Source organism: Chiloscyllium punctatum, chromosome 42 (assembly GCF_047496795.1).
Source record: "Chiloscyllium punctatum isolate Juve2018m chromosome 42, sChiPun1.3, whole genome shotgun sequence".
Taxonomy (NCBI): domain Eukaryota; kingdom Metazoa; phylum Chordata; class Chondrichthyes; order Orectolobiformes; family Hemiscylliidae; genus Chiloscyllium; species Chiloscyllium punctatum.
The window spans coordinates 26,708,447-26,830,342 of record NC_092780.1 but is presented as its reverse complement, the minus strand read 5'-3'; the positions used below and the strand labels follow the sequence as shown (position 1 = coordinate 26,830,342).

The 121,896-nt window shown below is 40.3% G+C and overlaps 1 protein-coding gene across 2 annotated transcripts; it reads right to left on the bottom strand.

Moving 5' to 3' along the window:
* Positions 1-1,544: 1,544 nt before the first annotated feature.
* LOC140465845 (glucocorticoid-induced transcript 1 protein-like) lies at positions 1,545-65,391 on the bottom strand. Of its 2 annotated transcripts, none has more exons than XM_072561685.1 (8): positions 64,949-65,391; positions 50,146-50,288; positions 23,517-23,606; positions 17,867-17,983; positions 17,191-17,334; positions 8,533-8,752; positions 7,358-7,478; positions 1,545-6,006 (listed from the first exon to the last, which is right to left on the bottom strand). In XM_072561685.1, exons 1-8 carry the CDS (start codon positions 65,283-65,285, stop codon positions 5,619-5,621), a joined length of 1,560 nt encoding a protein of 519 aa, XP_072417786.1. In that variant the 5' UTR covers positions 65,286-65,391; the 3' UTR covers positions 1,545-5,618. The 2 variants fall into 2 exon arrangements, with proteins under 2 accessions (XP_072417786.1, XP_072417785.1); XM_072561684.1 differs by having other exon boundaries at positions 50,146-50,291; positions 64,949-65,390.
* Positions 65,392-121,896: the final 56,505 nt, after the last annotated feature.

The following is a 121,896-nucleotide window of genomic DNA, read 5'->3' as shown; positions in this document are numbered from 1 at the left end:
TTGCCACAGGTTGTCATTTCCACGCGAGACTAGAAAAAGGCATACATCACAAAAAGATATGTCCTCATTCAAAGTTCCTGTCACATGCTTCACAAAAAAGCCTTTCCATGTTTCCTGTTGGGAAATAATACTCTATGCACTTCTATTTGAGAGCGCGCCAAAGGGCCAACGTTTTAGGCCATTTCAATAGTGATGGCTGTGTCTGATAGCATTATTCTCTCAAAAAGTGCAACAAAAATGCACTAAGCAAAATCTAAACATCTGATACCATTGTTGTGTTTTTTTTTATTAATTGTGGACAGAAATCACTACCATAACACATTATTGCTTTAATTTGTAATGGTCAAACGATCAAAAGAAAGATTGGATTTCACAGCTACATTTAGACAGCTGAGAGGGTCTGTTAGTTCAATCGGCTGGGTGAATGGTTTGCAATGTGGAGTGACGCCACCATGGGGTAATTCCCGCACCTTCAGAGGTCACAATGAAGATTCTGCAGCATGGCCACCCACAGGTTAATCTCATTATCAACTGTGTCTCTCTAATGAAAAATCTGCCTTAAGTTCTGTTTAAGTATGGCGATTTTTGTTTTACTTGTACAGCTGATCAAACGAGCTTCAAAAGGGCTGAAATATATCCCATAAAAATACAAGAATCAATAAGTAGAAATTAAATCACCAGACTCACTGGGTTGCAATCAGGCAAACCTCTCATTGTAGCATAGATGACTTGGCTGGAATTCTCACTTGGAAGATCTTTTGACAAGGATAAGATGTAGAACATTCTAGTGGGACAAGGAAGAAAGTGCAATTCACCCCAAAAAAATACTGAAAACTAGGGATTGATTCCTGAAGGGCTTATGCCCAACACGTCGATTCTCCTGTTCCTTTGATGCTGCCCAACCTGCTGTGCTTTTCCAGCAACACATTTTTCAGCTCTGATCTCCAGCATCTGCAGTCCTCACTTTCTCCTTATGCTCAGAGTGCAAACCTACAGCTCACCATCTTAAGGTGAAGTAGGAATGGACAATACATGCTGGTCCAGCCAGTGACATGCACATCTCATGTGTGATTAAAAATGCAGACCGCAGATCACCCCTCAGTTAACATCCCTTACATGAACTGCCTTTGCTATCAAAAGTCAGTTCAGTACCAGACCTAAATATGTTGCAGTTTCAACACCATATTTTCCAAACACTAAATCACTGCCCATTACAAAACCAGGAAACGTTTGTAACATACTGAGAAACAAGTCCTTATTAGATTTAACTTAGAGAGGTTGGATGTAGTAAGTTTGAAAATTGTGTAAGGGTTGCAACAAGTAGAGTTGCATAGTTTAACATATGCTCCAATAAGCAATTAAAAATTTGGATCTCTCCACACCAATAGCATAGCAACAATCTATTAGCTCCAACTGCAACGTACATATTCTACCCCTGGGTAGATCTAGACAGTGAATGAAGTACCAGAGTTTGAACAATTTTGCTCTGGTGAAAACAGTTTGAGAGGACATGTAATAGAAGACAATTTAATAAAGCACAGATCTGCAATGAAAATTGGCACTTTATTTTTGTATTTTTTGAAACTGAACCTACTTCTTAAAAACACACAAATCCACACGCTAAAACACAGCTCATGTGGTCAATACATTTGTCCAAGCTTAATGAGCTGAAACATATATACAATGTCAACCAAACCCCCAAATAGTGTGTATAAGACAAAATAATTCTACAAAGATACAATTCCAGGCCAATTCAAATCTTTAAATACAAAACTGGTGTTACATTAACCAATTTGGTCAGCAATTTACTCAACATTCACATGGTATCATTTGCAGTCATCATAACAGTTCATTTCCAACAAGTACAGAATACAAAACGCAATAGTTATAATTCTTCAGATATGCTAATTTTTTTCAATGTGAATACACATTTCAGTGTCTAAGGAAACGTGTCATGGTACAGTGTTTTAAAGTTGGAGGAGGAATTCTATGCCTACAATGCCTTAGCTTTATAAAGTCAGCTACACTAGGTGGTGTCACTCATGTTCATTATTTACAAATGGTCATACAGATATTTTTTGCTTGGAATTTTTGTTTGCTGATTCTCAAGTTTAATAGCCACTGGAATTTCTTTAGAAAGTACAATGTAAGCAACAATTGTTTCAGCCAAAGGTTTCTGAGAGGTATGTTTTTTCAATAAAGCAGCACAGGAAGAGTGACATTTGATCTAGATTAAAAAAGTGGCTGCTGCTAAAATTCAACAGTAAATTGAATAGATTAATAAAGCAACAGGAGAAGATCATTTAAACTTGTTCCACCACAGGTGCAGTTGTTCAAGACCTAGCAACTTCAAAAGATTAAGGTCTGTTTAATACTGTTACAGTACTTGGCTTCTACCACCAGAAGGTGCTAGTACACTTAAAAATGTGACAATATTTTCTCCTATAAGGTGCACTGCTTCCAATCAGGATATCTTCCCTCACAGTAGATAACACACTTCAAATCAAAAACTCAACCAGATACAATGTTGCACTTTATTACAAACATGCATCGCCCTAAAAGTGGTTTAAGATATTAAACCACAAATGTGGTAATTATTTTATAGGAGTCAGGTTGGCAATGACATTTCACAAAAAAAAGGTAGCTTAAAAATTAAAGAGATACTATCGCATTACTTTTGATTTCATGCAACTAGTGCAAAATGTGAAGCGAGAGTTTATGATACAGCACCCTGTAAAAATAAGTTAACCAATTAGAAATATGCATTTGTAAAATTTGTTAACAGGTAGAACATGAGGTAATACAAAATCAAGGAATTTTCTCAGCTTTAGAAGACACGTGAATGTTATCCCCCGAACAATTTAGAGTAAACTTTAAAATCTGTTTAACCTTCATTTTTTTCTTTATTTGCAGTATACAGAAATTAAACAGTAGTTAAATGAGACATAACTAAGAACAGAAACTGTACCTTGAGTTGCACTATACATATGACTTTGGAATACTGTATACAGAGTTCCAGAGCCAAACAAAGGCAAGGAGGCCAAGGTTCAATGGAAAACAATTAAAATGGCACTCCAGACACTGCTGACTGCAAGAAAACAACTGCCACAATTACATTTAATGCTTTTTCACCCAAAGTGTAACATATGCCACTATCAGGAACCAACAGCTATTTTCTTTCCCAAATACATATACCTTTTTGGGGAAAGGAGCAGGTGGAAAGCTAAGTGTAGGCCAGGGATAAATATCAACTTCAAACAGCATGATGTTTCACGGAACCTCCCAAATACAATTTGATAAGTGCATTGCACTGCACTGTTCAATTTAGAACCAAGCCTCTTTCAAAGCAGTTTCAAAGATCATGATGTACAGACCAATATGTTAGGTCACTTGTTGTCTACAGTTTCACTATCTAGACATTGGAAAAATAAGCACAATTACAGATTGCGTTGAAACTTAATGCACAAGCCAGGAGCACACCATGACAATCCTTTTGGGCACTCCACTCAACTTGTTTCTGAAACCTAATTAACCAATCTTTGAATATGAGACAAGATGATTAAGAGTTTAAATGCTGGTGCTTTTACTTTGACAGGCTCTGTATCAGAATATACCTGCAAATTAAACTGGAATGCAGAGGATCTAAGCAGTTTCTTTTTAATACATATATATCTATACATTTTGCTTTTAAGCTAGAGGCTTCAGATAGATACTTTGTTTTAATACCCAAGACAGACCTTAAATGAAGCTAGCCCTTCAAATGGGTACATCAATTGTTTAAATAAATACAAAGCAAAAAAAATACATTTCTGTATATGTAAGCCGAGACTTACATTAAGTAAATTTAAAAAATACATTTCAGTAGAAAAAAGCATTTGAAACGGTGATAATGAGAAAAGAAAAGCTGAACAGATGGTTGTTAGACATACGTGCAAATTAACCTTGTGCTTTTCACTTGTTCCCTCTTTGCTCCTTTACCAAAAAAAAGCCAAACTAGTTTGAGTAGTGAAATCAAATACATCAAATTAAGCCACTCTTTAAACCCTTGGTGCTAAATAGTAGCTTATAATTATTACATTTAGTAAATGCAGCCCAATGTTTAAAATATTACATTTAATTCATATTCATAAATAGTAGCAATTGGGCAGAAAACTTAACAGGGAAGGCTGAAATTCTCTCAATAGCCAATAAATTTAAACGCAGCCAAAAAAAATCTCCCCACAAAGTTCAAAATGTTACTGATGCTGGTTGCAGCAGTCAAACTACAAAAAAAAATTGAACTGAATATAATTGGCCATGAAATTTATTTTATGTAAAACAATAATCGAATGCAACATACAGCACAGCACTTGCAAGCTGTGTCAAGGAACTGAAGTATATGTCAGTTAATTGCACAGATTACATCAATATAACTGCAACACCAATTCTGGTATATTCAAATTGTCGCCTCACTTGATTTTAGATTAGCCCAGTCACCTTTCACAAATGTTTTATTTAACCTGAACAAATTAAATTTAATCAATGCCAAATATTTGAGTTGTTAACCTTATAGATCTTAAAAATTACATATTGATTTTAAAATACCCTCCTACTCCCTTGTCTGGCAGAAAGTTTCCAGGGCAATTCATTCTATTCAGTCTCAATTAAAAGTGAGAAATGAGTAGGGATAATTTTGCCCAATATTGGATAAACAGGAATTTAATTTCCCTTGTGACATCTTCATTAATAGGCTTAAGTTGTGTCAATTATACACAAGTACTAAGGTTTTGAAGTAGATCAAACACCATTTACAGTTCAGTTTCTGTACTGAGCTCACAGGTGTCACATTGGCAGGAAACATACTTGCTGCTATAGGATAGTTACTAAATTCCAGCATTTCACTGGGATCAATTGTTCAGCAGTACCCAATGGTCTAACTTGTACCAATTGTAATCAGTAACCCAGGATTTCTATTATTCCATATTAGACTCCATATTCTACAACCTTGAAATCAACAGCAGTTGTGTAGGACACTGCTTAAAAATGCTAAACCTAATGCTTTTCATAAAGTAAAGAGCAAGGAAGTTGAGGAAAAGCTTCCAATGTGCATTTAATATATAAACAAATTTATTCTCTAAATACTGTAGCAGTCTTACACACAAGGTACTATGAGGTTAGATGCTGACTGAAAAATACCCAGCAAAAATTAACCAGTGGCCACCATTTAATACAGTCCTATGTCTGTCTTCACGATTTTCCTTATTTCCTTGTGCTTATTGAAGTTGCAACATTTGGGCTCAAGCCAAGAAAGAAAATGCACTGCTATGGTTAAAAAGTTAACAGAAAGACTAGCAGACATCTTTGAACTTATCAGTTTTGTAGCATAGAATACCTAGAATTTCTATTCAAATAAGCTTGTTTGTTGATAAACCATTGCCTTCAGCACAAATATTTATAGACAAATACTAATGTTCAGCCAAATCTCCCTTGAAGACACATGCTTCATTTGTTGGTTTAGTATCTGTTTACATCCAAAACAGTTAAACCCGCAGTCAAGATACAAATACATTTATGGCCAAGACAACCAATATTACTAGCATCTACCACCATAAACTTGTTAGGGATAAAGTTCCAGTCAGCTATTTAACTTTTGCAGATTTGCCAGTCTCAATTACTAACGAGCTCTGGAAAAAGGCACCTTCTTCAGCCTGAGCAAGTTTCCAAGGATCAAACTGTAAAGGTTGTTCCTTAGAAAGCTCAGTAAAGTCTGTGGTCCCTGAATCCTCCAATGGTTGCTGGAATGAGACCTGAGTTGTAGACTGGCAAGAGGTCAAAGTGCTTGATGATCCCCCTGTGCTTGAAGGGGTTGATGAAGCAGATGTTGGCAAGTGCCTTAATATTAAGTCAACAGTTGGTAAAAGAGGTTTGAGAATATGGACTGGACAGAAGGCAGAGCCAGTAGGGTTGAAATTAACCTTGTTTTTATCTGGACACGAGTATAGCAAAGCCTGCCCAAAGGAAATTGTCCTGAAAAAGAACACAGGTGCGATTAATTCACAACCATATTCAACCAAACTGATTTCAAAGCATTTCAACCCAGATAGAATTACATTAAGACAAAATCTGAATGCCCAAATCAAGATAAACTGAATTCAAGTCAAATTAAATTAAGCTGAACTAAATTGTGCGAAGGGCATTTTGTTACAGTCAACACTTCACCTTTTTTTCAGAACTGAATTCTGAACTCAGTTAACTCTGCTTTCTCTCCAGAGATGCTGCCAGACTTAAAGTTTCACCAGCAACATTACTTTTGCTCCTGATTTTCAGCATCTACAGTTTTTTTTTGCAATTTGTTACATATTTTTTCTTTAAAGCATTACAACTGGATTCTTGCAGCACAGAATAAATTGAGAAGCCCCACAGCTTTATTCTATTCACATACTTGTAATGATTCTCTTCAGGACCTTGTGTTGCTCTCTATTGCAAGTTGCAGAGTTGTCAATGACTCGGAAAAATTCCAAAGTAAATCATCATCCGACCCCTTTTCTAAAGATTAACTAGCCTGAACACATGCTTTCATCATACTCATCTTGTCCTGCGTCTCAAATTTGTTTCAAAAATTTTGACCCGATGAAATGTTACTTTTCAACTCAAATAGTTTTGATTGCAGTTAATTTCAGCCTACTCAACTGTACATACTATTTTCCCAAATTTCAAACATCATACAGCATGTTCAAAAGGCAGCAGACAATACTGAATGGTTTTTACAGCACAAATTAAAAACCTTACTAATCTTAAGAGCCTTTGAATTCTCAGTTCGAGCACCATTAAATGATGATCTGGTCACAATGACCGTTCTGCTACAAAAGTACATCTTGTTATATTAAGCTATTTTTGTTTGGAATTCAAAATCAGCCTACTGTTACATGATCTGCCCATTCAATTGATTTACTTTTTCATATTCTGGTGAAATATTAATGGCTGACTATAATCTTCAATACTGTTTCTATTGTTTCTTTATACAGCAGAATTTTGAGAGGAGAGGAATGAGGCAGAACCTGACAATGCAATGCAAGCAGAATAAGGCCCAAGTGCAACAAACAAAAAAGCCTTCAAGTGACTGTCATTCTTTAAGCAATGTTTGACTAGCTCACTGAAGTCCCAATCCTAATTTTAAATAAAGAACAGAAAACAAGTAAAACTAAACAATCTATTCATTAATTTGGAAATGAGAAGTTTTGATCCAAGGAGTACACATTATTAATGGAGCCAGAGCTTTTAAAATGTTGTGGAAAGCGAAACAAACTGCACTTCACTTGACTAATTGGCTTTTTCCCCCCAAGTTAGCACAACACTGATAAGTACATCAACTACTTACGGTGTTTCTTCAAATGCAGTCACCCGTTCACAACCTTCTGGAGGCTCTCGCTTGAACATATAGCTGTGGTTAGGTTTGGGAGAAGAAGCATACTTCAGAAGGGGGGAGCTTGTGCCACTATCTGGATCAAAGAAAACACAAGAGGAAATGAATCATCAACATTGGGCTCATAACCAATTCATCTAGAATTGCAATTAGTGTTATAACTGAATATCTATGCTTTTGTTGAAGGATTCAGTGAAATATAAAGAAACAATTCGAGTAATTGCAGCAATGCACATTTGAGGTGCAACTTCATCCACATTTCTAAGCACCACATCTTTTTTCAGATGATAGCCAGAAAATGAATATCCAGCATTGTCCCACAGCCAGGCCACTGAAAACCTGAGGGTCAATGCAAGGTAAACTGCAAATGAACAAATTAAGCCTTGTTTTTGAGCACTGTTCAGTCCAAAATAATTTGGAATTTCTGTTGGTTAATATCAACATTTTTCTACTGGATTGCTCAAGTTAACAAAAAGCAACATTGTCAAAGTATTAATAGAAGCAAAAATACAGGATTAAGCCAAGACTAAATTGAACATGATAAGACAGGTAAGCGATCAGCAAAAACACAAGCATACACGAGAAAAGGTATCTCAGGACAGTAATGTGTAGTATGCTTACTGCAAGAGAAAAACTGCAACAGGGACTGACAACTCAAGTTGGGGGCAGGGGGGGGGGGGGGGTGAAGAGAGAGAACAGATTAAAAGTTTGGCACTTTTAATAGCTCAGTTTGTATTCCATAGGTTATTCAGTTTGTGAATATTGTCATCCACAAATTGCTTGATCTCTTATTGGATATCCTGCTATTTAAGACTAGGCAAAGTGCAAAGTAAGCATATTCTAGCCACAGCAAGTGTTAAAACTATACAATGAATCTGTGTCTTAGGTATTATAAATATTGGATCAAACTTGGCTCCAAAGTCCATTAAAGTCAAAGAAATTACTGACACTGATTGAAACAACACAGATGTAAGGCCACAATAGCAGAAAGCTGCTCACACCTTCCTGGCTCTTCCCACTGAGCCAGCTGCTCCAGGAGGTGCAAGAGGTAGAAAGAAAAAAAATTCAGTTGTGTTTTATTCCAAGTGATTCAGATTAAATAAGTCTTTCAAATTAGACCACAACCTCACCTTTGTCTCGAACAAAAAATGATACATCTTCTATAATACATGGCCCCTCTTCCTGGCTTCCATTTGGATACGAAGGGGAAGGAGATGGGGAGGGATATGGAGAAGGACTACTATAGCCACTCGTCTGCTCAAGAGGGATGGGTGAAGGTTCACTTTGAGAACTGCTGCTGTGTCGTTGTGAAGGGAAGGGTGCCCTGTGCCCATCAGGTGCCTCCATTATCTACAAAGCAGATGTAGGAAAGACAAAAATCAGTGATTAGATATAAAAGTCTCCAAACCACAATTCACAGAGTGACCAATAATTAAAAATACTCAATATATGCAGATTCACATACTTGAGATTTGCCCCAGACCAAATCTTTCCCCAGTTTGCACATTCTCCCCGTGTCTGCGTGGGTTTCCTCCGGGTGCTCTGGTTTACCTCCCACAGTCCAAAAATGTGCAGGTCAGGTGAATTGGCCATGCTAAATTGCCCGTAGTGTTAGGTTAGGGGTATGGGTGGGTTGCGCTTCGGCGGGGCGGTGTGGACTTGTTGGGCCGAAGGGCCTGTTTCCACACTGTAAGTAATCTAATCTAATCCCTTCCTTAATTGATAGGCCCTGACAGATAGTATGGTTCTTCACAGTTTATTGGGAATTTCTATTATATTGCAAACTACATTTCTGAATTATCCACAGGAAGTCCACGTACCTATCCCTTCACTTATAGCAAGGATTTGGTGAAGAGCAAAGAGGTAAAATGCTACATGGCAACATTTTTAAGAAGCTATAGAAAATATAAAACTGCTTGTAATTCTTTTAAATTATTTATACTAGTTACAAGCTGCCTAAATTTGTATGAGCAGTCAAAGACAATGAACTACTTTATCATGCAATAACTCCAAATATACCTGTTTCGGAAAATGTAGGGGGTGATGGATTCTCAGGGGAACGTAGCACAAACAGAGTTTCTGGTATTGAGACTGGCTCTAATGCAACGAAGTGACCTGGACAAGGACGGATTGCACCTAAATTGGAAGGGGACTATTATACTGGCTTAAACTGCTTGGGAAGATTTAAACTAGTAAAGGTGGGGGGGAACCCATGGAGATATAGTGAGGAAAGAGACCGATTGGAGATGGGTACAGTTGAGAACAGAAGCGAGTCAAACGAATCAGGGCAGGCAGGGACAAAGTTGGACTAATAAATTAAACTGCATTTATTTCAATGCAAGGGGCCTAATAGGGAAGTCAGACGAACTCAGGGCATGGTTAGGAACATGGGACTGGGATATCATAGCAATTACAGAAACATGGCTCAGGGATGGGCAGGAGTGGCAGCTTAAATGTTCCAGGATACAAATGCTACAAGAAGGATAGAAAGGGAGGCAAGAGAGGAAGGGGTGTGGCATTTTTGATTAGGGATAGCATTACAGTTGTGCTAAGGGAGGATATTCCCAGAAATACATCCAAGGAAGTTATTTGGGTGGAACTGAGAAATAAGAAAGGGATGATCACCTTATTGGGATTGTGTTATAGACCCCCCCAATAGTCAGAGGGAAATTGAGAAACAAACTTGTAAGGAGATCTCAGCTGTCAGAATAATAGAGTAGTTATGGTAGAGGATTTTAACTTTCCAAACAGCGACTGGGACTGGCCATAGTGTTAAGGGTTTAGATGGAAAGGAATTTGTTAAGTGGGTACAAGAAAATTTTCTGATTCAGTATATGGATGTACTTACTAGAGAAGGTGCAAAACCTGACCTATTCTTGGGAAATGAGGCAGGGCAGGTGACGGAGGGGTTAGTGAGGGTGCACTTTGGGGCCAGTGACCATAATTCCGTTAGTTTTAAAATACTGATGTTTTAAAAGTTGAAAGTTCAAAATTGGAGAAAGGCCAATTTTGACAATATTAGGCAAGAACTTTCGAAAGCTGATTGGAGGCAGATGTTCGCAGGTAAAGGGATGGCTGGAAAATGGGAAGCCTTCAGAAATGAGATAAGAATCCAGAGAAAGTATATTCCTGTCAGGGTGAAAGGGAAGGCTGGATGACTGAAGAAATTGAGGGTTTGGTTAAGAAAAAGGAAGAAGAATGTGTCAGGTATGAACAGGATAGATTGAGCGAATCCTTGGAAGAGTATAAAGGAAGGAGGAGTATACTCAAGAGGGAAATCAGGAGGGCAAAACGGGGACATGAGATAGCTTTGGCAAATAGAATTCGGGAGAATCCAAAGGGTTTTTACAAATATATTAAGGACAAAAGGGTAACTAGGGAGAGAATACGGCCCCTCAAAGAACAGCAAGGCAGCCTTCGTGTGAAGCCACAGAAAACGGGGGAGATACTAAATTAATACTTTGCATCAGTATTTACTGTGGAAAAGGATATGAAAGATAAAGACTGTTGGGAAATAGATGGTGACATCTTATAAAATGTCCATATTACAGAGGAGGAAGTGCTGAATGCCCTGAAATGCATAAAGGCGGATAAATCCCCAGGACCTGATCAGGTGTACCCGAGAACTCTGTGGGAAGCTAGAGAAGTGATTGCTGGGCCTATTGCTGAGATATTTGTATCATTGATAGTACAGGTGAGGTGCCGCATGACTGGAGGTTGGCAAACGTCATGCCACTGTTTAAGAAGGGCGGTAAAGACAAGCCAGGGAACTATAGACTGGTGAGCCTGACCTCAGTGGTGGGCAAGTTGTTGGAAGGAATCCTGAGGGACAGGATGTACATGTATTTGGAAAGGGAAGGACTGATTAGGGATAGTCAACATGGCTTTGTGTGTGGGAAATCATGTCTCAAACTGGATTGATTGAGTTTTTTGAAGAAGTAACAAAGACAACTGATGAGGACAGAGCAGAAGATGTGATCTATATGGACTTCAGTAAGGCGTTTGACAAGGTTCCCCATGGGAGACTGATCAGCAAGATTAGATCTCATGGAATACAGGGAGAACTAGCCATTTGGATACAGAACTGGCTCAAAAGGTAGAAAAGAAGGTGGTGGTGGAGGGTTGTTTTCCAGACTGGAGGCCTGTGAGCAGTGGAGTGCCACAAGGATCGATGCTGGGTCTCTACTTTTTGTCATTTACATAAATGATTTGGATGTGAGCATAAGAGGTACAGTTAGTAAGTTTGCAGATGACACCAAAATTGGAGGTGTAGTGGACAGTGAAAAGGGTTACCTCAGATTACAACACAATCTGGACCAGATGGGCCAATGAGCTAAGTAGCAGCAGATGGAGTTTAATTCAGATAAATGCAAGGTGCTGCATTTTGGGAAAGCAAATCTTAGTAGACTTATACACTTAATGGTAAGGTCCTAGGGAGTGTGGCTGAACAGAGACACCTTGGAGTGCAGGTTCATAGCTCCTTGAAAGTGGAGTGACAGGTAGATAGGATAATGAAGGCAGTGTTTGGTATGCTTTCCTTTATTGGTCAGAGTATTGAGTACAGGAGTAGAGAGGTCATGTTGCGGCTGTACAGGACATTGGTTAGGCCACTGTTGGAATATTGCATGCAATTCTGGTTTCCTTCCTATCGGAAAGATGTTGTGAAACTTGAAAGGGTTCAGAAAAGAGTTACAAGGATGTTGCCAGAGTTGGAGAATTTGAGCTATAGGGAGAGGCTGAACAGGCTGAGGCCGTTTTCCCTGGAGCGTCAGAGGCTGGCAGGTGACCTTATCGAGGTTTATAAAATTATGAGGGGCATGGATAGGATAAATAGACAAAGTCTTTTCCCTGGGGTCAGAGAGTCTAGAACTAGAGGGCATAGGTTTAGGGTGAGAGGGGAAAGATATAAAAGAGACCTAAGGGGCAACCTTTTCACGCAGAGGGTGGTACGTGTATGGAATGAGCTGCCAGAGGATGTGGTGGAGGCTGGTACAATTGCAACATTTAAGAGGCATTTGGATGGATATATGAATAGGAAGGGTTTGGAGGGATATGGGCCGGGTGCTGGCAGGTGGAACTAGATTGGGTTGGGATATCTGGTCAGCATGGACAGGTTGGACCAAAGGGTCTGTTTCAATGCTGTACATCTCTATGACGCTATGGCTTCTGCTCTAACATGGTTGTGCTCTTGTGCAACCAGTGTTATAAAAAAACACTTTAGAATCAGCACCTAAACTGTTGGCGATGTAATTACATTACAGCAAACACACGCTTTAGAAACGTGTCCCTAATTTGTCAATTGTATTGTAGTGAATTCACATTAACAAAAGTTATAGCAGAATCACCTCTACGTCAAGATTTAAACAATATCATGCTCAATTTGGCTGTAGCACACATACAAATTTGAAAATTCAGTTATTCCCACATTCAGTACTCACCACAACATGACTTGCAATTCTTTAATGAGAGTGCTACATTTTTGGAAGTACTATCTTTTTCAGAGAGACCTAATATACAATATACCTGATCTAGCGTTGCTTAAGGATTGAAAAGTCTAGCACTGGAAAAGCGCAGCAGGTCATGCAGTGTCCGAGAAGCAGGCAAATCGACTTTTTGGGCATAAGCCCCAATTCCTGGTGAACAATTTATACCCGAAACATCAATTCTCCTACTCCTCAGATGCTGCCTGACTTGTGCTTTTCCAATGCCACACCTTTCAAGTCTGATCTCCAGCATGTGTTGTCTTGACTTTCTCCATTGCTTAGGGATGCCAGATGCTGTAGTCTGTATTCTTACCCTAATCCAGAAATTATCAGGGATTTAACCAGAAATTAATGAACCATTTATCTTATTTCCATCTCAGATCGGAGAGAAAAAGTGCAATATGCAAATTAATTATATGCAATACTACTTTGCAGGAAAGCACTTGTTGGATACGATCAAACTATGATAATGGGCTATTCTCCAACATAATGGATTATGTTTAAAGAATAACTACGCAAATATTTAAAACGGAAAGTGAAAAACTGAATTTGGGTCACTTATTATGGGAATTTTGAATTTCACAATGGGAAGAAATCCCTGTTTTTGTGGCACAGTTGAGGCTCAGTACTGATCAGAATACAGTGAGAATGTACCGGTTTAGTGGACTTCCCATCCAAAAGCAGCACCTAAAAACAATACAATCAAGTGCGGGCCTAGATTGCCTGCTCAGGCTTTCAGAGAATAGTTCTAACTCAAGACATGCCGACAGCCAGAGAGGTGTGGACATAGTGACTCAAATGAATGAATGGCACTTCAGTGCCATATTAAAATCCAACTCCAAAAGCTGACAGGAACTCAAATTTAACAAAATTAATGGAGTGACAACAACACTGCAATATTCCTAAAATATACTGAAGCTTCATTCCAGAATATGCACCCAGTTTGAGATGGAATGGAAACCCTCAACTTAGAACTCCTTGATTAATTAAATAAAATTGATTTTCTTTCACGCTTAAAAATTAGGGGAACCTGGACACTGGGTACTGGCAGACGATTCAATCTGTGGGCACTTCTGCTGAAAAGAAGTTCTATCCATAGACATCTGCACATGGGCACTTCCAGCAAAACAAAAATGATTTTCTGACATCCTGCTCAAGATACACTATATGAAACAAAAAAAGAAATTTGGTGGTGGTGGTAGTAGAGGAACAAAAACCCCAAAAGGCACACCCAACCCTTATCTGTGTAATTGCAACCCTAAAGATTATTCTTAAGCTTTCTTGTACAACTTTAAGTAAATACCAGACTGGTCAACTACAGTAACACTGCAGCTAATCAGAAAATAGGTCAGGACATATTTCTTTGTAAATGCCATTTCCAAACAATAAAAATCTTAGCACAGGAACAGGCCCTTTGGCCACCCAAGCCTGCGCTGATCAATATCCTCTATCTAAATCTGCCACCTATTTTCTAAGGATCTGTATCCCTATGTTCCCTGACCATTCATGTATCTGTCGAGATACATATGAAATGACGCTATCGTTACCACCTCTGCTGGCAACACACTCCAGGCACCCACCACCCTCTGGTGACGAACTTTTCACATCTCCCCTAAACTTTTCCCCGCACTTTGAACTCAAGACCCTTAGTAATGGAGTCCTCCACTCTTGGAAAACGTTTCTTGCTATCCACCTGCCTACACCTCAAATCAGGTCTCCCCCCACAAACCTCCTCCTTTCCAATGAAAATAATCCTAATCTACTCAAACTTTCCTCGCAGCTAGCACCCTCCGTACCAGGCAACATCCTGGTAACCCCCCTTTGCACCCTCTCCAAACCATCCATATCTTTTTGGTAATGTGGCGACCAGAACTGTATGCAGTATTCCAAACCAAAGTCTAATACAACTGTAGCAGGACTTGCCAATTCTTGTGCTAAATACCCCGTCTGATGAAGGAAAGCATGCCATATGCCTTCTTGACCATTCTACTGACCTGCCCTTCAACCAGGGAACAATGGACCTGAACACCCAGATCACTCGGCACAAATTTTCCCCAGGACTTGTTATAGTTTGCTCTGGAATTGCATCTTCCAAATTGCATCACATCGCATTTTTCCAGATTGAACTCTGATTTCTCTGCCCAACTCTCTAATCGAGGTATAGTCTGCTGTATTCTGACAGTCCCCTTCACTATCTGCTACTCCACCAATCTTAGTGTCATCTGCAAACTTGCTAATGAGGCAAACTACACCTTCCTCCAAATCATTTATGTATATCACAAAAAAAAGTGGTCCCAGCAAATCCCTGTGGGACACCACTGGTCACAGGTGTCCATTTTGAGAAATTCCCTTCCATTACTGTCTCCTGTTGCCCAACCAGTTCTCTACCAATCTAACTCCTACACGTGGACCCCATGCGATTTCACATTACCCATCAGCCTACCCATGGGGAACCTTATCAAATGCCTTACTGAAGTCTATGTATAGGACATCACACCCGTTCCCTCAATCAACTTTGTCACCTCTTCAAAGAATTCTATTAGGTTAGTAAGACATGACCTTCCCTGCACAAAGCCATGCTACCTATCACTGATAAGCCTAATTTCTTCCAAATGGATATATATACTATCCCTTAGGAGCTTCTCCAGTAGCTTCCCTACCACTGACGTTAGGCTCACCGGTCTGTAATTACCTGGATTATCCCTGCTACCCTTCTTAAACAAGAGGAAAACATTAGCAATTCTCCAGTCCTGTGGGACCTCCCCTGTTTTCAAGGATGCTGCAAGGATATCTGTTAGCTATTTCCTCTCCTGCTTCCCTTAGTAACCTGGAATAGATCCCATCTGAACCTGGGAACTTGCCCACCTTAATGCCTTTTTACACTTCCTCCCTCCTTTTGCTAACTTGACCGAGTAATTAAAGATCTACCCATAACCTCAACATCTGCCGTGTCCCTCTCCTCTGAATACCAACGCAAAGTACTCATTAGGAATCTCACCCATTTTCTGACTCCACACAAATCTTTCCTCCTTAGTCCTTGAGTGGGTCAACCCTCTTCCCCCGTTCCCCCCTTGCTCATTACTTATGAATAAAAGGCTTTGGGGTTTTCTTTAACCCTGCTTGTTGAGGATCTCTCATGATCCCTTTTAGCCCTCTTCATTTATCATTTCAGATTGGTCCTACATTCCCTGTCTAATGACTATAGTTCCCTAATCTTGCTATTTCTCTCCCTTGTTTTCACAGGAACAGCTCTCCTGAACTCTAATCCACATCTCTTTAAACGCCTGCCATATATCAAAATGTGGGATTGCCCTTCAAACAGCTGCTCCCAATCTACATTCCCCAGTTCCTACCAAATTTTAGTATAATTGCCAATTTAGCACTTCTTTAGCATCACGATCATCTTTGTCCATGAATATTCTAAAACTCAATTGTGATCGCTATTCCCAAAGTAATTCCCCACCAAAACTTCAACCACCTGGCCAGGCTCACTTCCTAACACCACGTCCAGTGTGGCCCCTTCCAGAGTTGGACTGCTTACATATTGTTCTAGAAAACCCTCCTGGATGCCCTTTACAAATTCTGTTCCATTCTGACCTCTAACACGAAGTGAATCCCAGTCAATGTTGGAAAATTAAAATCTCCTATCACCAGCACCCTGTTGCTCCTACATCTATGATCTCTCCACCAATTTGCACGTTTGCTGTTGGGAGGCCTGTGGTACAATCCCAATATTGTTACTGCACCCTTCCTATTTCTAAGCTCTGCCCATATTGCCTCACTGCTAGAGTCTTTCATAGTGCCCTCCTTTGACCAGTAATGCAACACCTCCACTCCTTTTACCTCCCTCTATCCCACCTGAAGCATCGATAACCTGGGATATTTAGTTGCCAATCATGCCCTTCCGTCAACCAAGTCTCAGTAATAGCAATGACATCAAACTCCCAGGTACTAATCCAAGCCCTAAGTTCATCTGCCTTACCTACATGAGAGCAATAATGGCTTTTTTTAAAAACCTAGCTGAGGGCATTAAGCCAATTCCAATATACCTTGGCCTACTACATCGCAACTCTTGCCAACACCTGCAATTAAATCAAGAACACAGATCAAATAACTCCTTAATGTACTACAGTACAGACAGACAGTTATAAAAGGAAAAAATTCTCATGCAAGTTATTTGAATTTGAAGCACACATTTAAACAGGAAAGCTCTGCAGTTAGGAATAGGTGCATGCATAAAGCCTGTAAACAACTCAAATAAAACATCTAAGTAACTAAAACCAGCATCCTAACAAAACTACTTACCTTCAGTAACTCTTTATCCCCAGGTTCTTTGATAAACATTCCTTCAATTTCTTGATTTATTGCCTCCAAACTGTTTCTAAGTCGTGGAATTAACTTTGTGATGGCAAGATTTGCTGGCAGAATTGGTACAAACTTGGAAGGTCCCTTTCAAAGCCAAATAAATCAATGAGGAAAAAAAAGTACGCACAATTGAATGAAAAGTTCATATTTCTAAATGACAGTGTGAAGGTAAAACACAACTTGTGTAGGAGTAGAAAAGGCTATATGAACCGATCACAGAAGCAGGAACAGAAAATTGCAAGTGGTTGGGATCTAAATATCCCTTAAATGGGCTAATTTTATTTAAACTTAAAGTAACAAACTTACAATCTCCTATGACATTTCAGTATTAAATGTATGAGGTTTACAGAACACACATGACTGATACCAGTTTGTTCACTTTCAAATACAGGTACTTCAATTATTTAAGCACTCCCTTTAAGTTTCCATCGATCAATATGAACTGTACTGAAGAGTCAAATTCAGGACATGGAACCACTGAGACCAAGTTCAAAATTCATGCAATAACTAACAGGGTACAACAAGTTTGAGTATTAAATAATAATATTATTAATTAAAAACTTGCCCCTGTTCAGCCGGTTTCAAACGATAGTTAACTTGCATCACAGCCTCTTACCTGCTGTACTACACCCAAAGCAGCATGATCGCCATGCAGAGGTGACTGCCTCTCTTTATCCTTACCATGCTTCTTGCTTAGTTTAGTGCGTTGAAGTTGCTGTCTGAGCTTTGCAATCTGGGGAGATAGCAGAAAGCAAAACAAGTTACATTACTTCAAATGTTTTTACTTTTCCCTTTGCTGCAGGAATGTTATTTTAAGGTAATTTAACTTCCAATGTAAGTAGTATTTCAATATTTTTGCTAAGCATCAGAGCAACTTTCAAAGCCTGCATGGAGGAGAAAAACTGGAAAGAGTTGATGCACCCTAGACTTGGAATTTAGTATAAAGGAGCAAGGAGCTCTAGGATTGTCTTAGATTATGCAACATCTATGTTCTGAAATATGCTGGGAATCAATTTTAAAATAAAAAGCAAAATTTACAGGGAGAAGAGATAAGCTGAAGCTAGCAAGTCTTAACTGAAGATAATTATGCTTCAGTAATGCTCTTAATTTACAGAGTATGGCATTTTAAAGATGAAAAGCAATTGCATTCAGTTTACATAACAAATAAAGACTTTATATTCAAGCTTTGAAAACTGGGTTATAAACCATGAATAGCAGAATACTTCCAAACAGGAATTTCATTTTAAAGAAAGTGAATGAAATTCAAATTAAAGACTCCATAAATAGAACTTAATTGAAATCTTTGTACCCAAGTTGAATCAAGCAGAGATATTGGACAAGTTAACAATTAATTTTGAAAGTGGAAAGCAAAGATACGTGCTGGCATGTAGTTGCAGTAATTTAGCTTGCAATGTTTTTTATTTAAAAATATGAGCCTTTTACCTCGTTTAGGTAATCACTATTTTCTCATGTTTCCAAAAAAAAGTAAGTGATAATCAACAGGCAGGTCTAAGCTTGAACTGGGTCCTACCCAGTGATTAACAATGTTTTGTGTACTCTGCAAACTGAATAATCAATAAAATCATATTTTATTGTTTGTTTAAAGCTAGAAATAGAGTTGCAATAGATAAAAAAAGCAACCATGCAAATCACATTTATGTAGCACCTGACATAATCTGAGAACATTCAGAGTCAACAATGAATTGTTTTAAAGAGTAGTTATTGGTGAAACGGAGGGAAGTCAGGCAACCAACAGCTTACAGTTTCCTAAATTGGGGATCGAAACCCGAAGTGGGTCACAGGCTAAGAGTTAGGGGGTCTGAGCTCTAAGATACCAGTGGATATCATGGACCTCTGACCACATTACAACAGTTATGTTCCTACTCAAACAAACATCCACTCTCAGCCAGCCAGCCCATCTCCACCTTCCCAGTCCCTCAAATCTCACTGAAAATCATGATCTCAAAGCTCAAGAACAGGGTTATGGTGGAAAAAAGATTTTGGAAAGCATGGCAATAGTCCCACAAATGACAAGATAAGTAGCCTGATGATAGCAATATGTTGACCATGAATAAAATGACGCTCATGACACCCTCAATTCTCTTGCTCAAGTAAGATGGTGTTTATATTGACCTGAAGGGTCAAGCAAGTTCTAACTTGACGTCTCAGCTGAAGGGAGATCTCAACAGTGAAACACTCCCATAGGTAGGCCATCACGTCAGTCTGTAAAATTTTCAAGACGCTGAAAGTGACTTACCAGAACTTAAGAACAATTAGGGATGATGAACAATTGTCAAAGCTCACATCCCAAAATAAATTTAAGAAAGGGATTGAAATGACTTGCTCAAAAGGAAAATACTCCAAGTCAAAAAACATGGCACATCTTAACTTCTATACAGCCAAGTACATAGTCCAACTGTAAAGATTATTGCATATTTTCCTAGTGCTCCTTGCAAACAGCATCAAGATTGATTGCAATTTCTTGCCTGAAAAGATACACAGCTCTGAATTTCATAAGAACATTTAGTCCACATTGCTGAGTCTGCAGTCACATGTAGGCCAGACTAGGTAAGGATGACAGTTTCCTTCCCTAAAGGACATTAGTGAACCAGATAAGTTTTTCCATCAAGTCATGAACAGGAGACTCTCAATTGCAGTTTTTAAACAGAACTCAAATTCCACCATCCACAATGGCTGGATTTGAACGCAGGTCCCCTACCTTGAAGAAAGTTAAAAATCACAACACCATGTTATAGTCCAACAGGTTTAATTGGAAGCACACTAGCTCACTCCAAATCAAAGCTTGAAGTTGTTCTCCTCCTCCGCTCTACAAGGATCTAAGGGGGTCGGTCGGTCGGTCAGTTGGGCTCTCTTGCTCTCCAACCCCCAGGTAATCTTCTCTGCCCTGAAGCTCTTCAACCATGTCCTGGAACAGTCTCGCTACCACAGCCACATCTATTTCCTCAGTGCTTGCCTCTGTAACCAACTGATCCCACATGGACTCTGACTACATTCAAAGCATCACAGTTTGGAAAAGGCCCCAAAGGAGCCTTCCACATCCAAAGTTTCACTGCAAATCCACAAATATAATTTATTGTATCTGTTGTTCCCGATGTGGTCTCTTTACATTGGGGAGACTGGACGCTTTCTCGCAGAGCGCTTTAAAGAACATCTCCAGGATACCTGCACCAATCAACCATACCACCCTGTGGCTAAACATTTCAACACCCCCTCTCACTCCACCGTGGACATGCAGGTCCTGGGCTGCCTCCACCACACTCCCTCACCACCCAATGCCTGGAGGGAGAACATCTCATCTTCCACCTCAGCACACTTCAACCCCAGACCATCAATGTGGACGTCACCAGTTTCTCATTTCCCCTCTCCCCACCTTACCCCATTTCCAACCTGCCAGCTCAGCACCATCCTCATGACCGGTCCTACCTGCCAATCTTCCTTCCCACCTATCCACTCCACCCTCCTCTCCGACCTATCAGCTTCACCCCACCTCCATCCACCTATTGTACTCTTAGCTACCTTCTCCCCAGCCCCACCCCTCCCCCATTTATCTCTCCACCCCAGAGGCTCCCTGCCTCATTCCTGATGGAGCTTTGCCCAATTTGCCTACTCAGATGCTGCCTGACCTGCTGCGCTTTTCCAGCACCACTAATCTGGACTCTTATCTCCAGCATCTGCAGTCCTCACTTTTGCCTGTCTGGATTAACAGTTCAGCAATAATATCACTGGGCCATCACCTCCCCCAATGTGAAGAGGAGTGCCATTCTCCAGCTGATTGCTAAAGGGCAGTTTTAGGAATTTTTTGAATTTTCACAAAAAAAAACCATTTGTAAGTAGTCATCCAAGAGTTAATTTTCTATATGCTTTCTGAAAACCATATTTCCTCACAGAAAATCAGTTGTACTATCACCCTATTATATCACAAAACAACCTGGCAACAGATGTATCTCGACCCAAGCCTCCACCATATCCAGGCACTGATACAAGATATGTGTGGTTACATCTCTCATTTACCCCAAAGTAGTGTCGAGTTCACTTGCCAGAAGTCTACATAATCACAAATAAAAAAAAACTTGCTTTTGTGTAATACCTTGTTTGCATACAGTAACATGAAGTCACCAAGAAAACTGATGAGAGCACAGTAGCAGACAGCTGACTTGGACTTCAGTAAAGCCTTTGACAAGGTTCCATATGGTGGACTAACTAGTAAAGTTATATTACATTGGATTCAGGGTGAGCTTGCCAATTGGATACAAAATTGGCTTAACAGGTGACGACGGAGGGTGGCAGTGGAGGGTTGTTTATTGAATGGAGATCTGTTACTAGAAATATTTCAAAGGTATCTGTGCTCGACCTATTTATTTGTCATTTATATCAGTGAATTAGATGAGAATATAGAAAGTACGAATAATAAGTTTGTGGATGACACCAAGATTGGTGGTACAGTACATAGTGATGAAGGTTATCTAAAATTACAAAGAGATCTTGATCAACTGGGTCATTGTGCTGAAGGGTGGCAGATAGAATTTAATTTGGTAGATGAGGTATTGCATTTTGGTAAAACAGACTATTAAAAGTAGGGCCTTGTGGAGTGTTGTAGAACAGATTTAGAGGTTCACGTAACTAATTCTTTGAAGTTTGCATCACATGGATAGGGTGGCTAAGCAGCATTTAGCACGTTTACATTCATTGCTCAGACCTTTGAGTATAGAATTTGGGACGTAATGCTCAGGTTGCACAGGACATTGGTGAGGCCTCTTCTGGAGTAATGTGTCCAGTTCTGACCCCCTCTTACAAGGAGGTTATTAGTAAACTGGAGAGGGTTCAGAAGAGATTTACCCGGATATTACCAGGAATGGAAAGTTGGAGTTGCAAGGTGACCGTATGGAGGTTTATAAAAATCATAAGGGATATAGACAAGGTAAAGGCAAGTGGTTTTTCTCTAGGGTGGGGGCATATTTTTTAAGGTGAGGGGAAAAATTAAAAATATAACAAGGAGCTTTGTCTTTTAAGTACTGTGGAATGAACATCCAGAGGAATTGGTGAACACAGGTCCAGCTACAAACACTAAAAAGACATTTGGTTAAGTTTAATAAGATATCTTTGGAGAGATAAGGGTCAAGCGCAGGCAGGTGGAAGCAGTTTAGTTTAGGATTATAGTCAGCATGGACTGGTTGGAACGAAGGATCTATTTTGTGCTGCATGACTATGACCTAAATATATCAAGATGTAAGTCACTAATGAAATGTGAATAAGTGCAATCACTGAGTAGAGCTTGCTTTTAGAACAAGTGAGGATGCTTCACGTTCTTGAGTTGTCAGACACTGTTCGGAAGAATATTTCTTTAAAAACAAAAATCAACATACTGTGGCAAATATTTGAAGTGCCCAGATTTATTTTGGTGGGGGGGGGGGGGGGGGGGCACGCAAGCACAATGGGCATTTTATCCTCATTTATACTGTATGTAAACAGCAAATCAGTCAGAGCAAACTGCAGTCCTAATTGCAGGAGGTCATCAAAGCACGACATAATAATTATCAATTAGAACAAGCCAAAAGTTGCCCATAAAAGAATTTGGCTGCATTGTTACATGTTTTAAGAACACTAGTCTACATTAGGCCTGTAAAACAAATGCTATACTACTGAACTAAACTATTTGAATGTTCGAGAGATTTCTAGTGTGAACAGACTTAAGATGATTTAAATGATGATGATCAGCTCCATGCAGCAGTGCAAGAGTACATTGCTACATTGTACTAAGCACAAGAGGACTTTTTTAAAATCCATGGACCAAAAGTCAAGTCACCAATTGCAGAATAAAGCAAAAGCAGAGGGCAGGAAAATTGGTCATACTTAGACCCAGCAGTATGGCAATTCTAGTCAACCAACAAGCCCTTGGTTACTCGAGATCACAAGAAATACAAGCGCTCCAAAAGCTCAAAAATCAAGTTGTATTGGGGCCGATTTATTAATCGATCACAGTGCAGTGGAACCATTGCAGCCTTTAAAAAGGACATTAAGCCCTCTAGAGGATTAATCCCCCTCAATCCTCAAAGCAGAACAATTCCTGCTTCTCAAGTTCCTCAATGTAATGACAACCTTTCCATGACTATTTTTGTTAGCCATTTCCAATTATGAGTGTATGTTGACCAAACCTAACACTACAGCATGTGCAAGCTGATGATAATAAGCATTAAACCAGAGTGCAAAAGGCCTCACAGCTGTGGCAACATCGATTTCAGTCTCACCTCTTTCAGCTGATCTGCACTGCCCCATGAGGCAGAACGCTTATGAGAGTTTTTCCTCTTCAGGCCTATCTCATGCCAGGTGCTTGGAGTCTGAAAATACAAAAAGAAACCCTTTGGTTGAAAAACGCTGCTTGTTATTTGTTCTGTTTTAAATAGCATGCATTTAGTTATTAAATACAAAAGAACAAAATCAATTTTGGTATGGTCTCAATTAACAGCACAATTTTATCACTGGATATTAAAGAGCAAAAGCTATTATAATTCTTGATGTTTTTATTTGAACAGAAAATATTCTGATGTTCTGCAACAATACACAAGTTGTAAAAAAAATGATGCCAACTCAACTATTCCTTGACTAAATTGGCCATTTACAATTTGAGAACAGGAATACAAAGAAGGATTCAACTCCTCTCAACCCGATGTTCCACATCTGATTAAACAAGTTGCTCCCTAAAAATACTGACTTACAATAATAAACAGGGAACTAAAAAAATCTCCTTTAAAAATACATAGGAGCTCTTCTGGCATACAAAAGTTTCTAATTCTACATTAAGCATGGGATTATATACAGTGTCCAAGGAATTATAGTTTGCCTCTTGATTTAAAATATAAATCCCTAATAAAGCATAATCAAAATCCAATGAATTGGGTAAATTATTTAGTACAAGAATTGCCAATTTCTTGTACTCTACAGCAGTAGATGATTTTTTTTGGTGTTTGACCGAACAGTCTGGAGAAATTGACTATGTGGTCATGAACACAGCAACAAATTTTCCAGGCATATAGAAAATATGCTTTTGCCAAATTTAAGCTAACAAAATTAGAGGTACAAATTTATTGCATTTTTGCAAACTTTAACCCTGAAGTTAACAACTTGCTAGGGATTGGCTCGTGCTATTCATGCATAGCTCATTCTGCTGAGACTGGCATGTCTTGGATTTCAAAATTGATTTCCAGTAACCACCACCATAATCTCTGCCATTATATGTAGCTTTTCTGCATTGAACCAGCTGGACAATTTGGCTCCACTGCATCTATATAAAGATTAATGCATTTTAATCCATGCTGGAAAACTAAAACTTCAAATACTTGCAAGAAATGTAGTAACACTAAATTCCATTAAAACTACTATGCAAGGAGTATGAAAAACAAGATTATAAATACGTTTGTGCACATTAATGCAATGCAACGAATGCAAGACAAATGTGTTCAAGTTTTCAGAAACTTTCCCTTAATTCTATCATAACCACTGCATGGTTTGGGCAATGGGGAGATTAGAAAGGGAGAGAATTACAATAGGAAGTCCAGTTGCTCAACAGCTTTTGATTTACTTTACATTGCAGTCTCCTCTCTCATGTTGTACATTTGAAAACACACTGCTGAAAGAAACCTGGTAAACATTTCCTCTTATCTGAAACCAGGGTTAGGATGGCATTCTAGCTAGATGCACATTATTAGATCACCTTCCTTATTAATCTAGAAAACCAAAGCCAAATTGGAACTGTATTAACTGAAATGCATTTTGTGCTCATCAGCACATACTCAAGATTCAACAAACTGCAATATTGGCCTGTCTTCGAAGAATTTAAACCTAACCAAAAATGGAGATGATTTGACATGTTCCTCAACCTTTGGAGATGTACTGAGCTATTTTTAGTCTAGGTTCAAAAGAGCAAAAACATGAAGAATTTAAGTATTAGTACTTTGAAACTAAAGACAAACAAGAATTGATATCCAGTTTAGAAAACTAGTTAGCAAGCAGCTAATCTGCATTAAGTTATGATGGGCCAGTGGTTGAAATAGCTGGTAGAGTAATTACTGTTTATTCTGTCAGACATTATTTCCACATGCCAGTCTCAAATGAAATGCAAACACTCACTTCAGATTTGGCAAGCATTTGGCTCTCAAAAGGTTGCTTAAATTAACATTTACCGAAATTTTCCAAAAAGGCTTAATATTAACATTTTGTTAAATGCACATTTTAACTTTGCTAGGCTGTAGATTATAGAAGTCCTGCAGCATTTTGCCCACATGTGAACTCATGCTACAACTGTACCTAATTCTGTTGAAGTGTAAATCAATGATACTTTAGAGCAGAATTGTTTTTTATAAGCCTATCCATCCCTGCAGTTTACTCACATCATCTTCTGTAAAAAAAAACCAACAGGATCACAGGAGCTAGAGTAACCATTCTGCCCACTGAACCCATTCAATTCAATTAGATCACGGCTGTTCATCTAAATGCCATTTTCCCCATGCTATTCCCATATTCCTGGTAGTCATTCATATCCAAAAATTGTTTACTTCTGGCTTGAACATTCTCCATATCTGGAGCTTCCACAGCCCTGAGGTACAGAATTCTAAACATTCAATGACCTTAAAAGCTGTGGTCCTCTCTCATCTCAGTCCTAAATGACTTTCCCCTCTATACCAAGATTATATCTAGTGCTTCTAGACTTGTCCACCCTGCAAGAATTTTTGAAGTTTCAATGCAATTATCCTTTTTATTTAAACGCTAGACGACATACCCAGCGTGTCAAGTCAATCCCACCATATGAGGGATTATTATGGTGAACCTGTTGCATGCCATGGAAAATGCATTCTTAGATAACAGACCAAAAGCTTGCTGCACCTGCATGCTAACTTCCAGTGAATTGAACAAGGACAAAGGTACCTTGGGAGATAAATATTTTCCACACTCACCATTTAATAAATGTGGTCCGTTTTATTTGACAAGGGAATGCTTAGCTTCTATCTGCTATTTTCATTCATTTAGTTGCTTGAAGACTCCACATTTTCACTAGTTTTCAAGTATTAAGTTTGGAATTATTATAATTGGATTTTGGATAATCCAAAATGGAGGATGGGAAAAATTGGGGCTGCAAGAGCTGCACCTTTGAGATATTTTCAATGTTAGAGTGGATTTACTTGAATTCCAGGAATAGTAATTACTGCTTTATAAGAAGTTGCCTTGGTTTGGAACTTTTATATGGGCATGAGACTAGGAAGGGTTCAGAGAGATATGGTCCAAATGCTGGCAAATGGGACTAGATTTGTACAGGATATCCAGTTGGATCAGATGAGATGATCCGAAGGCTGCTTCCGTACTGTACATCTATGACTTTATGGTCCTTGATATTAAATCATTTACATAGATCGCAGACAGCTGTGGCCCCACTTCTCCTTGCAGCACATTACTGATAAGAATCACCATTCTGAGAAGTCTCTCATTATCCCTACTATTTTCTGCTGGTTACTCAATTATCAATCCATAATAGGAAACAGCCCACAAACGTGCACTGTGTTGCACTGCAATTCCAGAGTGCAATGGTCATCACATTTGTTTAGTACACAAAAGATCCCCTATTCCAAAGGGAGGCAAAATTGGGGCTTTTTTCTCCTCTGGAGAATTGGAGGCTGAGGGATGGCCTTAGAGGTTTATAAAATCATGAGGGGCATGGATTGGATGAATAGCCAAGGTCTTCTCCCTAGAGTGGGAGAAGTCCAAAACTAGACAGCTAGTTCAAGGAGAGAGGAAATGTTTAAAAGGGATCCAAGGGACAACCTTTTCCATGCACAAGGTGGTGCACGTATAGAATGAGCTGGCAGAGGAAGTGGGAGGCTGGTACAATTACAGCATTTAAAAAGGATCTGGATGGGTACATGAATGGGAGGTGTTTAAGAGGGACATAGGCCAAACAATCTAACATTATTAGCCTCCTGTGCACAACATTAAAAGCCTTGAGATCCACCACCGATTCTCCATCTCTGCTACAAGTAATATCCTCAAAGCTCCCAAAATAGGTATATCAAATATATAAACCCATACTAATTTAAATTCTAATGATTAGCAGTTATGTACAACATCTACTAATAGTCGTATAATTTTGTACGATCTCTTCCCCCTCTCAAATAGTGGAATTACATTTGCTACTTTCCCATCAGCAAGAATCTATACAATTAAAAGATAACCAGCAATGCAACCAGCATTTCCATTTGCATTCCCTTGCTTTCATTATTGGATTGCAAAACTTGCCAAAATCATGTATCTTTCCAATTAACATTTTCACAAATCTTTAACCAAATGTCCAGACTCAGGCAACTTCAGTGGCAGCAGGGATAGGGCCCTTGTGTTAATTGCTTTTTTCTTGTCCTTTACCAAATCTGTCTCAGTCTCATTGTGCCTTCAGCGTCTATCATTTGGTCTGGTCTAGGTCCAGAATTACAAATAAATCTCACCCTTATCATGAGGAAGGTAAAGCACTCATTAAATGATTTAGACCATCAAAATTAATAGTATAACAGAAGTACAAAAACTATTTAGCTTTCTGTCTAAAACAATCCAGGAATCAGGGTAAAAATCTCAGCACAGTGCAGAAAGAGCTGACATGGCCCATTATGCCCTGCCCCCCATAACCCTACACATTGAATGTGTATTTAAATAGAAACAAAGCCCTTTTCAAAACTGCAGGAAGATTCACCCATATCTGAATTGCTCACCGATTAAGTTTTTCCTCATCTTGCGTGGGCTGATTTTGTGCAACAAATAAATTGCAAACAAGAGGGCACAGTTTAAGAGTAGAAACAATTCCACCACACCCACTCAGATTTTGAAGCCCATCAAATCTACTGTTTAATATTGTCCAAGGAAAAACAGACCCAACTTGAAGTTATGTCTCATTACTGATCTATCATGTTCCTAGAATAATTCTCAAACCCACTTCTACAATGCATTCCCACTGTCCAGAACTGTACAAAGTATGCGAGCTGAATTCTAACCAATATCTATTAAGTTAATCATAACCAGATAGCTCTGGTACTCTACTCCTTACCCCAACTTATGAAGCCTGAAACACCATGTTTGGAACCTGCCACTATTAAGGATTTGCAAATATATATCCATGACTCTCTGCTCCTGCAAACTCTTGAATGCTACCCGTACGCCATATTGTGTCCACATGTTCAGTATCTCACACTTATCCACATTGATTTTTACATAGAAACCATGTTTCTATAAGGAGAATGAAGCATGACACGCAAATCTCTGAAGAGGAATACTCAGCTAATGGAAAGGTTTGTTTTTTGTTCTTCTGGTCTAAAACATAGCACCAGAAAACCTAAACAGATCCAATAAAAGGGAAAACAAACATCTAGTGATCAAGGTCAAAAAGGGACAGAGGTGTAGCACACAGCAAAATGTAGTTCAACCTGAAGCCACAAAAAAACACTTGACAACATAAGACCCAAAGTGAGCCTATTGTGGTAAACTGACAATAAGACTGCATGTTTAGAAGGTCAATTCAACGTTGCAATCCAAGCAAATCATAAAAAGTACACAGATCACTTTACATAAACACCCCTTTTCAAAAGCTGGGCTGAAACAAAAGCAATGAGGTTAGACCACTTCTAGTTGCCAGTTTGTAACAGGTCCTTCAGATTTCATAATTTTTAGCAGCCAGCCAGTTAGCTGCAGTACAAAGCCTTGTGAAAGCACTCAAAAGGTATGTGATTTCCCAGTTGGAAAGAAAGTCTGCCATCAGCAATATTCCCTCCCACAAAACAGATAGCCCATCCATGGGCAACCCCAGAGTCTATCCTTAAATGCCCCGAGAAGGAATATCAAGACCAATTTATTACCCATCTGCAATCAGTTTGACAAAATAGTACATTTTCAGTGTGAAGACAGATCAGTCTACTCTTACACTTCCTCCCAGCCTTCACGGAACCCATCAATATATCCTATTCCCAGCTTCACCTTAAATGGTTGTTATTCACTCCATATATTCCTTATAGATTCATAGAGCTCTACAACACGTAAACAGACCCTTTGGTCATTTTGAGCAAAAAGGAATTTTCTCTTAAATTCCTTACTGGATTTATTGACATTTATAACCCTCACCTAGTATCTCGTGCATTTGTAAATTATTTAAATTTACTCTAATCAAATCCTTTCATAACCTTTATCAGGGTACTCTTCAATCTTCCTTCTGGAGAAGGAAATCTAACTTGTTCAATCCTACTCAATAATTATCACTTCAGTTCTTATATAATTTGAAAATCTCTCGTACACAATCTTCAGTGTCAGATTCATACAACACAGAACAAGACCCTTCGGTCCAGTTCGTCCTCGCCGACCAGTTCCCCACACTGAAGTAGTCCCATTTGGCCCATATCCCTCTAAACCTTTCCTATCAATTTACCTGTCGAAAACATCTTAAGTGTTTTAGTTATACCAACCTCTACCACTTCATATTTTTCCTTGCAGACTTCTGTTGGACATTAAATCACCAGAAAAGCTGATATTTGTTGCTCACCCCCCCCCCCCCTCCACACACCAACTGCCTTTGGTGAGGCAATGGTGAAGATACCTTCATAAGCTGAAGTCCATTTGGTGTAGGTATACCAACAGTTGTGTTCGAGGATTTCCTTTACATAAAATAAAGTTGATGGAACTCTTCCTGTCTGGCCACAGCGTATGCACTTCTGTACTTGTGAATGCTATTGCTCTAGAATTGTGCTGGAATTGCTTATATTTTTAAAAGGAAGTGAAATTATTAGCCTTTGTCACAATTCTGATTTGGAAACATCAATACCCAATGTGCAGTCTTTCAAAAGATGCTCCCATACAGTTTTCTTACACAGAAAAAAAAACACTCCTGGATTATTTTACATTCTCACGTTTGCATTAAAAATGTTCAGTTGCAAAAAACACTGGACAGGTACTGAAGCTAAATTTGTCAGGATTCAAATATCCTATGCACTGTCAGCTTAAGTAAACTAGCTGAAAGCTACATCCTGACTGATTCAAATTTTCTAGGGCAGAGAACATAGTAAATGTTCACACAAATTTGAAACAAGTTTGAGAACATTGCACCTGGCAACAGTTACCTTTAAGATAAGAGCCCTATGGTGGTTCAGAGATGGAATACAACGTGCCATTAATAAAGTACAAGCCTTTAAAAGACACTGAAGTCTAACGTGTGCTTCTGTACATTTACCTGATGGCACATCTCATCAGAAGAACATGCCTTTGCTCCAATGATTTCTAAAATGTTGTTGGATTTTGCTTTGAGGAAGCATGATGAGACATTCAGAGTCAAAAGGTATAGTGCTGGAAAAGCACAACCTGTCAGGCAAAGAGCAGGAGAGTATGTTTCAAGCTCAAGCTCATCATCAGGAATGGTGGTGGTGGTGGAAGCGTTTTCCGAAACATTCCATAAGTTGGCATCCCAAGTCCCCAGTGTAGAAGAGACCACATTGGGAACAGACACAGTAAAATGATGTGTGCGGAGGTGCATTGGGTAGACAGGACACCAACTTGTTCTGAAACGTTCCACATCTCTGGGACATGCACTAAATAACCCCACTGTCCTGTGGCCAAACACTTCAACTTCCCCTCCCACTCCACCAAGGACATCCAAGTCCTGAGCCGCTTCCACTGCCAGATTCTAGCCACCCGACTCCTGGAGGAAAAAAGCCTCATCTGCTGCCTTGGGACACTCCAACCACTCAGCACCAATGTCGATTTCACCAGTTTCCTCACCTCCCCTCCCACAAATTATCCCAAATCCAACCCTCCCACTTGGCACCGCCCTCTTGAAGTGTTCTGTCAGTCTTCTTTCCCACCTATCCGCTCCAACTTATTACCATCACACCCCCCACCTCTATCTATTTATTGCATTCCCAGCTACCTTCCCTCAGCACCACCTCCCTTCCATTCATCTCAGCCCCCTTGAGCTCCCCTACATTCCTGATGGAGCTCATGATTGAAATGTCAACTCATGCTCTTCGAATGCTGCCTGACCGGCTGTGCTTTTCCAGCATCACACTTTGACTCTGATCTCCAGCTTCTGCAGTCCTCACTTTCTCGTAGTTGAGGAAACGTTTAGCAGAGTAACGGAAACAAGCAAACGTTGCACCGAGTGAAGCACTGCAGGGACATAGCAGAAATCCATTTCAAGTTGAAAACATCATACTCTAGCTACTGAAGCAAATCACAACAAGAAAACATGCAAAAACAGTCAGCTGCTAAGCTACCTTCAAGCTACCAATGTCTCTTGCAGTCTTTAATAGTTCAGAAACAGCACCTTTCAGCAACGTGAAAACTAGTGATCCACCTACAGATTCTCTGATCTAAAATAAACCTAACATATCTTCAAAAAGTAACAAATTTCCTTTTGCCTACCACCCCCACATCTCAACTCAAATCTCTGGTTACAGCACTCTCAATTACCCCATTTGAAAGAATTTGGAAAATGTTGCTATCTTACTCGCATTCAAAACATGCGACCAAAAATGCACTGATGATGTAGTTAATAAGTCATTTTTGCCAATAAACCCAGCAGAAATCCTTTGCATTTTGTGCTTTGAAAGTTACCACAATACAAGGTTTTTCTTGTTTGTGTTCCAGAATTGCCTGCAAGAGCACAATGTACACGAACCACAAAAAAAAAGGCCCGAAGTTAAGGAAGTGGGCAACATGTGAGCTTACCTACATTTATAAAAATCAACACTGGTTAAATAAAGTAGGCCATTTAACAGCCATTTCTTAACACACCCTGATAATGCATAATACATTTTCACACATCGACATGAAAGCCAATTACAACTCCCGCCCTTCAAACTGCAATGCCTAGTCAAACAGTTGGCTTTCCTTAGAAAATAAGCTAGAACAGGGTCAGAGTAGTACAAAATAAGTTGTGAACTTAGAACTTAGATGTATGCCCCATCAGAATTTGTATAGGTAATGAGTTCACATTTATTCATCTGAAACTCTATTTCTTCTATTTTAAAAGTAGGTCAAGCTGGAAAGTCATTGCAGGAAGAATATCCGGGACCAGGAAAAGTAATAAGAACAAGTGTTCAATTATTTCTTGAAGCTTGCCTTTAGTGCTAGTTAGAAGTTGTCAGCTGCTCAGTCTTTGCTCCCACCTAGCCAGCAGCAGCTGTGCGCAGATAGCTGACCACATCTCAATGTCTTTGAAGGTGTAACATACATCACTCCTGCAGTTCCTGCTTGATGCTTGCTTATAGTTAAAATTCTGTCTTACTTCAATACCAACACCATTCAACAATGGTGCAGCTTCATACAATCATAGACTGAATGACTCTCAGCACCACAGTAGTTACACAAAGAAATCATTTCGCCAATTACATGGACACAGGCTCCCTGAAGGGGCAACTCATCTGGCTCCACTTCCCTGCCCTTACCCAGTCCTGCAAAGCTTGTCCAAATAGTTGAAAATACAGGGTATCACTGATTTCCAAAACATCTGCTTGTAGTTACAAACGAGATCCCACAGAGGTGTAATTTTAAAGACTTGACATATTAACATTTCCTGTACGCACAAATGGCAACACCCTATTCCAACTGGCATACAAGTTGACTTGTGAACAGACTCCAGGACAAAACCTATTCACAACTCAGGGACTACTTTTAACCTAATTCTCTTTGCAAGGTCTTGACTGAATTTGCTCATTCTTTTCATACATTTATTTGAAATCTCAACCAAAAGTTAAGTTTTAACATTCCACACTCAGGATAAACCAAAGATGGAAATCTGGTTAAGACGACGACACTTGCTCTAGAATGGAGTTTAAAGAATTGCTGAGATTCTAGGATTTTCCTCAAGTTTAAAAACAAATTTCTCAAAAATTCTTCAAAACCACATCAACCCAGAAAGAAGCTGGTGCTGGTTGCTTGAATGTATTTCAGGGAAACCGCCCAATTTTGACAGGGTTTTATGGCAGTTCTGTTAGAACAGTGTTTACAGGTTAGAAAAAGACAGTACAAGTTTCCTGTCTTAAATAATGAGTAGTGTGTGAAACCCAATTTCTTTGCCAGAAGCATATAGCATGCAGAACCATGCATTTTTTCCTAATTTCTAATCCAAAGGCTGTAAGTAACTTTATTTAATCCACAAATGCCACAGATCACTATTCCAAAATCATGTGCTCAAACAACACTAACAATAGCTCTATGAAGGCCTATCAAACATTCTGCTATTGAAAAGAAAGCCTATCCATCAAATTTGGAATTTTTTGCTTTTATTGAATGAAAAGTGTTTTAGGTGTGATATTAAATGCAGCATATGACAGCAGTTCATTTAATAGAAACATACGGCAAAATAAGCATTGACAGCATGAACCAACTGATTCAGAATCTCTGCTCCAATAATCCTCCCCAACAATTATGGCATATTGGACCATACATTTGGAAAAAAGTTAAATTTTACTTTCAATTTACAGCTTAAATGGAACTTGCTTCTAAATTGCCACTGATAAAATAAGCAATCAAGAGAAGTGAGATATTCAAAGCAGTCTACCAAATTAGAAATGCTTTCAGAAGACATTTCTAGTTTAAAATCATGCCTCTCAGTGGGATTTATCATTACAAGTTTCCATTTGTTCTGATTTTCTTTATCCAGTCTAACCTTGGAGGCAATAACATCCATTTCCTACAAAATGACCAACATTAACTTTGATCGGGATTTGGAGAGGTGCACAAGGAAAGGGTTGAAGTAAACCTCATCTCATTAAAACAAATTTCCATTCATTCTGTTCCTCAGGGGTTATCCAATGAGATAAAGCTAAATTTATAGATCCTATAGTTCCTAAAATGGAAAATGGTGTTTTTGTTTCCCATGTTTATTAAACGTAATATTTTGTATCAGTGTGCTGCATGAAGCACTGGGGAAACACAATATTATGCATAAACAATTATAATACTTTATTTTCTTGATCATATTACTAGTGTTCAAACAGTCAAATTTCAGAAATAAACTGTCCATTTTAGAATACAATTAATGCACATCTTCAAGTCCTCTTGCTGCATGGTGAATATATATTCCCTTTCAGCTCATACATCTGGCTCCCTTTGATCAGCCCTGGAAACTGAAACAGCCAAGTGAAACAACCAAATCGGGAAGCAAATCATTTTAAAATAAGTAAAGTTGGTGCATGTGTGGGTGAGAAAGCAAGACAAGCCACTTCTGAAAACTTGAGACAGTGGATTAATCAAAATCTTAATCTACTCAATTAAAAAAAACAAAGTTAAAGATCACACAACACCAGGTTATAGTCCAACAGGTTTGTTTGGAAGCATTAGCTTTTGGAGCACTGCTTCTTCATCAGTTAAAGTGGAAATTAACTGCTTTCTCAAAAAACTTCTACTGCTCATTAGATCTTTGACCAACAAGCTAAACAGAGATTTTGGAAGAATCCTATTCAATTCTAAGTCGACTGTTACAGTTGGCAATAGTTGATCAGGTTTGCTAGTCTTGATTATTTCAAAAGGAGAGAGATTACCATGGGAGAACAACTGATTCAATTCCATATTGGTTGAAAATGTATATCAGGTATTTAATAATACAAACAAGGTCACATGACATAACACGAGAAGATTAGTGTGCCTTCAATAACCACGGAATAATAATTATCCTATTGGTCATCCACTAGTCACTGCAATTCTGCTGGCTGCAACCACTATCTATATGCACAAAACCAAGATTACTGCAGTAGGCTCTTTTGTTTTTGTGTTGCGTAGATTCTGCACTAACCACGCATTGACAGGTTTTCTAGGTGTCAAGATTATCAAAATACAAGTGACTCACTACTGCACATGACCATGCAGGCCCCATAAGACTTGGCCTAAGAATGGAACTAATTGCATTGGCTGTTTAACTCACTATTAATTGATCTGCTTGATTCAGATTATGAGATTACCTTCAGGTGGTGATGGGAGCTCCCTTTGCACCACAATGCATAAACTTCCAAATGCAAATAAATCCACATTACATTGATGCCAAAAAGTGAAGGCGGACTGCACGTTCAATGAAGCTGATTTCAAACAAATTTAAGTCTATTTGAGCTGTGAAACACAGCAGCAGTATAACACGACATCTCTTCTAATTTGCTGGATCTCAAAACAGCATGAGCGACACTATACAAAGGATGAAGTGCTGGTGCTTCCAGAATTATCACTGGCTCCAATCTAAGAATAATCCATGCAGCATTAAATACTATCACACAAATACAAATTATAATCAATCATTCAATATTGTAAATTAAGTGAGAAGCATTTTGCAATGAAAACAACAGGAAGAAAAACTTTAGCACAGGATGCCAATACATGAAAAGGTCATTAATAGATAGTCATAATGGCAGCACTCCTCCATTGACAAAAATCAGGTGTCCTGCAACAAGATATTAAACTTGGCTAAATGAGGGATACATCCTTTGGGAATTAAAAGTACAGAATGTTCACCATCTTTTTTCAAGCCACATTTCACATGTTGTTCAACCCAGAGACTGTGATACCATCTGTACAGGAAATGAAACAGCAGGACATCCTGTTTTGTTACTCCAATTCTACAGGTGCCCTAAATATCAAGACCAACTAATCATGATTAAATGCCAATTCAGAAATCCCAGTACAATAAACAGGTCAACGTAAACAAGGAACAGAGAACATTCAAAACACCAGTTTCCTGGAAAGTTTCTCAGCTTATTAAAACTCCAACAGTACATTATAAAAATCATTTGTCAGCAACAGTGGATGGTTATAAACTGCAAAAGCTAACTACAGTAAAATTCTGAAGTTCAAGATTATGAAGTCTTGAACCAAACTATAGATCTTAGTTCATATCACATTTGGCTTCAGATCTCTCCTATAGACAGGGATTAGGATTCCAACTATCACCTCAGTTGGTAATTTTAGATGTTGCTGTTAATAAACAAGGCCAGTACACACATTTTGCATGAGCCAAATAGAGGGCACTTTGGTGCATACTGCATCAGGATTATGCTCAACTTGGATCATGCTACAAACTATTTTTCTTCTGAAAAAAAAAAATCAAGTGCCAGTAGCTGTTTACTAACTTGGGATAGAGGATCAGACTTTATCAAGAGTCAACTGTGCCCAATCATAAAGCACTCATCCAAAAATTAAAGCAAAGCAATGAGCTCATGATTTGTTTCAGGCTTTTAAGCAGCTAACCATTGTGCACACCATTACATGAAGGAACAGTAAGGGTTAAACCAAGTTGTTCTATTTGTTCAGACACACAGTCTTTAAAAGCACAATGGTGCATTTTTATTTTTAAAGAGTCCAAAAAAACCCAGCAATTTCTCCACACACTAGCAAACATTTATAAATTATTTCCATAAACAAATGAAATTGGGCCTTGTGTCATGGTTATTCATGGACACTGCAACACTTAATTGCAACCACATTTACAAACCTATTGAGTGTATCATGTATTTAACGTTCTTAAAATTATCAAGACAAGAAACAATCCTCCTCCTCCTCCCCCCCCATCCAATATCCCTGGAGATGCTAGGGACCAGGCAAAAAAAATTGAGTTTGCTTTAGCAATGTGCTCCCAGAAGGATTACTAAAGGCTGTCCAGGAAGAAAGGGACATTCTCTTCTATGGATGGCAACATTAGGCAATCCTAACTAATTAAGGAAGCCTAGACATAGGCAGCTATAGAGGTGAAAGCCCAAAGGTGGTCTAAGAGAATTAGCTGCGATTTAGAGGCATAGGCTTTATACCCACTCACATGTCTACCCAGCACTTAGTGTTGATATAAGTTGGCTGTCAAGCACCTCTATTTGATAACTATGATGCAATCAATATCTGTCATTTCAATGCAATGTGAAAGGAGAACTACAAAATACAACCCTTTGAACTGAGCCTCTTTTTTTTGTTCAGTCTAGATTAGAGTGGCGCTGAAAAAGCACAGCAGGTCAGGCAGCATCGGAGGAGCAGGAAAATTGATGTTTGGGCAAAAGCCCTTCATCAGGAATAGAGGCAGGATGCCGGCAGAGTGGAGAGAGGGTGGGGAGAAAGTAACAGAGTACAATTGGTAAACAGGGTTGGGGATGAAGGTGATAGGTCAGAGGAGGGTGGAGTGGATAGGTGGAAAGGAAATTAGGCAGGTAGCACAGGTCATGAGGGAGGTGCTGAGCTGGAAGGCTGGAGCTGGGTGAGGTGGGGGAAGGGGAAAATGAGGAAACTGGTGAAATCCACATTGATGTCCTGGGGTTGAAGTATTCAGAGGCAGATGAGGAGACGTTCTTCCTCTGGGCATCGGATGGCGAGGGAACGGCGGTGGAGGCGGCCCAGGAACTGCATGTCCTCGGCCGAATGGGAGGGGGGAGTTGAAATGTTGGGCCACAGGGCAGTGGGATTGATTGGTGCGGGTGTCCCGGAGATGTTCCCTAAAGCGCTCTGCTCGGAGGTGTCCTGTCTCCCCAATGTAGAGGGCACCGCATCAAGAGCAATGGAGGAGCAATGGATTCAATAAATGATATTGGTGGATGTGCAGGTGAAACTTTGATGGATGTGGAAGGCTCCTTTGGAGCCTTCGATGGAGATGAGGCAGGAGGTATGGGCACAGGTTTTGCAATTTCTGTGGTGGCAGGGGAGGGTGGGGGCAAAAAGAGCATGGACCTGACTAGGTAGCCATAGAGGGAACAGTCTTTGCAGAAAGCGGAAATGGGTGGGGAGGAAAATAAATCCCTGGTGGTGGGGCCCGTTTGGAAGTGATGGAAATGTTGTCGGATGATGCGGTTTATGCGAAGGTTAGTATGGTGGAAGGTGAGCACTGGGAGGTTCTGTCCTAGTTATGGTTGGAGGGGTTGGGTTTGAGGGTGGAGGGGCAGGATGTGGATGAGATGTGTTGGACGGCATCTTTAACCACACAGGAAGGGAAATTGCAATCGCTAAAGAAGGTGGCCATCTGGTGCGTTCTGTGGTGTAACTGGTCTTCCTGGGAGCAGATATAGCAGAGGAATTGGGAACATGGGATGGCATTTTATCACGAGGTAGGGTGGGAAGAGGCATAATCCAGGTAGCTGTGGGAGTCGGTAGGTTTGTAAAAAATGTCAGTGGCAAGTCGGTCATCATTAATGGAGATAGAGGTGTCCAGGAAGGGGAGGGAGGTGTCAGAGATGGTCCAGGTGAATTTAAGGTCAGGGTGGAATGTGTTGGAAGTTGATGAAGGGCTTTTGCCCAAAACGGCGATTTTCCTGCTCCTCGGATGCTGCCTGATCTGCTGTGCTTTTCCAGCACCACCACTTTTATCTAGACTCTGGTTTCCAGCATCTGCAGTCCTTGTTTTTACCTCCTTTTTTCTTCACTTCATCCGACTTGCCAGCCCACTCTAATCAGGTTTGATGTTAGCCTGCATGGCTGCCTTGCTTGGGTAAGCTTGTTGGCTTGGTCAATATTTATCCACAGTTTAAGTAGTTAACAAGCCACACTGATGATGATAGACATTTCATGAGTCAAACATCACATTAAGGGACGTCTTCAGCACTAAGCATTTCCTGATACTGACAGGTTTACAATGGAGCCAAATAACAGGAAAACATTTCACTCACCAGAGTTTGGTGGAATCAATCATGTCAGGTACATAAGTAAAATATATAGTCAAGTTTGTGACCACATCTCTCATTTTTGGCCATGATTGCAGTCATGATCTTAATTCCAGTAGCTGCAGTGTCTGAGAATATTAAAGATATATTAATGAATGCGATAGAGGATCCTAACATGAAGGTCAGGAAAGCTGAATGGCCGGTCTCTCAGCAGTCCAGAATTGCCTCAGTGTGGACCTTCAGATGTGAAATTTCAGAGCAGTCTCCCGGCCTCAAAAACCTAGGGGTAACGCAGTGTGGTCTGGAGTCAAGGCCCAGCGCGCACAACAGACTGGGAGCCAGCATGGAGCTGAATAGAAGGGCTGTTACTCTGAGCTTTTCTTGATTTTTCTAATCTTTCCCCCTAAAAATTTGTACTTCAGAATCTTTAGACCCAAGAAAGCACTAAGTGTCAACGTGTGAACTTATTACTGTACTCTTGAGTACATATGACAATAAAGCTAATTCTCATATTAAACTATAACCTACAGTTGTGAATTTTTTGCTTCCAACCCAATTAGGATCATCCATCCTTTGTAAAAGCTCCAGAAAACTCCACCATATTGTTTGCATAAATGTAGTCCAGAAAGATATTTTTGTTTTCAGTTTTGGAGTCAAATTAGTCGAAAAGCTTTCAGTGAATCCTGAAAGGCAGCAAAATCCATTTACTTCATCAGATCAAAGATAACAATGTGTCTCTGATAAAGCTTTTCTTTATTTGTCGCAACAGCTCCATCTGTAGCCTGGTATTGAACTGTTTAGAGACCATGAAGGACGTGGAATTGTGACCATGTTGAACATGCTGAATAAACGCAAGCTGCTGTGTCTAGTTTAGAAGGAATTTGGGAAAGAATATCTACAGTGAAGCTGTTACTGTATTAAAGTGTTTGCTCTTTAGTAAAAAAATCTTGTTATTCCAGTTAAAATCAATATTAACAGATGACATAATACAAAAATTCAACATGAATGAGTTAGCCAAGATGCAATATACAGCTAATTACAAATCAAAGATTGACACTATATTTTTATATTACAAATCAGAATTTGTCTCCCTCAAAAGGGATAGTTTCTTTCCCTGAAACAAATTGCATTTTGACTGCACTTCTTGATAGTCATAGGCTAAAATATATAGGAATAAAGCAAACAGACATGCATTGCATAAGGGTGTACATGCAGTATATTGTATTACCTAAGATAGCAATGCATATAACTCATCTTAAGATGCAGTTATTCAACTGGTGCTGACTGAAGCTCATGAACAGCTAAAGCAAGCTATAGACAGTGCAGGAAGAAAAAAAGGAATACCTACTTGACAGATTCACTTTCCAGCTATATTAGCATTTAAACAATAAAAAAGACTTGGCCATCAAGATTCAACTTGCATTCACTGTAGCTGCAGCAAAATTGGCTTCCACTACCATTATTGTAGGGAAATCTTCAAGTCAGACACATCCTTTTCAAACTGGTAGGGGTTGCCCTTAAATGTCTGTAATGCTCCTAAACAACAGCTATCATGAAAAAAATCTATGCACGTTCTCAATATTGGAGTGTGCCTATTATCAATTGATACACAGAAGTGCTTTTGGTCTGTTGTGCAATGTAAAAATCACCAAGTGATTGAATTTTGCTAAAATGTTAGATTTGGACAAATTCAATATCATGTCATACCAAAAATACATAATGCACATGCTACTGAATTCAATACTGTTCCTAATATCTGAAGTCCCAATTCACGCCAGGCTTGATTTCAACATTGGAATTTGTCAACCACCCATAATCAATAGGAATATCACTTGACCAGCAAGTGTCTTTCCAGGAACCATCTTCAAGATGAAGGAATGTGCTTTTGGACACAAATGATGGAGTCCACAATTTCCTGACTTTTTTGACCTTCAAACAAATCCCTTAAAATGCTTAGCTGGACCCTGAAGCAAGGTTGCAGCTTGCACAACGTCTCATCTCTGGCACTGGCTCAAATTAACATCCCCTTGACACCCAAGTGTTCTGAGACCTTGAGCTTTACATACTTACGAGGGCCTTATCTATGGCAACAGTCTCAAATTCTTTCTGAAACAGAGGAGAAGTGTAGAAGGCAGAAGTCCAACAACAAAACAGGCAGACAAGCACTCTGCACCTACTTTAAGCCTGTGCATGTTCCATTTGTGTTAGGCAAACGGCTTAAAATTTCTGCAGTTATTTTCATCCATGAGTCAGACATTAAAAGTGAGAAAGGTTTTTTTTCTGCTAACTCAACACCAGCTGACCATTTCAAACTTCCACAAAAGCTCAGGAGATATTTTCAATTAGTTAACTTCTTGGTGCATGTAGATATTAGACTGAATTTGAAGCTTCCAAATTTGTATCATTTGGGCATATGAAAAGTGACAATAGGTTATTTAATTAATTCTTGGTTTAAGTTGAAATGAACTGAGATCAAGACATTTTTGATGACATTTCTTTCTTCTAAAATTTCTATTCAATGGATCAATCACAATTCAAAAAGTATTTGCATCTTTTCTACCCTAGTAAAATCTATTTTGAGAAGAAAACCCATCTTTACAGTTTTTTTTAAGTCATATTACTACTCCATTAAAATTTTTATTGTGAAGCTGGTGAAAACTGTCTTCTTGAACCACTGGTGCATGGACACACAGTTAGCAAGGCAACTTTAAGATTTTGAAGCTGAGACATTGAAGGAACCAGCTGGATAAACGATGTAAAAGGCACATGGAAACACCTGTAAGCCACGTGCCTGACTTGAAATCAAAGTGACTGAACTGTTCCTGTTTGAATCAACGTCCAGAAAACTACTCCCAAACAGCATATACCTTCCACAGAATGTAGCTGGTCAAGACATTATATTCAGCAGTATTGAGCCAGTCCTATGTTATACATGTGCTGAGAGCCTAAGTAATGAGTAAAGAAAGTGGTATTAAACACTAGGACAAAAGATTAGGCACATTTGTGAGTGCAAGTCAGCAATGGTGGGTGACCAGTTACTGTTCAGGATAGAAAATGGGCATTTTAAAGTGAATCAACATGAAGTGGAAGATGGGAGGCTAACCAAGGAAACATTTCAACATTTGAATCTGGGGGCTGACACTGGACAGATCCCAGCAACTTCTCAAAATAAATTCCTGCTATTCCTACGCATCTGGCTGGAATCTAATAAACAGGAACCAATATCACAACATACTATACCCAAAACTTACACAGGAAAGTCTGTCATTGGCATTGCTCTACAGCAACAATTGCATCAGTTTAAGTTGCAACATCAGTAATTCTCTTAAATTAGCAACCAGGATTTGTCTGTCTGAATCCTTCATGTAGAAAATGCTGGAATGAAGAATGCCCATTTGGTCAAAAAGGTACAGCATTTGTTTATTTTTTAAAAATGAAATTGCATTTGACAAAATGCAGTCAACTGCAGTAATCATCAAACCTTACACCTCAGTGGGTGCACATCTACACACATAGCATGTCAAGCAAGAGACAAATTCGGATTATCAAACTGAAATCTGTCTCAAGCTAACAATATTACTGCATACGAAAATGAAGTAGTTTTGCCTACACACAAATAAGACAATATAGGGCTCTTTCAAAGCTTGGAATGGATAGTAAATTAGAACATTACGCTTTCACCTCTGAAACCCAAGTTTGAATCCAGACAGCTGAAGTTTAAAAAAGTATGACAGCTTTTACAAAGCTTCTAAGCAAGTGGCCTCAACTGAGTTCCTAGAGGTCACAAGCATACAGTGCAAGAGGGCTCATAATTCAGTACTAAGCTGACAGCTTCAGTTCAAGGACAAAGATAGTTGGTGTGGGAAATTGAAACTTAGTTCGAACACATTTTGGCAGTCCTTGAAACCAACATCAAATATGGGAGAGGAAAGCAGTCTGCCCACCAGCATGGGATTCAACTCACCTCAATAGGCATGAAATTTATATAGAACAGATGCAAATGAAAAAACATCTAATTTCAGAGACAGCTCCCAACCCCCAGAAAGGAACAACTAGCAAGATGTAGAGCAGGATTTCATTTTCCGCTTTAAAACAAAACCATGCAGAATTTTCAATGATGTAGGTAAAGTGCAATTCCCGCCCATTTCCTACCCATTTAACCATAAATCTCACCTTTAGTTTCTTCTCTCTGCATGTAACTTGGAAATTGAGAGATGTTTCAGGATCTCATATACAAACCATTATGGGGCAATTTAGATGGAGGCCAAATGTGTAGGATAATGCACAGGATTCCACAATATGGGGAGAAGGATTTTTTCTTCAAAGAAAAAAAAACATTCATGGGATGTGCATGTTGATGATCAGTTAAGTTATTGGCCATGTCGAGTTGCCCTGGATAAGGTGGTAGTGAGGTACCTTCTTGCATCATTACAGTCCTTGAGGCTTAGGGACACCCCAATGCTGTTAGTAAAGGAGGATGCACACCAAAAGAAATCAGCAATCAGGATGATTATTCATCACCCATAGTTTTGGGGTGGAGAGAAGCTGAACATGTAAAGCTTGAATGATTCAAAAAACTGCCTAATCAGCTTGCAGACCTACGTGACAAGCACATACTTGAGTTTCACACAGTATTTAAAAAGTAGGCATTACAAATTCTGATTGAAGGTTGGTTGCTGCCCTTGCCCCTGAACCCCATCCCCACAACCTCCAACCAAACCACCCAATAGAGAGAAAAAAAAATCAACTATCTTGCCCACTCCTCCCGGAGTTAAACATTGTTAAGTAGTCACAGCCTTCGATTCAGAGTAGGCACTGCTGCTTCATGGTGGTCAGTCTGGTTTTGCAGGTAAAGGTGGGAAGGGACATTTCTTCTTGGGACCATAAAATACTAAAGTGATGGCCACTAAGGCATAAGGTGCAACAGACCTCTGAGGTGGTGAAGGACTGTACCCACTGTGCTATGGAACCCACCACCACATTGAAAAAAAATAATTTAACAATCCCAACCTTTGTTGGTGTGCTGTGCTGATATGCTTACAGACACAGGAGTGAACAAAATATAAAATTTTATAAATCCACTGGATAACGAAAAGGCAATTTGGAAAAAAGTCTCAAATGGTTTGCCTGGCAAGTCTTCGTTCTCAGGTCATCAATATGGAGAAGCTCCTCTCTCAAAATTGAAAATTGTCAGCAGCTACTAAAAACACATGTCACTTGGTTCTCCTACATATCACAAACCCAAATTCTCAGGCTCAACTAAGCCATGGTGGAACTAAAATGCTCATACTAATCTTGCCACAAAAGAAATGAAAGCTTGATGGTGCATTGGCTGCGCATTTTTCCTTATTATTTCATGGGATAGGAGTATGGTCTCTAAGACCTGCATTTATTGCCCATCCAAAACTGTTCTTCAACTGACACTACCACTACACCATCCCCCTTGATTGCAATGACCCAGGCTTTCAGTCAAGTATGTCAAATTCTTACTTTCACAAGATCAGGGTCATTCAAGTTCAATGCTAGTGTTTGCACATCAGTCAAACAGTCCAGAATATTTCTTATACCAGTATTTAAAAGGTTCGTCATGTAATCATACCTGCAACATGACCTGAAAGTCAATTTCAGAAGTGGAATATATTACATTGGTTTCGTTAACTGCTATGCATTAGCCAGATACAACCATGTTCCAATACTTGACTGTCCAGTGTGTCTTTCACTAAAGCAGCATGAAATTCATGCAATTACATAGACCACATTTTAACTTGCTATGTTACAATTTACAATGGTAAAATTTGTTATTTAATCTAGATTTTCTTTTCAGATTCCACAAGCTCATCAAATTTGGAAATGCATCAGTGTATCTTATTTTCACCAAGTTAGAATCATAGAATCCCTAAAATGCAGTTAAGGCCCTTCCACCATTTGACGAGCACCGCACCCAGGCCCAGCCAGCCACCCTACCGCTGTAACCTCGCATTTACCATGGCTAAACCACCTCGTCTGAATAGCACTGGATACGAAGAGGAAATTCAACATGGGCAGTCAACCTAACCTGCACATCTTCTGACAGTGGGAGGAAGCCAACTGAAGCCCACACAGATACTGAGAACATGTATACTGTATGCAATCACCCAATGTTGGAATTGAACCCTGGACCCTGGTGCTGTCAGGCAGCAGTGCGAACCACAGGGCTATCATGCCATGCATTCCTGTGGTTCAGTCAGTCATTTATACTACAAAGTGAATGATGCTCCCTGCACTGATCTATAAGACACTTCATTCAGGATAGCAGCCCTTAAAGTCCTGGCATTCCCTTTCTAACAAGGGCTTGTAATGTGTCTTTCTCTGATCTATGCTGAAGTTTACTGAATTCCCTAAAATTTCAAGTTTAAGAATATTTCAGAAGACTTGATCAAAGGTCTTTTGAAAACAGAGGCACATCACAATCAGAGGGCTTTATGGTCTACTTGGTATGGGGTATTCTCAAAGTCACAAGCTGTCCGACAGCACATCTTTTTGAAACCAGTTACAGTTGCTTACTAAGCTACAATCAGATGACCTTTCAATTCCAATCACAAATTCCCTTATTTCGTACTTCAGAAGGCAGGGCATATGGATCTGTAGTCACCTGCATCACTCTTCCAAACAAATCCTCATGATGATTGATAACTTCCATTTCCATTGCATTTCTCATCTGTCCTGGCGTTGAAACCCACACTGATCACTTTCTTAATTCTAGACTCAACAATGCTGACAGTTTTCTGGTCACACTTCCTGTGCTCAGTCAGATTTGAAAAACAGCCATTCTTGTTTCCACATTTGCTTGAGAGGATTTAAACTAGTAAAGGTGGAGTGGTCGGGAATCAGGGAGATAGTGAGGAACGATACAGTTGAGAACAAAGGAGAGAGTCAAACAGTCAAGGCAGGCAGGAAAAAAGCAGAGAACAGATAGGACTGATAAAGTAAACTGCATTTATTTCAATGCAAGGGGCCTAATAGGGAAGGCAGATGAACTCAGGGCATGTTAGGAACATGGGACTGGGATATCATAGCAATTACAGAAACATGGCTCAGGGATGGACAGGATTGGCAGCTTAAATGTTCCAGGATACAAATGCTACAGGAAGGGGAGAAAGGGAGGCAAGAGAGAAGGGACAGTGGCGTTTTTGATTAGGGATAGCATTACAGTTGTACTGAGGGAGGATATTCCATGAAATACATCCAGGGAAGTTATTCGGGTGGAATTGAGAAATAAGAAATGGATGATCACCTTGTGATTGTATTATAGACCACCTAATAGTCAGAGGGAAATTGAGCAACAAGTTTGTAAGGAGACCTCAGCTATCTAAGAATAATTAGGTGGTTATGGTAGGATATTTTAACTTTCCAAACAGACTGGGACTGCCATAGTGTTGAGGGTTTAGATGGAGAGGAATTTGTTAAGTGTGTACAAGAAAATTTTCCGATTCAGTAGGTGGGTGTACCTACTTGAGAAGGTGCAAACTCTTGGGAAATAAGGCAGGACAAGTGACTGAGTTGTCAGTGGGGGAGCAATTTGGGACCAGTGAGTATAATTCTATTAGTTTTAAAATAGTGATGGAAAAGGGTACAACAGATTTAAAAGTTCAAGTTCTAAATTGGAGAAAGGCTAATTTTGACAGTATTAGGCAAAAGCTGATTGAGAGCAGATGTTGGCAGGTAAAGGGACAGTTGAAAAATGGGAAGCCTTCAGAAATGAGGTAGAGTGTGTCCAGGGACAGTATATTACTGGTAAGGTGAAAGGGGAGGCTGGTAGGTATAGGGAATGCTGGATGACTAAAGAAATTGAGGGTTTGGTTAAGAAAAAGGAAGCATATGTCTGGTATAGACAGGATTGTTTGAGTGAATCCTTAGAAGAGTATAAAGGCAGCAGGAGCATACTTAAGAGAAATCAGAAGGACAAAAAGGGGATAAGAGATAGCTTTGGCAAATAGAGTTAAGGAAAATCCAAAGGGTTTTTACAAATAAATTAAAGACAAAGGGTAACTAGGAAAGAATAGGACCCCTCAAAGATCAGCAAGGCGGCCTTTGTGTGGCGCAGCAGAAAATGGAGGTGGTGGGTGTTTTGCTGGGGGGGGGGGGGGGGGGGGGGGAAATATTAAACTAGTATTTTGCACCAGTATTATTGTGATAAAGATCATGGAAGATTATAGAATGTAGGTAAATAGATGGCGACATCTTGAAAAATGCCCATATTACAGAGGTAGCAGTGCTGGATGTCTTTAAAATGTATTAAAATGGATAAATGCCCAGGACCTGATCAGGTGTACCCTAGAACTCTGTGGGAAGCCATGGAAGTGATTGATTGGCCTCTTGCTGTGATATTTGGATCATTGATAGTCACAGGTGAGGTGCTGGAAGACTAGAGGTTGGCTAACATGGTGCCACTGTTTAAGAAAGGTGAAAAGGACAAGCCAGGGAACTATAGACAAGTGAGCCTGACCTCCGTGGTGGGCAAGTTGTTGGAGGGAATCCTGAGGGACAGGATGTACATTTATTTGGAAAAGCAAGGACTAATTCGGGATAGTCAGCATGGCTCTGTGCATGGGAAATCTGTCTCACAAACTTGATTGAGTTTTTTGTAGTAACAAAGATGATTGATGAGGGCAGAGCAGTAGATGTGATCTATATAGACTTCAGTAAGGCATTTGACAAGGTTCCCCATGGGAGACTAATTAGCAAGGTTGGATCTCATGGAATACAGGGAGAGCTAGCCATTTGGATACAGAACTGGCTCAAAGGTAGAAGAGAGGGTGGTGGTGAAGGGTTGTTTTTCAGACTGAAGGCCTGTGACCAGTGGAGTGCCACAAGAATCGGGGCTGGGTCCACTTTTGTCCTTTATATAAAATGATTTGGATGTGAGCATAAGAGATATAGTTAGTAAGTTTGCAGTTGACACCAAAATTGGCTTTTGATCAGATGGGCCAATGGGTTGAGAAGTGGCAGGTAGGGAAAGCAGATCTTAGCAGGACTTATACACTTAGTGGTAAGGTCCTAGCGAGAGTTGCTGAACAAGACCTTGGAGTGCAGGTTCACAGCTCCTTGAACTTGGAGTGACAGGTAGATAGGATAGTGAAGGCGGTGTTTGGTATGCTTTCCTTTATTGGTCACAGTATTGAGTACAGGAGTTGGGAGGTCATATTGTGGATATACAGTTCATTGGTTAGGCCACTGTTGGGATATTGTGCGCAATTCTGGTCTCCTTCCTATCAGAAAGATGGTGTGAAACTTGAAAGGGTTCAGAAAAGATTTCCAAACGTGTTGCCACGGTTGGAGGATTTGAGCTATAGGGACAGGTTGAACAGGCAGAGGCTGTTTTCCCTGGAGTGTCGGAGGCTGAGGGGTGACCTTATAGAGGTTTATATAATCATGAGGGGCATGGATAGGATAAATATACAAAGTCTATTCCCTGGGGTGGGGGGAGTCCAGAACTAGAGAGGGCATAGGTTTAGGGTGAGAGGGGAAGATATAAAAGATACCTAATTGGCAACTTTTTCACGCAGAGAGTGGCACATGTATGGAATGAGCTGCCACAGGAAGTGGTGGAGGCTAGTATAATTGAGAATTTAAAAGACATCTGGAAGGGTATGAGAATGGGAAGCACTTGGAGGGATATGGGCCAGGTGCTGGCAGGTGGGTCTAGATTGGGTTGGGATATCTGGTCAGCATGGATGAGTTGGTCTGAAGGGTCTGTTTCCACGCTGTACATCTCTACGATGATCTCTCCATTGTCTGTCTCTTCACTCCTCACATCGCAGTAACTTCCTTGACCATGAAAACTCAATACTTCTGGGCAAATTCCATCTCCATCAAGGATTGGTTTTCTGCCATTTTAGATTTCTGGGACATCCATTCTGGTGGATACAACTTTGAAAGAATTTGAAAGGACCAATCATTTAGATATTTCCCTATACTCAGCTTGGAACCCACTTGCATCAAATTTTTTTTTTCAGTTTGTTATTTTCATCTCAGCTCTGCATTTGAGAAAGTGAAACCTCATACTGGCATTTTGTTTGTACGCAGGTGAGCAAATCCTTTGATCTTGAAGCATTTGAGTTATTTTACCTTTTAAACTCATTTTAAAAATGCCTGCATACCCATTTGGGTAACATTCTTTTTACCAGGATGTTGCCTGGAATGGAGAGTAGGTCGTACGAGCATAGGTTGCGAGTTCTCGGCCTTTTCTCGTTGGAACGGCGAAGGATGAGGGGTGACTTGATAGAGGTTTATAAGATGATCAGAGGAATAGATAGAGTAGACAGTCAGAAACTTTTTCCCCGGGTACAACAGAGTGTTACAAGGGGACATAAATTTAAGGTGAAGGGTGGAAGGTATAGGGGAGATGTCAGGGGTGGGTTCTTTACCCAGAGAGTGGTGGGGGCATGGAATGCGCTGCCCGAGGGAGTGGTAGAGTCAGAATCATTGGCGACCTTTAAGCGGCATTTGGATAGGTACATGGATGGGTGCTTAATCTAGGTTAGAAGTTCGGCACAACATCGTGGGCCGAAGGGCCTGTTCTATGTTCTACGTTCTATGTTCTATGTTCGAACTCCAACTGACCAATTTCCCTTACTTAAACTAAAAGCTCAACATTATACCTTGCTCAATTTGCATTTGACTGACAAATTAGTAAAAGCCTCAGCAATCTATTGTTAAATTTAGTTCACTTGAAACTTGGTGTTTCATTCCCCACTTCAGTTGGCACTGCAATTTCATTTCAATGTTGTAAATCTAGAAAATCTGACAAATAAACATCACCACTGGCTCTCAAGGTAGATTTGGAATGCCAATGACAAATTAGCTACCCAAAATAAAAGGAGGAAAAAGCAGGAAGAGACTGTGTACAAAGACAGCCAGTGAGCAATTAAAGTAGCAACAGCTGAGATATATTCTTCAGTCACAAATTTTCATCTGTTATTCGCATAGAAATACTGTTAATTAACTATTAATTCAAGACTGAGGTGACCTTTATTTATAGCACAGAGATAACAAATTGATAAACTTGATTGGACAAAAGAATTTTAAACAGCAGGAAGTTGCACAATGTGTGGTTCTGCACATTGAGTATTGCTCTAGAGTCACCACTTCATATTGAACAGCAAAATGGAGTAAGTGTCAAAGAAATTATAGATTCAGCTAATCAATACAAGGCCAACAATGGATGCTTTTCAGACATTTGTTCGTTATAAAACTTAAGTGATAATACCTGTGTGGCTTTCTCATTCTCCCATGTAGCATGCACATCAGTATCACGTGGCCACTGTCCTATCAAGTAAGGTCCTATGATGGTGTCAAGGGAGGAGGTGCGCCGTATGCAAGATTTTGTCTGATGAGTCTTCGGTTTCTCAACTGCTGGAATAGATAATTCATTCCAAAAGGTTAGTGTTATTTACTCTCCAAATTCCTGCACATTTACTTTAATCTTTTTCTTAAACTTTCAAACTTTTCCATTACCCTATTGCTATTACTGCTTTGCATCTAGACAGCTTAAAAACTTTGGATGAAGCCCACTTTGTGATATAGCCAACATAGAAATCTTAATAGGTTTATATTTGAAGCTAAACTGGACAAAACACTCATCTCTATTGGCAAGTTAGAAAATCAAATGAATTTATGGAGTCACTCAATTTCAGAGTTATTGACAATAAAACCACCCTGAAATTTTGACCTTACAGTACTGATGCAAGGATGAAAGTGTAATACTTGCAGTGAAATGATTTTGCAAGATCTGGGACAAATTAGAGGCAGACCTAACACCAGGCTCTGGTCACATCTCAACTGAAATTCAATCCAAACTCTGTGTCCATTAAGTATGATCCACAGAGAAAAAAAAGTCCTTTAAATAAAAAGCAAGCAAAGCCAAAAATTGAAATTAGACTATCATACCAAAAATGACATATTTGCAAAGCTATACAAATTTGATCAATTAAGTTTTTCTAAAATACACTTGCACTAAACTGAAAAATTGAAAATGCTTTTTGTTAGTATATGGTGTGCAAGTTTATTGTTGAAGGATTCTGGTGAAAACCAAACAAAAATCAATGACAATGCTTTAGAGGTGTTCAGTCTGTCGACAGCTTCAGATAAGGCAATTGAGTGTAAGAGATGGGCCAAATAATTACAGGCCAGTCAATCTAACTTCAATGTTAGAAAACTAATTACAATAAATTGAGAAATGGGATAAACTGACTCATGCCTTCCTAAGGCAGAATCAGTATAATCAACATGGCTTTAAGTTACATCTTACTAACCTCCTTGTTACTTCCTCAAAAGGTAAGATTAAGAAAGTTAGCAAACAGGTGCAGATGGTAATCAGAGAGGCTAATGCAATGCTGACCCTCCATTCAACAAGGTTGGACTATCAGAAATAGATAAGATTTACAACAACTGTACAGGGTACTGGTGAAACCACATGTTGAATACGGAGAGCAGAGATGGTCTTCTTATTTAAGATATCATTGGAGACAGTTCAGAGAAGGTTCACCAAGAAAAATCCCTTGTATGAAGGCACTGTCTTATCAGCAAAAGGACTTTATTTCAAAAATATATTTTATTCATAAAATAATCTGATGGTCTGTACAGTTGGTCATGCCTTACATATGTAAATATTTGCATACAGAGATCAGAATTTATCATTCAGGTCTGTACTTTATCAATCATATATCCATATCAAAAGGACACCACTCACTGGAATTTAGAACAATGAGATGTTATCTTGTTGAAACATTAAGGTTTCTTAAGCAGCTTGATAGCGTAAATACGGAGAGGATGTTTCCCCTTAGGGGACAGTCTAACAATGGAAGGCATATTCTCAGAATTAAAGGGCATCAATTTAAGACAGAGGGGGAGGATAAATTTTATCCTGAGGGAAGTGTCTCTTTGGCACACTTTGCCATAGAGCAGAGTGAGCGAAGGGCCCTGGAGTATATTTAAGGCAAAAATAGATGTCGGGTATACAAGGGTTCTCCAAAGTGGATTGTGGAAAGTTAGATCAGCCTTGGCTTATTGACTGGGAGAGCAGGCTCAAGGGGATGAACAAGTCTACTCATGTTCCTATTTATACTGGATGCCATCCATGCATATTTGAGACATTTGACAAGGTCCCAAATGGCACACCTCAGAGACAGGATACAGGAAACTGGAGCACGAGATCAAAAACTCTCAGTGATAGGAAACAAAATGGCGATGGCTGATGAATGCTTTTGTGAACCAAAAATAGTCAGAGCTTGGAGTTTGGTCCCTTGCTATTTGTGGCAAATAGAGTCGTAGAGTCATTGAGATGTATAGCATGGAAACAGACCCTTTGGTCCAACCTGTCCATGCTGACCAGATATCCCAACCCAATCTGGTCCCACCTGCCAGCAACCAGCCCATATCCCTCCAAATGCTTCCTATTCATATACCCACCTAAATGCCTCTTAAATGTTGCAATTGTACCAGCCTCCACCACTTCCTCTGGCAGCTCATTCCATACACATACCACCCTCTGTGTGAAAAGGTTGCCCCTTAGGTCTCTTTTATATCTTTTCCCTCTCACACTAATCCTATGCCCTCTAGTTCTGGACTCCCCCACCCCAGGGAAAAGACTTTGCCTATTTATCCTATCCATGCCCTTCAATTTTGTAAACCTCTCTAAGGTCACCCCTCAGCCTCCTCCGACGCTCCAGAAAAAACAGACCCAGCCTGTTCAGCCTCTCCCTGTAGTTCAGATTCTCCAACCCTGTCAACATCCTTGTAAATCTTTTCTGAACTCTTTCAAGTTTCACAATATCATCCCTATAGGAAGGAGACCAGAATTGCACACAATATTCCAACAGTGGCCTAACCAATGAACTGTATATCCGCAACATGACCTCCCAACTCCTGTACTCAATACTTTGACCAATAAAGCAAACCAAACACCTTTTTCACTATCCTATTTATCTACGACTCCACTTTCAAGGAGCTATGAACCTGCACTCCAAGGTCTCTCTGTTCAGTAACACTCCCTAGGTCCTTACCATGAAGTGTATAAGTCCTGCTATGACTTGCTTTCCCAAAATGCAGCACCTTGCATTTATCTGAATTAAAGTCCATCTGCCACTTTTCAGCCCATTGGCCCATCTGGTCCAGATTCTGTTGTAAGCTGAGGTAACCCTCTTCACTGTCCACTACACCTCCAGTTTGTGTGTCATCTGCAAACTTACTAACTGTACCTCTTCTGCTCACATCCAAATCATTTATATAAATGACAAAAAGTAGTGGACCCAGCACTGATCCTTGTGGCACTCCACTGGTCACAGGCCTCCAGTCTGAAAAACAACCCTCCACCACCACCTCTTCTACCTTTGAACCAATTCTGTATCCAAATGGCTAGTTCTCCCTTTATTCCATGAGATCTAACCTTGCTAATCAGTCTCCCATGGGGAACCTTGTCGAACGCCTTACTGAAGTCAATATAGATTACATCTACTGCTCTGCCCTCAATCTTCTTAGTTACTTCTTCATATTTAGGATTTAAAATTTAAACGTGGAAGGGATGATTGAGAACTTCACAGATAACAAAATAGCCACATGGTCAATAATGAAATGGACAGCTGTTGACGCTAGAATGACAACAGTTCCGTTGTTTGGGTAGTAAAACAACAACAAATGGCATTCAATCCAGGGAAGTGAGGGACTATGCATACGGGGAAGGCAAACAAAAAAATGTGGAATATACAATAAACATTGGAAATTGAGAAGAGTCAAGATAATGAGAGACTTTAGAGTATATATCCACAGCTCTATTTTATGCTTTTGGTGCATATGAAAGTGTTTAAATTTTGCATGCATGCACCTTAGAAGTTAAGCTTAACAGGATGAACTGCATCAGATAAATAGGCCAACAAATTGTAAATGTTTCTTTAACCAAGTTGACATGACTAGAATTGCAAATGGATATTAAAGTCATTCAATTAAATACTCAGATCATATCTGCAACATGTTGCTGTGCAAAGGAACCAAAATTTACTTTCTCATCTACTTACAGTCACACCTCTATAACTGACCAAAATAGCTACTTCCCACTGACTATCTTTTAAGATAACACATCCGCTCCTGCAACAGCACTTATTAAAACAGCAAACTCCAAACTGGAATATATAAAGCTACACCTGTTTAGCTAAACTTTGCTTTGTATACTCCACATTTTAAAAAAGGCTAGTTGTATGAGCTGGTTAAAAACTTGCTGAAAATAAGAGCTCAGTGGAGTATAGCTCCATTAACACTCCAGCATACCAACAAGTTTTGATCAGATCAACATGTCCCCAGCACCATTTAGATTCTTGAACCGTCTCAACCTGATGCAATAGTGGGGACTTGTTCCTAGATGTCTTGTTAAGCCTTCCAACTCTAAATGGAATTTTGCTAAGTCCTACTGTTTTGCAACTCAATATCATTGCAGAGCTCACCAACAGTGCATCACTCAAGTTCATTCAAGAATACAGTCTGCATGGGACAGAGTGCAGTTCTGCCACACAGGAGGAACAATTTCAAGTTTTTAAATTTAAACTTCTTACAAAAGGAATACCTTCTTGCTCAAGCTTGCAAAACAATTGCAATTGTTCTATCAATTTTAACTAATAATCCTAGCCCTTCTGAAGTGTTCAATGCATCTTGCCAAGAAAGGAAATTAATCAGCTATGGTATCCCAGTGTTTGCTCATGGAAAAACACAAGTTTGAAAAAAGAACCAAGGTTAGCACCAGGAAAAATTAAAGTTGAAACCTCCAAGGCAAACTTCACACAATTTTAGATATGTTTAAAAGCTGTGACAGAACATTTCTTCAAGGGTCTTCCAAGTATGACATGTAAGGTAGCACTAAAATGCAAGGTAGGTGATGAGATTGCCATATGTGGGTTGGTGACATGCAAAAAGTCAAGCCAAGCAATTGAGAACACAGGAAATCAGTATTTTTGGGTGCAAAGTGATCACAACTCCTTGAAATCCTGAAGAAACCTTGCCAGAGGATTGTGAGGCGGCGGTGGATTTTGGACGCAGGGGGAAGATAGAAAACACAAGAATTTGTCAAAAGGAAAGACTTCGGGATCCAGGGTACTTTCGAGAAGGATAGAGGGAGAGACTAGGAAAGGTTAGGTTATAATTTTCAGTTAACCTTACACAAAATTTGCCTCTAAGCAAAAAAAAAAAGAGAGAAGCAGCCTGGGTTTGGCTTACATCTGCACCTATATGGGATGATCAATGATCACACTGCCCTAAACATTGTGAAATAAAATAATATGGTAAAGACAATTATGTACAACAGTTTCAAACATCCCATTGTTGAAACTAGTTGCACAAAGTAAAATTACCACATTGAAATGAAATCTCATTGATACCACAAGAACATCTACTTCTCTTTACTGTCAAAGGATGCTCAGCAGCAATAACATCCACAGCAATCTTTAGGAAAGTGAAATGGTAAAAGCTTCCTCGCGAATGACTTAATGGTTTTGAGAATTTTAACTTTTCAGTTCAGACTCACTGAAGACAAAGTAAAAAAAAAATAAAATTTAAATAGCCCAATCTGGATGCGATTGCATTATCCTCCATTTCACCAAATCAATGCTAGAGGACTGACGTGTGGTGCTGGAAAAGCGCAGCTGGTCAGGCAGCATCTGAGCAGCAGGAGAGTTGAAGTTTCAAGTATGAGCCATGCTCCTCCAGAAGGTTCCAGCTGGCATGACATTTTACCCCACCCTTCCCACTTCATAGTGAAACGTGCCATCTATTTCACGTTTTCACAAATGCGTGAGGTGACAGCAATTACCTGGCACCATCTGCCAGTCTGACAGAATGTTAAATAAACTAAGCACACAAGATATGCAAACCAACTTCCAATGAAACCATATTACAGCTAATTACAACTTATACCACATAAATAAAGGCAGGTCATGAGCTGGTCAGAACCTCGGAATACTGCAACACGTAACTCAGTTCCTGACTCCCCAAAGTCTGTCTACCATTTACAAGGCACAAGTCAGGTGCGTAACGGAACACTCCACCTTTTGCCTAGATGTGTGCAGCTCCAACACAAAGCTTGACAGCATCCACCGTAGCCCACTTGATTGGTACTATATCCACAAGCATCACTCCATCCACCGATGACACTCGGTAGCAGTGTGTACTATGTAGAAGATGCACTGTAGAAATTCACCAGAGACTTAATCAGCACCTTTTAAACCCACGAGAAGACAAGGACAGCAAATACACATGAATACCATTACCTGCAAGGCTCCCCTCAAGCCGCTCACCATCTGAGTTGAAAACATATCACTCAGTGTCACTGAGTCAAATTCCTGGAATTCCCTCCCTACAGGCATGGAGAGTCCACCTTTTTCATGTGAACCGCTGCAGTTCAAGGAGGCAGCTCACCACCACCTTCAAAGGAAATTGGGCAATAAATGCTAGCTGACCAACAATACCCACATCCTGCAAGCGAATAAAACAAATTATGGAGCACTGAACAAAACTGCAGCAACTAAGTGAGTGCTCAACTGCACTTGCCAGGCCAGTGACCTCCATCACCTTGACAATTACGTCCTAATATTTTCCCCCCCAACTTTGGACTCTTAGGAGAGCCTGCAGCTGTTGTCTTGGTAAAGCCTTTGACCTCACTTGGGGAAGCCCTGGCTTAGAAATACATGGCTAGCAAATGCAAGGAAATACTGCAAGCATTGTCATGAAGCCCAGGTCCCACAAATTAAAACGTCAGGGTGAGCCAGTAGAACCTCCTCTTGTAGAAAAATAGAAGATACCCTCATTAACTTGCCAGCCAAACATGTTTGAGGTTCTCCTGGGAAGGAACATATGTTACTATGCATGTTTGTGCATACACTTATCAGTTAAATTAATAGATCACTTTAAGGAACATACAAAACATTGGTAATACCAACAGATCAAATAGTTACATCTTCCTGAAAGGAAACAGTCTGTCTGCACTTCGTCACCATTGTGGAAGACATTTCCAAATCTATTCAGTGCAATTAGCAGATGACCTTTGGGTTGCTAATCCAGTCTTATAACCATGAGGCCAGCTCTAGATGTGTAATCAAGTTATTTCTTCTTCCCTTTCAGCTGAAGCACAGCTAACCCCACCATAATTAGACATCAACTTAAAATGCAGCACAGAAGTCACTTGAAATTTCTACACAAGTGTTTGTACGCATTTTTTGGTTTCAAATTCAAAAAAGACAAGTGTTAGGTTTCAGCCATAAGAAAGCTGTCCCAAGTCTTGATGCTTGTATCTTGATCAACTTCACTTTTGTTACATTTCTTTATATAGTGTGCCATGAAAGCTGCCAAGCAATTGCAATTACAACTATCCTTCAATCTCAAATTCTCGCATTTAAATAGGATTACTTAAATATTTTACAAATCCGAATAGTCACATGATATGTATGAAGTTTAATATTAAGCATTAAAAGTGTTTACTAAGCATTGAGTTTCTTTGCAATATGATTTCTTTTTAAGCATAAAACTTTCTGCACAAGCAGCTTGTTGTTTCCATAACCGACAGTTAGCTAATTAGGGGAGAAAGGAATGTTACTTGTGCTTAGTATGATTACTTGAATTTTACAGAAAAAATGATGATAAGTACTAATTCAAACTTTACCCAATTTCAAAGGTGATTCAGGAACTAACATTTACATGAAAGACTTGTTATGACAGAAATAAATCAATGCTAGAATGATGAGGATTTACGCCAGCAGTAGATGTCCCACAGAAAGACAGATGGCATAATGAACCCAAGCTTCAACTATGAAGCATAACAAAAAAGGCACTGCCCTGTACCCATCAACTGTTCGCCAAAAGCCTCTTGACTGTGTCATCTCATGGCATTCTGCGCAACCCAGTGGGTCATGTGTAAGATGTTGGTCAACCAACAGTCTCATTACATTATATATTGCTAGATCTGTTGCTCGAAGTACTCCCTGGGTGGTTTAAGTGTAGAATTTTTATTCAATTCTATAAGAATCTTCCAGTCATTAAGTCAGACACTTGCTTGGGCTTTGGGTTTTCAAATCTGGGTCATATCACTAGGCCTCAGGTGGGCAACCTACTACAAACAAAAGTCTTAAAATCACTTCACTTCCAGATGTTTGCATTGGGGATGCTATCAAACAGGTTAGATTCAAAATCCAATTTCCTCAACTTTACTCCAATGTGACTCACCACAGATATCAAAAGATCATTCCCTACATAAAGTTATCTTTCCCCACAAATCATTACATTAAAATTTACACAAACTTGCAAATACTGGATAACTCCATCAAAACTGTCAACACTCATCCACTCCTGATCTTGTAAAATGCACAGACTTTCAAGATATTCAGAGCTGGATTTTGGCTCAAGCCCAAGAAATTATATTTGATGTGGGGTTAAAAATGTGTTTAGATTCAACCCATCACCTTACAGCACACAGGTGGATTCTAGGCTAAACCTACTGTAAGAATTCTTCAAATTTAAGAAAAAATTAACCAGAGGCAGAAACAAATGGGATAGAGCAATATGGAGCTGCAGAAACATGGACTGAATGGAGATTATTTAAACAGTCCAAATGCTATAAATGGAAGATTTAAAGTGCCCAAATACCAGAGATATTGTGCTTATGCACCTAAACTTCCAAACTGGCAGATTAGATTAGATTCCCTTCGGCCCAACAAGTCCACACCGAACCTCCGAAGGGCAACCCATCCAGACCCAATCCCCTACATTTACCCCTGACTAATGCACCTAACACTACAGGCAATTTAGAGTCAGAGATGTACAGCATGGAAACAGACCCTTGGATCCAACCTGTCCAGATATCCCAACCCAGTCTATTTAGCATGGCCAATTCACCTGACCTGCACATCTTTGTACTGTGGGAGGAAACCCACGCAGACATGGGGAGAATGTGCAAACTCCACACAGACAGTTGCCCGAGGCGGGAATTGAACCTGGGTCCCTGGCACTGTGAGGCAGCAGTGCTAACCACTGAGCCACCATGCCACCTCAACAGGTATGAATTATGAATGCTATCAGCTTAAGTGAATTCCAGACATCTTCACCAGAGCAATCGAACAGCCAAGTCATAACTTAAAGGCATCATTACCTCCATCTCCTTGTCACAGTGTCTTTTTTTGTAAAATCATTGACTTACAAGTGAAGTGATAGTTTACAGTTCAAATATCTCATTTTGATATTAAATCCAATACACTGTCAGATAAAGTCATCAATTTCTCTGAAAAGCTTCACCCTAGGTTTGGGAGATGGGGAGAACAGTGTTTATACATTATCATTAAAGTGTCTGCATCTTCTGTTGTATTGAAGAAAATTACTTATTCACAACACCAACATATTCAGTTTCTAAAATTTACTCTCCTTTTGCCCTTTGTGCACAGTGGGATTTAGTCTGGTCTTGTTGAAGGTTCATGAGATTACCAGTTTACACCTGTTTTCAAAACTCTCCAAAGAGTACACAAAGGTTTTCAGCTACTACAACTGCCCAAATATCCATTTCAATTCTTCAATGTGTGATCTGCTATATATTATGATTATTCCTCATTACAGTTCTTAACCAAACTTACACATTGTTGGAATTTATACTTCACTGCTTCTCAAAAAGTAGTATTGAGAAAGTGTGATTTTATATTGTTAACAAGAATCTATATGGAAATTTCACAGAAATGTAAAGCAGTAATTTAGTTAAATGGAACAAATGAGCTCTGCTCGCTTCCAACTGGAATATGTTTAATGTGAAGAACAAGCTGACAAGTCAGTTATCTGCTCCACCTTAAAAACTGGAACACAGAAAATTACACCACCTTGCAGCGAACTTGGAAAGCCCCAGGATTCAGCTGTACAAGTTGGCTATTCTGTAACTAGCCTGAAACTGAAATGATACAAGATGACCTTCTCCAGATGGTCTCATGGCTATTTTTTTTAAAAAGTTAGACATTGTTCCCAATGCAGTCCTGGGAAACAGAGGTACAGTACAACACTGCTCAATACAGCGATCACATAACCACATATCAACACAGCGAGTGACAAATAAATATTCACTCAATCCTTAAGAACGGCAAGGATAAATATTTCAGGCACCATTGGCATATAGGTGACAGGCCACAGTTGCATCGCTACCCCGCACTGTGCTAGTAGTAACAAACAGCAATGATAGTGACCTTTCAAATACAAAACACTGGCTTCACACAAGGTTGAAGCTGTACCCAAATACCGGAAGGTCAATATGCTGAAATTGTCTTGTAACCCTTACCCAAATGCCCTTTGTGGTTAAACCAGAGTTGCAGTCAAAGCTGGGGCTCTGCAACATAGATTGCAATACAACAGTTGGTCACTGAATCTGGGGGTTGGGGGTTAGGAAGAGATTGGAGATTGGCACAGGGTGGAGCAGAGTTGTGTATTGCGAGAGAGATGACTAAAACACTCAGTCATAGAAGACAATGCTACAGCTGAAGGCATTAAATCAGATTCCATAGTGCACAAATCAATAGCAGTCCCCATATTAAAATAAAAACCACCAATAAAGTACTTTCAATTTTATGATTATGTTGCTACAAAATTTGGAAAAGCTGCATGATCCCTTCAGTTAGAACTAGCCATTCTCCCAAATTAAAAATAACCATTGTCTTACCAGACCAAAGGGCTGCTCTCTTTCAATAGAGAGGATAGTCACTTAAGTTAAGAGTCACCTTACCGCTCAGCTGGTGTGGGAATTGAACCCATGCTGCTGGCATCATTCGATCACAAACCACTGACTAGCCAACTGAACCAAACTCAGCCCCTTGTCTGTTTGCAAATTAATAGGAAGACCTCCACTCACCCATCTAGAGTATAGCATTAGTTCTGGCCACCTCAAATTAGGAAAAATGCAATGACATTAGAGTGGACCCAGAGAATATTCATGGAACTTGTTGCAAAGGTGAGGTGCTAAAGCCACACAGGTTAGAAAAGCAAGGTTGTTCTCCTTGTAGAAGACCATGATGAGATTTGACAGAGGCATTCAAAGCACAAGGGCTGTGGATAGAGTGGAAAGACAGAAACCAATCCTACAGACGCAGGATTAAAGAACTGGAGGTGACCAATTAAAGATGCACAGCAAAACAAAAAAGCAATAGCCTAGAGTTAAACAGAATGATGCAGCGACTGGCTAGGATCTGAAACATACCAAGTGTGAAGGCAGATTAAGTTATTGCTTTCACACGAGAATGGGATCATCGGAAAAGGAAAAAATTGCAGGGCAGAAAAGAAGAACAGTGGCATACAGTGAACTATTCTCAAAGAGCTAGTATAGACATCATGCGAAATGGTCTCCTCTGCTACATACATTCAATGGCTCACTTCTAAAGAGCTTTTCATAACTACAGAAATGAACCAAAGACAAAGGAGCTTTAAAATATAGCTGTAGTAATGTCAGAAATTTGATAATTTGCATATCTTCTCTCATGAAATTTCAATGAGAGCTCATTCATCTGTGACTTTCTAAAGTACCAAAACCCATTAAAGACTTCTTCATATGCTTCAGCAATGTCACCCTGTGCTCTTCCAATTCTAGCCTCCTGCACATTCCCAAATTTTATTAGCCCACTACTAGAAGCTCATCTTCAGTTGGATAAGTTCTGGAGCTGCCTCCTAAAATTTCTCCTCCTACATGTTCCTTAAAATAATTATCCTCATGTTGTGGCTTTGTTTAAAATTTTACTTTGTCATGCTGTGAACCACCTTGGGCAGGAAAGAGATACAAAACTGCTAAAAGCAAATATTGCAAGACTGTCTAGCATCCAGGAATGGTTCCAAATTGGTCTCCCATTACTCTGAAAAAGCCTTCAATAACATACAGCTGGATTTCAACTTGAATTGTGTTAAATAAAGTCCATATTTATTCCAGTAAATACAGTACACAAACTGTTTCACTACCACAAGAACAAAATCCAGCACTTCAGCTTTTAACAGCTGCAGCAAATATGCGTGGGAACAAAGTGTTACAACCAGTAAATATTTAGTATGGTTAAACAAACTACTGTAGATGGTGACTGATCTCAAGAAAGGGTGGCACCATGTTAACATGGAACTCTGCAGATAAATAGAAATGTCTGCGTGCCATTTACAACTGGAACAACCCCACATGCAGTTTATGGATATAAGCCTATCTTCACTCCAAAGAAAGTTCAACTGGTTTACGTTTATTTACTTGGACTTTAGCACAGCCTTTGATAAGGTTCCGCATGGTGGACTAATTCGGAAAGTTAGATCAAATGGGCTCAGGGTGAGCTTGACAATTAGATACAAAATTGTCTCCTACCATAATATAAATGAATGAGAATATAAGAGACATGGTTACTAAGTTTGTGGATAACACCAAAATTGGTGATATAGTGGACAGTGAAGGAGGTTATCTAAGGTTACAAAGAGACAGACCAACTAGGTCAATGGGCTGAGCAGGAACAGATACAGTTTAATTTGGAGAAGTGAGAGGTATTGCATTTTGCTAAAACAAACAAGGGCAGAGCCTATACAATTAATGATGGGACACTGGATAGTGTTGTAGAGCAGAGCCCTAGGGGTTCAGGTATATAATTCTTTAAATTTGCATCAGAGGTAGACAGGGTGGTTAAGAAGGCAGTTAGCATATTCGTTACTCATACCTTTGAGTATAAGAGTTGGGATGTCATGTTGAGGATTTACAAGACAGTGGCGAGGTTTCTTCTGAAGTACGTATCAAATTCTGGTTGCCCTGTTATAGGAAGGATATTATTAAACTAGAGGGGATTAGGAAGAGATTTACCAAGATGTTGCCAGGTCTGGAGGGTTTGAATTGTAAGGACAGGCTGGGGCTATTTTTCCTGGATTGTAGGAGGTTGAGGGGTGACCTTATGGTGGTTTATAAAATCATGGGGGCATAGAGGGGGTGGGGAAAAAAAGTTCAAAACTAGAGGGCATACTTTTCAGATGAGGAGAAGATACAGTTTAAAAAGGACATAAGGGACAACATTTTTACACAGAGTGGTTAGTGTGTGGAATGAACTGCCAGAGGAAGTGGTGGATACAGTTATGTTTAGGAGACACATGGATAAGTACGTGAATAGGAAAAGTTTTGGAGGGATATGGATCAAAATGCAGACAAGTGGGGCTGGTTTAGTTTGGGAACATGGTCAGTGTTTGACTAGTTGGACCAAAGGGTCAGTTACCATGATATTTTGCAGATTGCACCCTATCCAATAAGCAACTGAATGGTCAATCAGCTGTTTTGGCCATACTTTCACATTAATTACATTCTATTGCCAGTTCAGTCCAAGATCTCATTTTGAACTTGAAACAATAAGCACAACTAAAAACTGATTTCCTCTTTCAGCAATGCTGGCAAAAGCTGTCATCCTACTGCAGCACACAACCACCAATAAACAAATGTGCAGCATATTAGGAAGACAGTGATTTTGCAGAAATATTGGCACCTAAAATGAGAGGTCAAAAGCCTCTGAAATGAGAAAATCTGAATAATGGGCTGATTAAAGGAGTTATTCTGCAGGTGTGTGTTGCAATGACTTCCCATACATCTAATTTTGATATTAACCTTGCTCAGCTGCCTTACGAATCTCTTGTTCGATACCTGAATTAACAAAATATTTCATTTTCTCATCTTGCACATTTTTTGAAATGATTACCCAAGGGATCGTCTTCAACTTAGCTCACTGGTTTCTTTATGGAAAAGAAACATCACATGTCAAAAGCCTATAGATTCTCACAGCTGGAAGCATATTACTTGGACACTTCCACATTCATTTTGACAGCTTCACCAGCTCCAAACACATTCAATGCAGTTACTGTACATACATAATATGCCGTAAAGGAAGCTATTATATTGGCATCTGGTTACAGTTGGATTATTTCTATTAAACTTGCCTGAATTAAGCTTTCTTCCCAAAACACTCCTACCCATTTATTTCACTCTTGCAATCAAAATGAACAAACTGTACCAATACATTTATTTTTACTCTGAATGGTAGAGACAATTTATAATTTCAGTGCTAGGCTCCTGTTTCTTAAAGATTTAGTCTGATTTAATAAAGATAGATAACACTGCTTCAAAAAAAAAGGAACCTGCAACCCCCTACACAGTTGCTATTAAGACACCTAACTATTTCACAACCAGATTTAATAATAAGACAGAGGACTTGAAAGCCACTCTTCTGCTGTATTGAGTAAAGGTCATTATCAAACACTGCAGAGGCAACTTATCCTGAGCTGAACAATTCCATTAACCACATATTTGGCAAAACGATTTGGAGGATCCCCAGAAATCTTCAAAGTAACCACTCTGGACCCAGAAATTATAGCTACATAAGCAACACCCTTTAAAAAGGTTGCAATTAAGTGCCAATTTTGAAACGTTGTGTATTCTATGAAGTCTCAAGTCATCACAAGTCAACTACATTGTTAACCTAAAAAAACGTTCATTTTCTCTCACTCAGTGCTTCTAGATAATCTCTGCAGTTAACAACAGTTCAATTCAAACGTGTGTACGCTGCTGATAGAAACTGACGCCAGCCTGATCAGGCTTTTCATTGCTACGGTCTGAACAGCGTTCGAAACCTGAGAGAATTAACAAACAACAAAGAAAAACATGCAATTTACTCCACAAGTTGCAGCTAACATTGCAACTCCAGGCTCTCTCATTAAGGGGAGGCACCCATGTGGGGGCAGTGAACACGGGGGGGAAAAAAAAACAAGTGGGAAAGCAAACAACATGCAAACCGAGATTGTTAAACTAGATGCTGCTAACGTACACAGGGAGGGAAGGACAAGGGGATTTGGGACAACCATCAGTTCAGCTGCATCATTAAGGCAGCACCTCTCCAAAACAAATTAAAGATTAAACACCCCGAATAAAACTTATTGTCCCCGTTTGCAATGTTTGGCTGAGATTAATGCGCCGCTGCTCTCTACTGAAGGTGTTTATGTTGCTGGGGCCGGGCAGCAGGTGCAGGTACCTTTGCTGACGGGAGATGTGCAGCAGGAGGTCGAGTAACTGCCTTTCCTCTCCCCGGATGGGGCCGACCTCCAGGCCGCCTCTGGCTCCCCCGGCCCGGGGCCGGTGCTGGTCGAGGTGGTGACGCTGTGGAAGGCGCTGCGGCTCCCCGGCGGTGAGACGGACGGAGCCGGGGACGGTGCCGAGGAGGAGCCGGGGGCCAGCCTGGCGCCGACGGGGGGATTGCTGCTGCCGCCGGCCGCCCGCAGCTGAAAGGGGACGGTGGCTCGGAGCGGCTGAGGGCGGCTGGAGGTCGGGGAGCCGCTGGGCCGCACTCGCGGCGCCACTTGCGAGGACATCGCCGATCGACGGGACTCGAAAACAATAAATAGCGGCGGCTCTTCAGCGACCCCCTCCACCTCCTCCTACCCCAACAGCTCCCAGAGAGTGAATCGAATCCACTCCCACCCCCCTCTGCTCTCACACAGCACATCAACACTCACTCGAACTTTCCCTCAGCCCCAGCACCAACGCCCCGCCCCTTTACTGCCTCCTCTCGCCTCTCACTGGCCGTGCCTCCGCCGCCTCACACTGCGATTGGCCTGGCTCCCCGTCCCTCACGCCCGCTGTGACCAATCGCAAGGGGCCGATGGCACATTTCTGGACGGCTGCCAGGGATAGGAGACGCGGATTGGCGGTGTGGTGCGAGGGCGGGGCCGTTCCCGGAGATCTCCCTCTTGATTGGTGAGTGCCGACGTTACTCGAATCTGTCACCGATATCGATAGGATGAGGCTCGGTGGGGGGGGGGGCTCCATGGCAACGCCAAGTAAGTGACGTCACAACCAGGGCCTCGCGGTCATGTGACTGTCTCTCCCTGGGTTTTACTACAGCATTTGACGTCACAGCAACAATAAAAATAATGAAAAACTCCTTCTATTTCTCAATGAGTTGCGAATCAAAAAGGCTGCTGCCGGGCGCATTGCAATGCCATAAACTGGTGTGCGAATGATTTTTGTTTCTCACTGCATTCTCTTCACTTGTTTTTGCTTTAACTGTCTCTCTCTTCTACGGCAACTTTGATATTCTCCTTTTCCTCTCATCCCCTGCCGGTTAGTGCGACAAGGTTTGGAATAAGGTCACCATCGTCAGATGCAATGCACCGATGCACATCTTGAGCCGCAGGAGTTAGAAAGCAGGTGAATTGGGCAATCTTGCAACTGGAAAGGCTACGGTCCAGGCACTGGCCAAACCAGCTCTCTAAAGCATTGACACTAGGTGTTTTCTGGATCAAAAGAGTTAAGCATACTTGCTGGTGTATCCATATGTTTGGAGACCTGAACACCAATGCCTGCCCTTGTTGAGCTCACAGTGAATCATTTCTGAATATTAGTTGGAAATTTAGTCTCTTTCCAGCTGAAAAAGACAAATTTGATATGAGTCTGTCCCTGATAAATATTCTGAGTCACTCAGTATTGCTATCAGATGTGCTCTGCAGTGGATTCTTGCCTACGCTGGCAGTATCATGTTGTCTTCGTTTACAATGTGTAAACTGTTGTGTGGCTGGACAAATGGGCTGACCAGTAGCAAACAGCATTTATTAATGAAAAGTGTGAAGTGATGCATTTTCGGAAGACTAACATGAATGGTAAGAACCGAGGATGTACAGAGGTCAGAGGGATCTTCATGTGGTGTGCATAGATCTCTATGAAGGCAGCAGGACAGGTAATAGGGTGGTTAAGAAGGCATAAGGGATTTTTGCCTTTATTAGTCAAGATGTTGAATACAAGAGTCATAGAGATGTGCAGCACGGAAACAGATCTTTCGATCCAAGTCGTCCGTGCCGACCAGATATCCCAACCCAATCTAGTCCCACCCAGCACCCAGCCCATATCCCTCCAAACCCTTTCTTAATAATGTAATTGTAATAGCCTCCACCACTTCCTCTGGCAGCTCATTCAAAACACGTACCACCCTCTGTGTGAAAAAGTTGCCCCTTAGATCCCTTTTATATCTTTCCCCTTGGACTCTAAACTTATGCTGTCTTGTTTTGGACTCCCCATCCCAGGGAAGAGACTTTGTATATTTATCTTATGTATGCCCCTCATGATTTTATAAACCTCTGTAAGGTCACCCCCAGCCTCCAATCCTCCAGGGAAAACAGCCCCAGCCTATTCAATCAGTCTCCATAGCTCAAATCCTCTAACCCTGGCAACCTTCGTGGAAAGCTTTTCTGAACCCTTTCAAATTTCACATCCTTCTGATAGGATGAAGACCAGAATTGCACGCAATATTCCAAAAGTGGCCTAACCAATGTCCCGTACTGCCGCAACATTGACCTCCTAACTCCTGTAGTCAATAGTCTGACCAACAAAGGAAAGCATACCAAACATCTTCTTCACTATCCTATGACTGTGACACCACCTGTGATGTTCAAGGAGCTATGAACCTGCACTCCAAGGTCTCTTTGTTCAGCAACACTCCCTAGGACCTTACCATTAAGTGTATAAATCCTGCATTTCCCAAAATGCAGCACCTTGCATTTATCTAAATTAAACTTTATCTGCCACTTCTCAGCCCATTGGCCCATCTGATCAAAATCCCATTGTAATCTGAGGTAACCTTCTTCACTGTCCACTACAGCTCCAGTTTTGGTGTCATCTGCAAACTTACTGATTATACCTCTTATGCTCACACCCATTTATATAAATGTCGATAAGTAGTGGACCCAGCACCGATCCTTATGGTTCCACTGGTCATAGGGTTCCAGTCTGAAAAACAAACCTCCACCACCACCCTCTGTCTTCTACCTTTGAGCTAGTTCTGTATCCAAATAGCTAGTTCTCCCTGTATTCCATGAGATCCACCCGTGCTAACCGGTCTCCCATGGTGAACCTTGTCAAACACCTTACTGAAGTCCATATAGATCACATCCACCACTCTGCTCTCATCAATCCTCTTTGCTACTTCCTTTAAAAACTCAACCAAGTTTGTGAGACATGATTTCCCATGCACAAAGCTATATTGACTATCCCTAATTACTGAGGAGAAAGTGAGGACTGCAGATGCTGGAGATCAGAGCTGAAAATGTGTTGCTGGAAAAGCGCAGCAGGTCAGGCAGCATCCAAGGAACAGGAGAATCGACGTTTCGGGCACAAGCCCTTCTTCAGGAATTACTCCTTGCCTTTCCAAATACATGTACATCCTGAGCTTGGGGGACTGGAGATGTACAGAACATTAGTTAGGCCATGGCTAGAATACTGTGCAGCTATGGTACCCACACTATAAGAAGGATGCGATTGCAGGAGAAGGTGCAGAGAAAATTCACCATGATATTGCCTGGATTGGAGTGATTCACCTATGAGGAGAAACTGAGTAGCCTGGGGTTATTTTCCTTAGAGCAAAGAAAGCTGAGGGGGATCTTGATTATCATGTACAAAGTTATGAGAGACATAGATAGTGGAGATAGGAAAAATGTTTTACCCTGAGTAGAGATATCAGGAAGGTGGCATAGTTTTAAGATAAGGAGCAGGATGTTTAAATGGGGATTTGAGAATTATTTTCTTTCCGCAGAGGCTGGTAGATATCTGGAACTCACTGCCTAAAAAGGTGGCAGGTTCAGGAATCCTCAAGACATTTAAGAAGCATTTAGTAGAGCACTTGAAACTCCATACCACACAAGGCTGTGGGCCAAGTGCTGCAAAATGAAACTACAATGATTAGATGCTTGATTACTTAAAACACAATAGGCCAAATCACCTTTTCCATTTTGTGAAATCTTTGTGACTCACGTCTAAACGTGAGTGGGTGGCACAGTGGTTAGCACTGCTGCCTCACAGCGCCAGAGACCCGGGTTCAATTCCCGCCTCAGGCGACTGACTGTGTGGACCTTGCACGTTCTCTCCGTATCGGCGTGGGTTTCCTCCAGGTGCTGCGGTTTCCACCCACAGTCCAAAGATGTGCAGGTCAGGTAAATTGGCCACGCTAAATTGCCCGTAGTGTTAGGTAAGGGGTAAATGTAGGGGTATGGGCGGGTTGCGCTTCGGCGGGGCGGTGTGGACTTGTTGGGCCAAAGGGCCTGTTTCCACACTGTAAGTAATCTAATCTAAACACTCCACTCCTGTCAGTCTGTACACATGCATTGCATACATACTCTTTTAATTGTGCAGGTCTCTTAATGGTATGTATATGGCTGTTGTTGGCTGTTCGTCTCATCCCAGCTTATACCTAGAGTGATCTTCCTTCTCCCGAAAGCATCATTCAGTGGTGAGTGTGGTTACCATGGTAACTGTAGTTGCTGATCCACCTCCATTGCTGAAGACCAGTTAGAACTCTGGAATAGATGGTCATTCTGTACTTTGTATAGGTGGTGCAACCTCATCTTGTGATTAACTGCCTATAGGGAAGGCATAGCTTCTCTATTTACAGAGACATCTGTAATTTTAAATATATATCTGGGCGCTTTCACATTCATCACATATAATCGAGGTGACAACTGTTAACGCAAGTTGCCATGTGGGCTGACTCTTGTTGAAAGCTCTGAAATTTTGCATTCTGGTTGGCTCTCCAGTGTTCAGCTCTTACTGATACTTGGCAGTTTTATCAAAGTGAAATTTGACTTTCTGTTATTTCTCTTTGATTTTGTTAAGCACATTTGTTGCTACTCCTAGCTTCAGCTGTTATTTTTTGCTATCAAAAAACAGTTTGAAAGCAGTGTCATACTTTGGACAGGACTACTTTCCATGTCATCAGAAGTCGTGTTACATGATCGAAAAGTTGCCATGAAAAGGTCTGTACTGGATTTCTCAATTTCTTTATCACCCAACTTGCAATTTTATAGCTGCCTCAGACAAGGATTGTGCAGAAATAATGTATGTGTTAAATTTCCAAATCCTTTATGATGTGTCTGAAATCTCCACTCATGAATTGTGTGCCATTGTCACTTATCACAATGTCAGGAATACTATAATGACTCGAGAATGTTTTCAGGCATGCTATACTCTCGTAGTCTTCAAGTGGTCCAGTTTCCAGTAGTCAGAATAGTACTCAAGGTGACAAGATAATCTGTTACTGTGAGAGCACAGAGGTCTACTCTAGGCTTCATGCATGGGTAATGTGAGGTTTCATTCGTCAGAGCAGCTCTTTATCTTGCTTATCTTTATCTGGTATATGTTACAAACAGTGCACTGATTGATGTGGTGATTAATTTTAATTCGCTTGTTTGCCCAGTTGAATATTTCTCTTGCCTTCCTCAGATTACAAATTCCTTGAGTTTATGCCTGGATTTGCTTCAGATCACTTCCACCATCTCCTCAGGGATAAGGATTCTATTTGCTTTGTTCAAGATGCCATCTTGGGCTATTATTTCATCTCTATCTGCCCAAAAATCTTATAGCAACAGATATGCCCTTGAAGCTTTCAGGCCATATTTTCATCATTAATTCCTGGAGCACATGGAAAGTTGTGTAGTTTGCTTAATTTGAACAATGTGATCATCTTTCAGATTTAATTGTGGTTGATGATTTTCAAGGTACTCATTGAGTCTTGAAGATTTCACACTTCTTCTCAGTAGCTTCGACTTTCCTTAATTGGGATAGTTGATTTTGACCCCATGTCGGTTACATACATCTGTTCCTTCTTCTTGTATATCTTATCGAAATTATAATTCTGCAAACTAAGTAACATTCTTTGCAGATGCTTTGGAGTGACTTGTGATCAGGTTAGAAGTCAATCATCCTTCCAGAACAAGTATTGATTAAAATGCTCACAAAGACTACAGTCAAACACATTCCTGAAGAAGGGCTTATGCCCGAAATGTTGATTTTCCTGCTCCTTTGATGCTGCCTGACCTGCTGCGCTTTTCCAGCAACTCATTTTTCAGCTCTGATCTCCAGCATCTGCAATCCTCACTTTCTCCATGTAGCAAAGTTCAGTTTATGTTAATATCCCAGATGAAATGCAAATAGTTGTCTTTCTGTCTGAAGGATCGCTCCAAGCCCTGACTTGATGGCATTGCACTGCAATGTGACTTCACAGTTGACATTGTAATACCTCAGCATTGGCATTATTGTAGCTAATTGTTTAAATTTAGTAAAATCTGCTTCTTGTTTTATTCCCAAATACTATTCATTGTACATGCATAGCAGGATAACATAGAGGTGCACATTCTGATGACAAATTAGGCATGAACTTTGCCAAATAGTTCATGAATCCAATAAAGCATTGCACTGATTTCACATCTGTTAATCTGTGCGTCTTTGCTGCAGCTTTCACCTTGTCAAGATCTGGGTGAATTCCTCTCACAGTCAGTACGTAACCTATATAGTTGAATTTAGGTATCTTCAATTGCATCTTTTCATTGTTCACCTTCAGGTCCATCTGGTGAGCTGTCTCATTCTGATTGTGGTCTGTGTTGGCTTCTTCAATTGTGTCTGCACATCTATAGACTAGATTATCTAGAATCGCTTCCACTCCAGGAGAATCAGTGACTATTTCACGGTGTCTGTGTCGGTCCTCTTCTGGAACAGTGGAAATGCGAAATGGCATGCCCAGTCATTTATACCAACTAGGTGTAATCCAGACTGTCGTTAAAAAGTTTCTGCTTTCATTCGGCTTCACAAGCCAGAAACCATCCTTCGCATCAAGGATGGTAAAGACTTGCCTTCCCAGGCAAGTTGTGGCAAAATATCTTCAATGGCCGGCACTGGTTTGAAAGATCTCTTCAAAATTTTACTGAGATTCTTTAGATCTATGTATACTCTCAGTTTTCTGGGGCTTTTCATTGCTACTATGTTCCAAATCCAGATTGTTAGAGTTGTCACTTCCTTGATTCTCCCTTCTTTCCAGCACTCCTAGCTTGTCTTTCAGGCTGGACTTGAGGGCACATGGAAGTCTCCTCTCCACATGTCTTTTACTTTCATCTACTTCAAGATTATATTCACTTGGAAGATACCCAAGACCTAGAAAGCCACCTTTGTAATCTTTTAGGATCTGTTTAGAAGTCAAAGGCTTAATGGTCTACAAAACATAACAAATTTCTTCTGGCACATTTAGGATTACTGGTGCAAACTTCAGACTTGCTTCAGGGAAGTTATGTGGATTTTACTTAGCAGGTACTACCCAGAATTCCAAGGTCTTCATTCCTTCCTTTTCATTGAGGTCTCAGCTTTAATTGTTCTTTTAGAACTAGTCTCATATATTCTCAACATCATGGGGAAGCCTTCATTTCTGGGACACCATTTGAAGTTATTTCTGCACACCTCTGCTAAATTCATGATGTTGTACAAAGCACCTTTGTCTGTTTGAAACTTCACATTGACTTGATGTTCTCATCCTGCTGTTAGCATGATAACAAATCACAAACCATTTATCACAAGTCTGCCAGTGCCAACCTGTTGTATGATGTCAAGTGATTTGGCAGAATCATCAGCGGATATTCTTCAAGCAGCCATCTATACAGGCCTGCTTTGCTTCTTTCTAGCAAAGCACTTGTACACAAAATTATTTCACTTCTTTCAGTTAGAATACTGCTTTCTCCATGCTGAACACACTTTGATGCCTTCCACATTATTTACATGTTACCCTCTAACCTTGATCTTTCTGCTGGTTCTTCAGCAAACATTTCTTCCTTTTTTCCAATAAGTTGTTCCCATTCTTCCTGGAATGCTTCTCAACATAATGCATTGCCTCATCTGTTTTCCTATTAAGACATTCTAACTAGTGATTGACAATCTTGAAGCTTTTGCTCATTATTCGTTTGCTTAAGAATGTGTTATAGAATCAGAGAATTTCACAATAGAGAAGAAGGCCATTCAACTCATCATATCTGTACTGCCTTCTGAAAGAGCTACCAAGCAAGACCCTGTCTCCATCACCCTCTAACATTATCCCTTTCAACTTTATCCAGTTCATTAGTGAAACCTCCTGTGGAACCTACTTCTGTTGCTCTCCCATATGGAATGTGTCAGCACATTCCAAATCCTAACAACTCTCTGAGTAAAGAAGCTTCTCTTCTCTTCGTCTTTCTCCTAGTTCTCCTGCTGACAATTGTGAAGTTGTGATCCCTAGTTACTGACATGCTAAGTAATGGAAATAGAATACCCTTCTTTACCTCTCAAAATTGTTCATAATTTTGAACACCTCAATAAGGTCACCTCTCAATCTTCTATGCTCCAAGAGAACAAGCCCGATCTCTCAAATCTTTCCTTGTGTCTAAAATCCTTCATTCCTACTGTCATTCCAGTAAATCTCTTTTGATTTCTCTCCAGGGCTTTAACATCCTTCCTTAAATAAGGGGCTCAAAACTGAATACAATACTTCAAATTAGTGTTTCTCTTCTCTCAGTAGAAATGCTGTCTTGCAGGATCTCTGATGACTAAGACCTAGCTCTGATTAGATTATTTTTCAGTTGTCCAAGTTCACAGGATTCAGCTGAATGTATCAGTACTGTTATATTGACTGGTAGCCTCTCTTTTCCAAAGATCTAATTCTGAACAAATGTTATTAATAAGTAACATTAAAATGACATACAAATTGTGTCTTCAAAGTGTTCAAAATCTCTGCAGTCTGGCTTTTTCTGGTTTGTAGCACTCTTTCCCCACACTTCTAATTTGGTTGCTACAGATATTTGCTCAGCTTCTTAAAAGTAATTCTGTAGCTATTTCATAGTTTTGCCACTGAGAATGGAAAAACTCCAATTCTGCCTCATATCACCTTTCATCTCCGCTTCATCAGGGCATGGACAATACACAACAATTTTGACTCAGTCATTAATTCAAAATTTCTGAGGTAGATATCACCTGATTACAGAACACTAGCCAGAACACTATGTACAATTACACATACTTAAACATTTACAGGACCGGTGGCTCCTTCATAGAATGAAGAAGAAGAAATCAATGTTTCTTTGAATCTAGTAAGCACAAAGATCCACTTTCTTCTTGTACTGTTATTTGAAGCAACTTTGCAACTGCTTCCCAATAACTCCCATCCTCTCACTAGTTTAGATTAGAGTACCGACAGTATGGAAACCAGCCCTTGGGCCCAACAAGTTCACACCAACCCTCCAAAGAGTAATCCACCCAGCCCCATTCCCCTACGTTTACCCCTGACTAATGTACCTAACACTATGGGCAATTTAACATGGCCAATTCACCTGACCTGCACATCTTTGGATTGTGGGAGGAAACCGGAGCACCCGGAGGAAATCCATGCAGGCACAGGGACACTCCACACAGACAGTCGCCCGAGGCTGGAATCGAACCCAGGTCTCTGGTGCTGTGAGGCAGCAGTGCTAACCACTGAGCCACCATGCTGCCCACTTCCCATCTACCCAGGCTTTAAAAGATTTTTAAAAAGAAAACAATGTTTGTATGCACAGCAGGCTGTGTGCGTGTCTGAATTTTAAAACATTTTGAGGGGAGAAAAACATTTCTTTCCTGATTTGAACTGTTGGTTGTGTCACCAATAACTGGCTCTGACATAACTCCATTTTGAGAACTGGCTTCAGTTTCTGTAGTCATGCAATTGGCATTTTCAGCAAACAGGATTCAGAGCTCATATCTACAAATGCAGTTGACATAAAACCCTAGAAATGAAAAGAAAAAAACCCAGTTGACTCGAATATGTTGTTATAGATTATGACTTAAGATGTGCAGTTACCATAGTGAATTTGCAGGAACCATCCTAAAGTGAAAGAGGAGGCAACATTATTCAGATAAGTCCTCTCTTTTTCAAACCCAGATGAATTGTACCACCCTTACTGTAATCATTGCGATAGCTGAATCATTTGCATTAGCCATGTCCAAACAACTCAGTAACTTCCACATAAACTGCCTCAGAAATGGTTATTCAATGGTTGCACAAATCCTAGCCATTGAGATCCTCAAGCAAGCAACTATAAGAGACAGAGACAACAACAATATTAATGACATAGCCAAGGTTGATTCGTTACCTTGATACATGCCTGATAATGGATTACCCAAGAAGGTATTCCACAGTGAGCTGAAGCTTGATAAATGCTCTCAAGCATGTCGGTTCAAAATATATTAGGATTGCCTGAAGACCAATCTAACATAATATGGCATCTCACCTGACAGGATGCTAATGACAGAAAAATTGTGGTGAAAGATGATTCACAAAGCCACAGTACAACTTGAAACATGTTTTAAGCAGCTAGTCAAAGAAAGGAGAGCCTAAAGGAAATCCAGATTAGTCCACAGATGAATCTGATAGATGATGTTCTGTGTGGGGGAAAATATTCCTCACAACAGTTGAACATAACTGTCATATGAAAACCCACAACCTTTACCAAGTTAGAGGCAAATTATAAACTGAAATCATTGACAATGATGGATAAACAATCATCATACTTTCCTGATATTTTTATTCCTCTCTCATGATGTTGCTGGGGTAAAGTGCTTTAGCCAGCAGCTTGGCCAATAGCTGACAAAATGCACATACGTGATTGTTTTATTTGACTGTCAGGCAGTATTCCATCCAGAGGCCATGATGTAAACATCTTCCTGTTCCCAAGGCTGTATTTTCATTTCTCAGTTTACACAGTTCCCATTCACAGAGTCTTTAGTCATGAAGATGAAGCTAAACACATCTCAAAGAATAAAATGAATCACACTTCATAGTTAATCTGCCACATAATACATCTGGATCAGAAAGGTGAAACACATGTAAATCTCCATTGAGTTACAGATTAAAAGATCACCTGGTACATCAAGCTCATTCCCATATTGACATGTTGTAATATATTTCCACCATAAAAAAAACCTTGGCTCCACTCCCATCAACCTTCAAGACATGTAATCTCCAAGGAGAAGCCAAAAGACAAAAAAAAAGGCAATTCTACGAAAACTCTGTGAACTTACTCCTTCATCACTAAACAGTGAAAGCCCCAGCAATTTGTATGAATTATTTTAACAATCCCTCATCTAACTTCTTTAACTTAGGATGTTAGGATGTTCTTGAATCTCAGCAATTCACCCTTTTGAAAGCCAGCGGTTGCCAAACACCTTGAGAGTGAGCAACAAGCATTCTTGCAAGCCATATCTGTCTCTCGGTGCCATTTTAGATTTCAGACAGTCATGCTGAAGAGTGTGGCCTGGATTTTATCAAAATGGCAGTGGCTGTGTCATGGCAAAACAACACGCATCCTCAGAAATTGCAAGTCCCTTCCATGAACCTGGCACTTCCCAATTTCCAGGGGCCAGAAAAACAGGGCTTGCTCCAATATGCCAACAAGACTCAGCATAATTTGGATCAGCAGCATCTCGTTTTCCTCTTGGTAATCCTTCAGCTTTTGGGACTCAATATTGAATTCAACACATGTAGAACCTGAACATCCTCTTCTGTATCCTTTACCCAACCCCCACACGCCCAGCCCCGAGACAAAGAAACTGCAGATGCTGGAATCCAATGAAGACAGGCTGGAGGCTTGTTGAACACAGCAAGCCAGGCAGCATCAGGAGGTGGAGAAGTCGACGCTTCAGTTGAAATCCTTCTCCATGACTGGGTGTGGGTCTATGGAGAGCTACAGATAAAGTTGGGGGGGTGGGGGGTTGGCACAGGTAGGGTGGTGAAGTGGGATTAGATGAAGACAGGCAGAGAATACATACCCTACAGCTCTTACCATTAAGTGTATGAGTCCTGCTCTGAATTGCTTTTCCAAAATGCAGCATCTCGCATTTATCTAAATTAAATTCCATCTGCCACTCCTCAGCCCATTGGCCCATCTGATCAAGATCCTGATGTACTCTGAGGTAACCTTCTTCGCTGTACACTATAACTCCAATTTTGGTGTCATCTGCAAACTTACTAACTCTACCTCCAATGTACACATCCAACTGTTGTTCTCTCTTGCTGGGTTCCATCTCTACCTATCTGCTCATACCTTTCCACCAATGTCCTCCTCCTGACCTACCCTCTGTGTTCAGCAATTATACAACTTTCTCCTTGCTATTATCAGTTCTGTGGAAGGCTCACACAGGATTTGAAAAGTTAACGCTGCTTTCTCTCAGATGCTGCCAGGTCTACTGAGCCTCTCTGGCAATTTCTGTTATTATTCCAGGAAAAGCAGTGGATCGAGACTGTCATCTGTGTAGTGCAGGTTGTTAGCTGGCACTTTAGCCCATCAGTTGCCTCCACACAGTCCATTAAATTTTGGTCACAAAGGTAGAAGGACATAGATTTGTCCAGTCATTGTTTTTACCTCATAGATTTGTCCTGTGGCTATAAATGCATGGGGGAGCTGTACAAGAACATAGACTGGCATGGAATGTCAGGAGTTAAGGGAGTGGGTATATGGTAACATTCCCTCTAATTTTGTTTTCTTCTATGCAGACCTTTGAGGTCTGTATACAGCAGCGACTTCCAAAACCAGAAGAAAATGTCACCCAGATACCTTCTGAATGTTGCAATTGTACCAGCCTCCACCACCTCCTCTGGCAGCTCATTGCATTAACGTACCACCCTCTGAGTGAAAAAGTTACGTCTTAGGTCTCTTTGACATCTTTTCCCTCTCACCCTATAACCTATGCCTTCTAGTTCTGGACTCCACAACCGCAGGCAAAAGACTTTGTCTATTTATCCTATCCATGCCCCTCATGATTTTATAAACCTCTAGAAGGTCACACCTCAGCCTCCAACGCACCAGGGAAAACAGTCCTAGCTATTCAACCTCTCCCTATAGCGCAAATCCTCCAACCCTGGCAACATCCTTGTAAATCTTTTCTGAACCCTTTTAAGTTTCACAACATCTTTCCGACAGGAAGGAGACCAGAATTGCACACAATATTCCAACAGTGGCCTAACCAATGAACTGTATATCCGCAACATGACCTCCCAACTCCTGTGCTCAATACTCTGACCAATAAGGGAAAGCATATCAAACGCCTTCTTCACCATCCTATCTACCTGCGACTCCACTTTCAAGGAGCTATAAACCTGCACTCCAATGTCTCTTTGTTCAGCAGCAATCCCTAAGACCTTACCATTAAATGTATGAGTCCTGCTAAGACTTGTTTTCCCAAAATGCAGCACCTCACACTTATCTAAATTAAACTCCATCTGCCACTTCTCCACCAACTGGCCCATCTGATCAAGATCCCATTATAATCTGAGATAACCTTCTTCATTGTCCACTATACCTCCAATTTTGGTGTCATCAGCAAACTTACTAACTGTACCTCTTCTGCTCACATCCAAATCATTTATATAAATGATGAAAAGTAGTGGACCCAGCACTGATCCTTGCGGCACTCCACTGGTCACAGGCCTCCAGTCTGAAAAGCAACCCTCCACCACCACCCTCTGCCTTCTATCTTTGAGCCAGTTCTGTATCCAAATGGCGAGTTCTCGCTGTCTTCCACAAGATCTAATCTTGCTCACCAGTCTCCCATGAGGAACCTTGTCAAATGCCTTATTGAAGTCCATATAGATCACGAACCACCACTTTGCCCTCATCAATCCCCCAAGAAAACATCCTTTCCACAATCAATAGGACTGAAACAAATTCACTCACTATTTATTTCATTTGGTGCTTATAGGACTGAACGATATCAAATTTATTGTGAAGATTGCATCCAAGGCATAAGGCATACAACAAAGTACTAACAATATGCACACAACAATGTTCACAGTTCAACAATTATTGATTAGCTGCAAAGCGCTTTTGGCTAGCTTTAAAATACCGAAAGGACGATATAAATGCGCTCTGTATTTTATATAGTTTCCCTTCTGTATTTGTCTGTAAAGTTAACTGATTATCTGGTGATTGAATATGATGCACCCATAATTGTTTTCTTGGCCAAAACAAAATGAAAAGGAAACTCAAAAGCAAAACCATGAATGTGACATATGTATCAAGAAAACAGTAAAAGCTGAAAGTATTCAACAAGTAAGTCAGCATCTGAAAAAAATAAGGAAGGTGTCCAGTGGAAACTTGCATCAAAGCATCATCAATCTCTTGGTGAAGTAGGATGACTGAACAAAAAGTATTTGTTCGTAGTTGTTTTTCTGCTTGTGAGATGAGAACAAGGGTGCTGCTATTTTTAAGTGGTTTCTTTGGAGAGGACCTTACCTGCGAGTGAAGTAAAGAATTTGGTCTGTCAATCATATTTAGAAGAAACCAAGACTAAGATTCAAGGATTAAAATCAAAGAGTACTGGAAACATTCAGCAAATCTGGCAGCATGTCTGGAAATTGGACAGATTTAAGATTCCATGTTTGTAACCCTGAGAAAAATTCCAAGTTTTTTTCAGCAGGCTTTTGATTTGGTAATGTGTCTCAAGGCTGGAATAGGCAGAGAGCAGATGGGGTATATGATTGATGTGTCACTGAATATGGAGGCCACGTGGAGCCATCAGGATTGGTGTTCAAAGGAGAAAGTACAGCTGGAGTTGGAGCAGAGCCTCAGAGACCAATATGACCTTGTCCCAGAAGGATCTACAGGTGAGTGTGGGTGAGTACTGTTTAAAATGAGTGGCCTCTGGAGACCCACTTCACTGTGCTGTAAATAGAGCACAGGTAATCAGTCTGGTCGTTTTGTTCCAAGGAACATATGGTAATCCGTTCGCCAGTTCATCAGAAACATCAATGCTTTTTTATACAGATGTTTTCTGTCCTGATTGAACCATAAGAGAGACCATGTTGTAGTACTTTGTACTTTGACCAATGTTCTGCCTTATTTTGCTCTATCTTCTTTGGAAAAATGTGGTTTATTGCAGGGATCATGAAAGCTTACCCACAACAATTTGTACAGCTAGCCCCTGGAACTTTATGCTTGGTTTAAATTGTCAGTTCAGTATTCTTACTGTCCCAGAATGGTATTCAACTGCATTTGAAACAGACATGAAAATCTCACACCCATGACTTGTCTATTGTTGACAGTCGTGTACAACATTCTGATTGGTGACTAATTGTGTGACTACATTTTCTGTTAAAAGATGGAGAACTAAAGCACAATATTCCCCATCAAGAAGACCAGATGGATCCAATGGAACATTGTTTATAATAGCCTGGCGCCATAGGAACTGAACCCTATTGCTGACAATTACAACAAGTGATTTGAATAGACTGTCAAATTGTCTTTGAGGAAGATTGATCTGAATTGAAAATGAATGCATACCAAAATGATTTGAATTTGCCTTTAAACAAATTATTCCAACAATGACTCTGTGACTCCATTTCATGTTAACCAAAAGGTTTACTTAATGCTATTTTTCAGTGGTTTATTTACTGATTATGAACTCAGGTTCCAAACTAGGTCATTCGCCTTTCAATTCATTAATGATTGTAGGAGGTTCTATTGTAGATAGAAAAAAATGAAGGTCCTACAAAAGGCCGCAGTGTTACAGTCATGGCTCACAGTAATGTACTAAGTTAATTTTTGAACACAATGATTGCCATGTCATTTCCATCTGCAGGGGTTCTTGGCAATTGCAATGACCTGCCTATCAAGTTGGATAGTACTAGAAATGCTTTTAGACCAGCCCATGGTTACATATAACCCGTATTATCCTTAATAGACTGAACATATACATTTTAATAATGTTTCATAATTACTTTATCCTCCCTAAAAATTTCAAAAGTCTTACCAAGTTGAACATAAGGCTTATTCACTTGATTGCATACTATCCATTTTTGGGCACTAAACTCCCTTCCAAGCCTTGACAACAGGGGTAGAGAGCACATGTTGTCTTAGCTATACTTTTCCATCCCATCATTTCGGATATTCAGACCATATAAAACTCTGCTGCCTATGTCCTTAATGTCCCCTCAACTTAGTGCCCGTTAACCTATAATGGCTCCCAATTAAGAAAAACCCCAATTTTATCATTCTCTATTTTTCTTCACAAATACTTCATGGCCTCAATCCTCCCTAATTCTGTAATCTCCTCCAACCTACAGCTATCAAGGATATTGGTGTCCATCTGATTCAGGTCACTTGAGAGTCCCCAATTTTAAATGTTTCATCATTGGAGGCCATTTTTTATGTGTTGACAACCTTGACTCTGGAATTTCTTCTCTACACCTTTGCACCAAACTTCCCCTCCTTCCTCATTTAAGAGGCTTTTTACAACCTATCCCTTTGTCAAAATCTTTGGCCGTCTGTCCTAATATTGTCTTAAGTGTCATATTTTGCTTGAGAACGCTTTTGTGAAGCTCCTTCAGATATTTTATTATGTTGAAAGTGCTATACAAACACATGGTTTTGTTGCCTAATACTAAGTGGTGGGTGGGTATAGGGGGATGGCACAGTGTGCGTGAAGCATGCCCGACTCAAAGATATTCATAGTCCTACTCAATGGTGTTGGGATACTATGACCAGTGTAAAACGCCATTTCTTATTTATTATTAGAAAAGAACCATATTACTAGAGCTGGATTCTGGTTCCCCTTATGAAATTGAAAAGTTGACTTATAAAAGTTTTCACTTGCTTGTCTTCCTCTCACAATGAACAGAACAAATGGAACTGAAAATGGATCCCAGGTAGGATATCAGTGTGCAAGTTTTAACAACTGGCCAGATTGGATGGTCCTTCTTTGTTAAACCTGTGTAGCTGCTTATTTAAGCTATAATCAACATTGGATTCATATTGAACTCTGATTTGGATGTTCAATTTAACTGAGCCAAGTCTATCTCTATGTGTGATTGCCAGTTTAACACTAATTTGTGGAAGTTTTGCACTGTTGACTTTCCTCTAGCAAGTATTTCCAGACTCATTTCTCTTCGAATCCTAAGAGAGCAGACAGAACAGACTTTCTATTAGTCTCAGCTGCATTTAACCCCAAATATCAGAGGTGAAAGAACGGTGGGCAACCAACTAATCAACTCAGTCCCTTGTCCATTCACTATTAATTTACATCAGAAGGCAGACATTTGAGTCTCGCTGACACTGAACAAAGTTCACTTTCTTTCAATCATAGACTGCATGCACTTTGGGAAAACACGATTCATTGCCAAAATGCAGGTTTTAGCTATGAATGTCCAAATGCAGCCTTCATGACGAGCACACATGACAGTAATAGAAGATCTGGCTTCTCACTTTATTAAACCTGTTTATCTTGTCTGTCTTGCTGCTGAATATTCTTGAACATCATTTCCATCATTGTGAGCATTTAATATCACGTTACATCAGTTCATGTTTGTCCAACGCCCATTTCCTCAAATTAAAACATAATAGTGAACTAATTTTACCCTTACAATTTATTTACGCTTCACATATTCTCATGTATTACTTATCCATTCTAGATCGGCTTTCCTTTTGTAATTTTACTGTTCTTGAACAATTTTTTCATTTTATTTGTAAAGACGATTTTTCTCCAAATTCCAATGTTGGGCACTATCACTGATATGGTTATTTCTTTTTATGAATGTGTCATGTTGGAGGGAACATCCTTTCAATTTTGTGCATTCTTTTAAGCAGTTGCATTTAAATTTGAATAAAGCATATTGCCAGAATATTATGCAGAGTCGGATGTAGGACGAAGATTATCAAACTGGTGTTTGCACTGTGTTTGCAAATATTTCCTTATGAAATTATGTCTGTTATTTTCTATGTTTCTCAGCAGTAAACTTGAGATTCATTTTGTATGATAGCAGTGTGTTTTAAGTCTAATTTGTTGTTGTTGCTGCTCTTCAAGTTCTTCTATTTTTGGTTGTTGTAAGTTTAATTCTCTGTTGACATTATGACCAGCTTATTTCCTACTCCCTTTCTCCTGCTGTGTTTGCAAATTAAATTATATGTTTCTGCAAGGCTCTATGGTGGATTTCATATAAAATTTCTTCTAATCCTTCTTTGGAGGCATCTTCAGCTATGTTGGAAGATAATATCAAACTTTATTTCACTGTTTATTATTATTTTATATTTTTGAAAAATGTACATAGGTAACTTTACTGTTGAAGATGAGCAGTGGTAATGTGTTCACTCCAGTTGTTAGTCAGTTTGTCTGTAAACAATATCTCACAAAACCTAAAGGATGGATTTCAAGAAAACATACCATACAGATTAATTATGATTTGAGGATGTACTGACTAGAGTCATAGAGTTATACAGCACAGAAACAGACTGTTTGGTTCAACCCATCTGCACCGACCAGGCATCCCAATATGATCTAGTACCATATGCCATCCCTCTAATCTCTTCCTATTCATATACCCATCCAGATGCCTTTTAAATGTTGTAATTCTACCCACGCCCACCACTTCCTCTGGCAGCTTGTTCCATACACACACCATCCTGAACATGCCCCCACCCTGTGAAAAACACCTTGGGTATTCACCCTCTCCATGTCCCTCGTGATTTTATAAACTGTTATAGGGTCACTTCTCAGTCTCCAACATTCCAAGGAAAACCGCCTCAGCCTATTCAGCCTCTCCCTATAGCTCAAACCCTCCAACACTGGAAACATCTTTGTAAATCTTTTCTGAACATTTTCAGCAACATCCTTCCTATAGCAGGGAGAATTGAATGCCATAATCCAAAAGTGGCTTAACCAATGTCCTGTACAACCACAACATGACATCCCAACTTTTATACTCAATGCAATGACCAATAAAGGCAAACATACCAAATGCCTTCTTCACTACCCTCTCTACTCATGACTCCACCTTCAAGGAACAATAAACCTGCACCCCAAGGTATATTTGTTCGGCAACACTTCCAGAATCCTACAATTAAGTGTATCAGACCTGTCCTGATTTACCTAACCAAAATGCAACACTTCACAGTTATCTAAATTACATTTCATTTGTCACTTTTCAGCCCATCAGATCAAGGTCCCATTGTATTCTGAGATAATCTTCTTCACTGTCCACTACACTACCAATTTTGATGTCATCTGCAAACTTACTAACCAATCCTCCTATATTCACACCTGAATCATTTATATAAATGACAAAAAGCAGTAGACCCAGCACTGGTCCTTGTGGCACACAACAGGTCACAGGTTTTCAGTCTAAAAAACAACCCTCCACCATCACCCTTCAAGCCAATTTTGTATCCAAATGATTAACTTTCCCTGGAATCCATGTGACCTAACTTTGCTAATCAGTCTACAATGAGAACTTTGTTGAACGCCTTACTGAATGCTATATGGACAACGTCCTCACCTCTGCCTTCATCAAAGTTCTTTGTCACTTCTTCACAAAACTCAATCAAGTACATAAGACACAATTTCCCAGCACGAAGCCACGTTGACTATCCTTATTAGTTCTTGCCTTTCCAAATACCTGTGCATGTAAATCCTATACCTCAGGGTCCTCTCCAACAATTTATGCACCATGCACATCAGGCTCACTGGTCTATAGTTTAGCGGCTTTGCCTTACCATCTATCTTAAATAATGGCAGCACATTAGTCACGTTCCAGTATCTCACCCATGGCTATTGATGGTACAAATACCTCAGCAAGGGGTCCAGCAATCACTTCCTTAGCTTTCCACAAAGTTCCCCTGATCACATCCTGGGCATTTATCCATCTTTATCCATTTTAAGACATCCAGCACCTCCACCTCTTTAATATGAACAATTTTCAAGATATCAGTATTTATTTCTCCAAGTACTTTAGTTTCCATATCCTTCTCTACTGTAAATACTGACAGAAATACTCATTTGGTATCTCACTTACCTCTTGCAGTTCTGCACATAGATGGCCTTGTTAATTTTTAAGGGGCCCTATTCTCTCCCTAGTTACTCTTTTTCCCTTAATATATTTGTGCAATCTCTTTGGATTCTTTTTAATCCGATTCTCATGCTCCCTTTTTGCTCTCCTGATTTCTCTCTTGAGTATGCTCCTACCGCCTGTTTACTCCTTGAGAGATTCACTCGATCCCAGCTGTCGATACCAGTCGTATGAATCCTTTTCTTCCTTGACCAGTGCCTCAAACTAGCTTTTGGCGAAGATGTGGATCTGGATCGAGGAATATTTGAAAAGATCCGTTAACTTTGAAGGTGAAGGTGAGTTGACTCTTTTTGAAACATTGTTTTCATTTGATGTTGTGGATTGTGTCATAATATTGATGAAGTATGGACAATCAACTTTCAACTTCTATCATTTGATTTTAATACCAAAGTCTTTCAAGGATTGATATGGTTTTTTAAAAAAAGCAAGACAATGGCTTAAAAATGACTGCAGTGATCACCTAACCCCAGGCTGAGTTGAGCTCCAGGAAACTAATGGAAAATAAAAACAATCACCTGAACTGAAATTAACACTTCTAGCAAAAGAGTTTGAAACCAGTCAGGCATGAATAAACTTGCTTGATCCTATTTTAAATTCCACCTATTTAATAGGTTTGACATATTGGAGATGAAAGATTCGGCTACAATTATCACGCTTGGAAGCAAAGGCCCCAGATATATGAGAATTGACCTTTAGTTTGCAACAAAGGAGCTTAAGTGAAACATCTGCCCTCTCTTGCTGTTAGCTGTCGATCCGATCACAATACCAGGAAAAGATTCATTACCAAATTAATACCGTACAATAAAATGATGCAAGGTGACTGAATGTTCAGGAGGTTGGGCTGGCTTGAGCAATCATTAGCTCCAGAAGCCTCCCTGAGGTTCTTTGATGCTCAATAAAGCCATAGAAAGCAGTGATTGCCATTTGCTGGCTCCAAACCAAGCCAGTTTTCCTATCAATTATTGCCTCTAAGATTGATTACTATGCCGTGTTAAAGATTTGAAGCTTTTACTCTGAGTTTTTATAGTGGAAGTCTTGCCTCTGAGTGACAGGGCTGTGGATTCAATGCAAATTGTGCACAGAATCTAGGTTTTCATTTCAATGGAGCAATGGGTGAAATCTTTAAATAAAGCCTTGCTTGCCTTTCTAGCAAAAGCGTAAAAGATTCCCTAGCACCTTTCTAAGAAGAGTAGGGGAGTTCTCTGATTGCCCTGTCACCATGCTGCTAATGTCCTAAGCAAAACTCTGTCAAAACTCTGCACCAGGTGCAGCCTCACTGGCCTTGGCACCTCCAGGAACCCAACCCTGATTCTGAGGGTGCCCAGCCATCAATGTACTCTCATTCTCTGGGTGCTACTGTGGATCCGGTTATTGGGTTGGCAGCTCCTGACATCCTATACAGAAATTTCAGCAATTCTGAAATTCACCTGTGTACATTAATTAAAACAAACATTGGTTGGTGATGGTGTTACCATTCCAGACTTCCTATATTTGACTATATTCTGTTCCTTACCACACCTCTACAAGCCTTTATTAGCTTTTGCTCCCCTTATACCCTGAAAATTCTCAACATGTTTTCATCCCTCATGGCCTTTTCCTTCTCATTTCCATGGTTCTTCAAAGCCCAACAATTTCTAAATGCTTACGTTGTGCATTTACTTCCTTTTGCTCTGTTGCCTGTGGCCATGCTTTTATCCACCTAGGCCTCATGCAATGGAATTCATCTTTGAAAACCCTCAAAAGGCCTGCTTTCAATTGATCTTTTTGATTAAGCTTTTCGTCATTTCTGCTGATTTTTCATAATTTCTCAACTGCCAAGTAGTTTGGAAGCTTTTCTACATTGAAGGTGGTATGTAGCTGAAAATTGTTGTTTGAATGGGGTGTGTGTTTTTGCTATAATATCTCAAACCTACACTGTGTTATTGTTTGTACAGTGTTTTATTCTACATGAAAAAGAGTCTGAGAACATTTGTTGGAACTAGGACAGGGTTATGTTAAATTAAGGTGTTTAAAGTTATTACTTGCAGCAATCAATAGAATGTGATAATTAAATCTTTCCAGCAATTTTGCGATTATAATTAAGATAGAAGGATGCATCCTTAGTATCTCTTGATTTAATATGACCTGAAGAACATGTATGATAGGAACAAAGGTGATTTGCATCAACTATATCCACACATTTTTGAAGGTCCTGAAATGGAAGTAGGTTTCCCTCAACTTGTCTGGAATTGTTCTAGTGTCTTCAGGAGTTAAAGTTTAACCTCCTGGGCATTGCTGCAAGCAACCCAAGAGAAAAAGTACAGGGCCTTTGAAAAATTGAAAATGAATACTTCAAGGTTATTATTTTTAGAAGATATTGGAGATGGACAGAAAGACTCCTTGAAAAAGTGAAACACTGTAGGGAATCTAATCTAATCTAATACATTCAATTAAAATTAGACATAGTAGGGCAAGTATTGAAGTGTTGTTACGGCTTCTGAGTATTGCAACATCGGTCAAAAAGTATCAAGTAAATATATGTAACCTTACATACATATGCAAAGACCTGCCTTTGCCATTGAACATAAAGCCCTGAAAACACAGAATTAAACTTAGGAAAGAATTTGGAATGTAATAATTAGGTTAAATCTAGCTAGGTTACTCTCTAAGTCATAGGAAGGGATTCTGAGCTACTTCAAAGAGGCAGCTTCTGCTGAAGCAAAGGTTGTGGTTCAGTGCAGAAAGAAGCTTGTTTGCTTTGAAATGTAAGGGGAGCATTTGGCAGAAACCTCACAATAGTACAGCATAATAAAATTCAGGAGAATTCTCTCTGTACATAATAACATTGAAAGAAGAGGCTGCAACTTATCTTTTAGGTATTGACCAACTGAAGTGCATTTTCAGTTTATTGTGTCTGTTGCAAATTCTTTGTAAAATAAATAGTATTTTTTTTAAAAAGCCATCTGCAAAACATCTGCAGATACCATAATTTCTGCCTGAACAAGGTTTTCTCCCCTCCCATGTTCCCTGTAATAACATTTCTATTCACAGCACACTCTTCTCTGTGTCTCTTTTATTTCTGAGCTTCACAACACTAAATACACACAACCCCAGATACTGTGATGCAGAACAAGTTTAAACCAGTTTGGGTAATTATCAGAACATGCGGGTGACCTATATAGCAGCAAGGCAGAATGTAACAATCTCAAGTCTGTGCACTATACAATTATGCCCAAATCATTACTTTTCCACCTCCCCCCCACCAAAATAATAATAACTAATTGAATGTTCTGTGTGTATGAAGTTCCTTTCTGTCTATGCAGCACCATGCCTAATACTTCTCTCAATAGTTGTTATAGCTTATCATTTTGTTTGACAGCATATGAATAAGATAACCTCACCATGTAATTATTTTCTGTTTGCAAACAATCAGAAATGGTCTTTCCACCTTTCCCCCATATTTACTGATGTGCAATTACTTACATCTCATTAAATGATATTTTAAATTTCCCAATACGAGAAAGTATTATAGCAGTTACCAGGCCACTACTTTACATAAGCAGGGTCATGGGTACAGCCTTAGCAAGGCAAGGGGCAGCTACCCTTGAAGACAGACAGACTGTCTTCCAGCTGCTCAAGAAAAAAGGAGACGAGTGGAGAAGGGGGCAGGGTGACCATTCAAAACTTGTCAATCAATTATGAAACTCTTTGTGTGCATTGTCTGCTAGGTTCAGTGTCATTAGTTCAAATACGTTGTGCAGCACCAATGGGTTTCTGAAGGTTTACTTGAACGACTTGACCACACATGACACTTTTGGAGTGTTACTGTACGATGCAATTCAAATGACATGCAGTTAGTGGATGGAACTTCAGTAAATGTTTAAAATTTTATCATTTTAAACGTACGTTTTTTTTAAATTAGCAGTAAGATACTGAATGTTTTTTGGAAACCGTCCCATTTTACTAAATGGAAATGTCAGTAGTTTACCCATAAACACAAGTCTTCTGCCAAGAGTAATTAAATGCATGCTGCTATGTTGTGAGGAAATCAAGCTTGTGGCCTTGCATTTTGCAGCATCTGTCACCACTCGGCTTGAGATCAGTTAATGCAACAGAAATCGTAGATCAAAACCTGGGTCCTTGTTTGCATATGTAATTCAGCTACTCGCTGATCTAATTGAACCTTGCAAGATTATGGAGGGAATTGAGAAAATTGAGTCAAATTAAGTTGTTCAAAGTAATGAAAGATTGAAATATGATAGAGCATAAGGAAGGGAAGATTTTGTAACGAAGCAAAACCTGCGGAGTATAAGTCAGAGGAAGTCAGATCTGAGCAGACCACACCTTGAATACAGTGCCCAGTTGTGGTCAGTGAGAAAGAAGAGGGGCATAAAAGTGTTAGAAACTGTGACAAGAAACATTATCAAATTGACTTATGTGTCAAATAATGGGTCTGTATTATGAAGAACAACAGAGAAAAATTAATATTAGAAGCCAGGAAAAGCAAGGGTAGTGATCTTATGATATAATAAATGACATATATGTGGTGAATCAAAACTACTATTTTAACTTCAACTGTATGTAGAACAAGGGTGAATAGTTTATTTAGCATTGTTGTTAGGAGACTTTTCACAAACAGATGCAAAGTTCCTGAACAACTAGGGGGTATTTTTGGGAGGGTGGGGTGTGCATGGTTATTTTGCATGGAAAAAGTAAAATGGATAGAACAGCAATAGATTTTGTGGTCTTGCGACATTATCAGGAAAGTCAGTGAAATGTTTTTTACTTGTAGGTTAAGGCAGGTATGGAATAACTTACCATGAAAAGCCATTGAAGCAACCAGCATAAAAGGTGGCTGGTTGAATTTCTGAAGAAAAAATAGATTGTAGGATGTGCTGAGATAGTAATATGTAGGGTTTATCTCTGTACAGCCCCAAAAACCTTTTCCTGTTGCTGAAAATTCTTCTATGTTAACCAGTGGACCAATCAAAAGATCCAACATACTTCTACAAAATAAATTACGTTGTTACAAAAGGAAATGAAAAATGCAGCAACTTTGTTATATTGAAAAAGCATGACAATATTTCAAAGAATACTCTCATGCAAGGCTGCTATCATGATAAGAAAATGGTGCTGCGTTAGAGCAAAAACATGAATTAGATTCAAAGAATCATAGAATCCCTACGTGCAGATGGAGGGCATTCGACCCTTCGAATCTGCGCTGACCCTTTGAAGAGCATGTGACCCCGAACCAAGTTATTTTCTGGTAACAAACAATCTAATCACCAACCAGCAATTCTATCTTCTCCTTTGCCTTTGATTTTATAATTCCCCATGCAACTGAACCCAGCCCTCACACATTGAAGCTAATTCATTGAGTTTAAGCCCTATCTGCTATTCTAATTATGTGACTCACTAGGACTCTAGTCCCAGCATGATTCAGGTGGAGCCTGTTCCTAAGGAACAGCTCCCTCCTTACCCAGTACGGGTGCCAATGTCCCATGAATTCAAACCCATTTCTCCAACACCAACCATTGAGCCATGTGTTTACCTCTTTAATCTTGTTGACCCTGTGCTAATTAGCTCATGATTCAGGTAGTAATCTGGAGATTGTTAGTTTTTTTTGTTCTGCTTTTTAATTTAGCCCTAGCTGCTCATACTCCAAAATTGTTTGCATTTCACACAACACAGTCTAAGATATAAGAATGCATCATAGACATGATTTATTTTTGCTTTTCTTGCAGTAAGTTACCATGCTGCTCAGAAGTGACAATTTACACCCATGTATTAAAACAAAAATTAAATAATGGTGAATATCTTATGCCTTTGAACATCACGCGAAAATGATTCACAAATAACTATGTATGCTATTTTTCACCCTCTGAAAAAATAAAACTCAGTTGCTCTTATTTGTTAAGCTTAGAGTCAACAAATAAAGACTGGTATTTATAAAATGCTCTTCACAATCACTGGATGTTCTAAAGCTTTTGACAATCAATAAAGGACAAGTGCAGCTCCTGCTTGAATGTAAGAAGTGCAGCAGCCACTTTGTGTACTTCAAGATCTCATAAAACAGAAATGTTATAATAACCAGGTGATCTGAGTTTTTGATATGTTGATTGGGGATAAATATTTGCCGCAATATCTAGGTTTTTCTACAGCTTTTCTTCAAACTAATGTAATTGGATCATTTTTATTCTCCTGAGATAGCAAATGGGGTCTTCATCTCAAATGTGACATCTCCAACAAAGCTGCACTTCCTCAGTACTGTACTGATGAGCCAGCCTGTGTTTTTTTACGCACAAGTACTGTAAAGTGAATTGAGCCCAGATCCTTTACGCTGAAGCACAGAGCCAAGTCGAACAGACTTATCATCTCAATCTTTGAATATAGCTAGTTATCCCTCAATGGGCCTGGCAGCAAGTGGGAGGAGAAGAGCAGATTTTAATGCTTCAGCATTTTCAGTTTTTGTTTCAGACCTCCAGCATCCGCAGTTCTTCATTTTATTTTAATGATTACTCCTCTGCTGTATAGCCAAAAGCAGATGGTTTTAGGGTGTAAAAGAGAGTGAAACTTGGCGGTCAGCCATTTCCCTATGCCTCTGTACTGATCACAATACTCCATTTTTTTTTGGATTAAATATAGTGTGCTTCAAAGCGCTGGAAAGAGCAGCAGCATGAACACTCTTATTTTAATGTCTATCAAATGATAATAATGACCTCAACAACCATCATGCTTTTCTTTCTGCTGGTTGCAGACGAGAGGCAAACTGTTCCTCTTGAAAACTAAACATTCCTCAATCTTGCACTGCATTTCAGCCACTATCTTGTATTAAACTACAGGTTGAAAAAGGTTTGAAGAACATTTGCTGTTACTTGTGTGCATTTGCTAAACTAGTTGTTGCAAAGAGGGTACAGTAGACAAAAACATAAATGAAGCAGTGATAATTTCTTATTGCTCACCAACCTGCAGAGATTTCAGTAGGAATCCCTTTTTTACATTGCGTCATTGATGGAACAAAAAGCTCTAGAGGAACAGGGAACCTTTCCTGGATGACAGAGAAATGATACATTATAGTGAGAACAGGACAACTAGCTGGTCTGACTCAGAACAATGCTTTTATTTGTACTCAAGGGCTTCTCTCATCGATAATTAGGAGCAGCACTTCTGGATCCCAGAGATGTGATCTGCAAATTGCTGCAGGAGTACATGCAGCCATATTCTGTCACAGGCACAATGGGGCTAATGTATGTCAAAGGAAAGATAAACATAAGTGGTTTGCTACCCAGCTTTCTAGGGTATAATTAAGGTGACCAATTAGTCATCAACATATTGTGTCTAATAAACGTGATCGATTGTTTGGAAGAGCTAACCAATGTACCCATCTTCTGGACCTCTAGAAGTACAAGCTGAGTCCTGAGTTTTTTGTATTAGCTGAATGCTCTGTGTGCAGGACCTCGTGGAGCAGGTTTTGATAGTAATGGAGGTCACAGGGCAGTTCACCAGGACCTCTATCAGCAGGTGGCGATGGTGAAGGTGGACAACCAGGGCAGTTGAATGGACTCTTGCTACATAAAAGGGTGTCTTTGGCAGATGAAGGGCTGACCAAAGTGGGAACTGAAAGCCAAAGAGTACCTCAGTCCAATATAACCCACAAGCTCATTCCATACAAATGCTATAAATAGTTCTTCAACAGACTAAATAATCCCTACTTTATTATCTTTGACTGTCCATGTGTTCAAATCTTATGTTACATCTAACATTTGATGGGAGGATTAGTCAAGGAATTAGGAGAAAATTGAACTATTAAAACTGCCCAAATCTTGGTGCATTGAAAGTCAGGCAGGGCACATTTTTAAAGGAAAGGGAAAGTCAGCTTTACTTTGATGATCAGTCTGCATAGAAAATTTAAGAAAATGTTGATGGTACAAGACAAGCTAAAAATTACTTGCACATTTTTGTGAATGGAGACTTTTTGCTTTTCCATTATGTTAATCCATGGTCTATTTATCTTAAATGAACTTCCTCCTAAATCAAAATAGTAAACAGTCACCTGCAAGTATTGGCAGGTTTAACTTTATCCATTCATGAATAAGGATTCAATTAAAACAGAACTGCTGTGCAAATACTATCAACTAGTATTCAACTGTTAATTAGTTTTTTGATAAACATGGAATATATTGAAGCTTTGTTTCACTACTTTGGGACAAATGTCTTCAATTATCAGTTTCGATAAAGTTTATTTCCTCTTATTAATTAAACAGAAAACTGTTGTATTGACACATGAAACAAAACAGGTTCCAGTAAATGCAAAACCACCCTATGGAGTTAATGAACTATCTCGTGAGAAATTAAATTTAGATTTATGTGTTTTAAGACTGTATTCTGACACTGGCATTCAAAAAACTGATCACACTTTTCTCTCGAGGTGTATCACATTGTTTGAGCAACTCAGTCAGAGGACTGGGTTGTAATCCAGTTATTCATTGTTCACTATCTGTGGCTGCGGTTTGGTATGTATCTTCAATGTAATTGTATATATTATGATACAGGCATCACACTACAAGCCTTTTACATTGTATTTACTTGTCATTACAAAATGTTTATTTTAAAAAATATCATGCACTGATTTCTCTTTCTCTTCATTTTTTGTGTCTGTTCTCCTGAAAGTGATGTGGTACAGTTCTGTGGGATCAAGAACTCTCTGGAATTCCTGCTCACTCTTCCATTGCAGATCCAAGTGATATCGTGCAGGGAATCAAATGCAGGGCACCACATCCAAGTCCAACTTCATCTATCTTAATATCCACAGACATGACTGACACCTGACTAATTTTGCTCCTCCTTAGACAAAGGGCATTGGAGCCTAGAGTATAGCTATGGGGTCCCTGAATGTGATCAGTTAATTCAACACAGATCAAAGATAGAATGTGGAATGTTTTGAAATGGCAGGGCACATACACTTACATCCTTAGGTATTGATGAAACTGTAATCGATTGGGTCTGATAGCTTATCATCTGTGCTATTAGTGTTAGTCCAACACCCATTAGTATTCAGACCACAGTTTGAAATACCATCAATTTTGATAACAAAACAATGTTTCACCATTTGAAGCCTATGCACATGTTATGTGCAATGCTCATTAAAGCCAGGATAAATTGCCCTTACAATGCGAGGTCTTTCCATTAGTCTCCATTACATTTGTTGTCCATACCTAATTGTCCTCGAACTGAGTGACTTGCTGGGCCATTTCAAAGGGCAGTTATGAGTATCAAATTTCTGTAGATCTGCAATTCTGTGTCAGTCAGACAAGGCAAGGACAGCAAATTTCCTTTTTGATTCCAGATTTCCAGATTACTGCAGAAAGTAAAAGCACTGGTGTAGGGGTTAATGTACTAGCATAGATGGAAGATTGGCTGGCTGGCAGAAAACAGAGAGTAAACAGATGGGTCTTTGTATCATTGACAGGAAACGACGAGTGGAATCCTGCAGGATTCTGAGCTTGGGCCTCAACCTTTTACAATTTACATCAATGGCATATATGAGGTCAGCGAAAGGGGAGCTGATTTTGCACATGACAACGAAAATAGGTAGGAAGGAAAATGTAAATAAGATGCTCCTGAATGGTCTTGACAAGATGGATGTGTAAAGTATGTTTCCTCTGGTGGCTCAGTTCAGAACTCGGACGTTCCATTTCAAATAATGGCCTTTTAGGACAGAGAGGAGGAGAATGTATCTCTATGAAAATGTTTGCAGCTTTGGAACTCTGCCTCACAAGGCAGTGGAAGCGAGGTCACTGAATATTTTCAAAGCAGAGGTAGAAAGATTCTTGATAGGCAAGGGTATCAAAGATCATTATGTGTAGTTGAGAATGTGAAATTCAAAAAAATTAACAGACCAGCCCCCATCTCATTGAATCGCATAGCAGGCATGAGGGTCTGAATGGTGTATTTTGCTCCTACTTCAGATGTTTGTAAATTGGTATAATCATGTGTTCACTACTATAAAGGATGTGAGAAAACCATATCTTTGTTACGGTGATCATTAGTGGGACTAGCTTTATATTCCAGATTTATGAACTGAACTTAAATTCCACTAGCTGCTATAGTTTTGTGTCCCCCAGGACATTAGTCTGTGTCTCTAGATTACTCGTCCAGTCACATTATTGCTATGACACCCCCTTCCCAGAAATGAGGGGAAATCCCAGAAGAAATGGGCTGTGGCCTGAATTCCAATGCCCATCTGAAAAGCTGCCCTTTCTCTGCCAGTGAGCTTAGTCAGAATTTTGACCCCCAAGCCTTCAGGTGGAGTCTGTAGTAGATCAGAACATACAAGAACCACTTCCAGGACAGGGATAGACTGTGAAGGTAACTGTTCTGGTGAACCTTTGTCTCTCAGTTTTCTTTCAAGCAGCTGCAGGAGATCTCTGTCATATCTCTGACCTTAAGTGCAAAATTGCCTCAGCATTAATCTTGCAGGTGCCAGTACTTGCTTGCAATAACATTATTTACAACAGACCAAGCATTTTCAGCAAAAAAAAACTTTTGGTTACCATTTGCTATTAAGAAATTTCAATTAAGTTCATTCATTTTACAGTCAACACACAAGGAAAATAGACAGGATTGTTTTCAGAGGAAATTAGTTCGCTACCATGTCATAGTCCTCTTAAATATTGTTCTTCAAAGCACAAAAGCTCACAAATGTAATTTCACAGCCACAATGGTTCATTTGTAAAGTAAATTTGAAGCTGTCAGCATTGACAGTGTTAGTATAAGGAGAGACCATCAAATACTCGGATGTCATATATTTAACCACCACACATAATAAATCTACCAGGAGCCACAATGGATTTGTATTCAACAGCTATAGCAATCTATTATTACTTCTGACTTCTCTGACCTTCCATTTACCATATCAGCTCAGTTGTCAGAGTATTGCTCTTATGTAGATAGAGATCTGTTCCTCAATAAAGCTTTAATTCATCATTTTCCGTCCCTCTGATGGGACTACATGTTGATGATTATAAAACTGGGCTGTATCAACTGCCCTGAGCATTTTATGTTGTGTAATTTTCAGATATACAAAGAGCAGCAAAAAAAAAGTGAAATCTGAAATAAAAATAGAAGGTGCTGGAGAAACCCAGCAGATCAGGCAGCATGTGTGGAGAATGAAACAGGGTTAACAGTTTGAGTGCAATATGACCCTTGTTCAGAATACAGCTAGTCATTGCAGTTTCATGTTTATTTTCCATGTTGAGCCATAAGAGGATTGGATCAATGGCTCAATTTTTAATTGTGAAATATACATAATTTTCTGTTAGCTGAATAAGATATGGGACTGCAATTTTTCACCAGTGGGCATTTAAGGGTGGAGGTAAAAACAATGACTGCAGATGCTGGAAACCAGGTTCTGGATTAGTGGTGCTGGAAGAGCACAGCAGTTCACGCAGCATCCAAGTAGCTTCGAAATCGACGTTTCGGGCAAAAGCCCTTCGGAGATTGATATGCAGAGTTAGTTTGGGTCATGAACAGATGAAACCATATCAAATCATCATTGAGAGGGTGGGGTAGGTGTGCCACAGTGAATTTGCTCAAGTGTTCATCCCATTGCCAAATTTGTGTCTTGTAGCCCTCCTTTGAGAAATGAATCCACATCAATTAGCATAGGCAATGAGCTTGTCTCATTTAGGATTCTTCATTGGCTTGGAACAACCTATCTCCCAGGTCTCATCTGGTGGTCACTATTATATTGTTATTTTACTTGTAAAGTGTTTGGAACTTATTGTTTTATAACTGTAATTTTGGAGTACCACATTTATTGTTGCACCACAGTCTGACGTTGAGCAACAATATATCCATCTACCTGCCATATGAAGAACTGTAAGGAATCAACTTGATGAAACTTCAGCATTTTGAGTCAAAAGATGTGACTATAATAGAGCTTCTGGCAACTGGACATGATTTGATTTGATTTATTATTGTCAATCGTACCTAGGTACAATGAAAAGTTTTGTTTTGCGTGCAGTACAGGCAGATCAAAGTGCATGAGGGTAACAGAACAGAGTGAGGAACACCAATGTTACAACTGCAGAGAAGATGCAGAAAGAGCGAGGTCAAGGTTAAATTTGAAATTTGAGAGTTCCATTCAGAAGTCTAATTACAGCAGGAAGAAGCTGTTCTTGAATATGTTGATAGATGTATTTAAACTTTTGTGTCTTCTGCCTGATGGAGAAGGGTGGAAGAGATTATAACCAAGTTGGGAGGAGTCTTTGATTATGTTGGCTGCCTTTCCGAAGCAGCGAGAATTTAGATGCATTGCCTGTTAAAGGATATTCAGCCAGCTCACCACCAAAATGGCAATAATGGCATGCTTTACACCCAGCTGCTCAAAAGCTTTGATGTTGAATTTCTTCTACCTCATTCATTATTCTTCTCTACAATCTGTGATAAAAAGTAGTTTCTGATTTGCAGCTGTGCTAAATGTTTGAGGATCGATGGTCCATAAAATGTCCCAAAATTTCTGCACCGAGTTACAATTAATTCTTGGACGAAACACAGAATGCATTGTTACTATTTCCAGAATGGACTGCGTAGTGAAAATTACAGTACCTACTGATGGGTTGGGAAACTATGGGGTTCTAGGTTGGATGGACAGCAGCACAGAATGGGCCATTCATTATACCTATTGTTCAGTTTTGTTGTCTTTGTTCGAACTGCAAGTGTGTAACAGACAGGTGGTTCTATAACATGCTTTGGTGCTATCATCCAAAATAAGTTTCCAAACTTTAATTGTTATGACATAGGAACATCGAGAAACAAAAGCCATGTTGCCTATTGGAACATATTTTCAGAACTGGAGGGATAAGTTATCATTGTGAAACTCAGAAATATGGAGGCTTAGTGGATAGGGATGTGGGGTGTGTAAGCAGATGAGATGGGTTGGTGCTTGAAGCATGTAAGTTGGGTAGGTCAGGGATAGAAGCTGGGTAAGATGGTATTTTGGGGAAGCAGCTAGGTATGTTGGAGGGTTATTGGGACAGATCATGAGAGGTGAATTGCAGAGTTAGAGACATTTGCTGAGAATTCTGGGAACCATCAGATGTTCAAATTCCTCAGGCAATTCCAAAGTGAGTCCCTAGGTCAGGACTTCTGCTGTGCCCAACAGACATTTTGGTCTTACATCTGTACCCCAACCACCCAGCCACCAGATGATTTGGTCCCATGTTAATTGGATAGGTCAGTCTCCTTAAAACAAGTTCAATAACGAACGCATTCTTCTGTTAAACTTGAAGTGAGTGAATTCAATATGGATTTGAGTTTAAATGAAGTTTTAAACATTTGTATGTTTTAACTTGTCACATGCTCAAATCTTTTGTTTTTTTGGGGGTTTAAAGTCAAAGTGTGAAAACGTAGCCAAGATTTTTTTGCTGATTCATAAATGGCTCATCTTTGCAATGTTTTAACAGTATGGATCTGACATTTAAAAAGTACAGGTTAAAGAAATATGTTGAAATCCTAGTGAGACAGTTAGTTATGTGTAAGATAACACATAGAGTGAGGTGTGCTGCAAAAAGGTAACACACTGAGAGGTTGCAAAAGCACTAGCTGTTGTGGTTTATGCACAGCATTTCAATCTAGAGCTGCATTGTGCCTATAGAAGCTCTGTGTTATTCTTTATACAATACATAAGCAATCTTGTGAGATGTGGTAAGTGTGTGGCAAGTTCCTTAAGAAGAGACTTAGGTTTCTGATTGAATAGAACATTGGAACATTTCAGGAATCTAGAGGTCAGCTAAGTTCAAACTCAGCCACATCATAGAGAATCATGAGTCCCTTAGATTCAGGGAAGAATTTTCTCGCATTTTTCCAAAAATCTGTAACAATTTTGGTCCTTTTTTTGTTGTTGCCAGGTGTTAATATGATATTAGTTTGACAAATTGAATTGTGTAATGATAGGTTGAGTGTTAATGACCAAGAGTCATTGAATTTTATGACACTGCAGTTATTAGACCTGACAGTCTTTTTGTATTTTCATTTGAATGGGCACTTTTTTGTGTGTCTGTTAGGTATCATAGCAACTGGTAATGTGCCAAGATCTCTTGGGGTATTTTGTGCCACAGGTCTGACCAGGAATGATGTAATTAAACTGTATGTTATTGGAAATAAAATGTTGAACACTTTATACTTTCTTGTTTCTTGACCTGTTTCCTCAAACAATGTGATTGTGAAATTATTTGATTGTAGTTTATGCCTTAGACTGTACCACAAAAGGAAATAACTTCTCCATCTAAACTGTTAAGTGTCCTAAGAATCTTATGCATTTCAATAAGATTGCCTCTAATCCTTGTAAACTCCAATGTTTACACACCCAATCTACTAATACCAGGAATTAACCCAGCAAACATTTTCTTGATTTCTTCCAAATCAAGTATATATTTCCTTAGAAAAGGGGACCAGAACTGCTCACAGTATTTTAGGTGTGGTCTGACTACATCATCTTGTATAGTTTTAGCAAGACTTGCCTATTTTTGTATTCCATTTCTTTGAGTAAATGACCAACAGTCCATTTGCTTTCCCTGTTACCTGCTGAAATTTTATGCAAGCTTTTGTGATTCATGCATAAGGACCACAAATGCTTTTGTGCTGCAGCTTCCTGCAGTCTCTCTCCATTTAAATAACAATCCTAACTGGGTTGGGGATCTCAGCCATACCTGCCAGACTCCTTCTTTGCTGAATTCCTGCTGTGTAATGGGACCCTTATGGTGCCCATTGAAATATTTCACTTTTTCTGTAATGGGATCACCACTCTTGCACTGGAAGAAGCATTTAAAAGGATTTAAGAATCCAGAAGATCAGTGTAAAACAAAGATGAAAATTTACGTAGACAGGATCATGTGGACTAGAACATGGAGATGAGAGCACGAACAAATATTTCCCCCTCCATTTGAAATTCTCATAGCAATTACCATCAGATATAACATCATTGAGCCTATTGTTATCTTTCAGAATTCTCTGTCTAAGTGGCAGTTACTTGGATAGATGCAAATAAAATTGGTCAGGGATCCAGATTCTGTCACTTAACCTTCTTTGTGTGCTGCAGGTTCAAGAAGAGATGACCTGTAGCAGTGTAAATGGGAGTTAAATTGTGGTCAGCTGGTAATCGGCCTCATTATCTGTTTTTGAAGGGAATAATAGAGGAATAGCCCAAGAGGACAAATTAATAACTGACTGAAATTCAGGCAAAAGGTTGGAATGCTGCACCTCGACCTTCAAAACCAAAATGTCCTGGTTAGTAGGACATGTTCGATTCCAGCCTCAGGTAACTCATCTGTGTGGAGTTTGCACATTCTCCCCGTGTCTGCGTGGATTTCCTCCGAGTGCTCCAGTTTCCTCCCACAATCCAAAGATGTGCAGGTTAGGTGAATTGGCCATGCTAAATCGCCCATCGTATTCAGGGATGTGTAGGTTAGGTGCATTAGTCAGGGGTAAATGTAGAGTAATAGGGTGGGGTAATGGGTCTGGGTGGAATACTCTTTGGAGGGTCGGCATGGACTTGTTGGACTAAATGGTCTGTTTCCACGCTGTCGGGATTCTATGATACGTGATCTAAATTACATAATTATGTTTACAAACTAGATCGGAACCACAAAACACAGCTAGACCTTTATCTTAAGCCTAAACTGTGAACTGCACATTGAAACACTGGTCAGGATTATCTCAGGATGTGGGTGTCTGAACATACACTGTCGCTGAGGGTGCTCCTTATCGCTAAGTGAGGCTCTCAGCTCCTTATGTATTGTAACAGTCCTTTATTTACATCTGTAAGCAGTAAGTTACCAATGCAGCTCTCATGTCATTTCTACCACCTTCCTCTTCAGGTGTCCACCTGTTCTCTGATACAGGGGATCAATTATATCATCATGACTTCCTTGAATCTCATTTTACCACAACGAGTTAGATAGTTCTGGAAACCAGTGAAGCTAATACTTATCATGGAAAAAAATCTTACAGGGCTTAACTTGACAAAAAAAAAACCAACAGCAAACTCTGACATGTTGAGGGGAACATATCTCCAAGCTACCAGCTAAAGAAGATAATTACATTGCAGTTTTATGGGCTAGACCCAAGAAGTGCAATATGGAACCTAAGGAATATCAATGTCTAAGACCCAAATCTGATGACTTCTTTGAAAGTACAACTGTTTTGGTGGAAATTTGCCTTTTAAAATAGCAATAATGCTGGGAATATGACGGTTTTGTGTTTTGCATTCATTTGCATACATCACTCTGAAGACTTCATTTACTTCAAAAATATATTTTATTCATAAAAACATCTTTATATACATACATAGTCACTAAAGGAATTCGGTTCTATACAGTAGCATATGAGGAAACAAACAAACATTGGAGTTTGACTCTATCCAGCAAAAGAAACCCAAGACATTTCTTACTTGTACAAGACTATATTTACATACATCTGAGGCACTGGGAAGGTAAGATAACTGAATGGATCTCCGTTTAACTTCAGCTGAAAGACCTCAGATGGGGGTCTTTCCTCTTGGCGGCAACTGCCCCAAGCTTTAGTGTGTCCCTCAGTACACAGTCCAGGATCTTGGAATGTGCCAGTCTGCAGCCCTCTGTCAGGGTCAACTCCTTGTTCTGGAAGACCAACAATCTTTGGGCGGACCAAGGAACATCTTTCACTGAGTTGATGGTCCTCCAGGCACAGTCAATGTTTATCTCAGTGTGTGTCCAGGGAAAGAAGGGAGTCCCCCAGTCACAAGACAGTGTGAATGGACAGTGGGTCTACAGGTAATTCTATAAACACTTAAAATGGGTTTGAAATTTTCCAATATTAACATGCATAGCGTTAAATCTCTGACACAATGTGTTTCCAAAACGGACCTCCTGTTTCTCCAGGAGTGCAGGATACTGCACCTCAGCAGCTACAGGAAACGGTCAAGCTTATGGACCCACTGGCCTTCGATTTTATCAGGGGTGGGGTGGGAAACAGTTTCCGATCCTCCGGCCTGGGCATTTTGCTGCGAGGAGGCAACTTCGCCATCTCCAAAGTTAAGGACGTGGTGGGCAGGTGGCTCCTCATAGCAGACCTTACATACAGAAATGCTCCTCTGAGACTAATGAACGTGGATGCACCAATGGTAAACAATGAGTGGCTGGCTGTCCTGCAGCAGCTCCCACTGCTGTTGGTGATATCCAGGCTGGTCATTCTGGCTGGAGATGTCAACTGCACTGTAGCGCAGATACATCTGGTCACGGCCAGATGGGTCTATCACACTCAAGGATAGATTTCCTGTTTGCATTCTGCACATTCTTGGTCAAATCCACCAGCATCAAGCCAGTGTGCTTTGCTGACCACTGTCTCCTGCTGGCCGACTGTCACCTACAGATGACCAGTGGGCCGGCAAGGGAATGTGGAAATTAACTGTGAAACTGTTGACCCCAGAAAACACTGAGGATCTCAAAAGGGGGTAACACAGGTTGGAGAACTGTGAAGCCCCTCTTTGAGTCTCTATCAGACTGTTGAGAAGCAGTCAAGGGAAACATCAAGAGGTTCTTTATCCTCAAAGAAGGTGAGAGAAAGAGAGAGAGACAGGAAAATTGTCCAAATTCCAGAAAAGCATGCAGAACCTACTCCTGCTGCAGATGATGGAGGTCACTGTCACGGAGGATCTCCAGGACGTGAAGAGTCCGTAAGCCTTGCCCTTTGCCTCGGAGGCCTCGAAGATAATCTTCTGGTCAAGGGTCCGCTCAGTGGAGCAGGATGAGACGTGCTTCTTCCAGAAGATGCATGGCAGAGCTCTGCGCTCAGCAGCCTGAAGGAAGGAGATCGTTTAGTAATGTCAGCTCAGTCTGACATCCTGAGGATCAGCAAATCTTTTTTGTATGACACGAAGCCCCAGACATCGCAGTCTCCTCATTGTTTCTGCCCTTTTTCATGGAGATCTTAGACAACAGTACGCAGGGGAGACCGGACCAGCTGATATCTCTGGATGAACTGATCGAGGCTCTCGAGTCCTTAGAAAAGAATAAAATTCCCGGAAGCAGTGCCAAGTTGTATTCAGCTCTATGGGACTTGATTGGCCGGGATCTGCTGGAGCTGAAAATGTGTTGCTGGAAAAGCGCAGCAGGTCAGGCAGCATCCAAGGACCAGGAGAATCGACGTTTCGGGCATCAGCCCTTCTTCAGCCCTCCTGAAGAAGGGATCATGCCCAAAACATCGATTCTCCTGGTCCTTGGATGCTGCCTGACCTGCTGCGCTTTTCCAGCAACACATTTTAAGCTCTGATCTCCAGCATCTGCAGTCCTCACTTTCTCCTCGGGATCTGCTGGAGTTGTTTGACAGTATGCTACTGGCTGGCAGCATGTGCAAATCCATGACGAAAGGTAACATCACCCTCATCTTCAAGTGGAAGGAAGGAAGGGAGGGAAGAAATTAAAATTTGGTGACCAGTTTCACTGCTGAATGTAGGCTAAAAAATTCTGTCTAAAGTCATTGCCAACCGGGTCAGGTCTGCTCTGGGATTGGTGATTCACCCTGACCAAACCTGTGCTGTACTGGGCAGGATGATCTCTGAGAGCCTCATGCTCCTCAGGGATATGATTGGCTAAATGCAGGATGGGGGAGTGGGTGGTGGGGGTGGGGGGGTGGGGGGGGGGAGATGGGGAGGATGTGTGTGTAGGGGTCAATGCCTGCCTCATTGGCCAGGACCAGGACCACTGGACTCAGACAGGATGTCACACACCTACATGTGGGCTGAGCTCTCCAAAATGGGTTTTCAGGAAGGAATCAACAATTGGGACTGACTGCTCTACACCAACATCGTTAGTGCGGTCTCAAACAATGGGTGGGAATCAGAAAGCTTCCCGATCAGATCTGGAGTCAGGCATGGCTGCCCACTCCCTCCTGCCTTATTTGAGATTTGTATCGAGCCTTTGGCCAAGTCCAACTGGAAGGATGTGAACCTGACAGGAGTAACTATTCCAGGGAGTGGAAGGCTGGAGGATGGATGACATTGCCATTTTCTGCTGGGATCTGCTATCAGTGCACAGACTCAAGGGTACATGTGACCAGTTCAAATTGGCCTTGGGAGCCAAGATAAATTGAGGCAAGAGCAAGGCCATGTTCTTTGAGAACTGGGTCAACTGATCCTTTATCCCTTTCAGGACAGATTACCTGTAGGTGCTGGGAATATGATTCGGATTTGATTTGATTTGATTTATTGTGGTCACATGTACCTAAGCACAGTAAAAAGTTTGTTTTGCAAGCAGTATAGGCAGATTATAGCATACAAGGACATACAGATCACAGGGTGTTTAGACAGAGCGAGACATACAAGGTTACAGCTGCACAGGAGGCGCACAAAGCAAGAGCAACATTAGTTGAAGTTCGAGAGGTCCATTCAGATTTCTAATAACAGCAGAGAAGAAGCTTTCCTTTGAGCTTGTTGGTGTGTATGTTTTCAACCTTCTGTATCCCTTGCCTGATGGAAGAGATTGTAGGGGAGCATTACCGGGGTGGGAGAGTCTTTGACGATGTTGGCAGTCTTTCCGCAACATCGAGAAATGTAAATGGAGTCCATGGAGGGGAGATTGGCTTCTGTAATAGTCTGGGCTGTGCACCCAACTTTCTGTAGTTTCTTACAGTCCTAGGCAGAGCAGTTACTGTACCAGGCCATTATGCACCTGGACAATATGCTTTCCATGGTGCATCTGTAAAAGTTGATGAGCGTACTATGGACATGCTGCAATTCCTAAGCTGCCTGAGGAAGAAGAGGCATTCTTTTGCCTTCTTGATCGTCACATCTACATGGGAGGTCTAGGACAGATTGTTGGTTATTGTCACTCCTAGGTACTTGACACTCGACCCTCTCCAGCTCAGCTCCGTTGATGTAGATAGGGGCATGCCCTCCTGAAGCCAATGATCATTTATGTTGTTTTGCTGACATTGGTTGTTATCTTTACACCATGACATCAAACACTATATCTCCTTCTTCTATTCTAACTCATCATTGTTTGATAACTGACCTACCACAGTGGGGTCATCAGCAAACTTGTAGAGGTGATCTGTATGGAATTTAGTCACACAATCGTAGGTGTCTGGAGAGTAGGGGGCTGAGAATGCATCCTACCAAGGCGCCTGTGTTGAGGGCTATCATGGAGGAGGTGCTGTTGTCTATCTTCACTGATTGCAATCTGTGGGTTAAGAATCTGAGGATCCAGTTGCAGAGGGCAGAGCCAAGACCTAGGTCTTGGAGTTTTGAGATTAGACTGGAGGGGCTTATGGTGTTGAAAGCAGAGCTGTAGTCGATGAGTTGGAGCCTGATGTAGGTGTCTTTGTTATCCAGATATTCTAGGGGTAAATGCAGGGCTAGGAAATGGCATTTGCTGTGGACCTGTTTTGCTGGTAGGTAAATTGCAGGGGATTGAAGCATGCTAGGAGGCTAAAGTTGATATGGGCCATGACTAGCCTCTGAAAGCACTTCATAATTATAGAGGTCAGAGCCACTGGGAGGGAGTCATTAAGGCATGTTGCATGTGCTTTCTTTGGGACTGAGATGATGGGGGACTTCCTGAAGCAAGTGGGAACTTCGGAGGGGCTGGTACATGCACAAAAACTTGGAAGGAGCGTATCACTCCTTAAAGTGATGCAGATTTTGAGCTCTTGGGAGCACTGCTCCCTCTCCAGTGTGGGTTAAAGTCTGGTCATCAGGTGTGAGACATTCTCTCAGTTGTTGTACGCAGCGCAGGTCTGGCCCATTCCCATTACAGTCACACAAGCCATCTCCCACTTCATCTGGTGGTCTAAGATAGACCATGTATGGTCTATCGACACCATCGACAAAACGCTGGATTGGGGTGGGGGAAGGTCTCACCTAGCACCCCTCTGAAGATGAAAACATCATGTCTCAAATGTAATGATAGGTCTGTTACACTATCCCAGTGCTGCATTCCAAGCCCAACTTCAGAGAACACTTCTACATGAGAGTGACATTTCATTTTTCACACCAATAATTATCATGGCTTTTATAAGTGCGGCTGTTAATTTAGTACTGATTAGAGTTAGTAATTTATGTCAGATTGGTTCAGTGATAATACGTTCACATCTGAGTCAGGTTGTGGGTTCATAACTGAATCTAGTGATTTGAATACATAATCTAAATAGAAACTTCAGTCTGACACTGACTAAATGTTGCACTGTTGGAGGAACAGTGCTTCTTGTTCTATGTGGTTATTGATGAAAGGGTGTAAATAGGGACTGAAACAGCACAGTGCTAACAAGATAAACCTATTTGAAAACCATATTTTAAAATACAACTCTGCTCCTATTTGCTGATCACCATAATTTGAATTCGCCCGGAGGTGCAAAAGGAGACAACGTCTAGTGCTCAAGTGCTAATTAAACATGTAGAGTCCACTGCATGGAACGTGGGAGTATACTGACTGACACACAGCAGCACATTTCAGGATGGCTTAGGAAACAAGTGAGAGAGTGCACAAATTCTCAGACATGGCATTGGAAGTCCTCGTGAAGGAGGAATGTTCTCTGTCCAGAGGGGGTGTGTTGGAGTTCACCTTGCTGTCCTTTCTACCCTGTCCTTCCTGTCCCTCTCCCTTGCAGCAACTAGTACTATTCTGCCTGACTTTGTCTCCTCCTCCCATTCCTCTTTCTCCTGGTGACTCCCAAAAGGCGGTGAATAAAGTGGGCTGCTTACTCTTTTTTACTCAGGTAATTTCCAATATAAATATTGGGTGAATGTGCGAGAAATTTTGATAGGCTGTCCCAGAAATTCTCCAAATATGTTTCAAAATGCTTTGCAAATTTACTGCAGCAGGTGAGATGTGAAGAGTATTATATCTTTCAGTAATGGTCAAAATGCTCAGCCAGACCAGTTTACTCACAATCAGCCTGTCATTGTGAGGAAATGCTGTTTATCCAAGCACAAATAACCAACATGCTGTGCATGAAATAACTCTTCAGAGGCTGGTATTCCACCACCAATCACCCTTTCTTTACCAATGCGTAGCCTTTGACAATAGCACTGCCTCTCACTGAGTCAGGCATTCAGGAGCCCAATATCCCTGACATTCAACCTTTAATTTCAGCCTGGTCTCCCTGATTGGTCCAGATTAACAGCCCCAGTTAGCGATCTCATACTCTATGAGGTCTACCTGGCTGACCTCATTATAATCATTACAGTACCGATCCTTTAATGAACACTAACAGTTAATTTAAATGGCAGTCAGCTTCTTAGTAATCATAATTCTAGCATTTCCAATCACAAATCTCAACTCCTTTACCAAGATGGAGTCTTGAGGGCTAAACCAGCATTTCAGCTCAAGATCCCATCTTGGCCACTGCAGAGTTTTCTAGTCCCAAGGTATCCAGGGAAAATCGCCCTGTAATCTTTTCAGACGAGTCATTAAACCAATATCCTATTTACCCCCACATGGATCCTAATGTGGGTCCTAATTGGTTGACATATTTTCCAAAAGGTGACAAAGACACACCACATTGCTTGCTTCATATTGATCCCATTATACCTGCATTTGCCTTCAAGACAATTTTCTTGATATGCATTACAAATAATTGAGTGTTCTGAACTTGGATCTACTTGCCCTGTATAGTGATTGTCTACACATTGCTACATTTGCCAGTGTCCCTGACTTTCGTCCTTCTACTGTGGAGACTTCTACCCAAGCCTTAGAACTGAGCCACACCACCCAGTCTGTCAATGTTCACCTTTCAATCCCCTCCAGCGTTCCTTTAACCCTCTAGATTCACGTAGTTAAAAATCAGACTATATCAACTTATAGTGAAAAAGTATGGTGCTTGAAAAGCACAACTGGTCAGACAGCATCTGAGGAGCAGGAGAGTCAAAGTTTTGAGCATAAGCTCTTCTTCAGGAATGTGTGATTTTTAACTTTGTTCACCCCAGTCCAACACCAGCACCTTCACATCATAGATTCATGTAGCAATTGAGTATTTGTAATCTTGAGGATTATGTGTCATGCATTAATTTCATGCAGTTACTTAATTTGATCTTTTCTCAGATAATGTGTCTAAAGCTGATCATTTCATTTAAGAATGATCATAGATGTCCTACAGTGTGGAAACAGGCCATTCGGCCCAACAAATCCTCACCAACTCTCCAAAGAGCATTCCACCCAGACTCACCCCCCTTCCCTATCCTTGTAGCTCTGCATTCCCCACTGCTAATCCATCTAATCTAGACACTATGGGCAATTTAGCATAGAAAATTCACTTGGCCTATACATCTTTTGATTGTGGGAAGAAACCGAAGCACCAAGAGAAACTCACACAGACGCAGGGAGAATGTACAAACTCCACTCAGTTAGTTGCCTGAGGCTGAAATTGAACCTGTGTCCATAGCACTATAAGGCAGCAGTGCTGACCACTGAGCCACCACGCCCTTCAACCTAGCATGTTAACCTTACCTTGCAACTCTAGTGTTATGGCTGGTGGATGAACCTGAATATTTAACATTCTAGTCAGCATCCTTTCTTTTTTAATCCTGTGGAGGACCTCACAGTCTGGTAATAAACCCTAAGCTTTGTGCATTATGATCCTGTCAGGCTGCGGGACTAATTGTGTTGCCTTAGATTCTGTATATGCAGACTTGGTGATGTGGTGCCTTATATTTTCGACAGTATTTCTCTTTTAAAGTTGTGCAAACTGATTTCAAGGATTGGTGAAATGAAAACTAACTACTTGCATGTCTCATCAACATGAACATATCTATGTATGTCTCAGAATGTGAACATATCCCATACAAATGTAACTAGGTCAGCTATACTGATCAAAGTGATAGATACTGACAAATAAATCAGTCCCACCTGCTGTGGTAGCTGTTATGTTCAAATGGCTGACAACATTGGACTCATTGACTTCTGTACTCTGTTTAATGAGGCTGAGAAATCTCTGCAATGTCTTTTCTCCAAGTCAGATTTTGCTGCATTGCACAATCTATGATCTAAAGGCACTCTAGTCTGAGATTTTTGTGATGTAACTAGAAACAGCCTAGACCTAAGATAATTCCATTGGCAGAATCTTCCCAGACAACTGAATGATTGTGAGCATTCTTGAGAATGTTGGAAAATCATAAGAAATGGCCATAAAGTCATTGAGGTGCACAGCATGGAAGGAGGCCTTTTAGCCCAATGATTCCAACTTGGTCAAAAACAACCACCTAACTATTCTAATCTCATTTTTCAGCTCTTTGTCCATAGTCTGCATGTCCTGACAACTCAAATGCACTTCTAAATATTTATTTAATATTATGGAGGTTACTGATTTTGACCCTACTGTGAATCCTCTTGCAAGGATTCTTGCCTTGAAGAAGTTTTCCTCCTCTCTCTACAGGAATGTCAGTGAGTCTCTCTCATTTATCTCTCTACTCTGCAGGCATCCTGCCTCTATTCCTGATGAAGGGCTTTTGCCTGAAACGTTGATTTTCCTGCTCCTCGGATGCTGCCTGACCTGCTGTGCTTTTCCAGCACCACTCTAATCTAGACTCTGGTTTCCAGCATCTGCAGTCCATGTTTTTACCTTTCTGTCAGTGAAGACCGATTTGACTTGGAGAGCAAAGAGTCTCATTTTCCAACAAGTGTTGAACAGCGAGACAAGATTCTCATTAGTAAGTGGCCAGAAACCTAATGTATACATTAGCATGCATATACATTTAATTTTTACCTAAACTCACCCTCATTAATAGGCAGTTTCTCATTCTCCCACCAGCCAGATAGTAGCTAGATGGTGACAATTCCTGATATTTGTGCTTTGTACACTCAGCCAAAGCTTACAGGTTCACAGTACTTCTGTCTTGACTCACAGAATCACAAATTCATACAGCATTGAAACACGGTCTTTGGTCCAACCAGTCCATGCCAAATATAAACCAAACTAAATTATTCCCACTTGCCTGTTCCTGGTTCATATCCCTCCAAACCTTTCCTTTTCATGTCTTTATCAGTCAAGGAAGTGGACATATTGCTACACAGCACTATGTGACATCAATGTCAAACCTGCACCATGTGCCAGAAGTACAGCCACCAAACATGTTCTTCAACCAAATGACCATTTTTCAAAGCTTAAAGAAAACAGTCCTCAATCAAGTGAGAGACCCTTAATTCAGTAGGGTCCCTAGTATGTCAGTACTAGCATCCAATATCATTCCAGGGGCTTAGCCACAGTCACATGGCCACACTCAGGAAGTCTCTCTCTCTTTGGTCAAGGCGTGGGTTATAGCCAGCCTTGCAGGTCCACTGTAATCAGTCTGGAGAGTTGTGGCACATCAGTTGAAGAGCTGTACAGAGATTAATCAGAGTTCTATCCGTCACCAATCAAGGCTGTCAAGGGGTTAGCATGATCTGTCTTTGGGGTCACGATCAGTCTTATGGGTCAGAACAGTAAAAGGTAAGGAGGGACATCAGGATCCACTGTTGAAGGATGGGAGCTGGGGAATTCAGTTGTGAAGATTGGAGGCAGCATGTATGAACCTGATGCAGGCTTGGTGTCACTTGGCACTGTGGGTGACTTGGAAGCACAGTGGCCACACAGGATTGGCAGGGTATAGGATTTGGGTGGGGGAGAACGAGTGAGGGAAGATGTTGCATGCTGTAGAGAGACTAATAGACCATGAACATTAGTAGCAGAGAGAACATGATGGTACTTGACGTAGTGGAATGGAGAAGGTCACTGACTTCCTTCTTTTATTGCTGAACATTTCTCTGAACCATAGACTCTGCAGCATGCCAGTGGCAATCTCAGAAGAGACTGGCAGGTCTGGTGTCTGATGCTGTGGTCTCCTTTGTCATCCTGGGAGAAAAAGATGGTCTTCTTCTGTACCACTCCAACCATCAGAACCTCCACTGACACAACCTTGTCTGCTACATTGACACCAAATGACATGAACCATGCAGGGCAGGTTCAGACTGTCAAACTCAGCCTGGTGCACAACTGCCCTCTACACATGGTGTGGACATCAGGTATCCTGGGATATCCTGGCAGCTGTGAGTACTTCTGTCTGTGATGAGTGAGGCATCATGTGGACATGATGCTAATTTGGGAAGAAAGCATGAGAAAGCCTCACAGAGAGAAAACTTCCTTGGAAATCACCAGAATTGACTCTTAGCCAATATTTGGTAAAATTCAGCCCATTGTTACACTTTTCTTTTAAGGAAGTGATTGACTTCCATTTGCTGCCATTGTATTAGCAGACAAAGAATATGCATTGGGGTGATTGAATATTTATTTCCTCTTTAACCTCCATTTGTTTCCAAATAATGCCCATTGACACCAGTAGTCTAAAACCAAACTGTTCAAAATAATATAAGCAAGTACCTGGATTCATGAGGCACCATGCAACTCTGAAATTTGCTCCTAAAAATCTGTTGACTTTTAACATAAGAAACATACTTCGAATACGATGAATTATATCCACAGTTTTCCCAATTTCTACAACCATTTCAGCAAGGCTATATGATCCAGCAATTAAAGTTTTTATTCCAATGGTACCAATTAAAGAAATGAGTTCCTAAAAACAAAAAAAAAACTAGCAAGAGCAAGAGTGTTAAAATTATTGGCCTATTTTTTTCCCAGCAGGAGAGCAGCTTGTGCAAAGCTATTAACAATGGCTAATAGTAAGTTGGCCCTTGTTTATTTCTCCCCACTCTAAAAGGTACAAGGCAAAAGTGGTTTGTAGTTTGCAAAAGCAGTTTGCAAGTGATATCAAATTGAGCTGTGTGTGTGGATCTGTGGTGGTGGGGAAAATCAAGACTGAGGAAGCTATAACAAATTGTAATAAGATATTTTCAAACTCGAAGAATGGGCATTTAATTGCCAAACAATTAGCAGGAGCTATGACATTTTGGTAAGGAAAGTAAAAACGATCACAAATTGGAAAATAAGAACTGAAATAGAGTAGAGATGCAAAGAGGTTGGAGTCTAAAATCAGGAAACCATTAAATGTTATGCTATTAGAAAAGCACACCGTGTACACTAGGTCTTATTTCCTTATTTCTTGAAAGTTGATGAGTGACAAAATTTGATGAGATTATACTTGGAATATTCTGTACAGTTCTGGTCATTTTATTAGATTAGACTAGAATCCCTACAGTGTGGAAACAGGCCCTTCGGCTTGTTTTTAGGAAGTCTGCTCCTAAAAATCAAGTGAAAGGAATAGAGAGTATTAGAAAGGTTACAAAAAATGTCCAGGATTAATGCCAGAAGTATGAGATTATACCATTATAAAAGAACCAAGTCGCTACATCTTTTTGCTCTAATTCAAAAAGATTGTAGGAATGACTCAACGGAGATCTTTAATGTTGAAGGTTCATGATATAATGGATAGAAAAGTTAGAAATGAATGGCCACTAGCCCCCAACCCTAAAGACTTTCTGCCCTGACTCTAACAGAGATGATTACTACTTAACAGTGGACAGGATGTGTTGACAGGCAAGGAACCTGAGAAGCATAACCTGTCAGACTCCCAGGGGAGGGGAGGGGAGGGGAGGGGTTCCCTCATTTAGATGTACCATGCCCGATAGAGGGGCCTGGCAATGGGAAGGGAGTGGTACTGATAGCTTCTCCCAATGCCCTAACCTTAAATCCCACCCTAACCTCCTCTTCTTGTCTTGCGACCTCCATCTCACCCTCACACATAATCCCTCATTGATCCTGAATCTGAAGTGGACATATTGCTGGCAGCTGCCAACAGCTCTTTGAGGTAGATTGCCCCCTGACCCCTGGGATCATTAGTCTCCAGGAGTTAATGGAGGAGATGGTGAGCTCTGCCCTGAATTTCCAGACAGTGAGTGAGACCTCAGTTACAACTTTAAATTCCTGCCAAAGAAAGTACTTCCACTGAAGGAGCAAAATTAAAAGCCATTAATATACAATAGTCATCAATAAATTATATGGGCAATTCAGAGGAAATGTAATTATCCTGAGAGTGGTGAGAATATAAAACCTTTTAACTCAGGTAGTGGTGAACTCAAATAGCATAGATCCATTTTAGCAGAAAATAAGAGAGAAGACAGAAATACCATCCAGTCTACTCTCACTAATAAAAATGAAGTTCTCAATGAAAGACTGGCAACAGATTTCCAAGTCATGTGACTCGGAAAGTTTCCCATGGTGGTGTTCAGTGCCTTCTTCTAGGTGTGGCACTGGAAAAGCACAGCAGGTCAGGCAGCTTCCGGGGAGCAGGAGAGTTCATGTTTCGGGCATAAGCCCTTTATCAGGATTCCTGATGAAGGGCTTATGCCCGAAACATCAATTATACTGCTCCTTGGATGCTGCCTGACTGGCTGTGCTTTTCCAGCACGGCACTCTTGGCTCAGATTTCCAGCATCTGCAGTCCACACTTTCTCCTTTTTCGAGGTGATAAAGGTACTGTCAAGGGAGCCTCGGCGTGTTACTGTGGTCCACCTTGTGGATGTTATACATTGCTGCCACTGTGCATCGATGGTCCAGGGAGTGAATGTTGGTGGATGGGGTGTTAATCAAATGGAATTGATTTGTCCAGAATGGTGTCAAAACTACTCGAATGTTGTTAAAGCTGCACACATCCAGACAATTGGAGAGTATTCTGTAACATTCTAGAATTGTGCCTTGTAGATAGTGAATTGGTTAGGAGAGGCAGGAGGTGAGATACTAGTTGCAGATTGCCTCACTTCTGACTTTCTTATTTGGCCAAAAATATTGATATGGATGGTCCCACTCAGTTTCTGGTCAATGGTAACCCCAAGATGTTGACATGGAGGATTCAGCAATTCTCATGTAATTGAATGTTCAGGGTATTGGCTAGATTTTCTCTTATAAGAGTCATAAAGTCATAGAGTCATACAACACAGAAAACAGAGTTTCAGTCCAACCAGTCCATGCCTAACATAATCCCAAACTAAACTGGTCATACTTCTGGCCCATATCCCTCCAAACCTTTTCTATTCATGTAGTTATCCAAGTGTCTTTTAAATGTTTTAACTCTGCCTGCATCCACCACTTTCTCAAGAAGTTCATTGAATATGTGAACCACTGTCTGTGTAAAATACTTGCCCCCTTGTCTTGAAATCTGCCAACTCAGGGAAAAGACACCTACTATTGACTCAAATCTATACCCCTCATGCTTTTATAGACTCACCTCTCCGGTGAGAAAAGTCCCAAGCTATCTAGCTTCTCTTTATAACTCAAACCTTCCATCCTCAGCAATATCCTGGTAAATCTCTTCTGAACCATCTCTAGCTTAATAAGATCCTTCTTATAACAGGGTGAACACCTGACACTTGTGTGGTGTGAAAGTAATTTGCTACTTGTCAGTCCAAGCTGAGGTGTTGTCCAGGTATTCCATGGAAACAAATTATGGCAGTATCTGAGCAGACACAAATAGTATGTAATGTTGGGCAGTCATCAGTAACTCCTCTACTTCTGATCTCATGATGGGGAAGGAAAATCATTGATGAGGCAGTTGAAGCTGGTTGAACCTAGTTATCTACCATAAGGAATTCTTGGAGTGAGATGATTGACCTCCAGGACGATGAAGAATGTTATCTTAGAGTACAATGGGACCTTAATGGGCTGATGGGTTGAGGAGTAACAGATGGAGTTTACTTTAGATACATGTGAGGTATTGCATTTTGGTAAAGTAAATCAGGACAGGACTTGTACACTTATTTCCTGGGGTGTGTTGGTGAACTAAGAAATCTTGGGGTGCAGGTTCATAGTTCTTTGAAGGTGGAGTCACAGGTAGACAGGAAAGTGAAGAAGGCATTTGGTACACTTTCCTTGGTTGACCAGTGCATTGAGTATAGGAGTCAGGATGTCATATTACAGCTTTGCAGGACATTGGTTGGGCCACATTTGGAATAATGCGTATGATTCTGATGTCCCTGCTCTAGGAAGGCTGTTGTTAAACTTGAAAGGGAACAGAAAAGATTTACAAGGGTGTTGCTGAGTTTGGAGGGTTTGAGCTACAGAGAGAGGCTGAAATGGCTGGAACTATTTTCATGGAAACATCGAAGGTTAAGGGTTGACCTTATGGACGTTTATAAAATCATTAAGGGCATGAATAGAGTCAATTGCCAAAGTCTCTTTCCCAGGGTAGGGGAGTCCAAAGCTAAAGGGCATAGGTTTAAGGTGAGAGGGGAAGGATTCAAAAGGGACTCGAGGGGCACCTTTTTTGTGCAGAGAGTGGTCTGTGTATGGAATGAGCTGCCAGAGAAAGTGGTGGAGGCTGGTACAATGGCAACATTTAAAAGACATCGGGATAGGTATATGAATAGAAATAGTTAAAGGAATATAGGCCAAATGCTGGCAAACAGGACTAGATTAATTTAGGATATCTGGTGGGCATGGACTAGTGGGACTGAATGGTCTGCTTTCACTCTATTTCTCTCTATGACTCTCTCACTATATAGCCACAATCACCTTTCCATACGTTAGGCATGACATCAGCCAGCAGAGAGTTCTGCCCCCAGATTTCCATTGACTCCATTTTTGCTAGTGCCCTTTGACACCACACTCAGTCAAGTGTTGCCTTGATGTCAAGAGCAGTCACTTTCACCCTCTCACCCTCTGAAGTTCAGCTGGTTTGTCCCTGTTTGGACCTAGGCGGTAATGAGCCGAATCATAGTGAGCATCAGTGGCCGTTTTGTTTTGTAAGTGTCACTTGTTAATACTGTCAACAATCCTTTCCATCACTTTACTAATGATCAAGAGTGGACTGATGGAGTAATAATTGGGTTGGATTAGTACTGTTTTTAATGTGCAGCATTGCCAGGTAGAAGCCAGTGTTGTGGCTGTGTTGGGACAGCTTGGCTAGGGATGTGGCTAAGTTTGGGTTCAGGTCTTCAGCACTATCGCTGGATGAAACCTTTCTTCTGAATTGAACTCCTTGTTGATCTGAACTGAAGTCAAAACTAAATTAATGGTCCCTTATTTATTTTTTCTAAATAAGGTCATAAATTCAGTTTCATAAACATTTCGTCAATTAACCACACAGTTATCTTGCTAGGTGCTTGATTGAAGAGTGCTTCTTTGGAAATTATTCATTTAGGTCACTGTTTCAAATGACTTTCTGAACTCTTAAGACAATTACCTTCACAGAACTGAAACTTAAAAATGATGTGGAAATACTAGTGTTGGACTGGGGTGGAAAGTCAGAAGTTACACAGTCCCAGGTTATTGTCCAACAGGTTTATTTACAATCACAAGCTTTCAGATTGCCATTCAGTCATCACGTGAAGTCACCTGATGAAGGAGCAGTGCTCTGAAAGCTTGTGATTGTAAAAAAACCTGTTGGACTATATCCTGGTGTCGTGTGACTTCTGACTCTATTCAAAAAATCCAAATTACAAATATGATAATATTTTGTACATGTTTATCACACAAAAAATACAGACTCCTGTATTTTGCTTGTGATGCCAATGCCTTGTTTATACATTGAAGGGGCCACCAGCAGTCAACTGACAGTGATTCACCTTCTTCACGTATTCTTCTCAGGATATCTAAGCTCATTCATCTACAAATAATTTGGCCAGAATTTTCACTGAGTTTGGATGATTCAGTAATCCTTTGAAAGATGTGGAGATCCTCATTCATAAGATCTCTGAGATTTCTAATTTTCAGGCATGCCTTTTAAGCATGTGGGGTTGGCTTGCATTGCAAAAGGTGAGTTCAAAATGTCCTCCTCAAGCCAATGCAGTCACGCCATCATAATTCGTAATGCCACCTACCCCTCCTGTCAGGATCTTCTCATTCACCCACTCACCACAAGGCACCTCATGCCACCTATTCCTCTTTCATGGCCATTAACCTTCTAGAGACTCAATAGAACCAATGAATCCTATGGACAGTGAGATGCGAATCAAAGCTTTAAAGAAAGAGGATAAACTGTAAAGAGTTCAAAACTTTCCACTCTGTTAAAACAAATGTTTTTCTTATTACTGCACAGTAAATATGTCAATCATCCAAACTTTTAAATAATCAGCAGCAGAAATTACTGCAAGAATTGTTTTTTTTGCCTTCAAAAACTGTGGACTGCAAGGAGAAAGAAGTTTTGTTTTTTAAAAGCAAAACAGTAATTTACCAGAGTAGCTGAAAAGTTAGAAATTTGGTGAGTTTCTGCAATGTGCAGACAATCCACCAGACAGGAGCTGAGGAGTTATTTAAAAGTGGAGTTGATTGGTTCACAGCGAGCTGAGCAAATTGGAGCTGAAAACAATTTTCACAGACACAGACAGTGAGAGAGCGTGTGCTGTTGTTCGCCACAGCATAAACTGCCTGATCTCTGCAGTAAAACCTCAGTTTAAACTTGATGAAAAACAGTTATCTTTCCTGCAGATGTTGTTGTGAGTCTTGACTCTTCTGAAACGATCAATCAGAGACATTTTCCAAATGAATCAGTTGTTCTGAGCTTCTTACAAATCAAAAGAACACCTAGGGCCTGCATGGTAAAGATGGATCATTTCAACACCAGAATAGGGAAGCAAAGAGCACTGAACTGACTTCCAATCTTTCCTCTACTTTTTGTTAGATCTCCTACAGTGTTGAAACAGGCCTTTTGGCCCAACAAGTCCACACAAACCCTCTGAAGAGTAACTCACACCCCTAACTAATGCACCTAACACTGTGGGCAATTTAGCATAGCCAATTCACTTGATCTGCACATCTTTGGATTGTGGGAGGAAACCAGCCCACCCAAAGAAAATCCCACAGAGAGAATATGCAAACTCCACACAGACAGTTCACCCGAGGCAGGGATTAAACCCTGGTCCCTGGTGCTGTGAGGTAGGAGTACTAACCACTGAGCCACTATGCTGCCTCACTTCTGTCAATAATCTGTCTTCCCTATTCATTTGACTCTGTAAGGGGGAGTTTACATGGGAATTAGAATTTTAGTTAGTCATGTTCCATGCTAATATTTATATTTATTGACCTAGCCCTAAATGTTTTTAATAAATAATAATACATGTTTAGAAAAGAAGGCTGCTCTGTACTTTCCATCAATCTTAGTCTGAATGTCTGGTAAATTGGGATACTCTAAGTACCTTAAAAAAAACTTTAACATTTGGTATGACACCAGGAATAGCGAGTCTTGATTTACAGTGTGCTACCCAGTCTTGTAGCACTACAAGACCTTGAAACCTTTCTGCTTTATGGAATTGAGCATGGTGTAATTGACAGCAGGGAGGATATTGGGATTCGTGTAGATAGGTTGGTGCAGACTTGATGGTCCGAAGGGCATCGTCGTGCTGTATGACTCTGTCAGAGAACCAGAGGTGGCAATCAAACAATCATCTCCCTGCAGTTCAGTTTTCTCAACACAGAAATGGACTTCTGGATTCTCAGCTGAACCTGAGTATGTGTTTTCGATTAAGATTCTAAATATTATCTGAATGCAGAAATTTCCCCAGTTCATGCTACCAGTCCGCTTATGAAGACCCAGACCTTCGTACTTCTTTCAAAGCTGGAGCTGTCCGTTACATGGGCTGAAGTATCCTAGACAAGTTGACATTCCTAATTTTCTCATGTCCATTGCTTTGATAAACATACAGATGGAGGAATGAAAAGTGCCAATCAATTATTTTAAATTAAATTGCAAAAGGTGGACAGATTCAAACCAGTAAATGAGAGCAATAAGGAATGATATAAGGAAAAGAAGGTGATGGCAACAAAACAATACAGATTGAATCCAATGGTACTGAATCCAGCTGACTGAAATAATGGAAAGATGGACACAGCTCCATACCACTGGAGTGCTCTGATCACGTTTTCTGAAAGGTGGGCTTATTAATCTCAGAATAAAGTGCATGCCAACTCTTTGATCAGCTTTTATTTGTCTAAGTACCTTGTCGATTTGTCAAGGGGATAGCTTTCAACAATTTCCCAACAGCTAATGTTAGAGATTTCCTTTTTTTTATCTTACATAATGTAAGTGATATTTGCAATTTTAGAATCCTGGGTACAATTCCTGTATCAAGAGATTTTCAAAGGAGAAAGATCAAGGTAAATGAAGTTAAATTAGTTGAGGCAGTTTGGCAGCATGGTGGCTCAGCAGTTAGCACTGCTGCCTCACATCGCCAGGGACCCAGGTTCAATTCCCGTCTCGGGCAACTTTCTGTGTGGAGTTTGCACATTGTCTGTGTGGTTTCCTCCCATAATCCAAAGATGTGCAGGTTGGGTGAATTGGCCGTGCGAAATTGCCCATAGTGTTAGGTGCATTAGTCATGGGTAAATGTAGGGGAATTGGTCTGGGTGGGTTGCTCTTCGGAGGGTCGGTGTGGACTTGTTGGGCTGAAGGGCTTGTTTCCACACTGTAGGGAATCTAATAAGAAAAAAGTTGGAATTGACATGTTGAAACTCCTTAAGATGGTGCAGGGGATGGGTGTTTTATATTGTTGCACTCCATGTAAAGCACCAGGAATTAAATACTCAAGAACCACTTGTATGTGTAAGTGTTCCAGTGGGGTCACATTCACTGTTGCACTGGAGAGGCAGGCTTTGTGTCACATGATACCAGCCTAAGAAATCTCCTCGACAGAAAACATGGCAAGAGTTGTAAGCATTTCATGCCTGAAGTGTGATTATTTTAAACACCAGGGGACCAAAGACAACCAGAAAAAAAAGTCAATCTTGTACTTTTGAATCCCAGAGGGAATCTAGGGACATGGAGCTCTTGTTAATATGAATAGATGCTAATGTGGTCGAGGCATTTAGAGTGCTGACGCAAATTAGGTAGTTTCACAGGCTGCCTGGTACAGGGCAGAGGCTGAATATTGAGGAAACAGTTGGGACCTGCATGATCAGATTGTTGTCGTCAGATAGTTTATAAGGGGGAGCGATTTGTTGTGAGGTAGGCCAAAGAGATTAGCATATCATACTGGGTATGGAAAATCAAGGTCGAGGACATAAACTTCCATTTTTGTGGCCTAGATGAGGCCTTCTGTTTCACCTGGTTAAAGGGGAACTGAAAACTTTTAAAAAACGTACACATCAGGTTGCTGATCTCCTTCTCGATTAGTCGAACAGGGAAGCTCTTAATGGTTCCCTGCCCAAGCCTCCAGTTACAACTGCAGATAGATCTCTGGGTCTAATCCAAATATTTACAGAGGAACCTTCATTATCCGGCATTCGATTATCCGAATATCGGATTATCCGGTAACACCACAAGGTCCTGATGCTCAGCTAACCTATGTTATCTGGCATTTGATTATCCAGAATTCAATTTCCTGAAGAAAATACTCCCCGCCTGTGTCTTTTGGATAATTGAGGCTCCTCTGTAAACAGGACCCTGTCATCATGGGGCAAGTGCCTTAAGGTCCTACTCAAAAGAGCAGGTTAATGTCACAAAGACAACATAGTCATAGTGATTCTCTGTCAATTTGCAACCTTTTGGCTTGTTTTGGACCAGTCAGGGAAGTTAAAATTGGGATCAGGGCTTGTGATGTATTAGCTTCTTTGAATGTTTACGAGTCCTTTTGCTTCGCATGCGGTCAGTTCCAGTTTTTTTCTAAATAACATGAACACGAAAAGAATCAAATAAAAAAAACAAAAGGAATTCTAAACAAAAGTCATACATTTTGGATCTGAGATTTCTTTTGAAGTTATAGTGTGCCTCGATTTCCCGTTGGGTTTTTTCTGCTAAGACAACAGAAAAGTGACCTCTCTGCATATCTTGGCCTAAGACACTCTGAAACCAGATTTTAGGAAGCAATTTGACCTCCCTTCCTCTTTCTCCCTGTGAGAAAGTACTTGGGTCTCAGATTGGCAGAGTCACGAAGGCACATTAGGTAGTAAAGATCACTCAGAAAAAAGGAACCTTATTCCTACAAAAACTGTGTGAATAAAAACCTGGGCAGAATACTCTAGAGAAAATTGTTCCCTGTGGAAATTCAGCAATGTTAGTAAACTATTTGTGAACATTGCATCAATGGATTTTGCACACACTTACTGAGTTTCTTACTTGTCAGTTACTGCAAACAGTGGAAGAAAGACTTGCACTTATATAGCATCCTTTGTTATTGTATAAGATAATGGTTTTGGAAGGATTAATGCTGGGGACTGCATTAAGCTCCACCCAATCTTATGACATCATAAATGGTGGGGAATTGAAGAACATTTTCGGATTGTGTGGAGTGAAAGCCTACATCAATAGGTTTCCCAATTGTCTTCGTGATGATGTTTAACTGATCAATGTAGCCAAATTGCCATACAATAAATGTAGCCATACAATAAATGTTTAAGATTTGAGAGTGTGGCGCTGGAAAAGCATCCTAGGGCAGCATCCGAGGTGCAGGAGAATCAACGTTTCAGGCATAAACCCTTCATCAGGAATGACCGGCTGTGCTTTTCCAGAACCACGCTCTCAACTCTGATCTCCAGCACCTGCAGTCCTCACTTTCTCAATATTGTTTCAGATGACAGCTTCATATTAAGACTTAGGTAGATAAATAGGAGGCCAGGCAGCATCAGGAGGCAGAGAAGTCGACATTTCAGATGTAACCCTTCTTTACGACCTCCACTTCCTGATGCTGTCTGGCTTGTTGTGTTCTTCCAGCGTCCTGCTTATTTACCTTGGATTCCAGCATCTGCAGTTTTTTTGTCTCATATTAAGACTTACTAGTCTTTGCCTGACCAGAGTAAACCAGCAAAGCCTTTTAGACTCAGTCAGGGAAAGAAAATGGTGGCAGTGACCTCAAGTTGATAGGGGTTGGCATTGCAGCATATTCAAGTTTCAAGACTCCAGAGAGCGAATCCTCTTGCAAGGATGCCTGCCTTGAAGAAGTTTTCCTCCTCTCTCTACAAGAATCTCAGGGAGTCCCTCTCCCACTGCAACTCCCAGGTCATTTCCTCTGCCCTGAAGTTCTTCAACCATGTCCTGAAACAAACTCGCTCCCCACACCCACCCTCCTCTAGCTTTTCTCTCCACGCTTCAGGCTCACTGCCTTTATTCCTGATGAAGCGCTTTTGCCCGAAACGTCAATTTCGAAGCTACTTGGATGCTGCCTGAACTGCTGTGCTCTTCCAGCACCACTAATCCAGAATCTGGTTTCCAGCAACTGCAGTCATTGTTTTTACCTCCAGAGAGCTATACAACCAGGAAAGTATCATTGAAATGAAGTCACTGTTGTAATGTAGGAAATATGGCAGCCAATTTGTAAGTAGCAAGTTCCCAGAAACAACTGACCAGATATTGTATTTTTCTGAAATTGATGATGTTGCTCATTTCATTAACAACACATGCGAAAACCTTTTTATTG

Coding starts and splice junctions, on each gene's coding strand:
- LOC140465845 (XM_072561684.1), bottom strand. CDS start 65,285: ATGTCCTCGCAAGTGGCGCCGCGAGTGCGGCCCAGCGGCTCCCCGACC. Junction 50,292..64,948: donor CACATCTCCCGTCAGCAAAG/GTACCTGCACCT, acceptor TATCTATTCCAG/CAGTTGAGAAACCGAAGACT. Junction 8,753..17,190: donor GGGATAAAGAGTTACTGAAG/GTAAGTAGTTTT, acceptor TCTGCTTTGTAG/ATAATGGAGGCACCTGATGG.